A 144,179-nucleotide genomic window follows, 5' to 3' on the forward strand; every position below is an offset into this window, starting at 1 on the left:
ATTGATGTGAAAAGTCTAATCAAAAGTACAGTGCAAAAGTCCCTCTAAATTGATACCCATAAAATTCAATTTATTAGCTACAGTGTCATTTGCAAAACTTTTCCATTGGTATCTTGGGCCAGTCTCCTCAGTATTTGATTTAATGAACGGTGCTGGACAGATATTTGATCCTGCACAGGCCAGCAACTTAGGCCCACAGCAAGAGATTGCATAATACATGCAGTTTTGTAAATGAGCCCTGCCGTTTGCAACGTGGGGCTTGGAGAATGTGCCTGGCTCAGAGCGGGCCTCAGACTATGGTTGTCTGGCTTGTGTGTGTGGGGGCAGCCCGACGGTATGGGTGGTCGTGAAAGCCAGTCTTCATTGCATTACCCAAGTGTCAGCTTAGAAGACAGGTGCCTTTTTCTAATTCATCCACCCAGAAGGGTGCTCTTTCTCAAAATGATCTGCCCGCTCGTCAGAAATGGTGACTTTAATAATGAACATGCAGATATTGTGCCTATTGTGAGCTTGATTAGGACCAAATAACCATTTCTACTGGAAACATAACAAAAGGCATGCCATGAAAATAACAGTAGCTCCTCTTTTGCATTGAAAATGGTAAATCTTACTTATTGTTGAAAATTAAAATGTTTTATTTAGTTTTACAACATACTTAAGAGTCTTTTATATATTGTCCACATGAAATAATATAGCTAAAAGTAACATATTAAATGTTACCTAAATGTAATTTGGAAACTTTGGTATTTTTAGGTAAGTTTATACTTTGTTATTTTAAAATGTTACTGTTGAGAGAGCAATGGTATAGACAAACTAAGGGGTCACTTAAGCACGAAAGTCCAAGTGTCCGGCTTGGGTTCATATTCGGGCCCCACCACTTGCTGGCTTGTAACCTTGGGCAAGAAACTTAGTCTGTTATCTTATCCCAAAATGAAGTTGACAGTAGTACCCACCTCATAGAGATACTGTAAATATTAAATACGATAAACCATAGGAAGCCTGTAGCACAGTACCTGTCTAGAGTATAACAAGCACTAAGTAAAATCCTGGCAAAGAGGGGAAGAAGGAGTCGGAGGAGTAGGTGGTGGCAAGGTGGTAAGCAGAATTTCTAAAATGGTCCCTGGAGATATTCTGTCCTAATCCTTAATCTCCAGAAACAATGAATTTGATGAGCTCTCACTCCCATGATTATGTTATATGGCCTAGTCCACCTTAAGAAAAGGAGATTATCCATGGGGGAGGGGCTGGTGGTGCCTGATCAAATCACATGAACCCCTAAAAGCAGAGAGCTTTCCCAAATTGGTAGCAGAAGAGGAGACCAGAGAGATTCAAAGCATGGGCTCAGCGCCCCCTTGCTGGCTCTGAGATGGAGGGGGGCCACCTGAGGAGGAACGCCGGGCAATCACTGGCAAAGAAATGGCGACCTCAGTCCTACAACCACAGAAACTAGATGTGGCCAACAACTTGAATGAGCTGGGAAATGGATTATTTCCCAGGGCCTCCAGGATACAGCCTAACCAGGCCAAAGTCAGCCTTGGGAGACTCTGACCAGAGACCCCATCTGTGTCTACGTGGTCTACTGACCTTCACAATTGTGAGATAATAAGCATGTGCTGTTTTAAGCTGTTAAAATTGTGGTAATTTGTCACACAGCAACAGAAAATGAATACAGGCAATCTGAGGAGTGTCTTGACATCGAGAAAGGATACCTATTCTAATTTTTAGGGTGAATTTCCAAAAGAAAGACATGTTCTTGTTTGCTTGGAGAGAAATCTTGTGGGAGAATTTTCACCAATAATTAGAAGTACTAAAGGGTAACGTTTTGATTTTCCTAATGGCATACAAAAACAATTTACTATGAAGAATTAAATGTCAACCTTTCTGAAGGGAGATGGCCAACAAGATAAACAAATAGGGGTTACCTCTAGAAATAATTCTTCAAAATAAGCACATGGGGTAAAATCTTCACTCTGGATTCCCATGGAAAGAATCAGTGCTTTTGCATGTATATGTTGTTCATACTAGGCAAACATGTTAAAAGCAGGGTAGAAAAAAAGTGTCCCAGGATAGCACCTGGGACAATACAGTCCAAGAGCGTCTCAACACAGTGAACAGTGAACAAATTCTGGTTTACCTAGTATTTTTCCATTTTCGTTTGGGAAACTGTCCAGTCTTCTTCATAGCTGAGTTCACATGACAGAGTCTCTTCCTCCAGAGGGATGACCCATACTTCATGTTACCCAATCAGAAGACCCCAAACTACACATAGTACCTTCTGTTTATAATGCTTGGTCCAGAGTTGTTCATAGAACTTGTAGGGACGAGAGTCTCAGAGAGCAGTTTCTAGGCTCTCGGCCTCATGTGGAAAGGTGCTGGCTCGGTTATTAGATGGCCATCAGCTGTAACCAGTTGGCCATTAGCCACTACTGTTTTTGTATATAACTGCTGTGGCTACGCTAGCAAGTGTGGATTGCAGTTAGCAAGCGCAGGTTGCAGATGGCGCGGACCCTACTTCCTGTGTCTCCCCTCGGCCGCCAGCAAGACTGTAGTGCAGGAAGACCCCTTGTTGGGGTACAGATGGATATTTGCTTCGTGTGTCTCAACCAGCTGCCATTGAGAATATAGTGGTATGAACCACCTACCTGTGGCTCTGTTGGTGTTCCTTTTGGGCCTCACATATTCTGCATTCACCTGCCGGGAGCGGGAGCTGAGTCCGGGCATTACAGTACTAAAGCATCATCAACCGGGGGACCAATCAGGGAGAGATAGGAAACAAAAACAAACAATAAATACACCTAGCCTCTGTGGATAAAGATTGATTTTATCGTACATCAAATTTTTGATCTTTCAGCCACTGCTTTATCAAAGTTCTTTTCTCTTTTTTTATTTCCTCCTACAAATTGCATCCTAGGATTTCACTAAGTAATTATTGTTTTATCTTCTTTTGTGGTTGGGAAAGGACAGGATAAAGAGGAAGTGTAGATTTTTCGCTTTACCATGTTTTTGGAAGTTGGGTATTTTGCAGAGAGCTGACTTTGGATTTACGTATGGATATCATGCATACATATTATTCATGCATCTCATTTCCAGATAACTCGAACTGGCCAGGCTACCCATTCACTTGCTAAGTGAAGTGTCTCCAAATTACATAAATTGCAAGAAGCAAAATCTTGGGGTTCAGCATCTCTCTGTAGGATGTGATTTGGTCACAAGTGAGGTGACTAGCTAATTTGGTGAATTGCTGTTTGAGCTTATTTTCAGTTGAACTTCTGCTGAGAGAAGAAAGAACAAGCAGGCGAGCAGAGAACATACTCTATGCATCACTGAAACTTATTGCTTATCTTTATTGCATTTGAGTAAGTGCTCCTTTTTTTTTTTTGCTGTTGCCAAGTAAGTCATCATATTTTAGTTCTGCACTGAATCCCTCAGCAGGAGAGGAGATCTAAACAGATCCAGAGTGCAGGCAATAAAAAGAATGCATTTTGACTCAAACGCTCCTCTCTCTAGACTCTCTCCCACCACTATCACCGGTCATTTGTACAATTTGTATTAATCTGTATGAAACATTTTATAGAAACAATAGTGAGGTTTATGTTCATGTTTTTATCTAATCAAAAATATACATTTACTGTTCTGATTTTAAAAAATGTGCTCATTATTAAGAAAACACAGAAATGTATATGAAAAAGAGTAAAATTTACCTGAGTTTCCACCTCTCAGAAACCCAAAAGCCTCACTTTTCTCTCTTTATATATACCTACCTATATGATATTATTTAAATATGATCATAGTAATGTGATTTTTAAAAAATTCCATGAACAACTTTGTTTTATACATGATTTACCTCTCGTCATTTTTCTTCCCTCCTTCCACTCACATCTTTTTCCTGATGAATCATATACAAATATATTATAAACAATTTGCTATTTTACCTCAAAATGGACTCATATTTTATATGCTTCTCTGCATCTTGCTTTTCCCACCTAGCCACATATTGGTAAAATCCTTCAATGGCAGCAGGGATAAAATTAACATATTTTTTTAAGTGGTTGTGTAATAAACCCTAGTACGCACGTACCACAATTTACTAAATGATTTCCCTATTTATGAGTATCCAGATTGTCTCCAGTTTTGTTGTTATCACAAATAATGATGCAGTAGACATCTTTCTATGTTGGTGCTTTTACTTTTATAGAATAGTGTCTCAAAGTAGAATGGTTAATGCGGAAGAGCGCATGGTATGTATACAGAGACATATATTTGATGTTAATAGATACTGCCAAAATCCTTCCCGAGATAGTCTAAACAGTTCGCATGTCTACAGCAATGTACAAAAATGTAATTTCCCCACAATCTAATGAGCAACTGGACACCAACCATTTGTTTTACAATTTGATAAGTGAGCAGTGATAGCTCATTGTTACTTTGTTTTCCATTTCTCTATAACTAGTTAGGTTGACAAAATATATCTTCCCTATATTTATTGGCCATTTAGGTGTTCTAATCTGTAAAATGCCTACTCATTGTCTTTGCCCATTTTTCTTTAGGCTGTCTTTCTTTTACATAGCCATTCAAAACCACAATGATGGTTATTTGAAGAGCCTGAGGGATACTGTGATCCCTTAAGTTTTTTTTTTTTTGATGTGACCCTCTGTTCTCATCTCTCCTTACAGATGGCACAGTTGACCAACGGCTGTCTCATTAACCATGTTTACTCTTTCTCTGAGAGTCCTGAGAAACCCTCCTACTGGGACAGCTTGTTTGGGTGAAAATGGTTTATGTTCCCCTTGGCTTTGGAGTGTATTGCTATATACCAGCTGTCATGGATAGATTGTAAGTCTTTGGGGGAAGAAAATAATTATTTGCTTTAAGAAAAAATTATTTCTATTTATCCGGGCATCTATTTATAGTACAACATAAAAAAAATAATAATTTATTTCCCTACTGTCCTAAAGTAAGCTGTGAATACTTCCTGGATACGTTCCCAGCAGGGGCTGGAGGTCCTTGGTGGTTATTTGTGAATACACTATAAAGAGGACAGCGCAATACCCAATTCCTTTCATTTATCGCAGGCCATTGGTAACCAGATGAATTCAACTTGCGGAGAAGATTTAGTATTTGTGTAGACGTAGGTTATGCTTCAGGTCTGTAGCCATGTTTGAAAGCATTAAGTTTCTTAGCAAAGTAGGTGAAAGATTGAGGGTTAGTGGGCAACAGAGATATGTATATATTTAGCTCTGTTTGTTCTGGCAAACTTCAGAGTGCAGATCTGGCTATCTTGGCACCTAGCAACGTGTGGCCAGACTTTACCTACACCTGTGATCATATTTGACTTTTCATTTATCTGTCAGATGCCTCATTCTCGTTAGTTCATCCAAGACAAACCTCTGACCCAGTTTCTTCCTGATAGAATGACAAAGTGGCTGATAAATATTCAGTCTAAATGGCAAATTCCAAACAATATAGCCAGAACAAGTACGTCAGAGCTGGAAATATAATACGCTCTCTCATTCTCGGTGCTCTCTTGTAAAAGGTGGTACGCACATATGCTGACAGCGGGGCAACTTTTAAGAAACTTGGAGCTCTGCATGAGAAATAAAATTAGACTCTGGATTTTCTCAGAAGCGCTCAGGTATGCCTCTGAGTCACAGAAAGTCTTCACTTCCAGCTATATGCAGCATGTGGCACCTGAATTGTGAAACTCTCCTAATTTACTCATAAATCTTGCTTTTCTTGAAGCAATTCTTTCCCTTGAAGGGATCTTTTAATTACCATCCTCTGCACTAACCAACCAAGTTACAAAACCCTGGAAGCAGGTGAGAGAGTCTTCCTTCCATGACTGTTGTGCTGCCTCAGCAGGTTTGTCGCCTATGGAAGCAATTTCTCTCAGCCACTTCCTGCCAAAGCTCTGAACTGAATGGAGTATGTTGTTTCAGATGCCACTTCATTATCCATAAGAACAGAGGACTTTAAAGGGAGCATTTTCAGAATCTGAAAATTGTCACAAGGCTTTTATGTAAAACAAAACAAAAGATATCACAGGCCTTTTGCATTAAAATATCCTTTCCTTGTGAGGGGAAAATTTTTCTTCTTCTCTAGTGTGGTGTGATGTTCCCATAGGGAAAGCTACACGGTGATTTGTTATGCAGAAGCAACCATGAATATTCCCTGCCCTAGATGCATTTTTGTTGAGTCTCTTCTAAGTCGAGGAATAATAAATACAGTTGTAAATGGTAATGAAGTAAAGAAACATGGTCGAATATTAAACTTAAGCTCAGTAGCACCCTATTCTAACTGACTAAGCCATTACCGTGTTGCTGCTAGAAACAGATAAACACAGAAAACATTGGTAAACGAATTTGGATTGTGTGCTTTTCCATTCTTTTATCTGTGTACAATGTTGATACAAAGCTGTGCTGTCTACTAATGAGAAGTAGTCAGCCAGGTCCAGTTCAAGTCTCATCTCTGTTAAAAAAATTGTAACAATTGCTTGTCGGTTTAAGCTTAATGAAAGGTTATGATTACAGTTTGTAATAAGATGAGTCACTGTACCAAACTTAGTCACAAAATAGTAGAGCTAGAAGAGGCTTGTAGATGAGATCCAACTTTTTTGTCTGTTTCCATGTTAAGTTAATGAAACCATCTAAGACTATATTTTCCAAAGCATAGTTTATGAAACAGAAGCCAAGGTTTACACTCTGCCGACAGAGAGAGAGAGAGAGAGAGAGAGAGAGAGAGAGAGAGAGAGAGAGAGATTAGGGAAAATGTAGAGATTCACAACAAATATTATAATATTTAAAGCTTTATTATGACCTTCAGTATAGAACATGATGTAACTTGGTTTTACCCAGCGTTTCTCAAATGGCTTTGATCACAGAGTCCCCCCTCTTTTTTTTTTTTGTATGATCCCTGTTAATATATCATGGAACCACTGTTACACAGAAACACACTTTGAATAATGTTGATCAAATGATTACAATTGCCAGAAGATCTCCAGAGAAAATTTGAACTGTTCTTCAAAGAGTTACGTCTTTCTCTCAGAAATATTCATCGTTATTCTTGATTTCAAGAGAAAACTTCCTTTTGGTAAATTGATCTATATATAAGAAAATGGGGATCCCTGGTTCCTATTATTGAGAGGGAAGGGCAAGGCTTGTTACTCAACTCCCCGTTATTTCTACAGAGGAAAGATCACTTGAGCTGTCCTTCCTGAGGAGAAGCACTCCAGGAGAACTCTTCCAGTCTTTATCTTCGTTAGTGCTTTTCTTCTTGGTAAGATTGGGGCAAAATCACTGTTCTTGTCTTGCCGGGTTGCTTGGTTCTCTCTTTTCCTTTAACTGTATGTAAGCACGCACTGTAAGTATCCATGGGCCCATGGGTAAGTGTCTTGCATTGTTGACGTAACTCTCTTCTTGATTGGGTCTTGAATTAAGATTTGTGGAGCTGAGTATTGGAAATAGAGTGGTGAATGGAGGAAGAAAAGTAAGCAAAGTAACAGAGCACCTCACTCAGATCTCAGACCCAAGTTTCACCCTCCAACCAAGAAACCACGACTGTTGAGAGTAGTAAAACTGATTCTATCCTTTAATTCTCACCTGGTTGCTTGTGTCTGTTCTCAATTAGGTTCTGGAAATTCAGAAAGCGGAAATGAGGAGGAAAATAATTAATTGGCATCCTCCATCTCCAACACTTATTATCCTTATAATACCCTTTCAGCAGTTGAAAATGATTATGAGGTCACCCTGCGGCAATTTTTTCCTCAGCTCAAATAATTCCAAGTTCTTTTCCCTTTTGTTCCCCCTAGGTCCATTTGCCAACACTAATTATTTTTGTTGCTTTTCTCTGGTACTTGTCCAACTTTCCCAATCACTTAAAAAATATAGAGCCCCAAATGGGACAAAACCTTCTGTGGGCCTGGCTTAGTTTGAACTTCTAGATGGTTTGCTGGCCACCACAGCATTTTATGCTGAGTAGTGCATGCAAGTGTACCCCCATGTTATGTTAGCTTTGGTAACAACAGACTGGCACTAACGATCCCACTCTGTGGCTTACTATAATGTGTACTCCTGTATTGTGAGGGTAGTTAACAACTATGAGTTTATGATCGTGGCATCAGCTAAGCATTTCTCGATATTGTGTTTTTTTGTTGTTGTTGTTGTTTTTGTCTAAGTGCTTCACACTATATGCAATTCCTAGTGGATCTTCCTGGGTTTCTTTTTAATTGTATCTCAAAAAATGTTTTGTTTTAACTTCTCCTTGTGGTTTAGGCTAAGAACATTTCTCATTCATTTTAAAACCTCCAGAATATTTAGTCACATTACAAATGGTCATTATAATATCTTAAGTTTGTTACTCAATTCCTAAAATTGCATTGTTTTGCTTATGTACACGTAATATTAAGATCTTTGTCTATCTAAAGTAAGATATACTTACTTGATAGCTTTGCAATTTGCAAATTGCTCTCACAATATATATTTTCTTTGATTCATTCACTTGACAAATATTTATTGACAGTGTGTCAGGAATTGTGCTAGGCACGAATGGGATAAAGGTAAATATAATCGTCTGATTGACCTCAAGAGGCTCACAGTCTGGGAGAGGGGCATGGGAACAACTGCAGCAGCGCGTGTGGTAAGTGCATGGCCGAGGGGGCAGTGTTTTCTTTGTGGGCTGAAAGGAGGGTTTGCAGGGAGAAGAGTAGGTGAATGAGGTTGACAGTAGAAGAACCAATAGGCTACAATGGGGGAGTTAGGAGAGAAAGCTAAAAGCAGAAAGAGGGAACAGATTTTGAAGGACTTCAATATGCTGAGCATTGACTAAACATACTAACTCAATAGCTAGGCTGTGTATTATTACCCCGTTTTACAGATGACAAATCTGGATGCCAGAGAGACACATGAATCAAATGTTAGAAGAAAGGTAAGTTCAAGACTTTCGACTCCTAGACAATTTCTCTTTCTACGTGACATGTCTGTTATAAAAGTGAATGGAAGACTGAAAATGTTTACAATTTTAGTGTCCTTTTTTTTCCTAAAGTTTATTTTTTATTAAAGAATTTAAAACATGTTTATTGTAGGGCATTTGAAAAATAGAAATGAATGAAGAATAAATAAAAACCATGAGATAATAACATTTTGAAATAGTTCCTGTCATTTGTATACACTGGGGTTGCCAAAAAAATTAGACAAGTGGACACTTTAGTCAATGTTGCTCAAGCAGTAGTTCGCTGTAATGAGAAGTGTCTGGATACTGATGGTAACAACTTTGAGAACCTCTTGTAATTGCAGAAGTCAAATGGGACTTGTATTCATCTTTTGTTACTGGTGTATATTGAGTATTACAATTTTTATAGTTTTTTTCTTTCTTAAAATGTGTATACATGTTTTTGGCACACTCTGTATGAATATGCATGCATATTTTATCAAATTGGAGCTAATATGGATATACTATATTGTATCTTTCTCTCTTCCTTGAATAAAATATACTGTGGACATTTTTCTCTTGCAAATAAATGTGTTCCCATACTACGATTTTTAATGACTAAAAAGTATTTCATTATTTTTAATGGTTGTAGAATGTTTCATTATATGGATATAATGGCACTAATTTGTCCATTTCACTATTGTTAGACATTTTAGCTGTTTCTAATAGTTTTTATTACGAACACTACTGCTGTGAACAACTTGTTCACGTATCTGATTCTTTAGGATAAGGAAGGAGGTCAGAAAGTATGGTGCTTTTAAGGCTCATGACACTTGTTGAATTTGCAATCCCACTAGCAGTGAACAAAATGCCAGTTTCACCACCATTGCCAACAGTGTGAATAAGATAAGCAACTTCTTTTTGCCAACAAATCGATTTTGTGTTTGATTTTTTGTTAACTTTGCAGGGGAGGAGGAGAGGGGATGTAGAATAGAAGATGTCTGTAGTTTCCAATGCCAATGCATTGCAATGCAATGACCAGAGCCGTTCTATTTCCAGCCATATTGGGCCATCGTGGGAGATGTCCATCAGGGACCAAGCAAGGTGTATGTCAAGTAAAGTGTCAGAACAGAAGTCCTAAGAAGAGGAACACTTGTCACATGGGCTAAGACAGGGAGCAGAAAGTTCTTCAAGGGAGCACCGTGCTGCCAGAGGCTTGACACACTCTCAGTGTCCTCCCAGCATCCTGTAGCTCTCCACCCCGTCAATCCTCCTGTGCCGTTGTCCCCTCTCTTCAGGGGCATTTTCTGTGACCATCAGTCAGGCTTACTCCCCACCCCCCACCATCCACCAAATCTTCTCTGTCCCCACCTCCCTACTGGCCCCCCAAACAAAGCAAACACTTTAGTCTCCTCTCCATGACATTTACAGCAGAACTTTTAAATATATATTTAAGGAGTTTTGAAATTACGAAACATTTCAAGCATGCAGGAAAGTACCAAGATTAATATAACAAGTATTCTTTTACCCACCACCAAGATATAACAAATATTAATATTTTACAAATACTTTATTGTTTTCTTTTCAAGAAATAGAATGTTAGAGATACTACTGAAGCCCCTTTATAGCACTTTTCATTCTATGCCCTTCCCTTCCTGCCTTCCTCAGAGATAACCACAATTCTTAGGTGTTGCGGATCCTTCTGTCAATCAGGTAACTGTCAAAGGAAACTGATCATTCTTGTTCCCTTTTCTGGGTCAATCAGATTTCTTTTCACTGATATACTTGAAGATACTGATTTGGTCCTGAGAAAAGAACTGTTTATTTAGAAGAAAAGAGTTGTTTTCTTACTGATGTATGGTATCATCAAAATAAAATGACAGTAGGAAGCCCCTTCACTCTGGTCCTGACCAGATGGCTATGGTCAAAAAGACAATAGAGCCATTAAACATAATAAATATGAAGATCAGGACATGAATAGTTGGTCGAGGCAGTAGACTTGTCAGAAATGCAAATCTGGAACAGTCTTTAAAAATGCAATAATTCTGAATGAAACCTTAAATGTTCAATAATAAAGAAGCATGTGAACAAAATATGGTCACCATTTTGATGAATATTATCCAGGCAGCTATAAAATCATATTTTTAAAGGCTACTTAATAAATACAGGGACATGCCCATGACACAATGTTGAAATTTCTAAAAATAAATAAAAAAGGAGAAACAAACTGCACATATAGTATGATCCATACATATGTGCATACATATCTATTTATGCAAATAGACAGATATTAGATAGATAAGAGCCACTTGTTTGTATTTGTGTGTGTGTGTGCGTGTTTATTATTTATGTCTTAGGAAAAAGGCTTGGATAAAAAGCAAACTAAAATATTAACGGTTGAGTGATAGGATTACAAGTAAATTTTGTTTTTCTGTAATTTTCCCAAATTTTCTATGGAGTTGTACAGTTATTTCTTTATATAACGTGGTGTGTGTGTGTGTGTGTGTGTGTGTGTGTGTGTGTGTGTGTGTGTGTTTGTAAGAAAGCAGTTAAGTTAGAGATAGGTTGAACTTAATTCAACAGTAAAGGCAATTTTGCGTTCCTTTGGCAATCTGTAAAGAAACAAACTTACCTGAGAGCTGTACTCCATGGTCAGCAATTCACGAAAACCAGAAAAATTTTGATAAACTTGAATGGATGCAAAGTGGAACTTGATCCTGAGTTTATATGGAGGAAGACCTATTTGTTAAAAAAAAGTTCATTTTGTGATTTCAATGGTTTTTTTCACTGAATCAGGTTGAATAAGTTACTGGTGTGATCAACTGAGTGTAACTGAATTATCAAGATAGTTAATTATCAAAAAGAAAGGGCGATTCACCTAAAAATAATTGATCCAATAGCCACATGTAGACACAGATCAATTTTAGAGTGAAGATAATGCGAAAATAAAGGTAAACACTTGTTTTGTAAAACTTCTTCAAATATGCTTGGGAACAATAATGGATAATGTAGATTTTCAATACAGAAATTACTCAATTTTTAAACTGATTATTTATTTATAATGCTCGGGGACATATGTTTTGATAGTTCTCATTTTGACAGCTTTTGTGGTTTTAATTTCATTTCTTCATTGTTGAGTGATTGCAGACTTCTTTCCTTCTTCATTATCCAAACCACCAAAGATCTCAGCTGGGTCAGGCATGCCATGTTCTCAAAGAATTTTCTGTGAACAAGGGAGAAACTATTGTCCTATATTTTTTGCTTTTATTGTTCTTGAAATAATTTTTGCTCACAAAATTTTAATTTCTGGTAACTTTAAGTGAAAGACTAGACCAGCTAAAACTGAGTGGAGTTATTCCTAAAATGAAACGTAGGTTGAAAGTCATAATACAAGAGACCTCATGTTGGGTTGACATGAAAATGTCTCAACACGTTGTCATCCACTAACATATTAACAGGCATTAGTGTGCATTAATAAAAACATAGCATCTTCAGGGTGAAAAGGAAACTAAACATTATTTAATTCAAATCCCTTCTCATTTTTTAGATAAGAAAACCAAGGCCAAATAAAAAGTGGCCTGCTCAGATTATAGCCAGAAGTTCCTAAATCTCAACCTACTCCTTAAAAAAAAAGCTGGATGTGGTCATCCTTTTTGTTCATATTGCACACTGTCTTAATCCTGGGCGGTGAGCTCCAAGCAGATACCATGTCATGCAAACCAGCAGAACTTAGTGGATTAGACACCTTTCTGAAAGCTCCTTTGACTCAGGGACATTCTGCCCATCCAGACCATACTGAAACTAACCAAGACAATGTAGTTTGGAGAGCAGGTGAATCTGATGACGTGAAAAAAAAAAAAAAAGAGCCCACTTAAAAACCAATTGCTTTCAGAAAGGCTTCTTTAGGATTGGAGTCCACTATAAAATTGGTGATTATTGTCTGTCATTATAGGAGGCCAATTTTTATGTGAAAGATCTATTTTGTTGATTAAATTAAATTTTTAGTACCATTGGGTCACACATAACATATGTCCAGTCAATTATTTTAAGAGTAGTTGAAGATTTCTCTTTTCACAGTAATAGTTTTTTTGGCAATCAATAGAGCTTTGAAGAACCATTTTTCTTAATAATGACCTCAATCTTTTATATAGGAATTTTTTTCCCACGAGATGGATAGAGCTGGGTCACGAGAAAGGGTGATCAAACATGCTTTATTGTAATTTTTCCAGAAAGATCGATGGTTTTGCATTCCAAAATGATAGCATAAAGCAATAGTTTTCAGTAACTTGAAATGACTAAAAACAAGTGTGGGTTTGACTTGACAGATGTCAAAAAAATATTGATACTAAAGAAATAGCCATCCTTTTTTTTCCAGGAAATCTCATCTCTTTTCATCTCATTTAGATCAATAAGACAAATTTAAGCTATATGGTGGTCAATAATCTAGCCAGATAGAAGACTCTATAATATATTTGGGGATTTAACTTCAGGTCTAATTCTGATACAGTAATTTTCTATGGAACAATCATTTAATTTTTCATTGCTTCACAAATAAACTGGTCGTTTTTAGCTACCAACTGTGTTTCTGAAAAAAAATGCATGTTTACTAAAAAGAAAATGACTTCTATTTATATATGGTTCTTTGCTTCCAGTTTTTGATCAATTATTTAAATAAATAATTCAGGGGGTCTGTTGGCCTGCTCTTTAGTCCGTACAGTTTACACTGAATAGTATTTTCTCCTAATGGGCTGAAAGACTTGTATTGAATAGCTTAAGTAGCAACCCCTTGTTGATGGAAACAATACTTACATTGACAATTTGGTTAAACATCTCTGCCAATCCTGTGTGAGTATCATTACCCACTCTGTTAGCAACCCAGGGAAGCTTGCCGACCTACCCTTTCCCTTTTCTTCCCATTCTCTAAGCAATATACTTGAAGTTGTAGCCAAACTACACGTCTGGTACCCATGGATTGTGGCACTAGAGGACACAACTTAAAGATTAAAGAGTGTGTGCAGGATTAAAGAGAGACACTGCACTAACTGTCTAGGCTAGAAGTTGCAAAACTGTGAGAATGGGCTAGTTTGTACACAGGTGCCCAATCTAAAAGCCATCAGCCCACTGAAGAAGGAAGCAGGCCAGGCTTCTTTCAAATTCTCATCACACCCTAGGTGGAGAGGAGATACAAATGTTCTGCATCCCATGGAATTAAAGCTAAAAGGGAGCCACATCCAATTCTGATCCTTGGTAGACACAGAGGCATCAGATAGATGCTTTATCCACACACTGATCCAGTGGACCCAACAATTATCCTAAAACAATTCTATTTCCATGTGACTAGGTAGTGTCATGGGGGTTCCAAGTTGGGAAATCTGATAACACAAACTAGGTTTGGGAAAGTATTCTGTGCAATTGCTTCTGCCCGTCACACAGATTTCCGCTCAGCAAGTATATTCACTTTGTAAATATTCAAAGTTACATAGATAGAGACATATATTTAAAGCTCATTAAACCCCATGGCACTCCATTTAGAAGAGAACAGAAAAGTCTGGGGTTTCCCTCCCCCAACCCCGAACCCACCCCACCCCCACCCCCACACATACACATCTGCCATAGCTTTAATTAGATGCCCTTTTAGTATCCTTCCCTGTACTTGAACCAGCTCTGTGGAATCTAGGGTCATCTGACTCCATCTCACCCCTGAGTTGGCAAGCTGAACCCTTGATCTGAAAGGATGACAAATGGAAACCAGTTCTCCAGGCTTCTGAATGCACTGTAATTACCATTACATGTCCCAACGTTTAATTCTAAAGATTCTACACCAAACCAAATTATAAATGTTGACATCTTGATATATGTCCTTGAGATTCTTTCCACCAGTTCCCAATTAGGAATTTTCAAAACATAATGTGAATATACCATCTCTGCACTAACACCAATAATATATTGACAAGTTTTGAAGTGGAATTCTTTGAATGACGCCAATGTCGCTAATCATAGAGGGGAAGAACAATCAAGGGTGTCCAACAATTCCTGCGATTTTTCTAGATACAAAGAGTAGTTTGTGCCTTACCTTTTTGCTCTGATCATCTCGATGAAGACCTCTTCAGGAACTGAAATGGGTGATCTGGCCCATGGATGAGCTTTCCATGGCCAGTTGAAAGCTCTGACCTTATCCTGACACTACCTAGTCTCCCACCACACCTGTAGCTGTTGCTAAAGGAGCATCCTGGCAGGAGAAATCTCAATGCCCACATCTCTAGAAACTTGGCCCTGCCTGCAATCAACACTGCTTATGGAACAGAAAATACCAGCAGTCAATGCCAAGTTTGAGTGAGGTCTCTGGGCGAGTGATGACAAGGCATCTAAATACTGAAGTCTAGAAAAGCTGAGGCAACCAGAGTTGATAGGTGAAATGGCTACGTTCTTTAAATGCTTCTACCTGCACACTGTCTAAATCTTGGGCAGTTGGAACCAAGCAGAAAACAGGTCACACAAAATAGGAAGGCTTAGTAGAATAGTCACCTCACTGAAAGTTCTTATGATCTGGGGACATTCTGCCCATCCAGACTGTCACTGTAACCAAGACAGTTCAGTTTGGACAGCATATGAATGCCGGATCATGTCGATGTCTAACCAAGATACTACACAAACAAAGTCTTTCCCAGACTTTACAGGATCCCTGTGTTTTTTGTTTGTTTGTTTGTTTTTTTTTTTTTTTTTTTTTTAGAAAAGTGGCAGCATATCTCAGCAGAACCATTAATAATATCTCCTTATTGGAAGCATGTCCTGGATCCTTGCCTAACCCCTGATCTCTTGCTCTGCATTTTGTCTATCTGGCTCCATTTTCTAGTTTGGTATCCATGATCCTTATCATTTGGCAACTGTCCTTTTGGCATTTGGGGGTTTTAGCTTCTTCCCCACTGTATAAAAATGAGGGAAAGAAACAAAAAGTAAAAATTAGAATCCTACCTTTCCTTTCAGGGGTAATCATTGTAACCATTTTAGTAGTATATCCTTCCAGATGTTTTCTAGGTTTAATAATCTGCACGCGCATGCACACACACACACACACACAGATAATTCTGCGTATATATGCACATATGAAATAACACATGAAAGGGGTGCATCACAGTGACTTGTAAACACTAAACACTCAGTAAACCTGAGCTATTGTTCTATTTCTAATTTGTAACCTGCTTACATCACTCAGTAGCACATAGTGAATAGGCTCCATTTGACAAATACTTTCTATACCGGGATTTTTAATAGCTACAAAGGATGCACCATAATTTAGTCCTCTATTTTTAGATACAAATTGTTTACACTATTTTGTTATTATAAACACAGCTATAATAAACATTATTCTAGTTAATTTTTTATATTCTAGGATAAATTTCTAATAATAGAATTACTGGATCAAAGAGTTCACATAGTTAAGACCTTTGATATAACAAAAGTTTATCACTTGCCTACAGAAGACAAGCTTATACCAGTTTACAGTCTCCCATCAGCAGCACATCTGGAATGTCAATTCATTTGTTCGTTTTTTAATTCAACAAATGAATTTCATGAATTATGATAAATGCTACAGATACTTTGGGGGGCCAAACATACAAGGACCTTGATCTCCTGGGTATTCAGTTTAAAGGGGAAAGGATAAACATTACGTAAATATCAGAATGATCAATACAATTATTACAATGATCAATTACAAAGTTTAAAAAGTACCATGACTATAAAAACCAAGGTGCTATTAGATTTGTACTGGTTATATATTGATGTGTTACAAAATACCCAAACCATAGTGGTTTCAAACAATAAACATTTATTATCTTACAGTTTCTATGGGTCAGGAATCTGATTTCAACTTAGCTATATCCTCTGGAGAGATTTAACATGTATATTTTAGAAGATGATAAAGTAGGCCTTACTGAAAGATTAAATATGGATAAAACAGGGAAAGAAAACAGAAAATATTTCCAGGGTTCTGGTTTTAGCAATTGACTATAGGCATTATAGATTTTATTATTCCTGTTTTATTGTTGTTATTATTATTTGCTTGTTCAATAGGTAAAAATGATTTTCCCATTTGATTTTTAATTTGCATTTCTTTTCATGTGTTCATTGCTCAAGGGGGTGTTTTGGTTTAATTGTTTTATGCCTGCTTTCATAGCAGTTGCAATACTATTTTTCCAAATGGTACAATTAGAATTATATTAGAAATTTGGTCTTTAACATCCAATGTAACTATTAAAAATGTTTAACATATATTAATAAGGGAAGAGTAAAGTACATAATAATGTGTTTATGAATGCATACATAATAATAAGTTTGTTTGCAGCTGTATATATGTTTGCAACGGTTTTGGTTGTCTGTAGTCAAATACACAAGACTCTGGTAATAGTGGATTTTTCTGGAGAGGAGAACTAGATAACTGGGGACAGGGAGAGATTTACTTTTTCTTTATACTTTGTCTATCTTTTGAATTTAGTTCCTTATGCAAATATTATCAGTTTTAAAAATTGTATTCTACTAATAAGTCAATAAGTATATATGATGGTTGAAGTAAATATATGACAGATTTTAGTACCCATTCGATTGTTATCTAATGGCTATTTTACTAAATGGAAGAGATACATCCAAAGATCTCCAGGAGAATTCATTTTAGAATATGCTGGCTCAAAAACGTGGATTGTATCATCGTAAGAATTGAATATAAAAAGTCACTCTTCATGTATGGTAGCTGGTAAACTGAGATCGTTAGTAACAATAGTATTTTGCTCATATATCAGTGTCCTCTGTGTGTTGTCTACACCTAGATATCAATTATTTAGCACTCACTATTGAGCTTGTACATTTTCTAAACTCTGATTCACATCCTTAGCTCCTCTGCCACCTGCCTGTTGATGACTTTCTGCTTATTAACAGCTCTAGGGGGGCATGGCCATAAAGGGGAGGCAAAACCCAAATAAATTTGTTTGTCATTATTATTAACTGAACATATAAAAAGGCTTTAGGAAGAAAAGGTTGAGTTTAGTGATTAAAATGAGATGTTTCAATAATTTTAATTTATTTTTTCTTTTCTTAATTCATTCACATTTATGCGCTCTTCTTACTACTAAACACTGTTTTCTCTGTTCTGCTACATATATATATATATATATGTATATATATATATATATATATATATATGTATATATATATATATATATATGTTATCAGCATAAAAGACTACTTAGATGCTTATTGGCCCATTAGACATTCCAAAATTTATTCCCAAATCTGGGGGATATAAAGCGACGAAACAAATATAAACCGAAAAAACAAATACAACAGCAGGTGTTGAAATGAGATGTAACCAAAACAACAACAACAACAATAAAGTTTAGTAGTACATAAAAAGGACAAAGTGAAGGGGTGTAGGCATGACCCAAGAATGAATATAGAATGGCCAGATGTAAGATGATGGCTCAGAAGCAAACAATCCCAGAGAAAACAGAGACTGACTGCTCAACATACATGCTAAAAGAATTGGGGAAAAGAAAGAGAAATGAAAAGTGTCCAGATATAGGAAGGAGGAGGAGCAGGGAAAAATGGATAACTGAAATGGCACCATGGTGGACACGTATTGTTTAGTAGGTGCCCAATATCCATTCATCCTATTCTGATGACTGTTTCCAGTTGAGCTATTTGGGCATCTGTTCTCCCTCCAATCTCAGTTCTTATGGTCCCTGATGAGAAAAATGCTACCTTGGCTCCAGATGTGGCACAGGATCCAGGAGAGGCCAATCAAAACATCACATTGGTTTCCAGTGAAGCCATGGCCCAAATCAGGCCAATCAGAGCCACTAACACTTATCTGGGGAAATTACATTGCCCTTTTAAGGAATCAGATTTGTTTTTTTCCACAGGATTAAGAATTCGGGGAGTTAAAAGTCAAGAGATATTTCTACCATCTTGTTTCTGTGTATGAAGCTAACACAGAGAGGCTGGAGCGCCGCATCCTGACAATAGGACTCAGAAAAATCAAGACCTGCCAGACATTGCTTGAATTCTTGCCTAAACCAGCCCTACCTGAACCCATCCATTCTCCTGGACTTTTCCCAGTTACATAAGCTCCCCCTCCCCCCACCACCCGCCGCCACCACCACCTTGCAATAGTTTAGACCGAGTTTTCATTATACAGAAAAGAATCCTAAATAATAGGTTTTACTCGTATAAATCTCTGAGGGAAAGAGAGCTGGTCTCATTTTTGTCTGATTGACCAGTAGACACAAGTAGACGTCCTGTCTAAGGAAAGTAACCAGCCATTCATTCCCTAGGAAGACCTAACCCAGCTCTGGTAGGGCCATGAGAAGCAGGCTGTTCTACTGGGCAATAAATGCTAGTGGTTTCACTTTCAAAAATTTAAAAATGGCAGACTCCAGTGTGTGATCTCTTAGAAAATATCTGACACTAGTTTATCTAAAATTTTGTAATAGGAAATATTGACCTGTGAAATAATGTGGATTTGAGACTGAATAAAAAGGTGAATAAAATTGGGGGGCAAAGAGGATGGGACAGTGAAATTCAGAGTAGAAGTGTGGGAAATGCAAAATTATTTCCATCCCTCCTATAATTGAAATCTCTCTGAACTTGGTAGTGTAACTGATGCCTGGAAAACATGGTAAATTTCACTGTGACATTGAAACTTGCTGAACTGAAAACACTTTGCTTCCATCACAGTTTGAAATCATCATCCTAGATTTGAACTTTTGGGAAAAGTTGAACAAGACCAAAACTCTGAGTCACTTTGTGATAGCTCCATGCCAGGAAGCAATGACCTCTTCAGAAAAATGGGACAGTGACATCAGTTTGCAGTGGGTCACTAGGTATTAGTCAGGGTGGCAAGCTTTTGTGCACTATCCAGTAAGACACTTACTGCAAGAAATATGAGACCAGACAGAACTCTAATTCTAACAGTGTTATAAACAAACCTATGCAATTAAAGCCTAGCGCATGACTGGAAGCAGAGATAAGGTAATAAGATTATGAACCAACTAAATAGATCCTGAAGCCATATGATGACATCATGAAATTTTAGAAGATACAGCTGGCTTCCCGTGATATTTTTGCAATTGGAAATATGTAGCATCTGGTCTTTCACTTATCATTCTTTGCTGAAGTAGTTATCATCTTAAGTTTCTCTTTATCACTGAGATGTGTTAAGTTTAAAAATAAAGTTGGGAAATTGTGATAGAACATGGCATCCAATTTCAAGTAAAAAATAAGCAAAAATTAGTTACTGTTTTATAAACTAGCTCTTTATAAGAATAGGCGGTGCCCTGAGTCTTTACACTTTCATTAAGCAATTTTGTACTCTTGGAGTACCATTAACCTAGAGAAGGATTTTCTCTTATGCAAGTGTGGAACGTTCAATCATTCATTCTCATAAGCTTTCAGTATAGAGAGGTAGCGTAACATATTGGATGTAGGTTTCTTTGGTTCAATACCAATTTTACCACTTATTATCTGTGTAAATTAACAAATTACTTAATCTCTCAGATTCCAGTTTACTCATCTATAAAATAGGAATAACGGTAGCTACTATTAAATGACACAATGTTTGTAAAGTAATTTGCACCGTGTCTGACATATATTAAGTCCCAAATAAATTTTATGTATCATTAGTCACTCACTTAAATATTTATTGAAGACTAAATATGAGCCAGGCTCTGTGCTAAATCCCGGGTAATACTTGGCCTAGAAGAAAGTAACACTCTCTTAACAATTAACTGGTCTGTAGGGATCACCTCTCACATTCTAGTTGTCTGATCCCCATATGCTCTAGTTCCTGACCCTTAACTAAGGAGATCTTTGGGAAACCCCTTCTGGCATCCAGTGTTAGAGATGAGAAAGGATTCATCCAGAGAACAATGTTAAGTGACACTTTTACAATAAAAAAAAAGGTGTTCTAAAATTACATGCTATAATTAAAAACTGAATTCTGGGTGGCAGGAATGATGTAGGAGGAGGCATGAGAATGTATGCTCCAGACCCATGGACCTGAGGCCAATCTCACTGACTCCTCCTGTGGCTGCACATCTATTATATCTTCGCTGCTTCTTCAACCCCTGCCTCTGTTATGCCTGCTGGCAACGTCTCCTTTGCTGTGGCCCCTGCCACCCCTGCCATATGTCTTGTCATCTCTAGTATATCACCTCAGACCTGCTTCCACTGACACTGCCTCTGTCTGATCCTAGGTCTGACAGAGTCACTGCCTTCCAAGAACACAGTCTAACGGGGGATAGGGCATTTGGAAATTCAACCACAATCAACCCTGGAGGAAGTAAGTACTAAGAAAATATAAAAAAGATTATAAAGAAAAGTTTTATGTAGAGATTGGTATTTGAGCTGACTCTGTCTTTTGATAGACAAAAAAAATAAAATAAAATAAAAGGAAGACCATCTCAAGATAGAGTAATGTCATAAATTTCTAAAAAGGTCATCATTTTACTGTTCTTTTAATAGTACAAAAACCCCAAACCAATGATGGCTTTCCACATGACGATCTAGCCACTTACATCTTCTGAAAGGGCATATTCAGGTCAGGTTTTCCAAGTATGTATGTGTGAATGGCACTTCTGGTTTTGCAGGGTACCAGAAGAAGCTGAAGGGATAGCTATTTTGTCGCGTTTTTGTTCACTAGTTTCTTGCTTGATGTACTGCAGGTGGTAGTTATTAACACAAAGTTCATTATCATATGTGTGGGGGTTGGGGGGAAGGATGCTGTGTGTGTGTGTGTATACATATTATACATACATAAAATTTAAAACAGTAATTTAGAAACAGGAAACATTTTGAATTCTAAAACAATTAGTCTAATTTCTCTAAACTAACAATACATAGCGATGAGTTATTTCTATTTTGTATGGTATTAGCTACTGGATTTATTTTGTTTCAGTGCCAGAAGTACTGTGTTGTCGTTTTAATGACCACAGGCTAATTCAAAAAGCATATATACAGGTTTGGAACATTAATTGCCAACTCTTTTCATGACGACTTGATTAATATTAATAATCCTTATTTCCTTACCTGAGCCATATAGTCGTGGCGCCTTCGATCCATAAAATATATAGAAACAGGACATGACTAAATGAGACAGTTCAGGCTCCTGGTATTTAGATATGGCAATGAGAAACCTTTAATGCCATCACAATAACATTTCTTATCTCTCTTCACCAGAGTAGAACACAACAGAGCATGAGAAATGCATATGCCCAGGTTTTAACAAAGCGCCCATTACCATGTTAGACTTAGCTGGCTTGCTCAGTTAACTCTGAAAGATCAAAAAACAGGCAAATGATCCAATGAGTGCACTTTATTGCCAAATGTTGTCTAAATTAAAGAGATTATTTTAGCAAATATTTCATTAGTCTTTGACTTAACAGACAAACCACTATTTTCCCTGTGAGCTTGTTTTAATCAAAATGGAAAAGGCAACAGATGCTGCTTGATAGTTTTCAAACCTATACTAAAATTTCTCCCACCATCAAATATATTTCAAGTTCCTTTAAAGGTGATATTAAGAATGCTTATACTCAAATTATATAGCTCAGTGCACTTTAGAGCTTTTTTGCTATTTTATGTCAATTCTCTTCCATACATCATTCAAACAGGATTAAATTATACATGCTTTAAACGTAAAATGTGTTGAAGGAGTGAGAGTCAGCCTGGCTTCCTGGAAAGATTAATTAAGCGTATCAGCTCCTTCCTGGGTAAAAGAACCTGTAAATTTCGTTCTCTGATGCAGGATTGAGCTAACTCCCCCAAAATGGGCTAGAAAAACATATTGATCACAGGTAGGGCTATCTTAAAATTAGAATGAGTTGTTCACATTATGTGATTAAAGAAATTTGAAAATAAATAAATAAATAACCCCTTTATTGGCCTGTGGAGTGTCTCAAATTCCCACTCTTCAATTCTTCCGTGTGAATTTTCTAAGACCTCTTCTAAGGAGTCCAACACAATAACTAGCCAACTTATTAATAGGGATTAGTGTATCTGAGGCATTCATATATCTGCGTCCACAAGAGATCAGGATTCTAGGAGAATGAATGAAATCAAAGTTTTTCATATTCACTCAAAGAATGAAACACTTGAGGCAAAGCTTTTCATTACATCCTGGAATGTTACTATAGTAAACTAAAAATGACTGTACATTTTGTATAAATTCAATACCATATGTAATAGATTCTTGTATGGTCAAATGGTCGCAGAAACTAGGTTTGTAAAAATATGAGAAAATTTTGGTTTAAAAAGCTACCTGATAGCTGATATTTTCCCCTGAAAACTGGGAAGAGAAGACCTTTATTTGATTTTGAAAAACAGAAAATCTTATAACATTAGTATTTTTCTAAAGCATAATTTGTGAACTGTTGGATTAAATTTTTTGATGATTGAGTATAAGTGATAGGTAGCAGATTGGGAATTATAGTGTAGATCTATGAATATTCAAGAAGCATAATGAGAAGTAGCGCAAATTGTTGGAAAGAGACTTGGATTATGCATGAAATGCCACAGTTCTATCGAGCATAGGGCTATCTCTATTCCTTATTAGCTTTGTGTCATTGGGACAAATTATTTAATTTGGGGGACGTCAAGTACTTCACTTGTAAAATGAGAGTCAATGCTTACCTGATTTATTTTATATTATTATGATGATACTCAAGAGACACAGGTGTGTAATAACATTTTGGAAGTTTTCAAGTCTTTGATTCTACATCATATATCATTGATTCATCATTTGATGTTTTACCATCTTTGGAATGAGAATGTGTCTTACAATCACTGTCTGAGGGTGTCATTTGCCAGTGCATTTATGTCAAACCAGGCCCAGTGGAAGTCAGCAGCTTGGAAAAATTAATCCCAGATAGTAGTGGAACAAAGTTTTAAGAACTGCTGCATTTCTAATCTTACTTGATGGCCAAAAAAGATTAAGTTGTGTTAAAAAAAAAACCCAAAAAACATTGACATCAATAACTGAGTCAAAAAGTGATTCTTGGGAGACAGACTCAATGTGAAAATATTTTAAGAATGTTAAAGCATGTATTTCAATTATATTGTCCTTTTATTTATACATAAAATGGAAAACAATTTTAAAAATATATGTATAAGTAAATGTCAAAGGATTCTCCCAATAAATACAAGATTAAAATTATATATGATAAGAAAGCATCGTGTCATTATTTGATTACACTCATCTTTCTTAGTAGTCATGAGACAATTAATGGTGTATTGGAAAGAAAATTGGCACATAAATACACAAAGTTATTATGAAGTTGCACTAACAGTGAGTCAGAAAAAGGGCATGTACTGGTACCAAAAGTAAGGTTAGTACATTTCACAACTTTGTTTAAGGCTGGCCTTGATACCACAGAAGAGATCATTGAAATGATAACAATCAATACTACAAATCGACTTGAAAAGTTCTGATGTGCATGCAAGCAATCTGGCTGTTAGAAAATTAAATTTTACCCCATGGGAAGAATCTGAATCTTCTACCAATTGAAGACCATTCTAGCCTCAAACACTGACACATTGATAATCAATGAAGCATCCTGGAAGGGTAATAACACTTGCAAAATATGATTTGATGGTAGGATGTTATAATAAGTAGCTTTATAAAAGTTAATCAGTAGGAAAAAAACATGTTGGTAAATTCATCACCATGATCTCCTTCAATAATCACTTCCTCACAGGAGGACACCTTTTCTTGAACCTCCAAAATATGAACCAACTCTTTCTTCCTCTATAACACCCATCTTAACCATATCTTTATTAAAGAACAAAATCAATCTAAATATTAGTTGTTTTCTCCGATGGGCACCACAAAGCAAGTAATCATGGTTTGTTTAGTTGGTATCAAGAGAACTTCATATAATGTACTGCAGGGTGCTAAGTAGATCATCAATAAATAATTAGTGAAAGAATGAATATGTTTATAATCTACTTTGTATACAAGAATCACAAGAATTAATTTGTAGACAGACAGCTTGTAAATTATATTAGTGATGATGTTACAATATTACAAGTCTTAATTTACGTGGTGTAAAAGATAATGACTGTATTAGAAACATTAGTTTGTTGACTTACTACATGCATTTACCCTTCCAGTTTTATCAGCCCTATTAACAGGGTTGGAAAAGTCAATTTTTATACTAACTGAACTTTCCCTCACCTCAACACGTGGCTACTATGGCTGATTAGACCAGTGGTAGATACTTGCCCATAAAATAAATAGTCCATTGTCTGGTCAACAATTCATCAAATTTTCTTTTTGGAGAACTGGAACAATAGACCCGCTGAACAAGTGGAGAATGAAGGCACATTATTGGTGGAGCTCCAGGATGAAGGGCTGTGGCATCCTAAGGGCTAGTGGGACAGCACTTTCTAAGATCTCATGCATTATATACCTTAGAAGTTCCTTTTTTCTCAAATTAATTGGCATAGATTTCTCTTCCTTAACATTAATGATGCCCTATCCAAGAGTAAGTGTATTTTTTGTATCCTAACAAGATCAAGATATAATGTACTGGTTAACAGTGGTTGACCAACTTTCAAGAGTTAGACTCCAATGAAATATGATTAATGCAAAATTTACCCCAATTTAATGATCTTTGGATGTACTACCGTGTTTCTCCGAAAATAAGACCTAGCCGGACCATCAGCTATAATGCGTCTTTTGGAGCAAAGTTAATATAAGACCCGGTATTATATTATACTATATTATGTTATACCCTGTCTTATATTATATTAAAATAAGACAGGGTCCTATATTAATTTTTGCTCCAAAAGTCACATTAAAGCTGATGGTCTGGCTAGGTCTTATTTTCGGGAAAACACGGTATTGTTCATTTAACAATCTAATATACTTCATGTGCTTCAGAAACGTTGGGTCTTGCTCTCTACAGGAAATAACCCTTAACCACTGTGGCCATACTGCAGGATGACATACTAAACACCACTCCAATCTTTCTCTAGCATGTATTTCTCGTTATTAGAGATTGGAAAGCTAAATTTTACATGCATTTCTCAGCCTCAGGTGAAGCTAGAGTTTCACACGTGTTCTGGTTTCTGCCAACCATATGCATCTACATAAGACAGGGAAGGTGGATAGATAGGGCTATTTTGGCAAGTAAGGTCGTTGAGGTATTTAGTTCTTCTATACAGTTATAATGGAGGTTCTAGTACTTAGTCGGTATCTTCCTTAGTTCTAAATGGCAGGTGGTGGATGGAGTTTCCACTTGTCTGTCCAATTGTGCAGCTGGATATTTCTCCTGTGCATTCTCCAAGGCTGGTTTGTGGGTCCTAGCAAAAATTTTGTAAATTAACTATCACAGTATAATAAACGCTTGTCTGCTTAAACTAGCAAGAGTTAATTTTGTTTTCTGAAACAAAGAGCAATGGCTTAAGTAGTAATTGGTACCAGAAATGAGATGCTGCAAAGCACAAGTAACACTGATTTAGTAGAAGCAGTTGGGTAGTGAGTGGTGAAGGTCTAGTTTTAATGTGGTAGCCAAATATTTGGTTAAACTGTCGCTTGCTTACCTAAAAAGCAGGCTATTTGCTGAGGCTATATGGGCTCTTTCTGTTACGAGAAATAGTAAAACATATTCATAGTGTTGGTAGGTGGTGGTTCATTTTTGTATTTTTAGCAAAATCTTATAAGTGAAATGAACTCACCTCTTAGTGGAAGCAGAGGTGGAAGGAAGCAAAGATTTACTAAAGGAGGCATCGTCTGCCTGTGCCTGCTAGTGACACTGATGGAGGCTCCAATGATTTGGGCTTTGTAGTGTTGAAAAAGTCATCTACTTCTGTACCTGAACCTGCTTTAAGCTGTGGCCATGAGATGACAGTCTCATGACGAGAGATAAGTCTCTTTCTTTGTCATAAAGAAGCAGTGATAGATATTGCTAGCAAGAGGTGGTGAATTGCTTTGCTTTCCCACCTACGCCTTTTATTTCACATGCTCTGAAGGTACCCACCATTAATTTAATGGCCAGAGGGATGGACAGAACACAGAGCCCAGTAATAGAAGATTAGAATCTGCAGGCTCACCAACCATATCTGGGCAAGACTTTTGGCTATGGTCTTTTGTACATGGAATAGAATGGAAACAAATAAAGTCTGCTAAATGTGTGAAGAAATCTTCCCAAAGAAAACACAAACTTGGTCTGCAATAGCCTGTGATCGTTAAAACTTTAAACAAACCCGTACCCCAATATTCCAAAATTGATGAGGTCTCCAAGAAGGGCATCCTCCCCTCTGCCTACCTCAGATATATTTGTTGAGGAAAACTGACAACAGTGAACTTCCCAGGGTCAGATCCAGGAGCAACAGAGGACAAGGCATGAGGAAAACATCTGAGAGAAAGAACCAGGAGCTGCTGGTTTAGCCAACCAGGGAACTTCCTGCAGTGCTAGGGCAGGAAGTCCTGGCTATTCCTGCTTAGTCAGTTTTGATAATTATTATGGGATGGTGACCAATGTGTGTTTCCCATTCTCCGTTTTCCGAATGGACAGGTTTATTGCAATGATCTGTTCCTTCTCCACCATTGAAAACTTAAATGTGCTGATGGCTGAAAACATGTCTTGAATTTATTGGCTGCCAGCCTACAAGGAGCCCGATTTGGGCTTTTTGGAGAGCTTCATTATCACCCAGATATCTTAGGCAATGGATTTGATGCAGTAACAGAAAGAGACTTAAGTCTTGACCCCTTGGAGAAGGAGTGAGATTGTTCTATGTATGAAAACAAAGGTGTGCATGCAGGATTGGAAAACCAGAGGCAGAGCAGGACAGAAAATGTTAATAGCCTACTGTAGTGGTTTTAAAATAAGTCCACAAATTGTTTGATGCACTTCCCTTCAAGATTATTTTCCCTTTAAGAGTGAAGTTAACTTAGTGAGTCACTTCTAATTAAGAGAAAAAGTGGAAATGTGTGTGAATTAGGAGACTAGGCCATCAGGACACTGTTGCTTCCTCATTGCTTTTTCCAGGGTGTTGCACTCTGGCGGGAGTTAGCGGCCACATCATCAGGGCACTCAAGCAGCCTATGGAGAAGCTCCTGTGGCAAGGACCCGAGGCCTCCTGCCAATGGCCGTGGGAAGAAGTGAGGCCGCCTGCCAACAGCCTTCTTGAAATTGGATCCTCCAACCCCAGGCAAGCCTTCAGATGACTGAAGACCCTGCCAATATCCCGATTGCAACCACATGAGAGACCTTGTGTCAAAACAATCCAGCTAAGCTGTTCCTGAATTCTTTACCTACCAGAAACTATGAAATAATAGTGTTTCTAATTTTAAGATACTAATTTTGTGGTGATTTGGAATGCAGCATGAAACAACGAATACACCTACACAATAGCATGTCTCTTCTTCTTTAGAAACAAAATCTTGATTTTATTTGCATATTGTTCCTAGCTAACATATGATATATCCACATTCCCTCTGTATATAGCCAATGAGATGTTAACAGGAGTTGTTGGATGGTCCTTTCAGGAAATCTCCTTAAAAAGGTGGTAGGCCACCTACATTGTTCTTGCCTGGAATGCAGATCTGATGACTGGAGCTCTAGTAGCCAAATAAGATCATGAGGCAAACTTGAGGATGAAAACCAAGTGCTAACGCTGACAGAGTAGAAGCAATCTGGAAATGATGATGACATCATCAAACCAGCCCCAGAAAATCATTTGTGGACTTTTTTTTTACATTGAAAAAAACAAACAAACAATAAAACCTTCTATCTTGCTTAAGTCACTGTTTACTCTTATCTCTGTTACTAGCAGCCAAATGTATTTATGAGCTGATGGAATCTGGAATTCAATTTCTCGGATATCTGGCTTTTAGGAACACTGAACAGGAGTAATCATTTAGCTTTGTTGGAGTAGTTACTCCTATAAATTACTGAGTTATGTTTCTCACATAAGCCAACTTTGTGAGATATGAGTGGTATATGCTGTTTATCCAGGATTCTTTTCCCAGGTCACCTTTGGAATTTTTATTTTAATCGGCATTGCCGAAATACTACACATACACACTCTCTGTATGGTGCACACTAAATTACTGACACTTGGGCTGTCTTGATAAAACTGTCCTTTACCCTACTGTACTATGTCATTTAAAAATCACAAAGCAGCACAAGTTAATTTCCAATATGGTTTTCTGGTTTTATAGATACATATCATTTTTTGGATTTTTGGCAAAGCATCTCAAGCAAAAAGAATTTTGAATTGTAGCATTTTAAAAATATTTACTGACTTTATTTTCTGATATATGTCAAAGTTTGGGGTATTTTGTTTCCGTAATGAGAAGATAGAAATGTTCTTTTGTGTCTATTTTTGAAAAGCCATCTATCAGCTTTATTTACATATAATTCACATGCCATACACCTCACCCATTTAAAGGGTACAATTCCGTGGTTTTCAGTATATCCACAGGGTTGTACAAACATCACCACTATCGATTGTAGAACAGTTGTATCACTCCACAAAGAAACCTACCCATGGCCAGTCATTCCTCATCTCTTCCCAAAGTCCCCCTCAGCTCTAGATAATCACTAGTCTACTTTCTGTCTCTATACATTTGCATGTTATGGACATTTCATATAAATGGAATCATACACAATATGTGGTCTTCTGACTGCATTCTTTTACTCAGCATAATCTTTTCAAGTTCAATCCTATTGTATTATGTACCAGTAGTTCATTCCCTTTTTATTGCTGAGTAATAATATTTCATTGTAAGGCTATACCACATTTTGTTTATCCATTTACCAGTTGATAGATATTTGGGTTTGGGTTGTTACCCTTTTTTTTTTTTTTTTTTGTTTTTTTTAAGAATACTAATGAGACGTTAATGTGTAAGTTTTTGTGTGGGGATAAAGTTTTTGTTTCTCCAGGATATATACTTAAGAATGAAATTGCTGGGTGATATGGTAACTCTACGTTTAACCTTTTGAGGAACTGACACTTTCTCCCAAAGTGGCTGCAACATTTAAAATTTTTCACCAGCAGTGTATGAGGGGTCCAATTATTCTGCATCGTTGTCAACACTTGTTCTTATCTTTTTCTTTTCTTTCTTTCTTTTATTTATTTATTTATTATTATTATTATTATTATTATTATTATTGCCATTCCTAGTGATTGTGAAGTGGTATCCCATTATGGTTTTGATGTGTATTTCCCTGGTGGCTAGTGATATGGGGTATTTTCCCATGTGCTTAATGTATATCCTTTGGAAAAATGTTTATTCAGATTCTCTGTTCATTTTAAAAATTGGGTATTAGTCTTTTTATTATTGAATTCTAAGAGTTATTTATATATTCTAGATACAAATCTCTTAACAGTTATATGATTGGCAATTTTTTCCCTATTTTGTGAGTTCTTTTCATTTTCTTGATAGTGTCCATTGAAGTACAAAAGATTTAAGCCCAATATACCTATTTTTCTTTTTGTCACTTGTGCTTTTGATGTCATATATAAGAAGGCTTTGCCTAACCAAGTTCATGAAGATTTATTTCTATATTTCCTTCTAAGAGTTTTATAATTTAGTTCTTAAATTTGGGTCTATGATTTATTTTTGAGTTAATTTTTGTGTATAGCGTAAAGAAAGGGTCAAATATCATTCTCTTCCAGGTGGGTATGCAGTTTTCTGAGCACCATTAATTGAAAGTCTATTTTTTCCTCATTGAATTGTGTGAACTATTAGGAGTGTGCATGTATTTGAGGGTAAAGGTGATTTTAGTTTGGTTTTGTGAAAAGGTAAACTACATAAGAATTTTGAATCTAAAGAAATCTAAAAGAGATATGTCAGAGTCTATATCAATTTCTTTTGAGGGTTAAGCAATTGCACAAATTGTGTATATACATAATTTTCTTTCATAGCTTTATTCCCTACAGAACCTTCAATTATTTGGGAAAACAGATATGTACTTTGCTTTAGTTGAAAGTTATCTGAATACAATCTCTAAAAATTAATAGGCTCATGATTTACCCAACTGATTTATATACAGATGTATGTTTGTAATATCCCAAAAAGAAATTTTGTATTCATTTATGACAGTATTGCTTAATGAAATCTACATAACCCATTTCTACATAAAAAGATAAGATTCCACGTAATGTTTACTTTCAATCACTTAGACATGTTAAACTAACACATCATCAAAACTGACAGGTTTTCCTTACCTTCACTGGGATTTCTTGCCTTTAGATCCCTAACTATGCTAGACGTTTTCTTATTGGGGGAAAAACAAGACATTGTCCACATTTGTATTTCATTGCTGTGCCTGCCTTTTTCTCACACACTTTCGGCTGGTTTCTGTTGGTTAGTGGTGTTTAGCTATACTGTTATAACGACCACTCTATTTTCAGACTTTTTTTTAAGATCCAGTTTTCAGGATTTATTTTAGTGTAGAAATTGAGTGCCCTGGTTTTGCCAGTTCTTGGCACTCAAGCCCCACTGAAAGTAAAAGGCTCCAATCTCATTAGGGAAAACTGCATAGTAACCTGCAGACAGGGTGTCTAAACATCTTTATTTTAGCTCCTTAGACCTTTCTCAGTACTCAGGGCACTGCAGCACATCCTAACTGCTGCAGCTTCCAGCAGGTGACTGCCTCAAACAAACGATGGGGTGGAATTTACAGTCCTCAAGTAACTGGGTAGGGAGACTTGAAGAGCAAAACCCTGGGCCTCTTTATCCAGGAAGATGCTTGACAGGAATTAGCATAGTGGTAGTTCTGTGTTCTAGGGAAGACCATTTTTTTAAAAGCTTATTCAACCCCAAATGTATAGTGCTTTATTTCTGCCATATAGCCAGTTTACATTTTTAGTCCACCACCAGAGTTACTGGAGACAGTAGTTGTATCTACAATATGGTTAATGAGTACACAGTACATAAAATATAAACGTTGCTGCTTCTCTAATTGGCATAAAAGCCTAGATGCAAGAAAGTAGTCTTTATAACATAGTATAGGTAAACACCAGTAACCAACAAATAAAACCTGAGGTTTAACAAGATTTAGGTTTTCATTTTTAAAAATGTCCTTTAACGGTACTATTCAAGATTTCATTCATTCTCTAAAGCTGTGCTGTCCAACACAGCAGCAATTAGCTACATGTGGCCATTGAGCATTTGAATGTGACTAGTCCAAATCGAGATGTGCTATAGGTGTAAAAGCCACACTGGAGTTTGAAAACTTGGTGTAAATAAAAGAATACAAAATATCTAATGAATAATTTTTATGTTGTGTACACATTGAAATAATACTTTTGACATATTGGATTAAATAAAGTATGTTATTAAACTTAATTTTACCTTTTTATTTGTATTTTGAAATGTAGCTACTAGAAAATTTAAAAGTACATATGTAGCTTACATTTGTGGCTCAGTCTATATTTTTATTAAACTGTGCTTCTCTCGAGGCTGAGACTAACTACATCAGCGTGACTACACTGGAATTCGACCTGTACTTGTATATATTTTTGTCAGTTGTCATAGTTCATTAGTCACTAGTTCAAAGTTTATAATGTGGGTTCAATACTTCTGAATATATATTTTTGTTTTCTTCACACTGTTCTACTTTTAAACGGTGTTTGCCCTCTCCTGAGAACCCCTTTCCCACTTTGCCTACTTGGCAAATTCTTCTTACCTTTTAATAGTCAGTTGAAGCATTATTTTCTCTGTAAAATTTTCTCTGAACTCCCTTGTTCCACACCTGCACCCCAAGTAGAAATAAACACTCTGTTCTCTGGGATAAGACAGTATCTTGCCCAATATCTACGAAATGCCTACTGTTTGCTGAGCACAGTGATAGGTGGTCGAGGTATCCAAATGTGAACGAGAGGGATATGGACCCTGCGACTGTAGTGTTTGCATTTAGAGTGGGATACAGACATGTAAACACCAGGTCACAAAATGATGTGGAAAATGCTCTTATAGGAGAGATCAGGGAGCACATATATACAAAGCTCTCCCAGACTACTTCTTTGTGGATAAACATAGTGAGCCTGTACTATAAGTATTTGATCCCTTAGGAACCCTTGGTTCACAAAATACTTATGTTTTTAGGTATATAAACTGAAGGACATCTTTTTCACATCACCACTGGTTAAAATGAGAATTGTCTTTAAAACACAAATTACTGGGAGGGGGTTGGGAGCCTGGGTCAAACAAGTGAAGGGATTAAGAAGTATAAATTGGCAGTTACAAAATAGTCATGGGGATGTAAAGTACAGCATAGGGAATATGGTCAATAACATTATAACTGTATATGGTGTTAGGGGGGTACTAGACTTATCAGAGGGATCACTTTGTAAACTATATAACTGTCTAACCACTACGCAGTACACCTGAAACTAACATAATATTGAATGTTGAATGGCAACTGTAATTGAAAAAAATTTTTAAAAATACAAATTACTGAACAGGCATTCTTATGTTACACATATGCCCCAGTATCCTTGCAATGACTCTCCTAGCCAGAAAATTCAGGTATTAATTTTTTTAAAAACAAAGAACAGTAACAAAATGGCTCCAATTAGCATGATTAAGTAAAAATGAATTCCACAAAAGGTGTGCAATTTACTTAACATTAATGCACTATCAAAAAGAGATCAGGATTTCAGTGATTGGATTTCTGTGGAGTTGAGAGGATAGATTAATAATAAGAGGTGAATGGCGCTGTTAAGTCATGTGACAAGTGGCAGTAGGGTTTTTTACACGAGTGTTGAAGGGCAGGACTAATGCTTGGCTTGTTGGGTTAATTGTGTAACCTCACGCATTAGGAGGTTGTTTATCTACCAATCTCAATGATCCAAAACCTAGTTAGGAAGGAAAAAAAAAATGTTTTTCAAAGCAACATTTGAGCAGTCCAGATATCTATCCCAAAGTCTATGCACTAAGGTTCACCTGCCTTACTCCTTGGTGAGCTGCACAGAACCTATTTAGTTTTACTTTACATTGAATTGTGACAAGTGAGGCTATCTGGATTTCCCAGTCTGCAGCAGACTAGAAGCTGCAAATCGGAAGAGGAAGAGAATATCAGCGACAGACGTGTGCTGGCAACACAGAAAGGACAACAGATTGTTGGTTAGTGAAGGGGGAGAGAGAGGAACTATAAAAGGCAGAGATAATCACTAGGTCAGTGTCCTAGAGTCCTTTCCTGTAGCCATTGGTAGCTCACATACCTTCTGGAAGCATCCCTAACACCTAGGAAGAAGCCTTAGCGCACATTGAATGGGAACTTGATGTATTTGTTGAATGCAGTAGAACCTACTACGATAAATACTTTTTATAAAATTAACCCTGAATTTTCAAGAAAAAGCCAAAGGAAGTCCAGTAAATTGCTTAAGAGAAACATTGATGATACATGTTATAAAATCTTTGTACAAGTTAAAAAGAATTAAAAAAATAAAGTGACGCCTTAGAGGGCCAAGCTCTAATTATGCTGATCCTCACTTAATTTGAACAGTTTGCATCACTCCTGGATGAAGGATGTACTATACAACAGCAGACTTAGCACTAAGTTCCCTTGAGCAGCTTTCAAACTGCGGTATATGCAAATAATAAGCTATCATATGAGAATTAAACTATATAGGATCACAACAGATTGCAGTTGAATCACTAGGTGATGTAAAAGATTGTTCTAAAATTCACCATCACCATTAAGCAGAGTAGTCCTACTATGTGCCTAGCCCTACTATGTACTAGGTGCTGGATTTATTAAGCATTAATTTGAAAAACTGCTTTCACTTTTAAGATTGTGAAGATATTCCAAAACTCTCATTCATATTTTTAAAGCATAAATGAAATTTTAAATGCACAATACAGCCATTACATAACAGGCATAGAATACTGTTTTATGACTTGCATAGTTCTTTTTAAGCACACTAGCAACTCTATTTTCAAAAGCTATATGATTCTAAAGGATATGAAAACCTACATATAAAAACGGAGTGCCTCATTTGTTTTGTGTAATAAGTGTGATAACACAGGCATGCCATTTCGGAGTTTAGGGTGAGGCTTTAAGCCGTACTTTGGTGTTTCTATATCAAGCAAAAACAATTTCAGCAACAGCACTCATTTCCCCCTCGTCTTTTTTTTTTTTCCTGGCGAGTTACTAAATGCTAGATGCTAGAGTCAAAAAGAAACCTGACATCTGGGGAGGTGTTGAGGGGGTGTTAATAGTTATAGTTAGATGTTTGGGGAGCGTTGAGGATAAGATTTTATAACAGCAAATACAAGAAGGGAGAAATTATGATCTCTCCTCCCTCCACTTTCTCTCTTCACCAATCCATATTCCCTCAATTTAGAGGCGGGTTCAGCGAGATTAGGCTGCAGGAAACCCAGAGGCTCCACAGCGCTGCCGCCCGGGCCTCGTGATGTAATTGTTATTTCTTATTCCGAGACTGAACCGTGGAGAGCTGCCGAAGAAGTGGCAGCCTTGTTCCTTTCGCCTTGTCTGGCAGGGTCAAACTCTTCCCGGGGATGAGTATATTCGCTGACAAGACTCCGCTGGTGACTTCGCAGTGACAAAGCAGCTGAAGATAAAACCCTGCTCCTGGGTCCTTCGTCCGTCCAAGGAGCTGAACGGGACACTCCTCAGGTCTCCTTCCCAGTTTTCCTCTTGGAATCACTCCGCATTTATTCCTGGGTGCCTACTACGTGCTGGGCGTGGGGTCAAAGTGACCTGGAGTTAGTGCCCGTCCACCCTGTCCCCCTAAGATTAAAGCAGGACACACAGATCACAAGGTGGTGAAGTTGGGGGTGAGTGAGAGGGAGCCAAGGGAACGCGTGCTGTTGGGTGAAATGGGAGGAGGCGCCAGCACCCAGGCGGGGACCCTGGGCGTCCCGGCCCCCAGGCTGTGCCCCAAACGCGAGCCTTTGGCCTGTGTAACGAGAACGACGCCCCGGGCCCCAGGGAGGAGCTGTCCAGGCGCCTTCGGCAGTCGGGGGCGGCTGGACAGAGCCGGGAGCCCGGGGGACGGCTCGGGTGCGAGAGGCGCCCATCTCTCCCGGCCACCGCGGTCCTCCCGCTGCCTCGGGGCCCTACAGCCCCCGCCCGGCCGTTCGGAGGGCGGGCAAGGAGGAAAACAACACAACAGAGGGGGCTCCTCAGCTCCCGTGAGCGGCCGGGACCCGCGTGGCTTCCTCCGGCCCCGTGACAATGGGAGGGAGGGGGAAAAAAGGGTTAAGAAACTTGGCTGAGGAGCTGAATGGCGTGGAGCGGCGAGGGGAGGGACTGGGCCGCGGCGGACTCGGCGGCGGAGGGAGGAGCGCGGCTGCGGGCGGGCGGCGAGTGAGGCGCTCAAAGTCAGCCTCGCAGACATTGCAGCAGAGCCCCGAACTCGGGAGGCGGCGGCGGCGGCAGCGGAGAAGGAGGAGGAGGAGGCGGCCGCGAGGCGGAGGGACGACCCGGCCCCACGCCCGCCCGCGCGCGCCCGCCCGTGGCCTCGCGTCCGCCGCTGCGCTTGGCAGCGCTGCGGCTCGGAGGGAAGAGCTCGCCCGGGCGCCGAGGGAGGACGGGGCGGCAGGGCGCCTTCGTGGAGTGAGCCTGACGGAGCCCGAAGCTCGGAGCCGCGGCGGCCTCGGGTGAGTGGCGGCCGCAGCCGGGGGGCTCGGAGGAGCGGCCGGCGGCGCCGCCGGAAACGGCTCGGGAGCGCGGCCCGCGGCGGCGGCGGCGGCGGCGTTGGCGGGCAGGGCCGCGGGGGCGTCGGGGCGGCGAGGCCAGCGCGACCCGCGGCGAGAGCGAATGCAGACAGCGGGGAGGGCTCGGCGGCGGGGAGGAATCGTTTCCGGGGGAATCCCGCCTCTTCTGCCGGCTCCGAATCTCCCCGGGACCTCGGGGGGCCCGGGCAGCGGGGCCGGCAAGTTGTGGAGTTGGCCCGGGGCTCACTGGCCGAGCTGTGCCAGTCCTGGGTCGAAGGGCGGCCGTGTGCCCTGCGAGCCCGGCCAGACGCGGGGGACCGGGCCGGGGTCGCGCCCCGCTCGGCTGCCCCCTCGGCCCCGAGTCTGGGGCGCTTCTCGCCGCGCAGCTGTAGGTCCTGCTGCCCGGGGCGTCCTGGGCGGCGCCGGGCGCCGCTCCCCGCCTATCGCCCGGTGCCTCCCTGCTCTGAGCTTGCCTGATTCCCGGCCAGGAAAAGTGAGTAGGAAAAGGGACAGCGCTCCCAGACCCCCAGCCCCACGCGCGGCCCGTCGGCACTGTCCTTCCCCCTCCCGAGTGCGAGCGCCCTGGACCCGAGGCCTCAACCATCAGCTTTACCCCTGAGCCAGAAAACGGACTCACATTTAGGGTGAGCCCGTGGAGATCTTGGGAGCCTTCTTTTCTCTCCCCCTTCATCTATGTTCTCCTTACTACTAGTGATTGTTGTTGTTTTATGAAGGGTTTCCCTGGAAATATTCCACAAACCCTCCCATTCTTTCCAAAATAGTTGACAAATTTTCATCAAGAGTTGGTTGGTGTTCAGTCTGAAGGAACAAAGGAATCAACTGTGCCTGAGAGGCGAACGAGCTGGGAGTCAGTGACACATGTTGATCTCTGAAGCATTACGGGAGTTTCTACCTTCTGTCCCATTAGTGACTTAATAGGCTTCTGGGGATAGTAAAGTAACAGAATGATAAATACTTTTGAGTTTTTAAAATATTTTTTAATAGGACATTTTATTTGGAGGCAAAAAAAAAAAAAAAAAAAAATTCCCAGCTCCAAGGACTTTTCACTCACTTGGTGGAACTGAGTTGGAGTTTGTTTCCAGTAATGTAGAAGATTAAATGTGAGATTGTACAGGAAAAACTGTCTTTAAGGGAAGGAAGATTGTCTATAGATGTCCAAAGGAAAAATGATTGTCAGTTTTTATATGATAAATTCTCTTTACATTTTTGGGGAGGCATTTCTGAAGTAAAGGGCTTTGGTAATTCATTCTTTAAAGTTATGAATTGCGTTGAACCTGCTTATTAGTGAATCATAGGTTTAGCAAGTGGGTGGCATCTTCCTGATGTAATTATTCAATGTTTAATCACCAGTTTGCTACCTTTGTTGAAGAGACACTGAAGTAAGTGGACGTTTTAAACAAATGGTGCTTCAACTGCTTGGCACCTAAGTGTGGGTTGCTGCCTGGAAGATGTTGAAATATTTTTCCTTCGAAGTAAGTTGTACTGGTTTTGCTCAGCCATTTGGTAATGTGGATTGGGTTTAACTGGTTCAGAGACTAGTGGATTCATGACCAGTAGTAACTTTTCTCTGCCTGCAATTAGTTCCTGGAGACAAAGAAGAGGCAGTCAATGGAACAGCCACTGTAGGCTGTAGGATTGTTACTCTAGTCAGTTTCATACCCTCTGGTGGGAAAGACCTTTTTCCATACTTACCCCTAAAAATGCCCTAGGTGTGTGAGAATTGTGTGTGTGTGTGTGTGTGTGTACACACACACACACACACATATAATTGTTGATTATACTCAAATGAGTTCTCTAGTGCCTTTGAGGTACTTGAAAACCAAGTTTAACGCCTGTGGGAAGTCTTGACTTAGACCCACTTCTTGCATGTGTCTCTAAACCCTGCAGAACTTGAATTTTACTAATTTAAACACCTTCAAATATTGTTAGTTCCCAATAAATAAGTGTCTGTAAAAGAAGCTGAAGGCTCTTGCAGTTTTAAGAGCAAAACATCATGATAAAAAAATAACCTATACCACCACCTAGAGTCTGTTTGTTAGTTTATTGCTCCTGAAGTTTGCTTGAATTGACATGTCTCTTGTGGTTCCGATATAGCTAAAAATGATTAAGAAGTGCTAGCTTACAAAAGGCCATCCAAGAGAACAATTATTTGTGTAACAAATGGCAAGTGCCAATTAAAATTATTTGGGCTACCTTTACAATTGAAAGTTACAACATATCAATTTGAGTGGGCTGTTCTCCAAAAGATATTAAATTCAGAAGAGTTTAAAACAGGAATTTTCAGTTTGTGCTCCAAGGTAGCCCTGATTGCTTAAATACTTTTTGCATTGTTACCAGAGATTCAAGAAATCTTACAGATTAAATGCCATTAAGACTTTTTGAGGTCCACGTGAAACAAAAGCAATGATAAAATAAAAATATAAGGGAGTGTAAAAACTCCAAAAATTCTGGCAATTCAATGGGAAGAGAGAATGTAGGCTATAGTAGAGTTGTGGTTCAGAGATGTGAAAAGAAAATGTGAAATAAAGTGCTAATCTGTCTTGCTGGTAGTTTATACATAGTAAATAACAGATTGCTTTAGCAATCTGTTAAATGGGAGACCTTAGGAAGGCAGCTTTGTGCCAGGTGGCTTATTCATATTGTCCATGGAGGAAGTAACGTTCCTTCCTTAAATGGTATAACTCAAGAAAAAGATGGCCTCCACAATCTTTAATTAAATACCAGTTGAACAGAGAGAACTAGAGCACCGTATTAATTCTGTCAAACATCACTATTTTAGAACATTGAGGACAACTAAAAATGAATTAACTCATATCTGAAAGCAGAGCTTTATGGAAGGTGACAGATGAGGCAAAATATGTCAATCTGATGGAACAAATAGGGAGATAAGGAGATATGTCATCCTTGGCTCTCTAGAAACATTAGAGGGAAGAAGGTTATTATTAATTATACAGATTTCTTTGCAACCAATACTAGAAGATGCTGGCACAGAAGTAATTTTGAATCAGAGTGGCTTAGGGTATATTACGTTAAAGGGATTAGGTTTTTAATTTTAAAACTTTAACATTGTAAGAAATTTAAAAGCAATAATCGTTTTGTGTATCAGGTTAAAAGATAATTCTGCCCCAAGTAAGTTCAAAACATACCATTTTTATCAAGAAAAATTGTTCCCTTTTAATTTTGATAGGTTCAGTTTTGCTTTTCAAACTTTACAATTAGTTTTTTTAAAGTGTATGTTAATAAAGAAGAAGGAGTTCTTGTTAATCTGTCTATCTATCCTAAGCCTCTCTCTCTTTTTACTTCTCTCTTGCTTTCTCTTCTCCCCTTTTCTAAAATAGCTTCTACATCTTTGGATGTTTTCTGTCATGAAAATTGCCTTCATTTGTTACTTCCCTTCTTGGCTGTGGTGGGTGAAGGTTCTTAGTCTTGGGCTTTTTCATGTGGCTAATACACAATCAGGGTGGGTTTTGTTTTGTTTTTTGTTTTGTTTTAATAGTGACTTCCTATTACGTGGATGAAGACTGGGGAAAAAAGCATTTGCTGTTCTAACAAAGCCCTTTGTATATGTCTTCCAACTGGAGAGATATTTTTATGAAAAGCAACTTTTGATTACTATTGAAAAGTCAAACATTTTCAACAGAATGGGGAGGGAGCTTTCAGGATAATGAGTTTGAATTTATGAATTAAATTGTTCAAGATATATTTCCTTAAGTAGAAGTTTTTTGAGGGGTCTGTCTAGGGGTGGAGGGGAATGAGCAAAGTCATTCTGTAGTATTCAGACAACAACAACAATCAGAGATATGTAAGTCCAGGGCAGTCATTAAGACTTGAGAAGGTAAAAATCAGGAGTGTCAGAGGATGAAGCAGGCCAGTGGAATAGGACTGAGGCTTATGTCCAGAGGTTGGAATGAAAGAAAAATAAATGGAGGAGAGGTATCTTGTTTCCGTATCCTGTTTGCGTCTGATGCTGAAGCAGGGACATAAATTGATGATGGTAATGGATTCCCTTTTATGAGGGCAGCAATAATATAATTGGTTGTTTGAGGGGGAGAAACGACAAATTCCCCGTTTGTGCATGTGCACACTTTCTGTTTGAATGTCTCTTAAATAAACATAAGAAGATCAAAGTTGGTTGCCAGAATAGAACCAGGAGTTATAGTTTGCTTGGAAGAAAATGAATTAATATTAAAATACCTTTTTAAAAAATTCTTTTAAGAGCTGGTGTTTTCCAAGGATCTTACTGAACATGGAAAACAGTGCTGAGGTTTGGGTGGTTAACTGGAGAACTCCTTCATAGGATATCTGATAAAAATAACTGGATGGCACACCTGAAGCTGAAGCTGAATAATATTGAATGTCGACTATGATATATACGCAGTCATGGGATGTGGAGTACTGCATAGGGAAAAGTCAGTGGAACTGTAATAGCTAGTATATACGTGTCAGAGGGGTAGAAGATTGGAGGAGAGGGTTATCACTTTGTGAGGGGTGTAAATGTCTAGCTAATACATTATTTTATGCACCTGAAACTAATTTAAAAAAAATAACTGGGTGTTAATAACTACAGAAAGAACGTTTTCTTTAAGCACATTATTATATGATTAAAGAGTGGAGGGAAAATTGGGACTGAAAAGACCTCTGAAGTCTTATCAGGGTATAGATAGATGCCCATCTATTTGGTTTTTTACCCCGTGAAATTTAATGTTCACATTTAATGTATATTGAATATTTAGGATTCTAAAAATCAGAGTTCATTTAGAACCAAACTTTCATTTTTCTAAAGGTGTGAGGGGTGGTATTAATTTTTCATAATAAATATAGTAATTGAGATAACTGGGATGTTGTACTAATTGTTGTCACTGTTGTACATACTCTGCATTATGAACTTTGAAATTCACATTGCCTACACTATTTTGTAAATACTACAAATAAAGCATTACAAAATTTTTGGTATTTTGGGAACATAATATAATTTTGCTTAAGTTCATAAAACATTGAGAAGAAGAAGAATGAGGAAAAAATAAATGTGATATATTTTACCATTGTATTAGGATTTTGTTGAAATTAATACATTGAAACACGCTAGGGGTAACATTTAGCGTAGAACTCTAGAAGTAATATCATGAGAAGCAGATTTGAAGAACTTAGAAGATTGGCAACTCAAAAATATAGGAAAATGTCACTCTTTGGAGTTACAAAAACAAACAAAAAAAGGAATCCAATATATTTACTTCGTAGTATTAAGATATTTTTAAAGGCTGTATCAGATTTTAAGAGAGATTATTTTTGAAGGTAATGTTATAGATAATCACTTGGTTAAAGAAACTGTAATTCATCTGATTTGTTTTTTGGGCAAAATAAATTCAGGAAGAACTCCCGAATATGTTGAAACTTTGGTAAGGAAGGTTCTTATGACATCCATCCATCCATCCATCCATCTATCCATCCATCCTCCCTCGCCTACTTCCCTCCCTTCCTCCCTCTCTCCTTCCGTTCCTTCCTCTTTGTTTGAATAAATAGGGCTAGGGTTTAAAAAAAAAAAATTGTTAAGAAACTTAGAAATAGAATTGCCTCTCTGGCAGTGTTAATATTTTTGTTTGAAATTCAAAACTAGCATGCTTCACTCTCCACAGAAAAATTTTTAACTTGGTACACCTCAGGGAATAAAGCTCTAACTTAAAATCCATCTTGCCTCTTTAGCTTTGTGTTGTTTAACAAACATCCTTAAGGATGGAAGGAAGAGACCCTTATTTGCCTTAAATTCCAAGTCACTGTGTGACTAAGCCTAGTGTCTTAAGAAATCTTAAACTAGAAGTCTACTGGGAATTTGAGTCAGCCGCTTAAGATATCCCTGGGACTAGGACAACTCATTGACCTGATGTCCGGGTTTATTCAGAGCTTTGGGGGAAAGGAGTCTTTCACCCTTGGACTTCTAATTAAGAAAGTCATTTTTCAGTCACCTGTTAAACGATAGTCAGGGCTACTCCTTGTTTTCAAATCTATAATTTGCTAATGGATTGAGGAACTAAGGAATTAGGAGCTTCTGTTGTTAGTAGCAGTGCTTTGATTACTTTACTTTTACCTTCTTTATTAGTTCTGTGAGGGTAGTAGGTAAAAGTCAGGTCATTATCTTTAGATAGCTAAGAGAAAAGGTTAAGTCACATAGTGAATAAGCTAGCTTCTTGTAGTCGTGTGCTTTTAATTGTTGAATTTGCTTATACTGTACATACCACGTGAATATGTTCAGTATGTTACTACATTTAAAAAGTCAGATGATAATTTAGCATTGCAATAGTAAAATAGGAAATTACATTTATATGCAATCTTAAAATGAGAATAGTACGATAATCGTTTTGGTGATTTAATGGCATAATGTAGATTTAATGACATAATGAGCGAGCCTGACATGTAACAGGACACAATGAAAGTTTGAGAATTAGAAGTTTAAAATTAAAAAAGGGACTTCTCTCTTAAAGAATCTATCTGGAAATCGAGAGAGATAAGTGTTTGTGGGATTATAACTGATTTTTGAAAAGCAACAGTCTACTAGATTTTTCTTTTTGATTCCTGAACTTAAGGATTTATGATATTCTACAAGACAGTGGTAGATTTATACAGTGGAAAAGAACAAATTAAGGGAAAGAAGGATAGAAAAAGATGGAGAACATCAAGAGACAGTATTGGAAACATGTGAAACACTCCCAAATGGGATATAAGAAATGTCCTCAAAATGAATTAATCACAGTTGAATGTTTTCCCCCTCAAGGGAATATTTGCACAATGGGTCATGTAGGCTCAAGTTTGATTTTTGAAAAACATTTTAAAAAAGTATTTTGGTTTTGTTATTGCGCACATTTCTAACTTAGCTCCTGCTACTAAAACGGTGTATGATACAAATAAAAGGAAGGCCCTTTTATATCTCTGGGCAACATCTGTAGAATCTGTTGAACAGGGAGTTAGATCTCTAAAGTCTGAAATTCTGACTCTACATCAGTATTTGCTGTTTTTGACAGTGGACAGTAAAGCTTTCAAGCTTATGGTTTTAAAAGGAGCAGAGACGATTGGGTAAAAACTTGAAATATAAAAAGTTGTTATTTAGCCATTGCCTTTGCCCTTTCTGTTGGGAGGAGGAGAAGGAAAGAAAGAGGATTGGGGGCAGCTGCTTTGTGCTATGAGTTGTGCTGACCACTTGACAGTTCCCAGGTGACATATAGGTATCATTTTCTCCGTTTTACTGATAAAGAAACCTAGTCTGAGCGATGCCTGTGTAACTTGCTGAGGTAACACAGCTAATAACCTCATTGATGATAATTTGCTTTTTCATGAGAATATGCCACTTTTTGAAGAGAAAAACAGTCTCTATTCAATTTTCAGAAAGTCGTCCAGAAACCCTGTTCCCAACCTGATAGATAGCCAAAGAACTCATGCAGCACGTGTTGTCTGTCCAGCCTGGATTCTCAAAGACCTTTCTTACTGGGAAGGCACATTACTTCCAATAGACGATTCTGCTGCAGTTGATGTCAGTTCTCAGAGCTGATGTCCAGCTCCCAGCACTGACGGTGGAAATGTAATCACAAAGGACAACGGTGCAGGCTCTTTTCTCTCCCAAATGTGCACCCTTGTGAAGCGTACCACAGAATTACTGTAGTGTTCTTCAAGGCAGAGAAAGCAACTATGTTTCTTGATATAATTCATTAAAATAGCTTGTCATGGTCTTAATCCAGGTATTCCCAAGGCTAATTATGTTTGTCCACTGCAAGGAGCAGTTCAGAGCCATAGCTCTTCCTGGTTGAAAAGTTAAACCTCTTTGACTGTTATAGTTCTTAACATGCTTTTTTAATTGCCCTATCATCACCCACAGTAATTTTATTTTAAAGACTATGCTGTGCTAATAAACTAGGTTCTGTAAAACAAAGAGGAAATTGACAGTGCATTTGTGAATTTTATCAGAGGGAAGCAGAAACAGAAAGATGAGTATTTGGCTTCGTTTTGGGAGTAGACCATGGTCAAGAAAAAGATTTTTTGAGATAGTGTGATAGTATGTTTTTAAGTACGCGTCAGGCATGTTCTTCTATTGTTGAGGCCATGAGAAATGGAGTTCTTTCTCCACTTCTTTTTACTTGCCTCATTTAAAATTTAGGGAATTTTGAACCCCAAAGAATCAAGCTGAGTGGTTTCCTCTAAAGGTATAGTCCAAATTGAAACTATATTGGAGACTTGAGGGTGAGTAATTAGACTTCGGTACGTAATTTTTCTAGGGAGCTTTGGATTTAGAATTGCCAAGTAAATGTTAGATAAACAGAGGGGCTTGTATAAGAGATGAATTAAAATAGACTGAATTTGTGTGAGGCCAAGGATTAAAGATGGAAGTCTTTTATTCACCATCTGGTTCTTTCCCCATATCCAGATGTTTGGTGTTATTGAGGCAAAACTCAAAGCAATAAATGCATTGTTCACTTTGTTAGCGAACTGCTACTCTTACCTATCTTGGTCATCCATGACTAACCTGAGTCACTAGCATGTTTTCTTCTGTGTTAATTGTTTTGTTATTGTTTTCTTACTTTGATTTCTTTTTTTGGTTGGCCTTTCACAAATTAAAATAATTTCATAGACTCCGTAGATTTTCATGTTGAAGGGAATTTGATAACAGCTATGGATACTCTGGGTTTAAGCCTACTTGTCCTAGAGGTACCTTGCCCTGCTTCCACATTTTCAAACAAATCAGTTTATAGAGGCATCTTGCTTAATGGAAAAGCACATAGGGATAGGTGGTGGTGTGGACTGTAAATCACATGGTGATAAATGCTACTACCATTTAGAACTTATGAGTATACACCTTTTTTTCCCTCTCCTGGTCCTCCTTTATTTTGGTTTTGTTTCCCTGTTTTTCTTTACTCAATTTTGCACTTGTTCTTTTTTTTTTTTTGAATTTATCAGGGGTATCCATGTGATACAATGGGGCAAATGCTTATTTATCTTTCAACATTTTTGTTGTTAATTTGAAATTTCTAAAGCATTGTCTGCATTTTACACAGGAAGAAATTGGGCCCCTAAGAATTTAAATAAATTTTAAAATTCACATAACTAGCAGTTGGGTAAACCCAGGATGAGAAACCAAGTCTTGATTTATTTCACACCTTTTTGTTTGTTTGTTTGCTATATCAGTCATTGTGTACCGGGTGTTAAGGAGTAGTTAATAACCTTTGGTAATGGATCCAGCAGGAAAATCCAAGCTAACCCCAAGGAAGGATCTGTGATAACCAGAAGTGAAGTGGGAAAAAGCCAACTGGATTACCCTTGTTTGTGTAGCCTGTTTTCTTCTAGTCCTACTAAATATGGTCCTCAGAACAGTCATATGATTCATTTGATATTCTAGTACTTAGAATGTATTTTTTCAGCTGAGAATTGAAAAAGAGAAATTTTACAGTACAAGTGTGCATTTGTTCAGGCAGCAGCTTTGTTTCTCCATGTTATGTATTTGGTTATATTTAAATATCAGTAGGGGAACTTTTATTTGTAGATTAACAGAACCAGCTACCTTTAGTCAACTAGTGTGATGAGAATGCTTACACGCCAGCTCTACTTATTACTGAAGAGTGATTTCCTAAAACCATTAGTGGAGGTGGTTGGGTCTGTTGGTTATAATGGAATAGGGTTTCCAGGCGGGAATTCCCGCCTGTTCTCAGGAATTTTTTCGCTTTCCCGTTCCCGAATCCCAAGAAAAGTTGGTCGGGAAATCAGGAAAATTGGCTCCTTGAACCCAGGTGGTTGGAAGTATCGACCATTGCTTTGTGGAAACGATGCATCGTGGAGAACAGAAAACAGTTTATATCTCAGGATTCGGGAATGGGGAAGCGGAAAAAATTGCTGAGAATGGGCAGGAATTCCCTGGAAACCCTATACTGGAACATAATGCCAAGGTTATGGACCCCATTTCCTTATTCTTCTGTGAACAGGTAACAGGATGAGAGGGCGTTGTGTGGGCCAGTGGTGATAATGTGCCCTGAACCAAGGGCACCTGGGTCCACCCCTGTAGAAAGAGAGCAAGAGAGAAGAAACCTCAGGGCAGCAGTTTCTGTGGGCCACAGACTGCTTGTGTGCCTGCCCTGGGGGAAGCAAATTGGCAGGGAGTCGTCTCACTTAGGGGACAGTGGGCCAAAGAGTGCAGGTGCTCACTGCAGTCTCCACACCCCTAGCCAGGTCAGATTTGTCCGCACCCTTGACTGGAAGGAAGTCACACTTGCTTACTGTCTGTTTTCCTCAGTAGGGGGCAAGCGCCCTGACTAGGAGCGTATTCATCAGTGTATTATCTGTGGGTGCCTGGCGCATAGAAAGCTGTTACAAACTTTGGTTGAATTGAACTATACCAATTCCAGCTGTTGGGGAAATTGGGCTTTTGTGGGGTCAGGAATGGAGCTTTTATGTGTTTATATATAAGAGCTGCTAATTATTATGTATATAACATGTCCATAATAGCTGCTGTTCTGTATTTTCTTCTTCAGTCTATTTAAAATTGAGTTCTAAAAGGAATGATATTTCTTCCTTAAAATTTATCATCCTCTTCCCAGGCATATTAATTATGAAGGAAAAAGTGAAATTAACTGTTGGTGACATTATAATTACTTGGTGCTTGAAATTGTTTTGTGATGCTGTTTTTTTCATTTTTTGTTTTTCAAAAAAATGCACAAATTACAACATATTCAAAAACATGTGCAGCAAAATCTTTGGAGCCAACATTTAAAAATTTTTAAGGAAATGAAACAAAATATTTCAAGAGCCTTATTGACAGGTTCCTGTGTCACTTCCAGGAGTCATAGGATCCACCAGCTTGACACATTTAATTGCGTTGGATTGGACTGGTTGGGAAGATGGAGGCCTCTTAGAATCTCATGTCTAGAGTTATTTTGGTATTCAGTAATCTTAACAGTTCGAAGGAATCAAAAATGACTTGATTTAAACTAGTAAGTTATAGGACTTAAATAGTATCTGAAGCCCTTTTGTTATTTTATATAACAAAGGATTTGTTCTTTACTAGGTGAATTTTCTCGCCGTTAGAACATTATCATATTCAACTAGATTAATAGTGCTAAGACAGAAAAGAAAATTATTTTAAAATGGAACTCAGAAATTTCTAGACTAGCAATTTTCAAATACTGAAGAGAAGGTATAGATGATCTGGGATATAAATCTACAGCATTGAGATTCAACAAATACTTTTAAAATAACTAACCCAGTTTCTTGCTTTGTGAGGATAAAGGTTTTTACTAAACTTTATGCGTGTGTGGAAATTGATGTCTTTTGTAAACAGAAAAATCATCTCTTCTCATGGTTCACATATTTTTCTCTGTATTCACATGCTTATAAATCATAGCAAAAGAAGATATGCAGCTAATGGACTGTTGTCCAAAGTAAAAGGATGGAAAAATTAACACATTTACAATTTATGTGGTATGTTCTACTGTGTGCTTTCATCATGGCTTATCCTGAGTAGCTGAACTGCTTTTTCCTCTCATTGTTCTTTTTCAGTCAGTATGTTATAGAATGCATCAGTCGGTTCTGCACATTAATATGAATTCCCACTGTTGGATTCCTCAGCAGAGACCCAAACTCAATTTCTATTTTCGTGAACCGATGCTTGTGTAACTAAAGCATGGTGGCTCATTGAAATTAACATTAGTAGCCAGTACAGTAAAAAAGGAGGAGAATCTAAATGAGTAGTTTCCTGGTAGTTGTTCCCGCTACACGTGTTTGTTTTAGCTGTGATTACTCATCCGTGTATTTTACATTTTATACATCCTTGTGTATGTATATTCTTCCTAATAAGCCAGGAGATAATTTCCTTTGAAGGTATCATTCTAATAACATGAAAACACGTACTTTGCAGTTTAAACTCTTGTAACACCTTCTCTTTTTACGTCTTAAAAAGTAGTAAATTCCGTCATTGGAATTATTGGAAGTATTATTCATTTTAGCACAACTCTGAATGATCTTTCTTTTGAAAATTATTCTATGTTCCATTTAATGACATATTACCTTAACTTGTAAAGTTCCAGGTTGTTAAAGGCAAAAAGGACAATATTGGTTAGTATTGAAAATAGGTGAAAATGGTCCTTGGGACAGTCAACAAAAAAGATAAACTTTAAATCTTGAAAATCTAAAATTATGCATCCCTTACATGAATCATAGAATCCAAATTTTATCTTACTGATCTATAAGTTTTTCATATATCAAGCGAGAGTAGTAAAATTCTTTCTAGTTGTATGAAGTAAACAGTAGGAGGAGGAGTAGCACACATTACTATATAGTAAAACTAAAATACCCCTGTGATGATAGCATGGTAGTTTGGACTACGTTTGATTTTATTTTACAGAGAATTTTAATTTTTTTGTTGCATTTTTTAGAATTCTGGTAAATGTGAATAGCAATCCATATAGGTATAAAAAAGAGATATTTTTGAAGATATCCAGCTGTGAATTTTTCCAGTGGGGTTAAGTATTAAGTAGCAAGTGTAATTGCTTTCTGGAACTTAAGTCATTTGCTCTATTGAATACTTAAATAAGCAAAGAAAAAAATTGTAGTTGTTTATATTGCCCTGCGAGTGTTGTAGAATCTAGCAGTTCTCAATAGCATTGTTACTTTTAAAAAGTAAAAAACTAATTAGTAAGGGGCTAGAAAGTTTTGGTGTGGGGAGGAAAGGAAACAATTACTTGTAAACTTTGTTGAGGTGTCCATTTATTTTGCTTTAGATCTATTTGTGTCGAGTAGTCTAGAGGGTGGTGAAAGGTAATAATTTGTGGTGAAGATGTTAGTATCTTTAACACACTGCTGGGTAGTTTAACTATTAATTAAGGATACCATGGAGAATAAAAGATTTGAGCTAGAGATTAGATAGGTCTCAATGTCACTCCTCTGAAGCTATGAAATGAGCAAGTCATTTAATGTTTTCTGGCTCAGTTTGTAAAATAAGGGGGGTGGAAGAGAATGCTAACTTGGTCCTCCACTCTAGACTCCATAAGAATCAGTTTCACTCCAAAAGTGAGGTTTTCCTGCCTCGTGCATTGAGTAACAGGGTGCATAGAGCTAAGGGCTAGGAGGATGTCCCTTATGATTTTTTGAGGTTGGCATTTAATATTTTATAGTAAAGTTTTTAGTTTAGCATAATTGAACTTGTACTAGATAGGGTTAATAGGCTAGAACAAAAGGTCAAAGCATAAGGCATTAGGCTTAATTAAGGGAGAACAGGAGTGGCAGGAGTGTGTGACAGTTAAATGGGTTTCCCACAGACTAATGTCGGTTACAGTGCAACCATGCCTCAACTTAAGTGGGTTATTTTGTGCAAAGGGCATCAGTGATTAGCAGTTTGACATGCCAGACACTTTTGGCCAATCCCATCTGTTTTAGAGGTTAAAAAAGCACACCTTTATGAGCTGATGGATTGATTTGTGTGCCTGTCTGGTAAAGATTAGAAGTCCAAGGCCAATGCAGTAAATGTCAGTTATAGAATATTGTACTTTCTTCGTTGGCTCATTGTTTTAACTGCCAGCTATTTTATAATGGGGGATAATTGCTGTTTATGGAGTCGAATGCAAGATGGGTGGGGGAACAGGTGAGAGAGGAATAAAAATATTTCATAGATGGAATTGTGAATCAACATATTCTATAGCAGTTGTTTCAAATGGAGATATGACCTGCTCTAGATGCACTTGATATTTTATAGAATGCTTTTGTCTTGTTCCTTACAGTTGGAGTCACATTGTTCTTTTCTGAGTGTTGTCTAAGCAACCCTGTCTAGTCCAGGATTTAATTGTACATATAGAATTGGTAGGTTTCTTTGTTTAGTTACCTCTTTTTCAGACCGATAGGTAGGTTAACTCCATTTTATCATATATATCTTAAAAGTGTAATATATTGTTCATTGACCTCCTGGGGAAGAGGAAAGGGAAAACAAAAGAGAAAATAGAAAGTCTCTCTCTCTCTCTCTCTCTCTCTCTCTCACTCTCACTTGCTTTGTGGGTAGGATTAACTATGCTCACCTGAGATTGATGCATTGTGTAAAAATGAAGTGTGTCTGAACCTAGACTCAGACTTACTTCTTGCTTTAACTTTGAGAGCTGTAAGAGTGATGCCGTTGATATAATTTTCAGTTCCACGTTGTAGCCCATTTAAAGACATACAGGCTAGATTGTGGTTATGAAAACTGGCTTTAATATATCCATGGAAAGGAAAATCCTGATTTTATGTGGATGAAATAGAACTTTAGATATTGTGATCATAATCAATGAGCTTTAGGAACATAATGCATTCAGTCTTTTGGGTGGACAGAGGGAAGTGCTTGAGAAATAACAAAAAAATTACCATCTTGATCATAACATTATTGTCCACATGAGATTTGAATTCAAATAAAAATGCAACCCAAAAGACTGGAAATAGTATCAGAAGTTTCTGATTTGCCCCCCATGCATTTATCCTTTTCAAAGTATGTGAACCATGAGTTGCCTATTATATAGTTTTGACCCTTGAACAACGTGGGGCTTAGGGGTACCACCTCCTGCACAGTTGAAAATATGTGTATAACTTTTGACTCCCCCAAAACTTACGTTGTCCCCCAATTTCCTTGAGGGATTGGTTCCAGGACTCCGATAGATACCAAAATCCATAGATGCTGAAGTCCCTTATTTAAAATGAGGTAGAACAGTACATCCAGTTGGCCCTGTGCATCCACGGATTTCCAACCATGGGTCAAAAACGGCACAGGTATTTATTGAAAAAAAAAATCCACGTACCGGTGGACTTGCTCAGTTCAAACCCATGTTGTTTGTAGGTCAGCTCGTATATTGTGTTAGACCCTGAATTGCTTCTTATAGAAAGAAAATTAAAACATCTAAAGAAGATACAGTCTCTGAATGTTACATATGGATCATAGTAGTTACTAATACTTTTAAAACTCTATGTCGGCATTTATTGTACTATTAAGCTATTCTAAAGTGAATTGGCTCAACTCGTAGAGAGAAATTGAGATATTTCATTTCTCATTTAGAAAGGACAAAGTGACATCATGGTATTGGAGTTTATTTAGGAATTAGTACTTAAATATGTATTCATCTTTGTGTTCTTTGTGAAGTAGCATCAATTGAAATAATTTGGATCTAATACAAGCTTACATGAAAAAAAGCCTTGCCCTTCTGTGAAGGGAGAAAAGGTGAAGAAGCATAAATTTTACAATATCACTGCTTTTCTTTCATTAAATCATTTTTAAATTGCAAAAGATTGGCTTGAGTAGTATTAAAAGTACGTGGGTAGTAAATTAAACTTGGCAGATTTATCTAATTTAATGGACAGATACTTCTTAAATGAATTTCTTGTTGATGTTACAGTAAACTTAAAACAAATATTTGACGTTCTACATTTGTATTAATTTTGTAAACATTTTTAATGTACCCTAGATTCCTTTCTTTTTCTTCTCATTTCTCCAGTAAACTCAACTTCCAATAATACCTAGTTTATGATAGAATTTTACTAAACTACAGGGAAATATGTTGTAGAGTTAACTTGTTACTGTATTTTGATATATTCTGAAGTTTTTGAAGAATATGCTTTGTCCCTTATAATCTATGGTAGTCAATTTTTGTCTGTCTGTTGTGTTTCCTTACTTTCACTAATGTGGTAGTATTGGCTTTGAGACATGTAAAGTCTACTCCTCTAAGGAAATTACTTGAACATATTCTTGTTTAGGGGGAAAAAAATGAAAGCAGAAACTGTTAATATACCAATTCCTCAATCTATGATGGATTTACATCCTGGTAAACCCGTTGTAAGTTGAAAATGTCGTAAGTGAAAGTACATTGAGTAAACCTAACCTGCTGAACATCATGGCTTATCCCAGCCTACCTTAAGTGTGCTCAGAACACTTACATTAGGGCAACTACCTGGAGTTTCATCTCAAAACTAATCTAATCGCCTTCTTCTTCTCACCAGAAGAAGGAGACACAGACATGTATTTTGTAGGCATGATGGGATGTGAAAACACAAAGCACGATATGCTAAAAACTGGCAACACAGGATACTGTAGCTTATTGGTTGTGTATTCTTGTGATCATGTGGCTGACTGGGTGGGAGCTGCAATCCGCAGCCACTGCCCAGCGCCACGAGAGAATATAGCATATTACTAGACCTGGAAAAATCAAAATTCAAAGTACGGTTTCTACTGAATGCGTATTGCTTTTGCACCATTATAAAGTCAAAAAGTCGTAAGTTGAACCGTTGGAAGTCGAGGATCGTCTATACTTAGGATCCTGTGTTTGCAGTTCTTGCCCTAAAATTTTTTATGGCTTTGTAACCTGAATTTTAGTTGTTAGAAATTTTTATGAGACACTGGAAAATATAATAGCCCTATATCATGTTTTGATTTTAAATGCTGTTAGGGCACAGAATTGTCCTTTGCCCTACTCAGGCGGGTTGATTTTAATAAGGAAACCATTACTATGTGGTAAGCTTACTCATGTACATATTCTTAGTATATTTTATATGTATTCATATTTATCAAATCAATGCATATATACGTGATACATTTCAAATAGAGATGTCTGGACCTGTTGATTGCATTAAGCATTTGATATCTCCTAATGAGGGAAGGAGAAGGTGCTGCCATACTGTCTTAAGTAGATCATTCCTCCCCGGTAAATTGCATACTTTTTAGTTTTTTGCATTCTGTGACCTTGCAGTCAGTAACTTCAGCCCACGATAATTTCAAAGTCATGTAAATGAATGCAATTAAGGTATTGCTTATCATCTTACATCGTTCAGATGGAACCTTATTGGATAGAGAGGTTTGTTTGCTTTATGAGGAAGGTCAGAATGAGGTTAAATTTTATTACATAAAATGATTTGGTAATGTTTTTTATTAGCTGCTGAAAAATTAGTGTCTTAATAGGAAATGATAATGCCTTTTTTTTTTTTTATAAATTGTTAGGAGTGCTCTTCAGGGTTTTTGTTTGTATTTTTCTGTGTAAATGTTATAATTCTATTTTAAGGGGATGCCTTCTGTCTACATCTAAAATTTTGGGAACATTCTGCCCTTCGCTATGATTCTAGGTATCTTTGACTTACACATATAGGAGACAGTCCCTGCTTCTGCTGGAGGGTAGCTTAGGAGCTGCTGATGTATATGTTTAGGGGATTTGTGGTAATGTCCAGTTGTCATACCAGTTGGTGCAGGACCTCGGACAGCAGGACTAGAATCCCAGGGCATTCCTGAAAGGAGCCCTGCCACTCAGCCTGGCTGATTATCTGTTGGGGTTGGGGGAGCACTGACATGTACCCTGGCAGAGTCTTGCTGATGAAGAACTGCGTGTATGGCATGGGGAGAGAGAAAATGAGAATGAAGTAATTAAATTAAAAGAAAGGCAGCTATTCTGCATTATAGTTGGACCACATAACTTTCTTTTATGATATTTTTATTTCAGCATGATATATTAATTGATAAAGTCTCTAAGATGCATTGATTCATTGAGCAGACATTTACTGAACATCATCTCTATACCTTGCACCATGCGTGGTATTGGGGATTCAAAGATGAATGAAGGGTTTACAGTCATAGAGGGACTAACAGTAAGCAAGGTGCAGAGACAAGACCTGGAGGTACGCTGGCTGAAGGGCCTGCTTTGCTAGGATGTCGAGGGAGCATCACTCAAAGTGCCACCTGTGTGTGGTTTTACGGAGACTGAAGGGTGCTGGTCGAATGAAGTGATAATGAAAAATAGTTACTTTATTTGGGGAAATTAAAGTTCAGGTTTATGAATTTATTTTGGGGTTAAGCTATCATCCATGAGAACAGATTATAGGCTATACAATAGGAATTGAGGATTCGAGAAATGTACACCAGACATGTGCAGTGGCTGATACACTTGGAATGCTGCTATAGGGGTATCAGAGAGTTTGCATCATGCCTGCCGTATCACGGCTTCACTGCATCGTGAGAAGATTCCTCAGCCACCGCAGCGCTCAGGTGTAGGCTATGTCTCTTGCTGACCCCAAACTTTGTTGTCCACTCTTTTGTTCCTGAAAGTATAAACTTTCCCCACAAGTTGTTACTCCTTATTTAGGCTGGTTCTAATTCTGACTTTAACGCATCTTTTTTTTTGTTTGTTTCTAGTGGTTTAGAAAAAAAAAATGAGGTGTTTCAAACTCTCTGTTGACTACCAAATAATTTTAATACTTTTTCTCCCAGAATTCTGGATAAAAACTCCTCTCCATCTTTGGCATACCTCTCACATCCCTGAGAGTAAATGATACTGTTTACATAGTATAACGACAGACAGGTAGTGTATTTTGGTGAATAATTTTATATTTTTCATCAGACGTGGTCAACAGCCGTGCCCAAGGAAAGCATATATGATTAAGATTATTTTCTATTTTGCAGCATATCTTTTTTTTTTTGAGGTAGTTTTTGAGATAGTTTATTTTAGTTTAGTTTGTTTTAACTACTGTTAAGATTTTGTCGTAAAAATTGCTATTGAAATTTTTTAGGTTAAGATGCACTTGGAGTAACACTTACTTCTCTTCATTTTCAGGGAGTGTTTGGATTGTGAGCTATTTAAGAGCTCTGTGCTCAGGACCCATTATTTTAACATTTGGGAGAAATACATCCAGAAGGTATTGTATTTTGTCTCATTGCTCCATTTTTTTAAAAAAATGTAGTTAAGCCTTTGTAATTATAGGAAAGAAAGAATATTGTGTCGTATTTTGTTATTTATTTTTCTTTTAAGTTTCAGATATTGATAAACTAGTTATTTGACATTTGTAACAGAGGAGAGGGGTACATTTCAGTGCTGGTAAATACTGAATTTGGTGTGAATAAAAGAAATTTGGTTTCAATGGAACCAGTTTTGCCTATTATAAACATCAAAAGTATTTACATTTTACAAAGGTAAAATGTACCTTTTACCTTTGGTTAAATTTGTAGTGAATAGGTCAACTTCTTTCAATATATATTTATTAACTAGATATTCATGATTTATATTCACATGAAATAACTCAAAAATCAGTTTTACAATTTTTAATCACTTGCTAAGCAGTGTGAATTTCTAGAATTGGATGAATATATAGTCTTTTATGTTTCTATAGCATATTATATTGAACTTGCAAAGTAGAAGCTCTGGACGTTCATACTATTCACTGTTGGCTAAGGAGCATTTTCTCTCTCCTCCTCTCAGTTACAGGGGAGAAGGAGTAAAAGCAAATAAGAAATTTAAATAAGCACATTGTAAAAGAACTTGTAAATGATTCCCCAAATACTAAATTTAATTTTTACTATGTGTACTTTATCAGTGAAAGAAATGATATGATCAGAAACTTGTGGAATTTAAAGTTATTATTTTTTTAAAGTGAAGGTAAGAATTAACTATTACAATTAAATATTTGAAGATATAAACATTCAAATCGTTTATATCTATTAGTTTATATCTATTAGTTATACTTTCAAAGTCATTAGGAATTGTCCAATTAGGAAACTTAACATAATCTCAAAATTAAGAGTAGGTTCGAATAACATTGAACTGGTTACTGTTTTTTATTGAAAAGACACTAGGTTTAGATGCAAGTTTAAGTAGACAAAGTCTCATGTAACTTCAGAGTAGGAATTGGTTTTAAGCAATTCTTTTGAAAATAATTTACGATATGTTAGGACCTTTAGTTTTTTACTTTTTTAAAAACATTTTACTGAAGTATAACTTCATATAGTCAAATGAACACTCTTACTTGCTAGTTCAGTGATTTTGTACATAAGCACACCCTGTATAATTAACACCCTATCCCAGAAGGCTGTCTTTCCTGGTCAGTACTGCTTCCGCGCAACTGAAGCCAGTCTTTGACAGTTTTACCGTAGATGAGTTTTGCCTGTTTTTGAAATTTTATACAATTGTAATCATGTGAACTCTTTTGTGTCTGAATTTTTTGATCAGCATTACGTCTGTGAGAGTCAGCCACGCGTACACTATTTGTGTCATTCCCTCCCAACCCCCACATCATCTTAATGCCGTTGTATGATTATACTACCATGTATCCCTTCTAATGTGAATGGACATTGAATATCTTTCAGATTTGGGACTATAGATGAGGCTGCTCTGAACTTATTTGTATCTTTTAGTAGAAATAATTATTTGTTTCTCATAGGTATTTATGCACAGGAATGGACCTGATGAATTGTGGATTATGTTTATGTCTGAGTTTAGTGTATTAGAGACTTGGAGTGCTTTTAAGGATATTCAGGAAACGTCAGTCAATGTATCTTTTACTATGATAGAGCATATGGACTTATTTTTCTCAAACTTTATGTAAACTCTAAAGTTTTTTAGGAGTAGTGAATTTTTCGTATTTATTAAATATAAGTTGCCTGTTTTCTGATTCCATTAGGACATACTTGATTTACGAAACTTAGATCAATCCTAACCCTAGTGAAGGAAAATAGGACACAGAACCTCCTATACATATTTACAACTGGAAATACTGTAAATGGATTTTGAAACAAATTAGACATTTAGTATAATGTTTTTATTGTTGAATTTTTGGTTACCTCTTTGAATATCTAAATTAATAGATATTCTTGAGTTAAAAAAACAACAACATACTTCAGCATTTCTGATAAATGTTTCTTCCTCCCTTTCTCTGTGTTTGTGTTAAGCTGGTAGGTAATTTAAGGAGAAATTATTCATTCTAGAACATAAGTAGTTGAGAAATTTTATATTAATCTTTTTCTCAGTCTTTATTGTAGAGCAGTGCTGTTCAGTAGAAGTATAAAGGGAGCTGCAAATATAATTTCAAATTTTTTAGTAGGCCCATTAAAAAAGGAAAAAGAAATGGTAAAATTAATCAAATATTTTATTTAACCCATTATCTGCAAAATATCATTTCTTTGCATAATTAATAAGAAATTATGTGATATTTTACATTCATTTTTCATGCTAAAATTTTTGAAATTCAATATTTTCAATTAATAATAATTTCATTTAATAATTCAATTAAATGTACTTACAAGTACATTTCAATTCAAACTAATCACTTTTAATACTCTATATTAGATGTGTCTAGTGGTTACCGTACTGGACAGCACAGCTATAGAGTTACGTCTTATTCTTTAGTCAAATTTATTATCAAGGTAAAATTATCTTTAAAAATCCAATAGAAAGGTACCATGTCAGATGCTAATATAACATATTTTAGTAGGTCTCAATCAATCAGCCTGTTTTCCTTCAGTGTTGGAATAAATAACATTTTCTTTGGTTGAATACCAGATAAAGCAATTTGTGTTTAGGGGGCATGTTACATGGAAAAAAACACATCTTTAAACTATAAAACCAAATCTGTATTAACAGATTCATATCTTCCATCTTACTCTAGGTTATATGCTAAATAGAATTTTACTGTGTCTTTTATTCCTTTTTTTAATTTGAAAGTGATAAACCATATGATGTAATACTTTATGATTGTTAGTTACTGCGGTAGCTTTCTAACTGATCTTTTGCCTTTAGTTTTTATTAGCTGACACATTCTGCACCCTATATGGCACAATAAAACATGCTGAAGGAAGTATCATTACTCTAAACAAAGACCATTGCCCACAAGATAAAGGCTTAGTCCCGTTTCTGTCTGGCTCCTGCTTCTCCCAGCGTGGTATTCCATGTGCCTCCTCCTTACACATGTTAATTGCACGTTGCTTGCACTGCCATTCTGTTTGCGCCATCTTTATCTCAGGTGTCTTGTGAGCTGAGATGTCTTGTGAGCTCCACTAGCTTTCTTCTACCAGAATAGTAACCATCCTGTGATTTGTATAATCACCCCAAAGGAAGGAACATGTGCCGTCTTCTGCTTTCCCTTAGTATTACTAGTTAATAAGTACCATTCACACTGCATTTATTTTATTCATCTTTCATCAAGATTGTAAACTCTAAAGGGAAAGGACAATGCCTTTTATAAATTTGGGGTTTACAAAGCACCAGCTTGATGCCTCATGTATACAGGGTGATAAAATGTTGATGAAACAACTCCAGAGTATATCCTGGAGCTTTAAAAGCAATAAAACAAAAAGGATAAAAATTCATCCTGTATTATACAGCCAAGTTATTTAAACTTATAGTGCAGCAGTTTTTGCATGTGGTTTGTGTGAAAATGAAATGATAGCCTGTGTGTTAGAAATTTGCAGAGTTCCGAAGTGTGATACAAGTATTTGTTGTTGTACCCAAAATGTATTTGTTGAATATGTAAATTTATTTGGCTTAACTTAATGTGAAACATATAGAATGTTTCTTACCTGAATAATGGCAAGATTGATTTAATATGTTAGCTGAATGTTTACTATAAGTTTCTTTATTATTCATCTGAAACAAGAAAGAAAATACAGATGCCTTTGGTGAAAGTAATAAATTACCTATCTGGAGTGCAACATTTTAAAACAGTGAATTTAGAAGCTCTGTTAATTTTCCAAAATGGAGCCTTAATTATTTATATTGAATTACATTAGTGTAAAATACATTTTTTAAATGGCATAATTTCCATAAATTTCTTAAAGGTGACCCCAGCCCCATCAATTCTATTTCCTAGGAGTATTTAAAACTTAAATAGCTTACCTGGCTAGTTAGTGGAAGTTCTAAATGGGACTGAATTACGGGATGAAGAAAATATTTTATTTGATTGGAATATAGTTCTAGTACTAAGACCGGTATCTAAGAATGGAATAAGTTTCTGACATTCAGATTTGTTTCCCCCTCAAAAACAAAATCTGGGTATCGTGTGTATCTGGGTGGTAGCTATGAATGAGTTCAAAGAAAGAGATAGGTTGAGGCTGAGAGAGGAAATGAGTTTCACAGAACCAGCATCTGAAGCTGTGCGTGCTGTCCTTACACAGAGTATGAAGTCCAGGCCGGCCTTCAGGTCTGTGTTTCAGTGCTCAAATATTGGTGACACAAAGTGGTAACGGAGACTGAATTTGTAAGGCGGAGGCAGTGATGGTGGTTTCTAAGTCTTCCTTACTCACAACAAAATGTGATGTGCAATTTGGATAATATTCTTTTGACAACTGAATATGTGTGGGAAGTTACCCTTATATAGGCCACCCAGATCTATGTAGGCAGTCGGTATCCAAAGCCCCTATTTTATTACCTAGGTCATAAAGTTTAGAAAAAATTTAGTCTTTTTGTAATGGTGGTTTAAAAATCCATCCTTTGCTTTTATTTTACTTTACAGTATAAAATTTGAAAGAGAGTCTAAGTGTTCATCCTAACGGAAGTGGACATAACTTGAAAATGAATGCTGCTAAAGTTACTTTGACAAACTTATTAAAATATGTGTATGGAGTTGCTATTAATACTGAGTTCATGCCAGTTTGCCATTTTCATAGTAATTTCAGGAAATAAGTGAATAATATTTTTGTTTTATTTAAGTACTCCCATGAGTTTCTATTAAGGGTGAAAAACGTCATTATAGTATTTGTTCTAAAGTCACATAGAATTTAGTCTGGTGACCACAGAATGCTATTTCGTTAGCTTTTAGGCCATTTACAGTAGAATAACCTCTCTTCATTTTGCTACTTTAATGTAAAATGGAAATTATCAGGCTGACTTTTTTTTTTTACACCATTATTTAAAATGAATATATGTGAACTAATTAAAACATTGAAGATCTAGCATTTAGGCTTGCTTGTATTTTAAAAGAAAACATTTATTGAGGGTAGTATTACTGTTTTCTCCTAAGAGAAGGCAGAAGCGGTTGTTTTGTTTCTTTGTTTTATATATGTATATATGTATATATATACACACACACACATACACACATACACATATATACATACATACATATATATATATATACACGCACACATACATACATACATAAATATATATGTGTGTATAAACCCGTTGGATATATTTCTCTTTTACCTCTTGTGTAGATACTAAGAGTAGCGACCGTCATGACCACAGTTTAATACAGTGGTGTATAAAATGCTGGTCTTAGAATTATGAGGTTTATATTTGAGCTGTAGTTTGCCTCACAGACTATTAGCAAATTATTTAACAGGAGCCTCAGTTTCCTAATTTGTAAAATGAGGATACAGCATACATCACAGGAATATTATGTAAAGTAAATGAGGAAATAGAGCTGGTTGTCACCATTGTAATGTTCTAGAAAGATAATGTGTTATTGACAATAATGTTAATTCGGTACTTTTCAAAAGAAATAAAAGAGATTTTTGGATGGCCACTGTTTTACTCAGTAGCACACCCGTCTAAACTAAGACCTTTTCTTCCACACATTTTGCAATTTTCTTTCTTTGCATTCTACTCCACTTTAAGAATTTTCACAAACCCTGGTCCATGCTTTTGAACTTCTTTCAAGTTTGAATCAGTTAACATCTGCCACCTACTGACCTAGTTCTCTCCACTTCCTCCAACTCTCCTCTCTCCTTACACACTTGCTTGTTTTTGTTGGGTGATTAAACTGGCCTTCATTTGATTTTTCTGAAGATCTAGAGTAATACGCTGTTAGAAATAGCAGCTTATGAATGCGTTTGAACTATAAATATAAAGTAAGGTGCATAGGGACCAGTAATAATATTCTTTTTTTTCCCCTAGGGGAAACAGTTTTCAGAGAAAACAATAAAACTCCAGATAGACTTGCTGTTTCGTTCATTGTATAGTGGTTACAAGTTTTAAAGTGAGTTCTGCCTGCATATCCAGGTTAAAAATGTTTTCAGTATAAAGTAACTTTTTGAAGTGACTCACCACATACACAATTACTTCAAAATGCATGCCCTTAACTACTGTTTGAATTTTTATAGGTTTGTAGTTTTGCTGACTGCAAGAAAATAAAAGGCCTGTGCCAGTTCTTACTGGGTCAAGATTCATTTTTAATGTATCAACATTTCCTCAGCTTTTTGATACTTACCAACGTCCTAGAGATTTTCCTCCTGAAAGGTTTAACGGGCTTTATTCCAGTATGGAGAATTCAGGATCCTTATGCTGGTAGTAACAAAAGCAATGTAGGTGGTGAATTTGTTAATAGAAATTACCCAAAGCTAGACTATCCTAGGGATGTATTTTTATTTAAAAAAGTTAGTGGGGGCCTCAAGGACTAGTAATTATGTTCCTGTCTTCAGCATAGTTCTAGGCGAAGAAAATTTAACCAGTGACTTGAAAACAGACTGTTAGTCTTTCATAAAATGTTCAGGAGACAGTTGCCCAAGTCAATTGATCTGACCCTGTGGAGGCTTTATTAGATAGTGGTTTGTGAAACGTGTATAGAAGCACACTGACCCAAATTTGAATCCCGGGGTCCACCCCTTTACCTGTTGTATGACTTGGGGCAAGTCACTCTACGACTCTGAGCTTTAGTTTCTTCATCTGTAAAGTTGTATAATATCTATTTTATAGATAATGATTAAGTGAGATAATACATGACTTAGCACTATTGTCAATAACTGGCATTTGCTTGCCCTCCAGTTAATAAAAGTTAATCATGATAGCTGGAATCGAACCCTCCAAATAGTTTTAAAAACTTGCATTCCTGTTGAGAGTCGTTAAAGTATAGAAATATATATGAAGTTTATTAAAAATCTTTAGGAAACCACATTGGAAGTCAAGGCAGTGTTTCCAGGTAACTTGAGGGAATTGGACGAGGAGTGAGACACTGGTTTTGAACAATTGTGAACCTACCTCTGCCACTTCCTTAGTCACTGTCCGCTTGGGCTAATCATCTTACCTTCTGAGGCTCAGGCTCCTCACCTGTAAAGTCGGGATAACTTTACAGTGTTGTTTTGAGATTAAAGGAATGAAATCATAGAAAGCACTTAATGCAGTGCCTGGTACGTACTGCACAGTAAGTTTTATTCTTTTTATGACCTTCAGTACATGAGGGAAATATTCAGGTTTTGTCAATGTAATGATTAATTTGGAATTTGGGGATTAAATACTTTTTCATTTGTATAACGCTTATCTAATTTACTTACATTAAGATAAAATACTAAAATATTCGGAATCTGTTACCAAAACAGTACTTAATTTATATTTTGTAAAAATAGATTTTTACATTAAATCTGTTGTGGTCTGAATGTTGTTGTCCCCTCAAAATGTTCATGTTGAAATTCTAACTCCCGAGGCGATAGTAGTACGAGCAGGTGGGCTTCCCCTTCAGGAACGGGGTTAGCGCCCTCATTTAAAAGGCCTGAGACAGAGCCCCTTCCCCTTCTCCCTGTGAGGTATAGCCCGACACTCACCGGACAGTATCTGCCTGCACTTGATCTGGCACTTCCCAGCCTCCAGAACTGTGAGAAATAAATCCCTGTTGTTTGTAAGCCACCCCGTCCATAGTATTGTGTTATAACAGCTTGCATGGACTAAGCAGCTTTACTTATTTATTTTTTTAGGTCTTTCCATGGCTCTGTACTTTTCATCCAATCTCTTTGTTCATGCATCTGCTTTCCCTCTTGCTTCCTTTTCTGTGTGTAGGGTGACCCAAAGAAAAAGCAGGGCAGAGCAGGAAGAGGTCAGGATCATACCTGAGGTCAGAAGACAGTCGGTCAGCATTACCATGATCAGATAGACACACTCTCAGGACTAAAATCCTTAGTGAAGTTTATGCATGACTACTTTTTGAAGTTTTATTAACAGAATGAATGATACTGCTTTTGTTCACTATGGTAGAATATGGTGCAAAAATTTTAAAGGAAATCTCTACTTTTCTCAGCGGCTTTAAATACTTTTTTTTTCAGAGCCATAGTTTATCCAGTAACTTTTCAAAATGACAGCTAATAAATGATTGGTAACAAACGTTATATATTAAAGGCATTATATTAATTATAGAGTTAAGTGTATCCTATATAAAGTTAATTGTTTTTATTCTCTATTTTGGGCCCATATGTCTAGAGTAAATTATTTAATGGCATAAGAATTTTACACTTATAGGAATTTTCAAAGTTTGTAAGATTTATGAGGAGGCAGTGTGGTTTGGTAGCTTGTTATACTGAGACTTGAATAGGTATAATTTTGGATAGTTATTAGTTTTGGCTTTGTTGCTAACTCATGCTTTGGCTTTGAGTTAAAAATCAAAACTTGATGATCATTAGCCTTTTGACTCAAACCGTCAGTGACCCAGAAGTCTCCTTCCCTTCCAATCTAGGGTTACCTCAGGGATCAAGGGGAACATCTCAGGCCAATGACGGTGTTCCCCAACTGCCTTCTGGTGTGTGGACACACACAGAAGAGGCATAATTATTTGTCTTGAATTCATCATGTCCTGATTTTGTTTGGTCTGGGAACCTCCCTCATCCCTCCTTACCACCTGACTTTGTCTCTCCCTCCTTCCCGTTCTTCCTTCCTTTGGATGAGCACTAATAGTTCTGCAGAACCTGGTTAGGCATATAGTGGTTTAGCGCATCATTTTATTATTTAAATTATTTTAAAGCTCTGTATTTGAACTGCCTTTGCTTTGATCATATATTTGTTTTCAATTCTTAATAAGAACAAACACACCATTTGTAAACTTATTCCTATGAGAACATATAACTCACATTGAGAGATCTTGTTTATTGTCATATGGTGTGTTTTCTAGGCCTGCAGTTAGTGGAAAGCAGCGGAAAGACACCTGACATCCATTTTCATTTCAGTTTGACTTAACACATTCTAGGACACTGTGAACATATTTGAAATTTTTTTCTGTTTTAATTAAAATATGAGTTATAGAAGACCTTGCTAACATACCTTAAAAATGAGCGGTATATCATCTTACCCAACAGGATGTTGAGAGTACAGGCAATTAATTGTCATAGTGATGTTATCAAGAACCCACATGGGTATTTTCCATTTTCCTGCTCTCCTATCTTGAGTGTTTTGGCAATGTCATTCTTCATGGTTGCAATATGTCCATCTTTCCATGCAGTTTTTTTTTTTCAAGTGTGGAAAACATTTCCTAGTAAACTCCGTATGCCATAATTGCATCATATGCCTGCGCTTAAGCCTTGATTGGCAGAGTAAACATTACTAGCAGTAGTGGCTTGCCCTAATCAGGATTCACCTCCTAAGGGGAAGAGGGTGATCGTTACTGCCAGCAAGTAAGGAAGAGGCAGGTTTGTCTTCGAGAGGGCTACCAGGGTCACAGCTAAGGGAGGTCGCAGTTTTGTTCATTTCTGCCACCATTCTGACGAGATCCCATAATAGAGGCAGTGATGCCATGATTCATTCAACATGTGTTTTCTGAGTGTTTTCTGGACCACTGCTCTTACTGAGGATAGAGCAGTGAACAAAAGGGAAAGAAATGCTGCCCCCTTGGCGCTTACATTTTGTTAGTGAGATCCACAAACAAGATAAAGCAATTCAGTTTTATCTTATTATGGTATCTTAGGTATCTTACTATGACAAGTGCTAAATAAAATTGGAAGCAGAGAAGGGAGGTGGGGCTGCATGCAGTTTTCGGTTATGTCCAGGGAAGGTCTCACTAGGAAGAAGACTTGAGGAAAGGCTAAGTTGGTGCAGGAGTTAGTGATGCGTGTATCTGGGGAGAACAGTTCTAGTCAGGGCCCTGTGGGTGGAGTGGGGTGAATGAGGGAGGATTGCAGGACGTGAGGTCAGAGGGAGCTACTAGACAGCTCTGAGCAAGGGGGTGACCCAATATGACATTGTCACAGCATCACTTTGGCAATTGTGTTAAATAGATCAAAGGACATTAAAAATGGAAGCAAGACTATTGTAATAATCCAAGAGAGATGAGGGCCCAAGGCGAAGCCCACAGCCTTTGCTGATGAATTGGATGTGGACTGTGAGCGGAGGAGGGCTTGTAAGACAGCAACTAGGTTTCTGGTGGAAACAATGAGAAGAAAGCAGTTGACACTGTGTGAGATTAGGAAGAACAGGGACTGAATTTAACATGTCAGTTACTGACGTGTTCAATCTGAGATGTCGAATAAACAATTGGATATATATATATATTTCTTGAGGACGGATCAATATATATTTTTAAAAATGAGATTTGCCATTCATAATAGAAAATGGGTTTTCAAAGAATATAAATCCGAGAAACAATAATAAAGAGAAAATAGGAAATGGAGAAATAAAGTGGTATATGGGGAGGGATATTTTATGTTCCATTGAACAAATACAGAGAAACACTGGAAATAATTTTAAAATTGAGTATTCAAAGAAGCATTTATACACTGAGCATTTATTTAGTGCCTCATTTTTGAAGCCCCAAACCTTGTTAAAAAATATACATAAAAAAAGAAATACTCCACAAGGATTGGTGGCATGGACTTAGTTTATGTCTGTTTCCTCCGTGACATGATGCAGAATCCTTCTCAAGGACTTTTGTACTTAACAACCTCGTTATCTTCCCCCACCCCGACCTCCTCACTATTGTGCAGCCTATAATTAATGCTCAAGTATATCATTTGATAGCTACCTGTGCCAAGAGGACTGCTACAATAGGTATATCTGTCCATCGGTACAGACAGCTGTGTGGAGTACAGCTATTTTATATGTAGATATAGCAAGCATAGCTACTGTCAGTGTTCTTCTGTTTGTGTTCCGTGCACATGAGCAAGACTCGAGGATATATACCTAAGAAGTGTAGAGACTGTTCAGTTAGATGAGATGATGCCAAATTATTTTCCAAAGTCATTGTACCAGTTTGCATTCCACTAGTAAGATACCAAACTCCCACTGAGCCATTATCATTGCCAAAACTTGGAAATGTCAGGCTTTTTAAGGTTTCCCAACGTAGTAGCTGCAAAAATGGCATTTTATTGTGGTCTTAATTTGCTTTCCTATGATTGTTAATGAGGTTGGACATCTTTTCATGTCATTACGTACCATTGGTATTTTCCTTTCATAAACAAAGTGCTTGTCTATGTCTTTCGCCCAGTATGTACCTAAAACTGTGTATCAAATGAATTTATTTTTTATATTTTTAAATTTTTAAATAGTAACACAGAAATGTTGCAAGTACAATAAAGAGGCAGTTCTTTCCCTTGAAGGTTTGATTTGATGCCCCATCATCCCTGAATAAATGAGTGTATATTTCCTACAAACAAGGACATTATCCCATAAACCACAATAAAACCATCAAAATCAGGAAATTAACATTGATGCATTGCTACCATCTAATCTTCAGATCTCATTCAATTTTCACAAGTCGTCCCAATAATGTCCTTTACAGCAAAAGGATCCAGTGTAGAATCACACCTTGCCTTTTTCTTATCACATCTTTTCATTCGCCTTCAATACGGAACAGTTCTTCAGCCTTTGTTTGACTTTCAAGACCTTGGAAGTTTTTAAGACTATATAAGCCAGTTATTTTGTAGAATGTCTTTTTCGTTAGGATCGTCTGCTGTGTCCTAATGATTCGATGCAAAGTATGAATATTCATTTGGCAGGACTATCTCAGACATTACATTATGTCTTCTTTTTGTAGCCTCTTAGGTGGCACATGATTTCCATTTTGACCCAGTACCGGTGCTGTTCACTTGGCTTACTTGATTAGATGGTGTCTGCCATGTTTCTCTACCGTGAAATGACTCATTTGCCCTGTTTGATCATTGTGTTGTGCTGAGGTACATGGAAGCTGTAAATATCCCCTATCTGGTCACCCTTTCATTTCATTAATTATTTGTATCAGTATGAGTTCATGATTCTGTATTTTATTCAGTGAGCTATAATCAGTCACTATTGTTACCTGTTTTGTTGCTCATCTTGCCCTGATTTAGCCAGTGAGATCTCTTTCAAGTTGGCTTCTGGTTTCTTTGTTTTTTTAATTTCACTCCCAGTTGACATACGATGTTGTAGTAGTTTTAAGTGTACAACATAGTGATTAGACATTTATATTACAAAGTGATCACCCCGGGCTTCTATGTTCTTCTTACCTGTCATTCATCAATCATGCTACTGCCTCCAATTTTATTCTTACACTATGAAGTTAAATCACATTTTCTCCCTAACCATGAGAGACTTGCCTGCGATTAACCTAAATTTATTTACTTATTTGATCAGTTTCACTGTATGTAATCACTCTGCGACATCTGTCGCACCCTTCCCCACCAACAAATTCTGTTTGAGCTTTGAAGACCTTTCGTGTGGAAGCCCTCCTCATCCTACTTGGATTCCTACATTGTATAGCTTGGTGCATCTTTTTGTGGGTACCCCCTACCCCTGCTTGGGCATTGACACCCATGGTGGGACCACTGCCATACAAGGTCCTGCTCAGCAAACCACCCTTCCACAGCCTGGGCTTTGACTCCCCACCTCACTGTTCCCTCTAGGCCACCACAGACACTGCCTCGTTCTGCATGGGCTCTTACACCCCTTGTTAGGGATAACCTCTTTGCATTTTGCCCATTTTTATATAAATGTTATAGAACACACACACACACACACACGCATACACACACACACGCTGTATACCAAGATCCTTTTTGGCAATGTGCTGTGTGGTGTTGTAGTTAATCTTTTCAGTTTTTCTTTGTTGTATTTGTTGATGAATGGAAGTTTTTAATTATAATGTAGTTGAATTTATTCATCGTATGCTTTATAGTTAGCCCTTTCTATGTCTTAAGAAAATTTTCCCTATTCTGAGTTCATAAAGATATTTTGGTATATTTTATTTAGAAAATATTAAAGACTTGCCTTCTCTACTTCAAACTTTAATCTCTCTAAAACTTATTTTATATATGTTATACTATAAGGATCCAATTTCTTTTTCCCCCCAAATGAATAACCAGTTGTTTCAGCACTATTGAATGAGTCTTCCTTTCTTCAGTGACCTGCAATCAACTTTTGTCAAATATCATTTTTCATATGTTTGAAGGTCTGTTTCTTCTCTAGCAGTCAATTTGTCTCTTTTCCCTGAGCTTACTAATTGGTACAGCTTTATAATAAGTCTCAGTATAGTAGGGCAAGGTTCCTGCTTTATTCTTTTTCTGGTTGCATGGCTTTTCTGTTATGGACTTTTTTTGCTGCTCCATTATAAAGTTAGAATCAACTTATAAACCTTTTGGATTTCAGTTGACATCACATTAAATATACTGGTTCAACTTGGATAGAATTGTCATTTTATGATATTGAGTATCAAGAACAAAGTACGTCATCCCACTTATTTAGGTTGTATTTAATGTCTTCCAATATATTTTCTTCATATAGTATGGCAATATTTGCAAGTTACTTTTAATCTTTGGCTGTGTTTTATTGTTGGATATTTTTAAAGTGTTATTTTCTGTTTGTTACTGGTATGTAAAATCACAGTTGATTTTTAAATAGCGCTTTCTTTATGTTTAACCACAATGAATTAAACACTAACAAACCTGTTCAAATAAATGTGAGACATGCTCACAAGCAAATGAATAAGATTAGAAGTCCAAGTTTTTACCCTGAAATTACTTTTGATGTTTTAATAAATGCTATGTGAAAAGTCATCTTTTTTACAACTTCATTGGGATATAATTCATATACAATAAAATTTACCCATTTGAAGTGTTCTTTATAGTCACACAGGTGTGCAATGAACACCACCATCTAATTTTTGAACATGACCCTGAAAAGGAACCTCATACCCATTGTTACTCACCCCTCATTCCCTTCCTCCTCCAATCCCAGCCCTAGGCAACTGCTAATCTACTTTCCGTCTCTGAACTTGCCTATTCTGGACATTTCACATAAATGAAATCATACCGTGCATGGTATGTGTGTGTCTATGTGTATGTGTATGTTTGACTTCCTTCTCTCAGCTTAATGATTATTAAGGTTCATCTGTGTTGTAGCATGTATCAGTACTTCATTCCTTTTTATAGTTGAATAATATTCTATTGTGTTGGAAATACCACATTTTGTTTATTCATCACTTAGGTTGTTTCCAGTTTGGGCTGTTATGAATAATGCTGTTATGAGTATGTGTAGACAGATTGTTGTGTAGATACAGGTTTTGATTCCCCTTCTGTTTATACCTAGGAGTAAGAATTTTGGTGTTATATGATAATTCTATGTTTAACATTTTAAGGAACTGCCAAATTGTTTTTCTGAGCAGTTGTACCATTTTATATTTCCACCAGCAGTGTATCAGAGAGGTGAATAGTGATCTTAAATCTACTTTTTGCATTCTCCAAAGAGTAATTGTTATACTTTAGGTTTATCTTAAGTCATGATTATTTTAAATAATGAGAGAAATGACAACTTATTTTACATCATATTCATTTTAAAACAATTTATGATTCTGTAGTGAACATATTTTAATTTTTTTATAGCTTTATTGAGGTATAATTTACATACCATACAATTCAACCATTTTAAGTGATCAGTATGATGATGTTAAGTCAATTTATGCAGAGATGTGCAACCATCGCCACAGTCCAGTGTTAGAACATTTTCATCACTGGAAAGAGTTCCTTTATGCTCATTGCAGTCAATTTCGCTTCCCTTCTCCTGTCCCAGGAGATGATCTGCTTTCCTTCCCTGTAAGTTTGGCTTTTCTAGACATTTCACATATAAATGGGATCATACAAATAATCTTTTGTATCTAGCTTCTTTCACTAAGCATTGTTTCTGAGGTTCATCTCTGTTGCATGAATTATTAGTTCATTTCTTTTTGTTGTTGTTACCATTTTATGCTTCTCCTTTCACCAGTTGATGGATATTTGGATTGTTTACAATTTGGGGCTATTATGATTGATGCTGCTGTGATCATTTGTTTTCATTGCTCTTGGTTTAGATACCCAGGAGTGAAATAGCTGAGTCATAGCTGAGTGGTTAAGTGTATATGTTTAACATTTTAAGAAACTGCCGTACCTTTTTCCAAAGTGGCTACATTCTCATCAACAGTGGATGAGTGTTTCTGTTTCTCCCTCTCCTCCCCAACCTTTGAATATTTTTAGCCTTTAAAAAAAAATTGCAGCTGTCCTACTGGGTGTGTAGTAGAATACCATTTCGGTTTTATATGCATGTCTGTAATAGATAGTGATGATGACCATCTTTTTGTGTGCTTACTAAGTGTTCATGTATCATTGGTGAAATGTCTTCGAATGTTTAGGCCATTTTTTAAAATTGTTCTTTTTATTCTGGAGGTCCAATGGTCTTAATATGCTGGATACCATTTCTTTATCATGTTTATGATTTCCAAATATTTTCTCGTATTCTGGGGCTTCTTTTTTTATCTAAATTGTGTCTTTTGAAGAATTTGAAGTCCATTTTTTTTTTTTAAAGAGATTGTACTTTTGTTGTTCGTATTTAAGAATTCTTTTCCTAACCTAAGGTCACAAGATTTCATTCCTATGCCTTCTAGAAGTTTTGGTTCTTTCTTCAAACTGTGGTCCATTTGAGTTACTATTTTTATATGTTGTGAGAGAAAGGTATTATTTAATGAATTAATTAATTAATTATGTGAATATCCAACGATTTCAAAACCATTTATTAAAAACATTATTCTTTCCCCATTGAATTGACAAGGCACATTTGTCAAAAATCAAATAGCTATGAATGTGAGAGTTTATTTTGGATTCTGTCCTGTTTATGTCAATGTATATGCCAGTATCACGCTGTGTTTGGTTATTACAGCTTTATAATAAATTTTTAAATTAGGTAGTTTAAGTCCTGTAATGTTAATCTTTTTCAATATTGTTTTGTATATTCTAAGGCCTTTATACTTTTATGTGTATCTTAGGACCAATTTCTACAAAAACAAAAAAAAAAAAAGAAAAAAGCACAATAAGATTTTGTTATATCAATTTGGGGATAATTGTTGTCTTTACAATATTGAGTCTTCAAGTCCATGAACACGGAATGTATTTTTATTTAGATCTTCTTTAATTTCTTTTAACAGTATTTTGTAGTTTTCAGTGTAGAGATTTTACACTTCCTTTGTTAAATTTACTCTTAAGTCTCTTACTCTTTTTGCCACTATCGTGAGTAGAATTTTTAAATTTTTAATGTTGGATTATTTCTAGTATATAGAAATGCAGTTAATTTTTGTATATGGATCTTGTATCCTGCAACTTTTCTAAACTTTCTCATTAATGTTAGTAGCTTTTTTGTAGATTCCTTAGGATTAACTACGTACAAAATAATGTTGCCTGCAAATAAAGACAGTTATCACTTCTTTTTCAATCTATGTGTGTTTATATTTCTTGCCTGATTGCAGTGAGTAGGCTCTGGCACAGTGCTCAGTAGTGGTAACTAGACTAGAGCAGACATCCTTGCTTATTTCCCACTATTGGAGGATGAAGCATTCAGTCTTTCTCCATTAAGTTTGGTGTTGGTTTTGGCATTCCTCCCAGAAAGGAAGTGTTCTTGTCACATTAAAACAATCATTTCATGTTATATACTTTATTCATACACTAACAAACAAGAACAACATGAGTATCTCAATAGATGCAGATAAAAAAAATCAAAGAAACAGAAAAGAAATGAAACAATGAGTTTTAAACAAAGTAAGAGGTAGAGAGGAAGCTACTTTACATAAAGTGATGAGAAAAAGCTTCTCTGAGGAAATGACATTTAAGCTGATATTTAAACAACCTGAGAGCCTAGTCCGTCAGCACTTGGGATTGCCCGTGATTTGTTCACTTTGTAATTCCAACACCTAGCACAGGTGCCTCGTCCCTACAATTTGTTTAACAAATGAAGTTTTGTTTCTTGCTTTCTTCACATCCTAGTCTGATCATTTTACCATGACTGTCGTCAAATATTTTTTGAAAACATGTATCTTAATGATTGTATAATATTCTACAGTGTAATTATAACAAAGTTATTTAAATGTTTTCTTATTCACAGACATGCTTCCTTCATGATTCAAAACACATCTAGCACATTCAGTGTCATTGACTTGGATTTAAGGCCAATTTACCCACTTATTAATATAAGGCAGTTTTCAAACATTTATCTGAGAGAATATTTTATACTTTGCTAATTTTATTTAAATGTTGTTTTTATTTATATTTCATGTGATCATATGTTTAGTTCAAAAGGGTTAAAACAGTGCTTTAATATTAGAGACCAACCATTAAAACAATTCTAGAATGTGACCAAATATCAGACATAAATTGTGGACTCTGGAGATTTTTAACTCTTTACATGGAAAATGTAGACTCTTGAACTTCGTGTACCATTGCCAAGTGTTTTGCACTACCTGAATTGAGAGACCATTGTAGGTGGATAGTCGTAGGGAAAAGTCAGGATTTATATTCCTGAGAACTGCCAAGGCCCGTCTTTGTTTCAAGGAAAATATGCCAGAGTTTGAATTCTACTTTAAATTCTTAATAGTTTTGTGATTTGGAGTAACTTAAACTCATTTTACTCATCTATAAAGTGAGGGTGTGATATTCATAATAGTCATCGCATAGGGTTATTTCAAAGATCACGTATGGACAGGGCTTAGCACAATGTCTGACGCACAGTAACTGCCCAGGTAGTGAGAGCTGTCATTATCCGTAAGTCTCACAGGTAGTCCTGCGAGTGTGAAGAGGGGTAGCTGGGAGGGTTCCGAGTGCTTCAAGGCCTTAGCAGCAGATACCAGCTTGTTACTAATGTTCTCCTGAAGATGTTTTCTTTTATTCTCATCAAGAGTCAGTCATTTTCTTCATTGAATATGCCTTGTTTGGAGACTCTTTCTTATCTGCACACATACAAAAAGAAAAAAAAAATTGGACCCAAAAGTTAGTATTTCAAAGTACCAGTAAGTTAGATCTCTTGATATCAACTTGTAGGTCACTCTTTGAAACATTCATAAACGTAGTTATGATTATTTTCTTTTTTCAACTTTAAAAGATAATACTTTTTTATTTGTCAAGAAGGAAAATTAACTGAAAGCTAAACAATTAAATTCTAGTTGAATTTCAGTGGTTTAGTAGGTAAGGTAGACAAGGGGTAGGGTTTGCCTTGGGTGTAGCTTCTGAGGTTGGGTGCTGGGGATTTAGAAAATTCCCAAGGCCCCTGGTGCATTTTAATAGGAACACTAATATGATTTGTAAATACGGTTATTTTTAAATTCATGTGTAAATTACTGCCTTCTAGTTACAAATCATCAATGATTGTTGCCTACTTCTCTTTGAATTCCTGTCAGAATACATAGTCAAGGCCCAATTTGAGTATAGAATATATAATTTTGGGGCATGACACTTAACCAGCCCTGCATGTTGTCTGTTTCCCCTCTAGAAAATGGGATAATGTGTTTTCTGCTCGTTTCACTGAGTTATGGAGATAAAATTGGGTCATATCCATGAAAGTGCTTTGTAACTGGTAACGCATGTAGCTTACTAATTATTATTCCGGTTCAACCTGTCAGATCTGCCCTTTTCTCACAACTGTTTGATAGCTTGTTTGTGGGGGGTGACATGACAGCCCAGAATTCTGTAATGTGTGCTACCTCTTTAGGCGTCCTTGTTTTATGCGTGTACTAGGGAGTGGACAGTTGTAGACTGTTGCTATTTTCATTGTCTAATTTGTCCTTTTTATTACAAAAGTAATACATGTTTACTGTAAAGAAACTAGAAAATACAAACTAGCAAAAAGGAAAAATAAAAATTACCTCCTAATGCAGAAATAATTGCTACATTTATTCTTGTATATTTTTGAAACAAAAATTCAATTATATGGAACATAATGTTCTGTTTCCTATTTTTATCACTTAATATGTAATGTTACGTGGAATGATATACTATAGTTTTCTTATATATTTTAATGACTTCCATAATTTATTTAATTAGTTCCAAACATTTTTATTTTGACACATAATGGCTATTTGAAATTTTTTCACTATTAGAAATAATGCATCTAATAACATTCTTATGGCTAAATATTTGTACATACCCTCATGTTTTTTTCATTAGGATAAATCCTAGACTTGGAATTACTACATAAAGGAGCATATAGAAATTTTAGAAATTTGATTTTTTACAGCTTTATTGAGGTGTAATTGACCTATAATAAACACATATTTAAGGTTATAATTTGATAAGTTGTGACATGTTTATACCTTTCTCATCACACAATTAAGATAGTGCTCTTTTGTAATCCCTCCCTCCTGTACCTTCTTATCCCTCCATCCCCAGGCAACCACTGATCTGTTTTCTCTCCCTGTTGATTAATTTGCATTTTCTACAATTTTATGGAAATAGAATCACACACTGTGTGTTCCTTTTTGTGTGGTGTTTTGCACTCAGCATAATTCATTTTGTAATTTATCCATGTTGTTTATATCAGTAGTGTTTCCTCTTTTGTCGCTGAGTAGTCAGCATTCCATTGTATGGGCATACCATAATTCATTCACTTATTGATAGGGATTTGAGTTGTTTCCAATTTTTGGCTATTAAAAATAAAGCTGCTTTGGACATTGGTGTACAAGTCTTTGTATGAACATAAGACATTTGATATTATAAATTTTGTGCTGAAAAGGTTACATAGTAGCATTTTGAAACAAAAAGCTTACTATGAAAGAGACGATAGCTTTTTTCCTTTTTTTTCCAGATGTTATTTAATTAAATTAATTTGATGGAAATTTGAAATTAACAAAGATTAATAAGTGTATCATCATAGCAACCCTAAACCTTTTTTAGTTTGTTTTCTTGAAGCATCTACTTTTATCAAGTTAATATATGTTTAGAAAGCAAAGATCTGTTGCTTTGCTTTAGTGAACAATTTATATTTCATAAACAATTCCTATTTTTGTCAAATAAAGACTTCTGCATTGAACTTGAACAGGAAAAAAATACTGGAAAAACCTGACAGAAATTCACAAAGCATATTCCAGAATCTGGTTTGAAATAGATGCCAAACTATCTTTTTTCTTTTCTTAAGATGCACCCTAGACTGAAGGAGGAGCGGGGAATCTGAAGACTCCAGATGACATCAGAGCTACTTTTCAACGGCCTTCTCAGTTTCCTTTCTCAGAAAGCAGAGACTCAAACCTTGGAGACAGACGGTGAGAATATTTTTCCTGAGTTTTTAAGGCTTAATCAGTTGTGATTTTAATATATTTCAGAAAATCCTTTCTTAGTTATAAATTAACTTGTAATCACCAGATTTGTAGATTGTGTTTTATCTGTGCAAATTATTTCATTAGGCAATGTGGTTTTTTTCAAAAAGTAAGTAAAATAACAATTCTATAGTCAAGGAATATACAGGGATAAATATAAATAAATAAATTTAATCAAATAATAGAAAGCGGTTAAATGCCATAAAAAAACACAAAAAGTATTCTTGAGAATTCAAAGGTGTAGATTACTTCTAGAGAGTGGTTGGGAATCTTGAAAAAAGAAGTAGTATTCGTGTTGATGATGCTTAGTTTTTACCAAAAAAACAGAAAAAATGGATAGTTAATGTTAATGCCAAACCTGAAATAATCTGATTTCAGATAAAAAGTTAATTATTGTTTTGAGGGAAAATAGGAGCATGTTTGGTTATTGTGGGTTTATTATAGTCTAAGTCAGTGATTACTTTTTGAATTATATAAAATAGTTACCTCTTACACTACAAGTAGTATGTTAGCATTTCTAAGAAATGATAAAATCATCTGATTAACACAGTAGGTGGGTAATGCAACAGAAAGAGATGACTGAGTGGTTAATTCTACTTGGATTAACACTCTTGTTTTCTAGTATAGGTACAGCCTATAATGAATTTGTCATGTCTTAAGCTCTTGGACCTTATGCTGCGTACGCCTGGGCAGAAGCACTCCAAGTAACCGGGGAAAAGACAGTGATTGATTATTGTGCTTATCATTAGTTGTGAAGAGTTTACTTCAGTTACCTAGCTGAAAACTGGGCAGAAGAGAGATAGCAGGTAGAATATCCTAAACTTCACAGTGTTTCAGTGGGCCATGATGTTTCAAAAGGGGAATGGCAGTTTTGAGCCAAACTTCTTCTTTATTGTAGGCATCATGTGGTTGGCACAGGGATATTACTCCCTTTTCTTCACTATTCTGATTATTAAAAAAAACAGTGGTAAAGTTATTTTAATCATTCTACTTTTATTTTCATCACTCTGCTTATTCTTTCTTGTAATTTCAGCAAGAAAATCTTTAAAATATTATATTTGTTAGACTATAAAATTATTAGTAATTATTTGGTTGCTAGTCATTCTTCATATATTCAGATATCAATTCTTTCTCTAAATTGATATTTTAAACCAACCAGACTTTTATTTGCAAATATTGAGCATTCTTTCAGTTATAATTATGTGTTAATGATTGATAGTCCAAAATGTGCTTTTATATTTGATGAAACACATGTGATGTTGAATCCCAGTTCGCAACTTCTGATTTCGTTAAAATGAAAATTACAGCCATATACATTCCTGTTACTCTGAAGATACAGTTTGTTGTTGTTCTTAATTTGTCAACACCCTTGTTTTACTAAGTAACCAATGACAACTTATGACAGTTGGATAAATAAATTGTAGATAGCCAGCTGGTAAATATACATAGCCAATAAGTTGTCCTTGAAAAATGATCAAATTTAGATATTTCTGCCAGATAGAAAAAGGGACAGATTACTTAGAATGTACAGTGAACAACTTTGAAAGCATATAGAAATGAATTATTAGTGATATGTCATTTACATACATTTTAAAGTATTTCAAGATTTTAAAAGTGAATATGTTAAGTGTGTGTTTTCTTAAATGTGTTTTGTTAAACAGTTCTTCCCTTTGAATGAGGAGCCCGTGGTCACATAAGTTTGGAGGCGTTGAATCATAATCCTTTCAGTAGGCCTTCCATTAGCCAGTGGACTGGCAGTCTCCAGATGGAGTATCGTGTGTGTGTGTGTGTGTGTGTGTGTGTGTCTGTGTGTGTGTGTCTGTGTAGATATATCTATATCTATCTCAGGATACTAGTATTCAGTAGAATACAGTTGAAGACTCTGAACTAATATTTTTCATGAGGTTTTACTATAGTTTGTCTGTCATTCAGCTAAACTCCGAAAACAGCCACATTGTATATTTAAGTATAGTAATGGACATCTAAATGAGAGGCTAAAGAGGATGACTAAGAAAAAAGGACAAGAAGTTGATGAAATGAATATTGCAAACCATGTAACGCATGAAGTGTTTATGAAGTTTCTTAGGCCAGATTCCCTTGCTCGCTTGGTAGCTCCCCCCTTTTAGAAGAAATAGTCAACCCATATAACTAAAAAATAAAACCACCCTTTATTGTATTTTATAGGAATCCATATACTTTCTATACTCTGAGTGTAACATTTATTAGCTAATTTATATAAATATTGATAATACAAAAAATGGAATAATTTGGGTTGACGTAGATAATTGACTAAATCAATTTAGTTTAAATACTTGAATATACTCATTTTCTTACTAAGTGGAGTTTTTATTGTTTTATCTCATGATTTCTCACTGGGAAGAGTTCTTTATTGTACATTTTTTCCCTAGTTCAATTAAATTGTTGATGACTATTTCAACAGATGGTTTAAGTGTCAAAACTTTTATGTCAGATATAGAAGTAACTGTGTAAGCAGACAAAAATGGCCAGTGATTCAGCTGGTTCTAACAGATTGAGTTAGCAGGTTGGTAAAGTGAGGCTAATTGTCAAACTTTATAAAACACTCCTCAAAGTAATGTTTTTAATGTAAGAAATAACACTTTAAAAAAAGTGTTGAAACTCCTACACAAAGTTTTTAGTGAGAACATGGTACTAGTGAAACAATCAGTCTAGATCTATCCAGAATCTTGGTCAGTCATTTTAGTTGGAATTAATTGCCATAAATTAACTTTTCTATTTCACTAATGTTTCCCTGGTTTCATGACAACCTGGACAAGAAAATTTGCATGCCCGGCTCAAGTAATTCATTGTTAGTTTCCAACAGGGCTTCCAGCCACTCCTTGTCTTTCCCACGGCTAGCGTCTTGGTTCGGGTTCGTTTCTAACCTGGAGCGCTTGTGTCCTTGCCCCAGTCTCAGAGCCAACAGATCTTCCTAAAACTCGTTTGCTTGTGTTACTTCTCTAATCACAATAATTCAGCAATCCCAATCGCACAATGACCTAGAAAAGTAACAGGCCTTCTTTAATCAATCCTCATTTACTATTACAATGGGGAACATTATTATAATTAACGTTTTTCTGAATGTGGTGTCTTCAAATAATTGATTTTCCTTAAGTCTTTTACTTACTATCTCAACTGATACAAGGAACAGCATTTGTGTGTGTAGGGCGAGGGGGGTGTGGAATTCCCCACTGTACCAAACCTCCGTGTCAACTCCCATAAAAGGTTTCAAATGAAATAATTAAAATAATTTTAAAACACGTTGACCAAAGTGTTAGTTCACTTTCTGTTCTTGCACAGACCCTAGTCTTTTTCTCTTAAATTAACTATGGTGAGCCTAATATTTGCCCTTCAACCATGCGGCCTGCGGTTTGCACAACTGAGGTTAGTGTGATTCCAACAGTAGAGCTTATTACACGTTTTACTTAGTTAACTAGAATTTCCCCATTCTGGATTAGAGATGTACTAGTAATTTTCGAACCCCATTTATTTTTTTTTTGCATCTACGTATAGATAGATTATTGATAATACACGCTGTACAAGCTTCTAGCTTGAAGCCTTTAACTCCCGCTGTTGCAACTACTCCTCCCACCATCTTGCTGCTTGTTCTCTGAGCTTCTCAAAATATGTGTGGTGAAGGGCAGTTTTTGTTTGTTTTTATTTTATTTTTTAAATAAATTACTTTTATGGTATGTTTTTTAAAAGCTTCTACCTACAACAGATTGGGACTTGTAGTTGTATATCTTTTTGCTTAATTTCCAATCTTTCCTCATTAAATTCAACAGGTATCTAATTACTTTGTCAACTTCTGCAAAAGTTTCTAATTACTCTCAATTTGCTTTTTGAGTGAATTACTAAAACTTTCTAAAATGTACTGCATCCTGCTGGGCGATGTTCTTCCCTACAGAAAGGATACTTTTCAGCTTCTTTTCCAATTGTCAAAACCTTGATAGCATATAGGCAATTTACGTGCTACCTCTGCAGAGTAATTTCACTAAGAAAAGCGTTACCTTCCTTTTTAACCATTTTCTGCCCCAGAATGTGCCCTTCCAGGCCTTTCGCACTTTGTTCATGCCTTTCCTCTTAGTAGTTTCTCACTGTGGTGCTGATTATATTTTTCCTGACAGGATTGTGAGCCCACAAAGGGCTGGTTTATCACTTAGTTATTCTTCTGTCTTCAGCTTTTAACACAAGGCAGCTTCTTTATAAATATTTGTGGGTTTGTTAACTTTTGTATGGTAAATTCAAAATAGTAGTGACTGTGTAAGGATGGGAGCTATTTCAGATCTCCTGTAATCTACTAGTCTTTTAAAAAAGATCATTCTTTCCTTTTCCCACTTGGGTCTTGGAGAGATTTCTGCACAGTATTTATCTGGTATAGTTGTAACAGAAATTTTTGAGAATTAGAAACTAGAGATTTTGTTTGAAGATTAAAACCAAGATTGCAGTTCTTGATGCTTTACTTCAGTAGATCAGCAGCAGTTCTCAAACTTTTGGGTCTCGGGACCCCTTTCTACTCTTAAATTATTGAGGACCCAAGAGAGCTTTTGTTTATGATAATCATATCAACTAGTATTTACCATATTAGAAATTTAAACTGAGAAAAACTTTACACTACAAGAATACACAAGGATGTATTCCATTAGCCATCAACACAATGACATATCATGTAGTCTCTGGACAACTCTACTGTACAGTTAGGAGAGAAAGAGACAAAAAGGCAGGTAACGGTTTAGTGTTATGAAAGTAGTCTTGACCTCATGTGCCTCCTGAATGGATCATGGGGACCCTTGGAGTCCCTGGAACACACTTTGAGAATTGCTGTTGTACAGGAATTTACCTGTTACTTGCCAACAGAATATTCTGTATTTGTATGTCAGAAATGTTGTAATCTAGCTTTTGTGTTTGTATATTAGTAAATTGTTGGGTTTTTAAAATATCTGCGAGGCTTATCATGTTACCCACCCTTCTATTAATGTCTAGACATAGAATGTGCTGGAACCTATTACCAGTGTTGGCTTGGCTGCTAGAAGACAGAGATGCTTACTCAAGGAGAAGTCATTTTATTTGTGGATACTTGGTAAGGTCATTCCTAGTTGTGCCCTGTCAGTACCCTGGCTTTCAAGTGCTAGCCCTTTTCATGACTTGTGAAGCTCCAAACACTTCTCCTGTGATGATTCTTCTTACTCCAGGGGGTTTGGAGGGTTGGTCATTTTCTTAATGATTTTAGAGTAAAATTTACTTCTTCTTCTTTTGGGCAGTGAGAAGTCTTCCCTTGGAAATCTTTGCTGCTTCTCTCCTTTGCTTGACCTTCCCCTCCACTTGCTTCAACCTGATCCCTGATGCTGGCTCTCCTTTGCTTAGAGTACAGTCTGCTCTCTGGCAGATAGTTATTTGGCCCTAGTGACTCCTGTTCTTTTCACTCCCACCCTCTTACCTTGGCTGATACTCTGTTAAATTTTTTCTGAGGTCTTAGCAGGACAGTCAGTCCCTAGAGTATTTGACAACTCTCTTCAAATTACATGGGTACTGGGTCTTCCCAGAGAGTTCCGGGAAGGCACTGTGTACCTGTCAGCTACATGGGAATACCAAGATGGCTCCTAGTGCAGACCCTTTCACTGACAGCTCAATATTATTTTTACTTATGGTCTTTTTATTGTGTAGTGGTGTCACTGTGTGAGCTGTAATTTAGGGATTTAGCATTATGAGTGATAAACTAGAACCCCAAAGCTGATAAAATATTTTTGTGTGTGTGTCCTAACGTAGTAGGTGTTCAATAAATGGCTGAGTTATTTTGTTCTGATTAGTGTTTGTTGATGAAACTCTTAGCTCCAGCAATCACATTGTGGTTTAAGCCAGACCTTTCGTATAGCGAAGGAAGATACGCCACCACGTCCGTCATTCAGAAAAGGTACACGTAGCCGCCGTAATAAGCAAAATCCTCACCTGATACTTAAGGAAGATTATTATTTGAAATGTCAACTATTCAAATACCCATCAGAATCTGATTCTAACTCTTTGTTAAATACCTCTACATGATTTCTTAGTTTTCTTCAAACTTTGTACATCATGTCAACATACTGTTTTACAAATGTAGGCTTAAGATACAGTATTTATTTTCATCATTTTTGATTTAATGAGTTTGCTATTAAAAGTACCCTATTTTATAACACCATTTTTGTTACACAAATTGCTATGTAAATATTCCAATCAGCCTTTACTGTTTTTCGGAGTTATCTTCTTCTTCAACTCTCCTTCCCTTGCTTATTTTGACTGTTTTCTTCTCTGCACTAATTGGTCTCAGTTTCTTCTCCCCTCCAAGCCATCAACAACTCTACAGCTTCTGTTTTTGTTTTTTGTTTTTGTAACATGCATTTAATCATATCACTGCCTGTAAACCTTCCCCTGCCCACCAGATAAAGGCCAGCTCTTCGGCATGGCCTTGAATCGAAGTCCTTGCTCCCAAGTGAGTTTCCAGCCTAATCTCTAGTCACATTGGCCACCCCCTTCCTGTATCACACACTCAGCCCTTCCCTGCCTGAGTGCTATTTCTGTCACCTGCAATGGCTGCCTTTCTGTGCTGCTCGTCCTCATTTTTTTAACCATCACTGACCACCACCTAGGGCACATACACTTATGAACCTAAAACCTAGTTACTGCCCTCTCTGCGTTCCTAGAGCACTTTTTACAGACTCAGCCATAGCATTTAGCACAGGATGTACGCCTGTCTCCTTTTCCATGGTGACTAAAGAAATTCACATGTACTGTTCACTCGTGTGTTATCATCTACTTAGTACGTATTGCTTTACCCTTTTCTTGTCCCATTCGGGAAAATATCTCTAAGTTCAAGTGAATGGAAGTGTGGTTGTTACTCAGCATAATCTCAAATTTACTTAGTCTGTTTTTTAAAAGGGACATCATTTGCAACCCATTGGACTTTAATAAATTCCATATGTTACACTAAATACTCTTTATGGCACTAATCATGACATACCTTATACCTGATGATGATACACTAACATGTCATAGATGGAGATTCACTGATTTTATGATATTGTCTTTTATGCGTTAAAGCTGTTTGTTCCCTTAGACTGTTCTTGAGAGCTATAGCTACTAAATTAAACTTTGAGAGCATTGCCAGGGAAGACTCACACCCTCTGCTGGCATGAATATGTTCTCTTTTGGCCCCTGCATTGGAAATACTACATAAAATAACAAATGCTATGCTGCTCTCTCATAACAAGACTGAAATTGCTTTAGCTTGTTTTACTTATGGTTACTTTTACTCTTCTGATTCTTTTCCCCTTAACAGTGCATCATATTAGGAATAAGGAATTTAGTAAACATATGATGTAATTTTCTATACCTGTTGTAATTTTAGTGAGCTATATGTAATATGTGTGAAGTTTGTGACTTAACCAGCTAAAACTTGATTTAAAAAAGAAATTCTAGAGCTTAATGTTGATGGAAACATTTCCTTACCTTCACCTATCACTATGCTGCAAATCTGAAAGATAACAAATAGAGCTTTAAGTTTTACATTCGCTACACTAAAATATGGACAAGAAAAAAACTGCACCTGAATTCTTTAATAAGCGCGATGGGAGAGCTCCGTTTTGAGGACTAATAGCGGCCCCCTCCTTTTTGATGGCTTGCTTACATAATTTGTTATGAAAGAGTGCTTCTAGGTAAACCATCTCTCCAGAATGCTTGTGATTTGTTCTCTTCTGCTTGGGAAGGGTTAAGAGGAGACAACATCCTGTCAAAGACCTTGTTTTTAATTTTGCTTCTCACACTGGCACAGATCCTGCTAAGAGCAGCCCAGATTAGTTCAGAAAACCTTTGAAGAGATTTAAGATGTCCTTCAGCCAGTTTGAAGGTTTTTGTCTTGCAAATCCAGTACAAGGGCGCCTGCAGGCATCTCGACCCTTGCTGTGCTGCTGATGTAGCTCAAGGTCACACTAACCCGCCCTGTGACATTCAACAACAACAAAAAATTATGCGGTGAAGCTGCTTCAGCATTCAGCCAACCAACAACTTCCTTCAGTGAGGAACTGAGGAAGAAGTCTTTTTTCCCCTTTTTTTTGGGGGGTGGGTTAGGAAGCGGGGGGGCGGGGGGGGGTTGTGAATTTTTGCTGTAGGAAATAATCCCGGATTTCTGGTGTGTGTGATGACAAGGTCATTTCTTAATTAGAACACATGTAAAGAACAAAGCTAAATGGCTTCAAAACAGCTTTGTAGTAGATGGAGAGGATTTAAATTATTTAAAGAGATAGTCACCCACGTATGATGGAAGCTGAGTTCTCAAGGCGTTAACTCCTTCACTTCTGTCTACTTGCCATTTCTTCCTTTGAATTCTTTATGTCTGATTTTAGAAGGTTGCATTCTAAACTTAAGAAAATTTATAAACGCTCATTTTTTTATAAAAGAGGGAAACATAAATCTATTTTCAGATAAACTTTTAATGGAGTTTTCTCCCCGTGATTTTTATCTCCCAGAAATTTTATCAAATGGCTGGACTAGGAACTAGGAATTATAAACTTTTCCCTCTGGTAACTGGTTTATTTAGAATATGTTAGAGGAGGATGAGTAAAGTGCTTCTTTATTGTCTCACCTTCTCTGCCTCACTTTCACCCATTTGTGATGTAGAATTCTAGAGGAATTCTACAATTTACCCCTGCTTCTTTAGAAATTATACTACATATCATTCAAGTTCTCAACTTTTAAAGAAGCGATATAGACGGACACATGCTTTTTTTCTAAGGGAAAATTTGTAAATTTAGTTTGAAATGGACTTTAAGAACGTTGTTTCTGAACACACGTAACTTTGTTCAGGCACAAGGAAACTATGTCCATAAACACTTACTGGCCATATTGGATTCTCTCTCTTTTGTGGGGCTTGTTTCCCCGTTTTGCTCTTCCTTTGTTGCCTGCGGTGCTAACTGCCAAAGACATTGGCTGGATAGAGTCCAAGTGAATTGGCTTCCTCTGCTTGAGACTTAATACATAGCACCTCGAGCTTTAGAGCAGAATAATCTGAGCGAGTAATTTTATAGTTGATATTCTTTATATATATATATCAATATAGAAACACACATTGCAGTTATTCTTTATACATAAAATTACATAGTGTAGAAAACAAATGAACTTCAACATTATAGAATTAGAGTAAGAGTTTTCTCAGAAGTCATACGCAGTTGCTTTCTTAAAGAGATGTTTCCGTAAGCGTGAGTCAAGTAGAGTCAGGGCAAGTACTTTATGAAGATGGATAATATTTTGAATATGATTATTTGAACTGATTTGGGTTTTGGGAGCCACACTTAAATTTGGTGGGATAGCACGATGGATTGCACAACAATTTAGAATTAAATAGACTTATTAGTCTGAAGGATTTTCCTCTTGCCCAGAAACAATTTATTTGGGTCTTCCATGAAAAGTGAAAAGGTATATACACTTTTAGATTATGGGTGTTTTAAAGGATTTTAGGTTTGCAAGAAGAAAATGCTGAAGGGGAAATCTATATGCAAGGAAATGGTTAGTATGATTCTGCGCATCCCTGCCCTTGCCTGGAGTCTGGTATGCCCTTATGTCATGTATGACCCAAGCTCACCTGCTAGTAATTTCTAATTTACTGTCCTAATTCATCGATTTGTTATCACTAATTGTTCTTCATTTACTTCTGTGTAGTTTCCAGTACCTAAAGGGTTGAAAGGTTGCTGTAATTGGCACCCGCAGCTGCTCTTTCTTTTGACAGGGGATAATTTTGCAGCCTCTGCTTTGTGTGACAGCTGCCTAATTGGGCATTCTCCCCTTGTAGCAAGCCTGCCTCCTCCAGCCTCCCTGCTGACAAATGGTGGTGGATTATAGATGAGGACACGCTGACCCATTCGACCTTGCTGAGACAGCGGGGAGGGGCCTCCTGCTACTTCAGGGAAGCTTTAGGTCATTTAGAGGACAAGGTCATGAGCCAGGTGGGGAAATGACATGATATCACATGACAGTAGCCTGATGACATGGTCACTGTGTCAAGGACAAAAGGATCAGTATCGATTAAACAGTATTACAATACTTCATTGAAGGCCCCAGTATTTCTTAATTGTTTCTGCTCAGTTTGTTTTGTTTTTAAGGAAGTGCAAACTAAGAGCCATGCATTTTCGCAGTGTTGTTAAAGCAATTGCATACATGAAAATCGGGCTGGGTTAGGAAGCCTCCCCGTGAGTTTCCCCAGTTACCCAGGGCATTTTGTTCCTAATGGTTGCTTACTTTGCAGCCCCTTGACTATCCAGACTTATTTGAAAATTAAGGCAGGCAAATTCAAATGAGGTGACGTATGCTGTTATAAAATGTTTAACAACTTCTGTCATCACTCTTCTCAATGATTGGCGTACCTTTTCACATTTCAAATGGAAGAAAAATAAGCCAAGTGAAAATGCTTTATTGAAAGAAGGAACCTCAAAACTGGATTTATGAAATCAAATACACCACCATGCCACCATAATTATAAAGTGTTAGAGATGTTTTGAAAATAATTTTTTAAAACCTGAAAATGGTTTTTAAATAGCTTGGGGTTATACTTCATGTAAAATCTTTCAGATAAATGAAAATCTTTAGGACATACTTTCTCTATTGGTAGTGTACATGCTTTTCTTCAAGAAGTGGACTTGAGCTATTACAATTGCAGTATTACCTTTTTAAGGGCACAGTCTTAAGTATCCTTGCTGAGTCTATTAACCCTATATTAATACTTGAAAGTATAATTCCTTGGAAACTGTACTAGGTAGTCTAATTTAGGACAATGCTGTGTTTTAACCAGTGAAGAGTTTAACGCACAGTATACTGATCATGATTTTTATTTCTGGAAAAACCTAATTGTCGCTGGGTACTGTTGGATCTAAGCCCTCATTTCAACAGGAGGTAATTTTATGCTCCTGAGATAAAAAAAAAAAAAAAAAAAAACTATCAGTGGTAAAGTGTGATGAATTAGTTCACTGAAGTAGGCACATCTGTATTTTCAAGGCACGTGCATGGTATGCACGCACGTGTGTGTGTGTGTGTGTGTGTGTGTGTGTGTGTGTGTGTTTAATTTTGACGGTGCTGCTGTGTACGTTAGCTGCTCTCAAACCCTGACTCAAGCTTGGTGGAGGTTTAATCCTGTGCCCTCGTCCACGTAGGCTTGATTAGTAGTTGTGGTTATCTCAGCAGAAGACATACTGCCCTCCTCCTCGTATTGGTCGGGACCCGGGAATTGGGGAGTCAAGGCAAGGCAGAAAGAAAGAGATTTTACATTAGTATTCTATGAAAGCCTTACTGTCTGCAGAACAAATTGATTGCTCCGGTGTACCTGTGCTTGGCACCACTGCTGTGAAAGAAAGGTAGGGTTGTAATCTGTTTTATTGTATTACATATTGTGACACTCCAGGAATATTTAGCATGCGCTCTTTCTATGGCATGTGCTGTAAGTCTAAGTAAAGAAAAAGGATATAAATGAATGAAAAGTATGCAAGAGCAGTGGGCTACAGCTTTGTTTACTTCAGTCCATGAGAGTTCATTCGAATGAGATAATTTTGCTGAAAGCATCACTGGGAACATAACCTGATTGATAATGAAACCCTATAAAGTGTTCTGAGGCACTAATCTGCTTCACTGCTTGAAACGTGTCAGGCGGAGATGAAATTCAAGCTATATTGTAAAATTTTAAGCACAAGATGAATGGGAGAAGTCATAGAGCTGGTTATGGACCTAATTAGTTTAGGGAATGATTGATAATAATTTTTCAGTACATTATATTGTTTAAAGGTGCTACCTAACTTGGTGCAGAGAATAAGAAAGAGATTTTCACTAAAAAAAAAAAAAAAAAAAAAAAAAAAAGGGTGCCACTATACCACCTTACTGTATTAATGAAATTAAAAAAATGTATTTTTTACTAGTTTCATTTGTGTAAACATTATACTGTCTGATTCTGTTGTGGGAAAGGAAATTGAAACATTTCTTCTAGTTTTTGTTTTTCTTTTTAATTCAGTGGATGTTTTTTCAGATAGAGACTTGTAGTGTAAAATTTAGGATTGCTTTGTATGAATTGAATAAATGTTTTCATATTTCACAAAATGATTGAAATATCTGTGATTGGGATTTGACCCGTTGCCATTTTCAGGCACTCTTGAAATACTGTCGTAGCTGCACTTTTGCGGTTACATATAAATCTGTGCTGTGAGGGGAGGGGAGAAATGCCTCTTGTCCAAGCCTCTTGCCACATGTGAACTGCAAGTGCCCTTTGCCTCCTCTGTCCCCATCCTGATCCTTCGATTATAATCGGAGCACTTAATTTAGGAGAAAAAGGAAGCAAAACAGCTGACTGATGAAATTCAGGTGGTTCTGTATTTACTTTCATATGCTTGAAATTAGTATGTAGCTTCAGATTTTTTAGATTACATTTCATTTCCATTGAAACTGTGGGAATGTTGTTCTGTACATACTAATTATAGATCATAAAAACATCCTGATAGAGAAGATCAGTATAATCAAGGCCACAGACATCGGTCTAGACTTGCTCCCAGATACAGTTATAGAAAATGGGTGAATAGAGAAACATTTTTAAGCGTTTGTTAAATAACAAATACAAATATACCAAATCTTGACTTAAAACATTCGTTAAAATTAACTACTTAAGGTCATGATATCTATAAAGGAAAGGGAATATTTTCAAAGGACTTTTGAACTCAGTGGAAAAATTAAGACTATTAAATATGTTTCCAGTTGAATATAAGGCATCAAAATGATTAGTACTGTATTCCTATACATTTAGTTTTGTAGGTTTTTTCTTATTGAAAAAATGTAAATTGAGAAAATGTAGAGAGAAAACCATAGAAATAAGAATCAGCATATTTAATTTTTCAAATTAAAACATGTTCTAAACTTTTTCTAGTTTTCAGTTTTTAATTTTGTAATTACCTTACAAATTTTGGAAATTTGTCATCTTTCACCCTTTCAAAAGAAATGCATGGCATGCATATATTTAATATTTAGCCAACTCAGAATGGGAAGATAAAGGAGGGAATACCAAATAAAGGAAATTGATGTTTCTCTTTTCTTGTTGTTCTTTTCCTTCTTCTTCTTTTTTGGTGGAGTGGTAAATTGTTGTTGTTGTTTTTTTTAACCAATCTACAATGCTTAACACTGTACCTGGCATGTAATAACTGCTTAATAAATTTTTATTGGTCAAATGAATAAAGAATACTCAACCAACCCCCTCCACCCCCCACACATATACACACATCGTCCCTCTTGTCTCTTTACCATTTCAATTTGTGCTGTGCTCATGGTGGTGAGATTTTAGCATCAGCTTCTCTTCTGAAAGTCTTCTATGTGTTGAAGGAATAGGAATTCAGTGGTTTAGAAGCAGCCTAGGAACCATGTTTATAGAATTATTTTATCTTCACAGTAGTTCAAGTGACTCAACCTTAAATTGTTCTTTCTCCAAACATAGACAAGTATATAGTGTAGACAAACATGCTTAGAATTCTTCACCTCAAATTGCTTCCATCTTTTTTCCTCGTATGCTGACCTACTGTGATGTTGAATTTTTTAAAGCTGTGAAATTTATTTCTTAGTAGATTCATTATGTGAATCTAGGTACATTATATTAACCAGTATCAACAAATTATTTTGAACATCCAAGAAAACTGCATGTTAACTTTAGTCAAAGAAATCTAGGTACATTAAATCTATGGAGAAACCAAATGTTTGGCATGTCATTATTACTAAGCCATTAAATGAAAGTTATCCATGAGGACAACTTTAAATATGTGGGTGACACTTCTGTAAGCTCAATTAATAAGAAAATATTTTTATTATTTCGTGTCCAACATTAGCTAGGCTTGGACCAGAGTTTTTGAGCAGTAGGAGCATTAGAAGTCAGTTAATATAAAGAGTACATTTAACAAGTGAGACAATTGGGTTTTAGATTGCTACTTGGCCTCTATTGTAAAACTCTTCCGTAGCTGAGCCGGAGCTAAAACACAAACTGCCTAGCTTTATAAAAAGTGATCAGTTTTTCACATATCAACTCTTTTACCCCATTTTAATCTTTTAAAATAATAGTTGTTATGTTCATACTAGTCAAATCCTATACCTACAGCCATAGTAAAATTTAATTCATACCCAAATAGGATGTAAATTAAAGCAAACTGATGCTAAATCATCCTCTCTCTCTCTCTCTCTCTCTCTCTCTCTCTCTCTCTCTCTCTCTCTCTCTCTCTCGGATTACTCCCTATGAATGTGGATCTAGTGTATTTTTATACCAGAAAGCGTGACAGAATATTGGATATCACTAAGAAAGATAATAAAAACTAAGAAAAAAACTATATAAAATTATAGTGTATATAGTAGAATAAACTTGTGAATAGTACAATCACAAATAACCTATAGTCTATTGATATTTAATATTTTGTGGCAATGTTTTCTTTAACAGTATAGTCATGGCTGAGCAGAGAAAGGGGACAGCCAACTAAGACTCCTGCTAGGTAGGGACCTTCAACGGGTGATACTAGCCAGGCATGGCCGAATTGCCAAATTCAAGTAATACTCTAATTCAGATTGTTCATGGAAAGATTAGACTCCAGGGGGTAGAGTTGGGGGTTGCAGATATGTCTCAGCAGTTTATGGCAATGAGTATCCAAGTTGAAGACTGAGAAAGTGAATACAAAAATCATTGCCTGACAGGAATAGACTTGCCTTCATCCAGCTGGCCTGAGATTCATGACGAGGTTTTATTTTCAATGGAGAAATGAACAAGGAACTAGAGACATCATTAGAAAACCAAATTGACCAAACATGGAGGCAGTAGAGAAACAGGTGGGCAGTAGAAGTGTGGTTTGGAAACTTGATGTCTCATGCTCAAAATTAAGTTTATATGAAGTTTATGGCTCATAGGGGATGGCAGTGAACTGTTTTTCAGCCTTTCCCTCCAAATAGTGGGGGGAAAATCTCCACACCTACCTCTTTGGTTCTACAGTTGGGTAGGACAAAGTTTGCAGGCAAACTATTTAACCTGTCTAACCCTCAGTTTGCCCAGCTTCAAAAACGAGATTATTATACATCTTGCTCTTTAGGTCATTATGAAGATTAAATGAGAAAACAATCTGTATATTGCCTGGATCATTAATATATCTGATAACTATTTGTTCAAGGGTGTGTGTGTCTGAATATGACAGCCGTTCTCTGTGGTGGGTGTATTCTTTACACCACTGTTGATAACAGAGGACTTGACTAGGTAACCATAATATGTTATATAATACATCTGTTTGGGTATTTCAAAATGAATGATACAGTCTTTCCCTGTTCTATATACAGCATGGTGAAGCTGTGTATAACTCTTAATTATACCTGCCAATTTAGTCTCCAATTTCAACCTGAAAAAAAAATGCTCTGTAACTTTAATAATATGATTCCCTCTCAAAAATACATACTCTTTGTCTTGATCAGGTATGCGAAGTTTATTTGTAATGACTTTATTAAAACATGTATCAAGAACCTTGCATAATTTTCATTGACAACCTTTCCACCTAACTGTAAAATGCCTAAGTGAATCACGGATCTCACTTTAGAATTATAGTAAGTAATTTGGAAAATGAGAAACTAGAGCAGATAAGTTAAAGTTTAATTTGTTTAAATCTTACTAAAAAAATGTAGTTTTCTTTAAGTACCACTCATAGTTTCCAGACTTTTCTTTCCTCCCTTTAACTGTAGAAATTACTTAGCAATTGTAGTCTCTTGTAGATCTTTAGAAAACCAGGGTGATCTGAGTTTACAAATGTGAATGCCAAATAAACAGTAATTAACACTTTTCTCTGGAAGGCACAGAAGAAAGAGAATATTAGAAATGCCCTTTGATTTGATCTGAGTTTAAATAAAGTTTTACATGTTCACTTAGATAATACTTATAATTTCAGATGAAGTAATTATTTCTTTTGATCTTTATAAAAACTTGTTACTTGAAAATCAGAAGGATTTCTTAGTTATACCTTGCAAGCATCTTTACTTGGCTTACATGATAAATTTTAATAATTGTGTGTGTGCGTATATATGTATTTTCTATGCTCTCAGTTCCTTTTCAGTGTTGTGGATAGAATTAAGTGATCAGAGAGAATCTAAGAATATGTATAGACATCCACTTAGCAAAAATTTGGGTCTCAAACGTACCTGTGGCAAACAGAATAAAACTAATTCTTGTCCTCATGTAGCAGTGTACAATGGTTACAGTGTAGTGGTGGAAGACAGTCAATAAACTAGTATTTAAAAAGCAAGGAACCAGGAATAAAAAAAGCAGATGAGAACAGGTCTAAAACAACTGCAATCTCCTAGGCATTCTGCTAGGGAATAAATGGGGAGACCCGTTTACCTAACTACCTTTGGAAAAGGCTTGTTTTAGGAGGTAATATTTAAGCTGAGTTGGGGAAAGAAGCACAGGAGCAGCCAAAGGAAGAGCCTTCCAGGAAGAGGGAACCATACATACTTCGGAGCCTGGAGGGCTGGAAAGAACTGTTTGTTCTGGGATCGAAGGAAGTGTGTTTAGCTAAAGTTAAGCTGTCTAATATAGCAGCCATGAGCCACATGTGGTTTATCGAGATTGAGATGTGCTCGAAGTATAAAATACACACCAATTTATTAAGACTTAGTATGGCAAAAAGAATGTAACCTATCAAGAATTTTATATTGATTTCATATTGATACCATAATGTTTTGGATATGTTGAATTAAATAAAATATATTCAAGTTAATTTTATTTTTTTGTTTGCTTTTTAAAAATATGGCTACTAAAAGAATTTTAATGAACATTTGTGGTTCTCATTACATTTCTGTTGGACAGCATCTGAGTAGAATATAATGAGCATGGGACTGAATGACTTGCGATAAGATTGGTTAGATTCACTGGAGCCAGATTAAGCACGGCCTTGTAGATCATAGAGAGAAATTCAGGCTTTATCTTTAGTGAAATAGGAAACTATTATGGGTTTTTAGCCAAGGGAATTTACCTTTTGCAAAGAAAATTGGCTACAGTATGGAGAATGTTATAGAGGGAGGCCAGTTAGGAAAAACTAGTGCAGTATGAGTGCACGCATACACACTCACACAAACACACGCACAGCTAAACCAGTTATCACAACAGTTGTCAGATAATGTTATATAAAAAATTGTGTCTCTAATCATCAATGAGTTTCTAAGTCTTATTTTGTGGAATTTCTTAACATATTTGCAGGCACAGTTTATTTACATGTATAGGAATTCCATTTCCTTCATGGAATATTAAAATTCTTGCAAGATTAAATCTCTACCAGGCTCCCAGAACACTGTAATTTTTGGAATTGGTAATACTTTAAAATCATTTACAACTTTGAATGTTTCCAAGAGTTTTGACAAATCTGCAACATTTCTTAATATTTTGGGGTTCAACTAATTATTTAATGATTTGATGGAAACTATTGACATTACGGATCATGCCACCTCCATTCAGGGGGCCTTGGATCCCAAATTTAAGAAATCTCATCATACTGTACAGCCTTTAAACCTCTCAACTATTCTCTATGGTAGAGCTTCTCTTCCCTCTTGTAAGTGAAGAAACTTGAGGCTTAGAGTAGTTAAGCAAGCTGCCAAGGTTATAGGTAGTAAGTGACAGACCTTTGGTTAAAATTCAAATCATTCAGGTGTGTGTGTGTGTGTGTGAGTGTGTGTGTGTGAGAGAGAGAGAGAGAGAGAGAGAGAGAGAGAGATTCCTTCTTACCTAATTGTTCCTGTTATGGCCTGTGTGTGTATTTGTTTGCATGAATGTGAATTAGACTCGACATTTGTTTTATTTGGCTCAGAAGCTATATTTGTAGTACCACCGTTTAATCTGTATAAAATTGAAGTGATTCTTAATCCTTGGCTTTTTACTGTTACTTATATTAGTCTGTGATGGCACAGATTTTGGATTATTTTTAATAGTACTGAAAAATACATGTCAGTATATGGCAGGTCCTCAAATAATGCCATTTTATTCAACGTTGTTTCATTATAACGTTGATGAAGGGGAAGAAATTGAATAACAGCTGGGGCGACTGTCTGTGTGGAGCGTGCACATTCCCCCGATGTCTGCATGGTTTCCTCTGGGTGGTCTGATTTTCTCCCACCTCCCAAAGATGTGCACATGAGATGTATGGGCGTATCCTCATTGTCCCTATCTGAGTGAGTGTGGTGTGGGTGTGAGTGGCCCTGTCTGAGTGAGGGCTGCGCGGGTGTGAGTGGCCTTGAGGCATTCAGGGGTGGGTTCCCACCTAGCTCCCTGAGCTGCTGGGAGAGACTTCTACCACCCACCACCCTGAACTGGAATAAGCAAGTTAGAAAATAATTCCTTTGCTTGTTTTTATTCATATTTGTTAAATATATACATAGCTAATGTTTATTTCAGTGTTTAATATTAGAAATGTTGTGGATATTTATTTAGAATTTGGTGGTGTTTTTGTGACCAGAAATATGCCATAGGAACTTAACTCTTTTATATCAATTAGCCTGTTGTGAAATTGGTTTTGTTATATGTCATTTCACTTAAAGTTGCAGTTTCCAACAACCCATTGACAGTGTTAAGTGAGGACTTACTCTAGTTTCATTCTTTTAAAACTGTTACTCTTTTTTGCTTTAGGGAAAAATACAATTTATTTGCTTTAGAATCTGCTTCCGCTTATGAATACTTCAGGGGATTCCAGCCATAATGCTATGTACTTTGTGTGTTTCATTTCATTAAATCTCTTTTACAGCCCTATTAAATAGTTAGCGTTATCCTCAGAATCTCAGAAAAGTTAATATCTGAACTAAAATTCAAAGCTCAAACTCTTAGCTTTAGTTTCTTATCTACTTTTTAGGTATCTTTGAAATTATCTTCACGGTATCCTTGTTATGGAGCATTCACACTGTCACAATACTTTTCACTGTAAAAAAGCAAAGATGCTTTGAAATTCAATGTTTTCAAAATTTGAATTTTCAAGTTGAAAAAAAAATTACATTTCTTTAGTGAAATTAGAGTTGATTCCTGTCTTATCACTGACAAAGCTGATAATTTTCAATAACCTAATAGTTTTATTTCTTCTAGTTAAATGAAATTAAAGAAAAAATCAGATAGTACTCAAGGAAGCTTTTGTGATGCAGCGTAAAAATCTGGTCATTTGCTCTTAATGGATCCCATAAACGGTGGGATAGTGTAATAGTGGAATCAGTAGGCCTATATTTTGACCAAGCGGTGTCATGTAACTTAAAACAGTGTCATATAACTTAACATATCAAGTCATAGTAAAATATGTAATATGTGGTTCTACTCTAGATTTCAGATTCTATTAATTAGGAATTAAAAATGCCAGATACTTGGTATGTGGTATTATTATATAAAATTTTTTTTTCAAATACCTGAGTATCCAAAACATGATAGTACTACTTACTTTAGTTTTCATTGTACTGTTTGATTTGGGAAATGATAGAGTTTGCCTAATTAATATAAAATTATATTAAAATTTTATGTAAATTATCAGTTCCTACTGGATATGTTAGTAGCACAAAGAGGGAAAAAGTAAATTAACATTTCTTGAGGACTTGCTGTGTTGGTTATTTTATATGTGTTCTTTAATCTTCACAACTGTCCCGTCGTAAGTTGATATAGATATTAAACTGAGGTTTAGGCAGATTTACCCAGAGTTACAAAGCTAGTAGATGAGTCCTAGTGTTACTGTTTTTAAAGCTCATGGTATCTTTTAGAAATGAAAACTGGAGTGAATTTTTGATTATACAGTTTGTTGGAATGTGTTAAAGAAGCTCTTTCAGAAGTGAACTATGGAAAACCTGACTCTTATATCTTCTTCATTTTTAAATTGTTGAGATTCATAGCTTGTAGATTGGAGTGCTATCTAGTCTTGTGAGTAGCCAATATAGTAAAATTGTGTATGAAGTCAGGTTTCTCAGTTCTGATTTTTTGTTGTTACTGGTCACAATTTTAGTTGGTTACCTCCATCAATCATCTTTTGTCCCCAGGCTCATCACCAATAACACAAGGGTATAAATACTTAACACTATGTAATACAGAGATTACTCTGCAATTATACAAGTCTTTTTCCTATTGGCATTTTTTTTAAATAACCGAAAACTGGTTATTGGACAGATTTTAAGAAGGTTTAGTCATTTATATCCCTTCTCAGTCATAATTTTGCTAATAAGATTTGACTAATATCAACTATCTGATGACCATTTTTCTTGATAATATAGTTAAAACTAGAGATGCAAGGCACATCCTTATTTAGTTTTGTTCCAATATGCAGGTTTTAATGTATAATTTTGTTCTTTCATTTTGCTTGTAATACAGAACTCTACCTAGCCCTTTAATTCTGACAGTGTGTTCCAATCAGATCTACTTCATAATGAGTAATATATTTTGAACAAAAATATTGCCTGATTTGGGGACTTTTCTTAGTATAGTAGATTTTTTTTTTTTTAGTATATTAAAGGAGTTTTGTTTTGTTTTTCTTTCCCCTTTATGTCACTCTTAGAATATTCTGTAGTGTACAACATTTTGGGGGATGAGGGAGACACCTTGCTTGGTGAAATCAACTTTGGTAATTATTTTGTAGCAAACCTATGTTTACAGTTAGATTTTGGGGGAAAATACTAAAATTTTGTTTTTGAAAGTTTGAATGGTATTCTCTTATGTAAATGGAATACAGAAATTTATCAACCATTTCTACCAATATATCATAAACCACAAAAGTCACTCAAGCAATAGGTTAAATTATTTAAGTGATATTCTTGCCTCTGTAATTTATTTCAAAAATAGGCTGAGTTCTTTTAAGTATTGTAAGATATTCCGAGTACATGAGAAAACATTGGTTAGAGAAGGGGGAAAAGAAAAAATAATCCTTAAAGGAAACGCCTCTGTTTAATCCCGGGTGAGGATTTTTTACCATCTTGGATATAAATGGACAGTATATTTAGTCATCTTCCACTTTAATACTGGGAGTAGCTTGGCAAAATTTGTCATTAGCCTGGGCTATAAAAATGGTGGGAGGAAAATAAATGGAACAGTGAACATCATGTTTCCTCTGATTTCTTCTTTCTCATTGAAGAGTATGTTAATTTCTTTATTCTATTCATTTTTTGAAATTTTGGTATCATTCATTCAGGTACAGTTGACCGTTGAACCCTCATGCAATTGAAAATCTGAGTATAATTTTGGACTCTCCCGAAACTTAACTATAGTTCTTTGGTGCCTGCGGGTGATTCGTTTCAGGACCGCCACAGATACCAAAATCCCTGGATACTCAAATCTCTTACATAATATGGAATAGAACAATGCATAATGGGCTCTCCACATCTGTAGATTCCCAGCCAGTGATTGAAAACACTGTTTTGCATCCACCTTTGGTTGAACCCGCAGATGCGGAACAGACTGATGCAGATGGCTGGCAGTATATTTATTGAAAAACTCCTCCAGAAAGTGCATGCATTTCAAACCCATGTTCAAGACTCAACTGTATTTTTATTTCCTTTTGATATCCATGATAATTATCTCTGAAGCTTAAGTCAAAAAATTGGAGTGACATTTATAAAAGTCTCCATTTTGCAGGTAAGAAGGAAGATGAAAGAAGGCATTTTATTCCATCTAGAGCGGGAATACTCCTTGAAAGGATCATCAGTCCTAAAAGACGGAGAAGAGAAAGAAAGAGTGATTAGGTTTAGCTGTACTAAAAACATTCTCAAGAAGGACTTTAAAATAAGGAGCTAAAATAACTGTACAGCCTGGGGAGATGCAGTGTGATCTTAAGGAGGATCTTGTTGAACCTCTAGCTATTAACTACGTAAAGTGAGGCACAGAGAGATACGGCATACGGTCACTGTTTTCTTTCTTCAGCATCTCTCATAGCTAGCCCCAGAGTGCTACAGGTTGGTCCCTCTGGCTAGATGCATCGTCTCACCTGTGTTGATCCCATCCAGGTCCTGTTAATTGGAAGGTGCACTTTACATGATACGTAGGAAGGAACTGAGTGAGTAGCTGGAGAAGGGTAGCAGTGCAAACAACCTGTTGCTGTTTTTTTTCTTGTTTGTTCCCCTATGGAATAATTGTTATTTCTGACTCTTTCCTTTGGGCAATTATTGTCAAAACATTTGGGGCCAAGGCTGTAATCTAGGATCAGGAGCCACCAAAGTTTGTTTCAGAATTGGAGACAGGTGGAAACCCAATAGTTTACAGCAGCAAACGAAACAAGAGAAGCACCTGGAGCCCTTCGATAGAGCCTGGCCTTACCTGACCCAGGGTAACCCTGTTTCCCACCCAACTTCACTATGAGCTTCGACTGCAGGCACAATGTGACGCTGCTCATGTTAGATGCTGTGCCCATTTCCCATTAGAAATGGGGGCAGATTTTGCTAGAGATGGTGGAAGTCAGCTGAATCAGGATGCCCGTATCTAATATATTGCGATCTAGCCCTCTGAGCAAGAACCATCTGGTCTTTATTTGCTTGCCAACTTCAACATAACCCAGCCACCCGCCCTTTGTGCTAGGTTCCACTTTAGAAATTTATTTTCCAGATCTGCTCACACAGATAGCTTGAATACCAATGTCTCCTGTAAGATTTCATCACGTCTTGTCTGATTCCTGCTATAGCTCCCTTCATGGACCCTTAGCCTCTTCAATTTAATAGGCATAGTTCCAAGATTGTGTATTGGGTAAAGACATTCCTTCTAAGCTTGACTTTCTTCATTCATTCTCAGAGCCTTGAACAACCTTACTTCGACCCACACTGGGGTGTTAATACTTGCATTATGAAGTCTTAATAACCCACCCCTATAGACAATTCCCAACATAGGAAATGTGGTCTTCATGTCAGTGTCAGGGGGCTTTGTAATTCTGAATAATAGCAGCAGCATTCATGAGTAAGACAAGTAGGATTTAAGACTTGAGAATTAAAAGGTGGAAAAAAGAAGAAAAGAACAAACCATGTGAGAGGAGGGGAGGGCAGACGAGAGGCAGGAAGAGAGAAGAAAGGGGAGAGAGTGAGTGCTTGTGCTAAAAGACTAGAGCAGCTCTTGACAGTGCAGTGCCTTAAGCTAGTGGCACTAACTTCGGGACAGTAACCCACTCATTCATTAGGTACGGATGGCACTGGGATTTTGAATTTAATAGTCCAGATTTCTTGTCATCTTGGCAAAATCCCAATGTGAAAGAAATCAGGAATGGACAAGGAAACAGGCTACCTGTGTTCGTTCATGGTTCCTTCTTTCCTTCATTGAGAAGAAGACTAATATTTTGTTTTACTGTTCTTTGTAAAGAATAAAAAGTCTGTATTTCATTTCTAGTGGCCATGGTCTAAATGAATTGCTCTTTTTTTGAATATGAGAAATCCTTTTTCACATCAGAAAATTTCAGTTTCTTCAGCCCGCACACTGATAGAGAATATACATGTTCGTGCAGTAAATTCAGAAATCAGTTAAACTGCTTGGCTAATATGAAAATAAAGATTTATCTACTTTTAAATTTAATAGAGGGAAATGATAAGACAAATTAAACTGTGAAATTCTTCACCATCGGTAAGTTTCACACAGCTGCGGGGATAACTTGACGAAAGGACATGCTCAGCCAGATGGCCTGTGCTGGCCCCCTTCCCATTCCTGCAAAAGATACGTTATTCACTCCCAGGGTAGCTCAGGGAAAGAGCTGATTATGGGATTAAAACAACCAATGTCCAATTAACCCCTGTTTTGGTCAATGTTTTCTACACAGTTTGGATAATTGGCATACTTTAGTTCCATCAAGGGAGGCAGCTGGTTTATTGGTTAGTTCAGGCTCCTGGGATTAAAAAATCCGAAATTCTATTACCAGCTCTGCTGCTACAAACTCTGAATATGACCTTGGACATCTTATTTATCTCTTTGTGTCATTAGCTTTCCCCATTTGATAATTAAAGATATGCGTTGCTCTTAGACCAACATGAGCTGGAGATACTGTGTGAAAAGTCAGGAAAAACAGTGTTGATATTTGTAGAGGTCTCTAGGACCGTGGATTAAAAGATGCACTTTGTCTACATAGTATTACTACAGTATCTTAGGGGTGTTTGTGATTGCATAGGACAGAAGCCCACTCAACAGAGCTCAGGCACAGGGGCATTTATTAGAGACATGCAGTAGGTTCTTTAGGAACCAGTGATACAATGCATTGCACCTCCTTGGCACTGGAAAGCCCTTCAGCACCTCCTGGCTCTCTCTCCCTCTCTTCCTTTTGCCTTCCTCACCTCTGCTTCTCCGTTTGCGCCTACTTCAGTCTTTCAGCATTAACTTCTCTGTATACTAATCTATGAAATGGGGCCTCATTAAAGCAACACCAAAATGAAGGTTTTCAGTCTCTTTGAATTCCAGATCTCAAGAGAGGAAATGAATTGGTCCAGTTTAGTCAGATTCCCAAAGTTGGTCCATTCCCCTGTGACTGGTAGATCAGAAACAGGTTCTTTAAGAAAAAGGTGTAGGGAAGAAAGAAACTATTGGCTTCTTTTGTACATGAAAGTACTCTGGTGTAAGTAAACGTGTTACAAAATTTTAAAATTAAAAACATTAATTAGCTAAGTTATTCAATTATTTTGTAGATCCAAAGTATAGTTTTAGTTTTTTCGGGAACTATAGGGAATATGTTAAAGCATATGAACAGATAATTTTGAGTGCCTCTAAACTGTTAGGCATGGGGATACAAACACAAAAGACATTCCCAACTCCCAAGTTGCTTTATGTGGGGTGACTGGCAAGTGAAGACAATTTTTCTTGAGAAAGCTCTCTGGTCTGGTGCTATGTCTGTGAGTAGTAGAACAGTTAACATTAATTGAGTACTTAAGACTGTTGTCTTAACCACTGTGCTTCGTGGTCTTTCTAATAAAAATAAGAGACTTACAACAACAGAGACAAGGTCTCAGAGTAAGAATAGTTACCCCAAAGTTCTCAAAGTGCTGCAAAAGCATTTGTCTTACCAAATTCACTTTTGTTTACAGTACGTGGCCATTTAATACCATAGGAAAGGCTAAGATTCAGAAGACCCTGATGTGGTTTTGGATGAGCCACTACTGGCCAATTTAACCAATTACTCCGTTGCTCTCAGCTTTAGTATTCTTGTTTGTTAAAATGTAAATGAGGATAATATAATATTAACCAACCCCATGAAGAGAAACAAAGAACACGCATCTTGGTATTTCATTAGAGGAGGAAGTATGGCTTAAGCACTTGGGAAAAAGCAGGGCTGTTTCAATGTACAGTGTACTCCATAGGAGTCAACGTGTGTGTAAGCTCCCAGGAGCTTTTCTGCACTAGTTTAGCCAGTGAAGAATTTGTAAAGAATGGTGTCTTTGCAGCACCCGCTGCAGACTGGCGCCCAGCAGCATTTGTCTTTCTCTTGTCAACAGTAGAATTTAACTATCTTATCTAGACCTTAACCAAGTGATAGACTAAATCAGTGTAATATAGCAGCTCTTTTCTAGTGTTTGAAGGATAACTGAGGATTAGCTTTGTTTTCTGTGTCCCCAGAAGGACCAGTGATCAGACGAACAGGAGACAGATTATAGCCCATTCTGTAGACTGTTGGAGCTGTGCAGTGTGGAAGGAGCTCTCTGAATAGTGAAAACCCTTAACTGAGTGTTCTTGGAGCACAGGCACTGTGCTGTGTGAACTGAACGTTGTCATATTTATTCCTCCCAGTGGCCTGTGAAATAGGTATTGGTTTTTGCACGTTTATAAATAAAACTTTTGAGAGTAGTTAACTTGTCCAAGGTTAAACAATTGGTAAGTGGAAGAGCCAGAAATTGAACCCAGAGCTGTCTGATTGAAAAAGATACAACCTTGGAAAATAGTCCAGGGTCCCTGGAGCTTTCCAGAAGTTAGCTAGACCACTAGGGTTAGCAAATAGGTTATAAAGGTGTTTGAGTACTGGATGGGATGGTTGGTTAGGCAGGTTGGTTAAATTCTATGATCCTGTTGTGTCTGTAGAATCAATTGGCAAGATGTACTGTGGAATCATGATAGGAAAATAGGTTTCTCTTCATAAATATTAGCTGCTCTGCAATTTTCATATTAATTTGTATTCCCAGTATTATGGAGGCTAGAGTGTTTGTCAGTTCAGCTTTAAAAAGAAGTCCGTAGTCCAAGTGAATAAAGTATCTGCCAAAAAAAAATAAAGTTTTTTTTTATGATAGACAAGGAAATTTGATTTGATAGTGCAAAATCTTTAAACAAATGCCTAAATAAATCCCTTTTCATATATAGTAAGATTTGTTTTGTTTTTAATACATATTAGAGTGTCTTACTGTACATTTTAGAAAACTAGGTTTTCAAAATCTTACCCATCTACATCAAAGTTACATATTTTGTGTACCTGTATGACTTCTTAGCCTCCTCAGACCTGAGAAACATTATTTACATTTAATACCATGCCCCAAGGCAAAAAGAGGCCTTAAGCTTACCCCATCAGTATAGGTCAAAGGAATGAATTTCCTTGATTTTATATTGCTACTAACAGCAATACGCAGACGTGGTAAGAAGTAGAAAAGGCATGGCAATGACATGTCCACTCTTCTTGCATGAATATTCAAGAGTTGCTTGAGTAATGTTTGTTTTTATTGATTTTTTTCCTTTTTTTAGTTTTTCAGGTTCAAAGCGTTTTTAAAGTCATTTTACTGCTTTTACATATTCTAATTGGATAACTTCATGGTAGGATATTGTTTTTATTTGGCCAGACACAGTGAAAGCTCATACCTGAAATTCTTCCACAAATAGAGGTTCAAATGAAAAAGATCACCCGAAGAATAGCTTTGACCAATTTGATTTAATCTATCACACAATATAAAGGGTTTGGATTCTTCAATATGGGATTATTATTTACTTCAGTGATTGAGTTTCAAAATGGGCATAGAGAAACAGTTTCTCCACTGTGGTTGATACAGGACACAGTTAATTCATAAAGGCTTTCTTTCCCCATTGTAGTATAACTATCTTTTAGGTTGAGTTTGATTTGTTTGGTTTTAGGGAATAAATCTTTCCATGTGATAATACATCATTTCTTAATGCATCTCCATCATAAGAAAATTTAACAAAGTAATATTTTAATGTTAAGCAGATTTTATTCAACTTTCAATAGAGTGAATATTTTGAGAGGGAAAAATGTATTTTGAAACATTTGCTCATTCTTGGTATAGTAGATCTTACAGACCTTGACTGGGGTGACACTGATTAAAGGAAACTAAATGAATAATCAAGTTTTTTGTTTTGTGTGTGTGTGGTTTTTTTAAATAAAAAGTTAAAATAAAGACCCTAGTATAAAAACTTTGAAATCTTCTAGAAATATAAATATTTCCAAAATATTTAAATCTTGTATTTTTGAACAGAATACTAGTCACATGTGATCTCCAAACCCACAGACCTTCCTGTGTATGATAAAATACTTTGTTACTCTAATTTTGTGATTTTTTTTGTTAGTTTATATTCGGGGGGAAACGAAATCTTGAATTTGAAACCAGACATTATAAATAGCATTATCATATTTTAAATGTTACGGTACCTTGGAATTATGATAGTCCACGTCTCACTTTGCAGACTAAGCCTTCAGAGGTTGACTAGTTGCAGGTTCTATGGGAAATGCTCTCTGCCAGGTGCTGGGATAGAAGGACCACAGAGACGTCATCCTTGCCCATAAGGAGTTTACCCTCTGGGTGAGGGCCAGGCATAAATAAACCAAAATACAATTTTGTAATGAGGCTCTAGAAAGATACACTGAGTGCTGTGAGGTCCCAGAGATGCAAAACTATCCTCAGCCGGTGGAGGTGAGGGAAGGCTGCCCAAGTAGGGCTGAGTGCTCAGCTGAGACTTACAGAACAAGCAAGATGTCTTACTTACTCTTTTAGCTAAATTGAAGGCAAAGGGGGTTTATTATATGATGTATTTTTAAGTCTGCCGTTTTGTCAAGTGATGATGATGGTAGGGGATTGTGTGGGTGAATGGGGGCAGTTCACTAAGCAGAAGGTTCTTTTTGTTCTGTGTCATGTTATTTCTCCCACTGTTATGTCCTACTTTCATCCTCACATGTAATGACAGGAATATAGCACAAATCATTTATTTTACAGAAATGCTATAATTGAAAGCACAATAAGGACCCAAACATCGAAGCAATATATAAACAATAGGAAATATTGGTGTAAAAATTTAAGTAATTGATACCAATGTTGAACAAACTACTGAACAGAGAAGGGATAAGTATAGTACATATGTGCCATTCCACATTGTCATCATTCTCTCTCAAAAAAAACCCCAAAAAACCAGAAAAATGATGTATATAATAGATTGAGATTCTCATAAAACTGAAGTATTTAATTCTTTGGTGTTAAAATGTTTGAACTTTATTAAATAATGCTAATAGCAGATAGTAGTAGTTGTCTTTAATGATCTTAATTGCTGAAGTAAAAATTCTTCTGAAATATTCTTTTGTCTTATAAATCAGAAAGGCTGTGTGTGACCTTGTTACCTGGACTTCTGTTCTTCTGGTTTCTGCTCCAGCTCACAGGAGCGTCTCCTAAGCCTCCTGGTCCCCTCCCCCCGCTTCAGTCTGTGTCTGTGTCTGAGTGTCAGACGCCCTGTTCAGGGCCATGGGCAGCAGTGTGTCCTGAACAGGCCTGAGACCTGGGCAGCAGGAAAGCTGGCTCTAAGGTCTGCAGTTACCGGCTACAGTTACCGCGGTCACCACTGCACACATTTGCTGATGTAGAGACTTGGGCAAAATAGGAGTCAGGGAAAAGCATGGGTGGCAATTGCTGCAATAAAAACAAAACCATTTAAAGTAAATAGCCAACTGATGGTGTGCCAGTAGCTTCATCTTCCTAGTTGAAGAACTTATTTTAATGTTTCCTGTAAATATTTAAAGACAGAAATTCCCTCGGTACATTGGGCATATTCTGTTTTTTTTGTTGTTGTTTTTTTTTTTTTTTTTGCTTTTTTTTTTGTTCATTAATCCCTGTCAGATTTATTGATTTCTTAGTGACAGATTGTGTCTGTAGTGATACTTCTCTGCCACAGACTGGCTCAAACTTTCAATCTAGAAAGCTTTGTGTTCTGGACCATTGTGAGCAAGAGTGATGTCATAATGTTTACCACATCTGGAAAATCAAGGCAGAGTTCATGGTTCACTCACAATAAGGCAGCACTTTCACCCAGGCAGCACATAAAGAAAACTATTAATTGATAAGTGATTCCTCTCAATAGACCTTAATTGTGTTTTATAGAGAATTCTATTCATTTTAAAGAAAATGTCACTAGATTTTTGTGATCAAAGCTTGACAAACGAGTTAGTGTCCATTACTAGTAATTTTGGTACACCCACACTATTTCTGCCTAGTAAAGGCAATTCCGTTTTTAGTGGTATTTAATTTGATACTTTTTTATATATATAAAATATACATATATTTGTGTATACAGAGGATGCCAAAAAATGTATACACATTTTAAGAAAAGGAAAAACTGTATTAAAATTACAATGTTCAATATACCGACAACAAAAGCTGAATACAAGTCATGTTTGACTTGTGCAATTACAAGAGCTGCACAAAGTGGTTAAGGTTGGCATCCAGACACTTCTGATTACCATGAACTACTGCTTGAGCATAGATAACATATCTTAAAATGTGTATACATTTTTTTGGCACCCCCGCTCCCACCCAGTATACTTCTTTTTACTTTGTTACTGAGAAAACAGCAGTGTTGCTAGGGCAGTACAATTTTGGTATTTTTATTCAAACCTATGTAATTCACACAAAAAATAATTTTGCAAAATGAAAAACTGATAATTTAGAACATTTACATGTACATGTATCATAATTTGCAAATTATATAAAGTTACAGTCAATGATACTTGATTTAAAAAGGAAAGCTTTTATATTATAAATTTACCTCAACAGCATTATGCATCCTTAAAAATGATTTCTTGATCGGACTGCTTCAGTAAGAACATTCATCACGTAACTTAGCTTCATAAATGTAATTTAAGATAAATTTAGTATCTTGTTTGAACAGCTGAAACAAAAGGCATGGTTTTGATACATAATTGTACTGTTAATAATATATTACATTAAGAATCACTTTTATTGCTGTTGTTGATAACCAAAGTTTCTTCCTATATGTATACTTTGGACAGTATTATGGAAGACTATGAATACATCATAAAACCTTGCTGGTTGAACCAATTTTTAGCAGTTAAATCTGTATATTTGGGAAGAAGTGGCCTAAGATATCGAGAAACAGGCAATTTTCATTTCAGCTGGTACAAAGGTTTGAAGGTGTAGGGGAGCTTGGTCGATTCAGGGACCAGCAAGTTAATTTCAAAATTGTCACATGGCAGTGATCAGTTACAACAATCAAACATAAATAATTATACAGGTATACATACACATGTAAAACTTGTTATTCTGAAACACACACACACTCACACACACACACACACACACGAGTTTCTTCTCTTATTTCTCAATCCATGCAACATTTTGAGCAGAATATGCTTTGTAACAAAAAGTACGTGAAGATCTTGTCATCAAAGATGGGGAACATTTTTAAAACAGAGTGTATGTACCTTGTGAGTAAACGCCGAGTGTCCAGTAAGTGTACCAGAAGCCCCAGGAGCTTTGATCAAATGCCAGCTGTTACATCAGTTCTGTTGGTAATCTTTCTTACTGATCTGTGACCTTGACCTTGTGCTTGTGTCTGTATGTCAAATCTGTATTAAGTATGGGAAGGCCATAGTTGAGTTTAATAGGATTTATGCCCCAATCTCAAAGGGTGTGTGCGTACCATTTTCCATTATACTTCATATTTTGATTAGAGATTGGAAAGTAATATGTTTTTGAAAACTGATAGCACTAGTTACTTTGAAGAGCTATTGGAAAAGGTTAGGATAAACTATACCCTCTATTCATTTTATGTTTAAACCTTTTTTTCATACTTATGTGCTGCCAAAATTTGTTAGTGATTATTTTGTGTTTCTAAAGAAAAACTTCTTGAAGACAGTGAACACATTAATATTAGTGCTAAATAAATATTATATATTCTTTATCATACAATTCCTTTCCTGGATTTTCTAAAATTATAGTTAGAATTAATTTTATTTAACAATTTCTAGATTTCTGTGTTTTTAAGATAATGCAACACAGTATCCAGCAAGGTATTGCATTTTTAGAATAGAAATTTTTTGGCATTTAAGCTCTTCCTCTAGCTCATTTGATTCTGTGAGCCATTTTAACTTAAAATCTCCAACTTTTTCATCTTAATTTTGATTTTTTTTAATAAATTACAGAGGCAGAATAAAATGAATGGTGGACTTTATTGAATCTGATTCATATATAAGGCTTCTGAGGATAATTCAGAACAAAGACGATCTTACTAATTCACTATATCAGTTATAGGGGATATTTGTATCTGTGACCAGGACAATTATTTTACCTCTCTCATGAATTTATCTGTGTCATTAGGGATCCTAAGTCTTTACTTTATTCAGTATGTAGCCATTGTGAGGTAACCAAAAGCTCCAGTGTGAACATGAGCTTATACTTAGCTTATAAATAAACATCTGTTTGAAATTCGGTAGCCCCATTGGAGAAAGCAGTGAAGATAAATATCTTTGATGATTTGAATGGGTAAAGGGCATGGCTATTTCAAAATCATTTCGTTCCCCTAGAATTCACTAAAAAGTCTATAAAGCGTATTGGTCTCAGCTATTTTCACGTTTTGACAGCATATCACTTTTCTGGTTAAAATGTGTATCATTTTTATCCACTGCAATTTGACAAATTAATTGGAATATTAGCAGTAAAATTTTAGAGTTGAAAAGGTCCTCAGATACATAGGTCCTTGTGTGTTGAACACTTGAGTCAGTCAAGAAGTAGTGTGTCCTCGTGAATCTCTTTTAATAGGAAATGTGAGTGACACTATTTTACTCCTTTGGAAGAAGCTGACAGCAAGTTACAGTTGATGGACCTGGAAGTTAGGAGCGAATTTGGCCTTGGGCAAAAATGTGTAATTCCTCAGGTTGCTGTGAAGAGCAGGCTGGGCATCTGTGTCCCTCGCTCAGTGTCAATGGCTTCTGTTCCCAATCTCTGAAGACTGTTTACATCTAAAATGAGAACCTCTAGGAGAGGGCAAGAAGATTGTGTGGTCTAATTTCAAACGTGGAGGCCTTCAGTTGAATTTAATATTTTTAATTTTTAGATAAATTTGTTTTCTTGCCACCCCCACACCTCCAAACCTTTGTACCAGCTGAATGAGAAGTTTACTGTATGTTCCTCAATATTTTGGGCCACTTCTTTCCAAATACAGAGACTTAACTGCTAAAATTGTTTCAACCATCAAATTGTACAACTACACATCCATCTTTTGATAAAGGTAATACTACAAAGAAAGTTATTATCTTGGAATTCAAATTATATCAAAGGACATACACTAATTTTGGTTCTTTTTTTCCCTAGACTTAGAAATATTATCTGATAAATGAAATTTCAGGTCTGCTTCCGTACTATGTCTTTATTATTCCCTGCTGTGAAACAGTAATAATTGAATGTTACTTTTATCCTCTTTCATAATTTTTTTTAAAAACTAACTTTTAATTTATAAAGAGGATTCTCTGTAGTCTTCACTTTTCAGTGAAGCGCCAGGCTTTTTTTTTTAAGATTTTATTGGGGAAGGGGGACAGGACGGACTTTATTGGGGAACAGTGTGTACTTCCAGGACTTTTTTTTAAAAGTCAAGTTGTTGTCCTTTCAATCTTAGTTGTCGAGGGTGCCGTTCAGCTTCAAGTTGTCCTTTCAGTCTTAGTTGTGGAGGGCGCAGCTCAGCTCCAGGTCCAGTTGCCGTTGCAAGTTGCAGGGGGAACAACCCACCATCCCCTTGCGGGAGTCAAACCGGCAACCTTATGGTTGAGAGCCCACTGGCCCATGTGGGAATCGAACCGGCAACCTTCAGAGTTAGGAGCACAGAGCTCCAACCGCCTGAGCCACTGGGCCGGACTTCTGTTTAACTTTTAAAACTTTCTTTCAAAAGTCTCACCTTAGAGAATACCCAGAGTTGTCTCAATTATTTACCTGGTATTTGTATTGCTTAAATAAAAGGATCGATAATTAAGTTTAAAAGTAATCAATAATTATAAGATATGTTTCTTTTACTCCTTAATAAAACATCTTAATGTTTTCTTATCTTTTTGTATGAAAAGCATCCCCAGAAATCTACAGTGGAATTTAGATAATATTTTCCTATAGGAGTTATTTAATGCCACAATTAAGTAGCCTTTCAATTATTTCTGCATTTTTAGGAACCAGAGCCAAGAATTCAAATGCTCATTAAATCAGCATTGTAGAAATACCTTTAAATTCAATACTCAAACAGGTATTACTTGATAATGCAGAAGACATTGGAGGAGAGTTTATGAAAACAATTGGAAGACATGAGGTATTCATTAGACATAATTTAAGTAGCATATGAGGTGACTTCATGATGTTTAATCACTGAAATGTGTTTTTAATAGAGAATTTAATTGCAAATAAGATACTGAATCTTTTCCTTTAAAACAGCTGGAGAAAGACCTTTCTTTTCTTATTATTTATCTATTCTCAACCCAAAGTAGTCTTAAATATAAGAATCCCATTAGATGCATCCTTCATTTATTCAAGTAAAATCTTACTACTTGGACTTTACCATTTTAAAAAGTGTTTAAAAACTCAGCAAACTTTTCCTTTGCTGAATAAATCATTTCTAAATAGTACGTGTCAAATACATTGCAATAGAAGTAGTTTAACTACTTCAGAGTGAAATGCTGCTATTAACGTGGGTGTGCATATAGATTGCGCATAGAAGAAGCCAAATTCTTGAATGTCTGTTGACATTGATGTGTTTAACTGAATATTCTCAAGTAGTATTAGACACCTGGCAATATTCTTAAGTAATATATATATATATACACACACACACATACATACATATAAATATAAAGTGAAGCAAGCAAAATATATGTTGGTGATTAAAAATAACATGGTTGTCTTTTTACTAAAAGAAAATGAGTGATACTAATACTAACTTAAAATTAACCAATTTTAACCTTAAGAAGCATACTTATTAGACAGTGGTGATATTTTACATTTATAATACCCCTAATATCTGTAGGTTCCAATGAGCTGTATTATATCCAAGTCTCATGCCTCCTTTTCTTTTTTTCCTAAATTGCTCAGTTAAAATCAGTACTATAGAAATGAAAAGGCAAGACTTAGAACAGGTGTAGGAAGGATTGCTATTGATTTCTCCCACATTAGTTGTTTAAGGGATATAAAATGAAGTTATCTTAAGAAATTTGGCTCACTCAGTTCCCTGAAGAATTTTTAATTGTATGGTCCGAGTGAATTGAGGTCTTGAGTAGTCTCAGAATTCCGACTTTCTTAGACATTTCATTTTCTGCCACAATGGTGGTAGCTGTTGTCACTCAGTGGCACCTGAAGCAGTCTCTAAGTAAACACAATGTTTTTATTTACTGATTCATCTTATTAGAAAATGATTCTATATGAAGCCCTTTTTCCTCTCACTGCTACATGTAATTGGTGCTGCTTATAGAATTTCTTTTCAAAAAAATGAATGAGAACTAACTACCTTGACTTAGACAAAATTTTCTGGAAGCAGTTATTCATCTCCCTTCAAGTCTATTCTAAATATGTTTCTTGCCCACTTTTCTACAGGACGATGTAATAGCTTAGTGTATGCACATAGTTGTATTCATACGTATTATAGTAACAAAGCTCTCCAGGAGGGAATTCCCGCTCATTCTCAGGAATCTTTTTTGTTTTCCCATTCCTGAATCCCAAGATATAAACTGTTTTCTGTTCTCCACAATGAATCGTTTCCACAAAGTGACGGCCGATACTACCAACCACCTGGGTTCAAGGAGCCGATTTACCCGATTTCCCGACCACCTTTTCTTGGGATTTGGGAATGGAAAAACGAAAAAAATGCCCGAGAATGGGGGAGGGGGGTATTTTCTCCCAAAAACCCTAGCGATAAATAGGAAAAATGTCTGAGAGATACATTGTGAGTAGTCGTTTATATCCCATTGTGGGTATTACTGGGTTCAAGGAGACGATTTTCCCGATTTCCCGACCAACTGTCATGCAGGATGTTCTGCAGGGTCTCGGCTCCCGCTCCCCACATAAGAACGCAGGACACGGTGAGGCCAGAAAGGAACATCCACGGAGCCATAGATAGGGGAGTCACACCACTATAGTCTTGCTGGCGGCTGGGTTGGAGACACAGGAAGCAGGAGCCACACAGTCCACAACCTGCTGTCCACTTCTCTGTCAACCAACCTCACTTGCTAACTGCAATTCGCTGTGCTAACTGCAATCTGCGCTTGCTAGCTCAGCCACCATCCGCTGCTGGCGTAGCCATGGCAGTTATATTGGTGTCCAATGGCTCACTGGTTGCAGCTGACGGCCAACTAGCCACAGCTGATGGCCATCCGTTCACAGTTGATGGCTGTTTACTACCCGAACCAACACCTTTCCACATGAGGACGAGAGCCTGGAAACTGCACTCCTGACTGTGTCCCCACACCAACTTTTCTCAGGATTCAGGGACAGGAAAGCGAAAAACATTCCTGAGAACGGGTAGGAGGGAATTCCCACCTGGAAACCCTAATAGTAACTATGTTTTCTAAACTAAAAATTGGTGCAAGTACCCTAACATTTAATTATGATTTTCATTTTAAAATCTTTTTAGAACATTTTTCAAATCACAGATAATATTTTAATTTATTTTTACGTATTGATATACAGAGTCACACAAAAAGAAATAGCATGGGTGGGGAGAAGAGTATTTTATATTAGGAACATCCTAGAAACTTTGGGTTACAGGTTTACATGTCACCTGTCTACTGCATCTGGTAGGGATGGACCTCAACATTAAGATTTTTATATAGAGCACATAGGTAAAAATGTGAAACAGACACATTAAACCTTTGATAGATCACTCTGCTGTTTTTAACGTCATGGTAAAAATTAGGAGTAAATAAGTTTGTGAATATATTTAAATGTTTATGAATATGACTAAGACTGTCATACTTTCCACAGGCCTACAAAATAATCTTATACTTGTTAGTGCTTTCATTTCTGTCAAAACAGAAATTCTGAAAATCACTTATGGATGTCTGATATTTGGAGGATGTTTGTTCTGGAGGCCTGAGCCCCACATCAGACTCAGCGGACGGGTCCATGTCATGTACTTCTCTTTTCCTTCTTCTGCAATTCCGCTTTTGTGCTTTCCTAAGTTCCTGGTAATGTAAGGAAGCTAATTCCAGCTCCTTTATAGAGCTGTATTGTTATAAAGGACACTTAGCTTTCACATTACTTTGCAGAAAACTACTCATGAAAATTCAAAAGCTTGGTGAGCTTTGGAAGATAGTTATATAACATTAAAGTATTTTCTCTCATTGATTTGATCATTTTTACAATAGGGATTCATTCATAGGATTTCCAGGAGAGTTCCAATTTAATAGGAATGGCAACAATTACTCAAGAAGTAACTATAATGCGTGTGTGTGTGTGTTTGTGTGTGTGTTTGTGTGTGTGTGTGTTATATATGTGTGTGTGTATATACACATGTAAACTTAACAAGTACTATATTCTTATATATCATAGCGCAATTCTAGTTCTGCACTTCCTTAACTATTTTTTATTCTTATTTTTTTAGAACACTGGTATTTGCATTTAATGAGGAACAAAAAATGAAGAAGGAGAAGCAGGATATTCACTAAGGATTCTGTCTGCTTGCTGCTGCAGACCTACATGTTAAGGAATTCTGCTGCTGCTGCTTGCTTAGGAGTCAGTCAGCTCTGTGATCAGACTGCATAGGAGGGATCCTGCCTTTTATCTTGTCGTTGCCAGAAGAAATCCTGGTCGGAATGTAACAGTACATCACTGTCTAATTACTATGGAAGGCGGTAAACTGACACTCACTTATTAAAGTTCCATCTCACTCACCCACAGAAAACCATTCTTTAAAGTGAATAGAAACCAAGCCCTTGTGAACACTTCTATTGAACATGACTCATGGAGACGAGCTTGGCTCTGATGTGCACCAGGATTCTATTGTTTTAACTTACCTAGAAGGATTACTAATGCATCAGGCAGCAGAGGGATCAGGTACTGCCGTCGACAAAAAGTCTGCTGGGCGTAATGAAGAAGATCAGAACTGTAACATTTCTGGTAATGCCTTTCCCACCTGTCCAAGTAATGGTCCAGTTCTCAACACTCATGCATATCAGGGATCTGGCATGCTGCATCTCAAAAAAGCCAGACTGTTGCAGTCTTCTGAGGACTGGAACGCGGCAAAGCGGAAGAGGCTGTCTGACTCCATCGTAAATCTAAACGTCAAGAAGGAAGCTTTGCTTGCTGGGATGGTGGACAGTGTGCCCAAAGGCAAGCAGGACAGCACGTTGCTGGCCTCTCTGCTTCAGTCGTTCAGCTCGAGGCTGCAGACTGTTGCTCTGTCACAACAAATTAGACAGAGCCTCAAGGAGCAAGGATATGCCCTCAGCCACGATTCTTTAAAAGTGGAGAAAGATTTAAGGTGCTACGGTGTTGCATCAAGTCACTTAAAAACTTTGTTGAAGAAAAGTAAAGCTAAAGATCAAAAGCCTGATACCAATCTCCCTGACGTGACTAAGAACCTCATCAGAGATAGGTTTGTAGAGTCACCTCATCATGGTGGACAGAGTGGGACAAAGGTCATGAGTGAACCCTTGTCGTGTGCTGCAAGATTACAGGCTGTTGCAAGCATGGTGGAAAAAAGGGCTAGTCCTGCCACTTCACCGAAACCCAGTGTCGCTTGTAGTCAACTAGCATTACTCCTTTCCAGCGAAGCCCATTTACAGCAGTATTCTCGGGAACATGCTTTAAAAACACAAAATGCAAACCAAGCGGCAAGTGAAAGACTTGCTGCTATGGCCAGATTACAAGAAAATGGCCAGAAGGATGTCGGCAATTTCCAGCTCTCAAAAGGAATACCAAGCCATCTTAATGGTCAAGCCAGAACCCCATCAAGCAAATTAATGGCCAGCAAAAGTACATTTCAAAATCCAATGGGTATCGTTCCTCCTTCCCCCAAAAATGCAGGCTATAAGAACTCACAGGAAAGAAACAATATAAAACAAGCTGCTAATAATAGTTTGCTTTTACATCTTCTTAAAAGCCAGACCATACCTAAGCCAATGAATGGACACAGTCACAGTGAAAGAGGAAGCATTTTTGAGGATAGCAGTACACCCACAACTATTGATGAATACTCAGATAACAATCCTAGTTTTACTGACGATAGCAGTGGTGATGAAAGTTCTTACTCCAACTGTGTTCCCATAGACTTGTCTTGCAAACACCGAACTGAAAAACCAGAACCCAGCCAACCTGTTTCTCTGGATAACTTAACTCAATCCTTACTCAACACTTGGGATCCCAAAGTCCCTGACGTAGATATCAAAGAAGATCAAGATACCTCAAAGAATTCTAAGCTCAATTCACACCAGAAAGTAACCCTTCTTCAACTGCTGCTTGGCCATAAGAACGATGAAGCTGTAGAAAGAAACAGCAGCCCTCAGGAAGTACAGAGTGATGTGACAAAGTTCAGCACCCAGGCTTACGCAAGGACTTCTGTCATAGAGAGCCCCAGCACACACAGGGCTACCCCAGTGAGCACTCCACCGCTGCTCGCCTCCACCCAAGCCGACTCTCCCATCAACCTCTCCCAGCACTCTCTGGTCATCAAATGGAATTCCTCTCCATACACCTGTGGCACTCAGCCTGACAAGCCAACGAATACCGTCTCTAACCACTTGGTGGACCTTACAAAAAGCAAAGAATTGCAAGGAGAGAAACCGGTCCAAAATGAAGGCGCACAAAACTCTGCAACCTTCAGTGCCAGTAAACTGTTACAAAATTTAGCGCAGTGTGGAATGCAGTCTTCCGCTTCAGGGGAAGAGCAGAGACCCGGTAAACAGCTGCTGAGTGTAAATACGGATAAACCCATAGGTATGATCGATAGATTAAGTAGCCCCCTGCTCTCAAATAAAACAAATGCAGTTGAAGAAAATAAAGCATTCAGTAGTCAAGTGACAGCTTCTGAACCAAGACTTTCTGGTTCCGAAATAGAAAATCTGCTGGAAAGGCGCACTGTCCTCCAGTTGCTTCTGGGAAATCCCAATAAAGGGAAGAGTGAGAAGAAAGAGAAAATTCCTTTAAGAGATGAAAGTACTCAGGAACATACCGATAGAGCTTTAAGTGAACAGATCTTGATGGTAAAAATAAAATCTGAGCCTTGTGAGGACTTACATATCCATAATACAGACGTGCACTTGAGCCGCGATGCGAAGGGCGCCCCTTTCTTAGGTGTGGCTCCTCCCGTGCAGAGAAGCGCAGCTGCCTTACCAGCGCCCGAGGACTTGAAGTCGGAGCCCGTTTCACCTCAGGATTTTTCTTTCTCAAAGAATGGTCTGTTAAGTCGATTGCTGAGGCAAAATCAAGAGAGTTACCTGGCAGATGATCTGGACAACAGTCACAGGAATAGTGAACTGACACTCTTAGAATCAAAGAATCTTTGTATGGTCCCTAAGAAAAGGAAGCTTTATGCTGAGCCACTAGAAAATCCACTTAAAAAGATGAAAAATAACATAGTCGATGCTGCAAGCAGTCCCAGCGCTCCAGAGGTCCTGTATGGGTCCTTGGTTAACCAGCAAGAGCTGAAACTGAGCAGAAATGATCTTGAATTTAAATATCCAGCCAGTCATGGTTCAGCCAGTGAAAGTGAGCATAGAAGCTGGGCCAGAGAGAGCAAAAGCTTCAATGTTCTGAAACAGCTGCTTCTCTCAGAAAGCTGTGTGAGAGATTTATCCCAGCCCAGGAGTAACTCTGTCGTTGAGAGTAAAAAGAAAGGACACAAAAATAATGTGACCAATAGCAAACCTGAGTTCAGCATTTCTTCTTTGAGTGGCCTGATGTACAGTTCCACTCAGCCCAACAGCTGCATGGAGAGCAGGACATTTCCATACCCAGGAGTGGTAAAAACTCCCGTGAGTCCTCCTTTTCCTCCTGAGCAGCACTTGGGCATTGCGGGGTCTAGAGCAGAATGTGGGCTTTTGAATGGGTGTCCCATGCCCAGTGAGAAGGGACCCATTAAGTGGGTCATAACAGATGTGGATAAGAATGAGTATGAAAAAGACTCTCCGAGACTGACCAAAACTAACCCGATACTGTATTACATGCTCCAGAAAGGAGGCAATTCTGTTACCAGCCGAGAAACACAGGACAAGAACATTTGGAGGGAGCCTTCATCTGCTGAAAGTGTCTCACAGGTTACAGTCAAAGAAGAGTTACTTCCTGCTGCAGAAACTAAAGCTTCTTTCTTTAACTTAAGAAGCCCTGGTAATAGCCATATGGGAAATAATGCCTCTTGCCCACACAGCACAAATGGAGACGTTTATGGACTTCTGGGAAACGTACTAACAATAAAAAAAGAATCAGAATAAAATGTACCTGCCATTCAGCTTTGGATCTTGTTAAAACTACTTGGTATGAACTTGAGATCTGTATAAATAAGAGCATGATGTGAGAAAAGCATGGCATAATTGAAACTTTGTTCATTTCGAACAGTACTGGTTACTGGTGATGTTTAAATATGCATACTACTTTTTGCTTTATGTTAGATGTCATGAGGAAACTACTGAACTAGCAATTGGTTGTTTAACACTTCTGTATGCATCAGACAACTGTGAGTAACCTACGCATTAAATTCTTTATAATCACACATAATAGGCATAAATTAAAATATAAATTTCCATCCATAGTGGATTAATGCATTTTGCTGCCTTTAGTAGGGTACTTTATTTTGCTTTTCAGAAGTCAGCTTACATAACACATTTTTTTAAAGTCCAAATTGTTAATAATTCTTTAAAGGATAATTATTGAATAAATAATTAGTGCCGATTCACTTTTCATTATCCAATTCAAAAATAACTTAGAAAATATATGCTTACATTTTTCACTTTTGCTAAAAAACATATTTATTTTTAACTCTTGGAAAGGGTTTTGTGGCTCCCTATGTGTCTGCCCCCACCCCAGTCTTTTCAATATGTATTTCTTTAAACCTTGTACTACTTAGTAAAAATTGATTACAATTGATGGAAGTTTGATAGATCCTTAAAAAAAAGGCGGATTTCCATTTTTGTATTTTAACTACTTTATTAAATTAATAGTCCTCCTTTTACAGAATTAGGAAAGTTAACATTTACCTTCAGATGGTTTCCTGAATAGTTGAATATTTAAGAAGTTGTTTTTAACAGAAGCAAAATGGCTTTTCTTTGGGTAGTTTTCACCATCTCTTGTAAGAGTTACTTCTCACCATTACTGTGGTACCTGTGAGTCTTAGGGCTGGGGTTTCTTAAAGCTGGACTCGGACCACCTGCATTAGAATCATCGGGGGCACTTGTTTTAAAATAGCAGATTCCTAGGCAGCATCTCAGATCTGCAGAACAAGAATCTCTGCTAAGTGGATCTGGGAATCTTCCATCTGCATTTAAGAAGAAACTCCCTAGGTGTTTCTTCTACACACTGAAGTTGGAGAACCATTGCTTATAACTTTTCTCAGAACACAGGACTGTAAAAAAAAAAAACTATTTGATGCTTGTATTTTCCCCAGTACAGTCACACATCAACTAAATGTTTGCAATATTCTAGTTCATATATTACCGTTATATCTTTGGATATCGGGTTCAGAATACTTTTTATGACAAAAATACTGGGTGGAGGGGACAACTTTCGTATCTGGCTCAACATCTCAGGAAAATCTGTGATTATTTATGTTCTAATGAGTAACATCTACTTAATTAGCCTTAGGGATGGAAAACAGGGCCACTAACCAAACTCAGGTGATTCCAGGATGCTTTGAAAACTTCTCCTGAATACTTCCTTAACTTCTATTAAAATCATTGTCCTAAGAACAATGCTGACAAAGATGAAAACATTTATTTCAAACCCAAGAAAGGCACTAAACTCAGATCGACTAAACAGAAAAGTACAAAGGGCACATATACTTGACAGAAGAGAAGTGTACAAAGTCACTCCATTGATCTATTATTTTAAAATAGTGGTTAAAAGTAAACATTGATGTTGTCTTGGAAGAACTTAATTGAGCCACATGGGGTTTCAATCGTGAAACAAGTCTGTGTTTTTAAGTTCAGTTTTTACAATCCACAGTTCATTCACCAGATACTTTTGTTTTTAATTTTGAACCAGGTTAGCAACTGACCTATTAAAAAAAAAAAAATGTTATATAGTCAACTATTAATTAGAAGGAAATCTATTTGAAGTTGTTCTACTTGAAGTTATTTCTAAGATTTTTATATTAATGAGTGTTATTTCCTAATATCTAAAACCCTAAATGATTATTTTTTTTCTCAAAATGATTTGTAAATAGCTACTGGATATATTATAAAATAATAGTCCAGAGTGCTACATCATGGAGAGATGAAGGCATATGTTTATTCTGAAATGAAAAGTCCACTGGCCAGTGAATATAACCTACTCCATCCCATATTTAGTGTGTGGCAATCTTATTGTCTACACTAGATAATAAACTTTTAAACAAGTCATTTATTTTCTGCCATTGTGAAAGATCTGGAGCCTTAGAGGTATACCAGAAAAAAATGGGCTTTTACAGGGAAGTGAAATTTAGGTCAGGGAAAAGAATATCAAGGGCCAGCGTTGCTTTTTTTTTGGTTGGTTGGTTGGTTGGGTGGTTGGTTTTTGTTGTTGTTAAGAGTTAAAGGAATTAAGATACATAATACCTAAATAAACATAACCGCACAGAATGCTATTCTGATTTACTAGAGAATGTCCCCAATTTGAGTTTGGACGATTTTAAAGAACAGAAAGGGCATACATCCATAAATTCACTTTGTTTATGCATATGTAGATAAAGGATAAACATATACACACTTTCAAGGACTATTTTAGATATCTAGATAAGTTCTTCCTAATGAAGTCATTTGTGAAAGGGTACTACAGCTCTCATTGACATTGGTAAGGTAGCATTACTTGTTTATTCTCTGCTGCATCTTACGGAAGAGTAAACTGGTGAGAGTATATATTTTATATATATATATATAATATGTATATATATATATATATATATAGACTTGTTACATGAGGATGTTAAAATCGGTTTTTAAAGGTGATGTAAATAATGATTTCCTTAATGAAAAATACATATTTTGTATTGTTCCAATGCAATAGAAAAAAGCCTTTTAATCTCTTTGGTTTCTGTATATTCCATGTATAAGTGTAAATATAATCAGACAGGTTTAAAAATTGTGCATGTATGTATACAGTTGCAAGTCTGGACAAATGTATAGAATAAACCTTTTATTTAAGTTGTGATTACCTGCTGCATGAAAAGTGCATGGGGGACCCTGTGCATCTGTGCATTTGGCAAAATGTCTTAAGTCAAATCAGATGTTCATCCCAACATGACAGTATTCCATTTCTGGATATGACTTCTGTGGTTTAAGCTTTGTGAAAGAATGTGCTTTGAATCCAAGGGTCTTAAAATTTTTTAAATCAAGTCAACCACTTTTCAACATAAGAGTCCACACAACTACTTTCATGAATTTTTTAATCCCATTGGAAACGTACTATTATACCAGGAGTATTCCAGTGTACTGGAGTACAGGCACATTACCATTCATGGTATGAATTCTGGGGTTTACACAACCAATTTTGATGTGATCTACTCAGTAATATCATTTGTCATTTTTATTAGAAACTTAATTTCTTCATGTGATGTCATGAAACTGTACATATTGCAGTGTGAATTTTTTTGTTTTTTAATCTTTTAGTGTTTACTTCCTGCAGTGAATTTGAATAAATGAGAAAAAATGCATTATCTCTGGTTTGAAATGACTGTTATTGTGTGGCTTTTTCTCTGGTTTTTAGGTTTTTCATAAACATAAAAGTCTCTGGTCATGAAAATATTAAGTTTTCCGGCATGCTTTGCCGTACTCAGAAACATAAAAGAACAAAAGAAGAAGGTGCCAGTGAGTCACCGTATCTAGAGACGGGGCACTTGAAGCCTAGCTCACAAAGATGGCTGTGGCCGGTGTTGCCTGTCCTGGAGTCTGTACTCGGTGTGTAATTGGAATGACCACTGCAGATTTTCCAAGTGGGAAAGAGTCTGTCCAGTGTTCAAAAATAAAGTGATTTGATACGTACTTGTTCTAAGATAATATTTTGTTAGAAGGTTTTTGTGCAAGTTTCAGTGGGTGTTTAGTTTATTTTAAATGAAATAAGGTCTTCAGTCATTTTTCAAAAATGAATGCACATGTACACATACATATCAGTATGTACGTATATGCTATATGTGCATTGATAATAAGCTGAGAAAGATAAGCGAAACACATGTAATAAGTAATAGAGGCCAATTTATTTTTAAAAAGCAAAACTATTCATGCACTGATGGCCTGGGAATTTTTATTTTTACAAATATATTATCGATAATTTAGGAGAAGGGCGTTTTCCCAAAGATGAGTTTCTATTTTATGGCACTAAAATAGACCTATTATAATTCAACAGTGAAAATCTTGCACCTTCTTTCCTAATGGATTTATAAACAATGTCTCAAAAATACCCAAGTAACAGAAATATGTCAAGCTTTCCTACACTATTAAAATACTGAAAAGTTACACCTCGCTGTGTGTGTAGACACTGTCTGTCATCAGAAGCAGATGCACAGCCGTGTTATAGTTACTGATTTATGTAGCAGAAAAGCATAACAAATGTGTCAAGTGATAAACTGTGTAAGAGGGAGTTGAAGAGAACCACCAGTTAGTAATAAGGACGGTCTTTAGTGATCAAATCAGATTATGATCACGCACGCTATGCAAAGTTCTACTTCATGCTTGTTAATGTGGAAATCTCAACAAAAATAATTTTGAAAATTTTGTTCAACTACTGATATCACTAAACTATGACCTGTTTAGTTACAGAAAATAGGTTTTAAATATTTGTTGTTAAACATGCCATTTTTTATTTATTCCATAAAACCTATCACCAGCACCTTGTAAGGGTTGATGGAGGATTCTATCTATTGGCATCATTTAGCATTAATTTACTATTTTGTTTCTCTAAATGGTTGGTACAATACTATTTACAACATTTTAAAGATGCCATCTTAGGTAAGTTAAAGACCCTTGCGCTGAAAAACCAGAATTAACATACTCTTCAGTTGGTAGCAGAATAATTGGAAATATAATTGAAATCCCATAAATACTAGTCCCAAGGAAGTGCTACAGCACTTAGACCCTTTTTTAAGTGTCTAAAAGTAAACATTTCCAACAATAACCCAAGTTTTAAGTAGTATAATTCTGTAGTGAGAGGAAGAGGATTTTTGAGCCACTCCAGTCTCTTTACAGCCTTTTGTTTACACACAGACCTAGACAGCCTTCTATTTTCCAGTCTTTGCTGTTACCAGACCTCATGGGTAGGTGCTTTAAACTTGGAGAAAAGTTTACAGTCCTTTTGGACTATCTGTTATGCTAGTTTTTGCTGATAAACATTCGCCTCCGAGACCAGATCTGGATGAGGAAATGACCCAACCTTGCATAGGTGTCCGCCTGTATTTTTTGAAAGCCACACCAACAGCACCACATTGTAGGTACATTTTTCTGAGATTGTGTTTTCCCGTAGCGAATGGATATGGAATGATAATTTAAGGATAGAACAATGAGATGATTTTCTTATAATTAGAAAACTATAGTTTCCTCCAAAGACCGGGAAGGGTTGAATCTGACAGAATCTGACAGCCATTGTAGCTACTCTTGTCATAAACCAGCTGCAAATCCTTGTAAGACTTGTAGCACCCTGTTGGGTGTGCCAGTTAGTCTTGTGCTATATTTTGTAGTGTTCCCTTTGACTTCTGGCCTTGCCTGCATTTTCACATTTTCAGTTGTTCTCCCACCACCTGACACCTTACTGACAATCAGTCCAGTGTTCAAAGCCCCCCTTCACTGTTTCCTGAACATACCAACCTTCTTGGTATCAGTGCCTTCAGTCATGTAACATTCTCTGCCTAAAATACCTCCTTCCTTTGCTCTCTCTTCCTTGTAAACTTCTCTTTACCCTTAATTATTTTAAAAGATGACCTCCTCAAAGTAGCCCTCCCTCTGTGATTCCTCTAGGCAAAGAAAGCGTGGTGTCAGCCCTCTGCAATCCCATCATGCTTTGTGTAGACCTCCCTTATTGCTCTCGTTAGAGTAGTTACAACATACCTTGTTTTCTAAGGGCAAGTAGTGTGTCTTAATTTCCTTATATTCAGTACCAAGTCCAAATCCGGATACATAGCACTGTAATAAATAAACGGCCAATCAGAGAATGATCCCTTCACATGCACAAAATTGAAAGGCTGCCTCCCCCTCCCTGGTCTCTCAAGCCAACAAAATAATGTATAAGATGTGTCTATTTCTCTGAAGCAATGCCTAGCCTCCCAGCCATCTGTAGGCCTAGGGTTCATGATCTCTGTGAGCCAACCCAGACATTCTTCCTCTGCCTTCTCTGATCTGCATAAATGTTATCTGCTGGATAGGAGGAGCACGTTCTTAAAAAGGGGAACTTCAGGGGTTTTGTCAATAAAGGACTAGTTACCTGTTGTACCATAACTTTCTACAAATAGCAGTGAGCATCTTAGAAGCTTTGCCTTTAGCAGGGAAGCTATGCTATCAATTCTTCCAAGCATTACTGTGCTCAGATAGGCATGAGACAGGAAAGTGTGGCCTCTCCTGACAGTTATGAATATGCAAGGTGTGATCAAACAATATGGTGAATGTTTAAATAAAAAATTTATTACTGTAAAAGACATATTGCCATTAATCCCCCTCACTTCAAACACACTTATCCCGTAATTGTTGCCACTTTCTGAAGCAGTTCTGGAAGACCTCTTTTGTGGGTGTCTTTAGTTGCGCTGTCTGTCATGGCTGTCTTGATGACCAGAATCATTTTGACTTTGAGGAAGAGCCAGGAGTCACGTGATGCCACATCCAGTGAATAAGGAGGATGAAGACACACCGTAACATTTTTATTTGACAGAAATTACTGCATCAGAAGCGATGTATGACATGGAGTGTTGTCATGATGGAGGATTGATTTATGGCACACTTTAAAACACACCTCTCAGCCGTAGCTCAAACCCAACTGACTGCCCCGAACAAGTTGAAACTTGTCAACACACTGTTACTAAGATTCATCAGGCTGCTTCCCATATTGAAGATCCCTGCCTTTTCCTGTGGATAGCACTTGGCAGCAGCATTCACCATATTTTCTGATCACAACAGAAAGGCTCCCTGTCACACATTGCTTCTGGTATGACAATTTCTGTCAAATAAAAACATTACAGTGTGTCCTCATCCACCTTATGCACCAGATCTGGCACCATGTGACTTCTGTCTGTTCCCTAAAGTCAAAAGACCATGAAAGGTAAATGTTTTGAATCAATTCAGGACATTGAGGCAGCCACAACAGCACAGCTAAAAGATACGCATAAAAGAGGACTTCTAGAACTTCCAGAAAGTGGCAAGAATGATGGGATAAGTATGTTCGAAGCAAAGGGGAGTATTTTGAGGGGGATTAATGTGTCTTTTACTGTAATAATTTTTTTTTATTTAAACATTCACTATTGTTTAATCACACCTCATATGTTCATATTCCAGAAGGCTACATTCTCCTGAACTACCCAGAACTACCCAGGCAGAACTTACAACTTACTCCTAGATAAGACCCTCACCAGGGTAAGAGCTGAAATTATTACAGCATTAAGCTATTGCAGATCCTCAAGGAAATCTGAGTCCCTGTGGAGTGGAAATGCAAGAAACCAGTGCTACGTATAAACTAGTCCACTAGCATGAACATTCACTAGAGGGCTTTGATGGTGGCAACTAAGAGTATTAGCAAAGTAACACGTTTGTTCCACTAAATAAACACCATCAGTAGGTCCTGAATAAAGGTGTGTTAAATTAATGTGAAAGCAGACACTCATTTCTTTCAAATGTGTGGAACTGTGCTGATAGGCGCAATTTCTTTTTATTCTGATACAAAATTAATGAAATAAACATTTTTTTAACTGTTGCATTTTATTTTTCCAGAAAAATCACATTTCCTGTTCCCAATCCCCAAGAGAGGAATTAAGGTCTTGGTTGAAATCACACTTGTTATATGTCCAAGTGGCAGTGAAAAATCCAAATACAAAGCATAATCAGGATGAGGAGATTGATGTGCAGTGGGGATGGAATTCTTCCCTTTCCCTAGCCAAGTAGGACTCATAAACATGACTCATTGTGATTTCTGCCCAATATAAGGCCATGGGGAAGAAACAGATGGAAACGTCTGGCTTCAAGAGTATCTTTCTCAAATAAAGGGGACGTTTTATGTGAGTGTTTATGTAATCAGAGGAAATTTAGAGACAGATGTACTCAGAGGGAGGATGGGGAAATTTGAAGCACAGTGTTTCTAGCTTTGCGATAGAAGAGGGGACCCACCCTAAGCTGTTCTCTTCCTATGAGCTCCTTTCTAGCTTGAGCAAATCAAGAAGACTTCTAATCTTAACTGTATTAATACAGGACAATCATACTCATACTCGCATCAAAGGGAAGGGCTTTCTAGTGAGTCTGGACACTTAAACTCAGATTTTCCCCATCATTTCTTCATCCTTGGGTAAGGTTGTAGACTTGTAGAATGGGGTATGGTGTATTAAAGGGTGAGGTGATCACAGTGAAGTGGTCCTCCAGGACTCTCTTGCTCAAAATTGTAACTGATAGTAATGTGAGGAAGGTTCCCAGAAGCCGAGGGCCTTTGAGAAGTCAGAGTGCAACTTAAAGATAATAGTGATGTTTGTGCTACTAGATAAATGGGCCGTGCGGTACTTACAGGCCACTTCTGGTCATTACCAAGTAAATCCTACTCAAGCAGGAAACAGGTCAGAGCCTCCCCCTTATCAGATCGCTTCCTCCCTCCTCCTCCTTCTCGTCCTCCTCTTCCTCTTGCTCCTCCTCTTCCTTCTCCTACTCCTCCTCCTCCTTCTTCGTCTTCTTCCTCTTCCTCTTCCTCTTCTTCTTCTTCTCTCTCTCTCTCATATATGGAGATATAAACGATAGACTGTATAATTCACCCATTTAAAGTACACAATTAAATGATTTCTAGTATATTAATGAAGTCACTATAACAACATTAAGAACATTTTCCTCACCCCAAAAAGAAACTCCATTTTTTCCCCCATTGCCTTAGATAACCACTAATCTAGTTTCTGTCTTTGTAGATTTACATATCTGGATGTTTCTTATAAATGGAAGCATAATATGTGATCTTTTGTGAATAGCTTCTTTCACTTAGCTTAATGTTTTCAAGGTTCATCCATGTGGTAGCATGTTCATTCCCTTTTAATGCTGAACAGGTTCCCATTTTATGTATAGGCCGTGTTCTACTTCTTCATTTATCAGTTGATGGACATTTGGGTTGTTTTCACTTTTAGCTATTATGAATAACTGTGCTAAGAACTTTGTTGTAGTTGCTCTTCAAAAACAGGATGGACAACCAACCAAAATTTGGTTTGATTATTGCCACACATGCACAATTAGGGAATGAAGTTAATTGACTGTAAATATGAGGATTTATTTCTGGATTCTCAATTCTATTCCATTGATTGATATGAATATTCCATGCCAGTTGCATATAATCTTGATTACTGAACCTTTGCAGTCATTTTTTTAAAATCAGGAAGTGTAAGCTCTTTCTTTTCAAGGTTATTTTTGCTATTGTTTTGTAAATTTATATACGAATTTTAGAATAAGACTGTTAGTTGGGATTGTGTTGAATTTGTTCTGTCAGTTGGTGGAGTGTTGCTATTTTAACTATTAAATATTCTAATCTATGAACAAAAGGTGTATTTCCATATGTTTAGGTCTTTAATTTCTTTCAGTGTAGTCACTCTGGTTTTAGCAGGGCTCTCTTTGACAAGTCTCTTTCCCTGATCTCTCTGTTAAACTGTTTGCCGCTTCTGGTATCACACCTAGATGTTAGACTCCACTAATTGCCTGCTTATTGCTCTGTTGTTTTTGACAATGTCCTGGGGCGTAAATAATTGTATGATCCATTAAATTTGGGCCCTTTTTCAAAAGTAGTTTTTGAGCCTCGTCTTTGAGATTTGTTCTGTTCCCAGGAGAGCTCTTCTTAGCCATCTCTTTTCCTGGTTCTCTTGAGTAAACTAGCCTATGGATTAATGTGTTGTTCTCATGGAGCTACCAGCCTCTCTCAGTTGCTTACTACCAAGATCTTTATTGTTTTCGAGAACATTTTAAGCTTGAACCTCCTCACATTCTGGTCTCAATGAAGGGGGAGCGTCAGAGCTCTCTACTCTTATAGCTTACCTCAGTCTGATGGGCAAAATTTCCTAGCCACTCTCCATTGCTGAGGCAAAAATAGTGACCTGCTTCTCTCAAAGTATCACTCTTGCTTTATAAGTAGAGTGCTGGGTGGGGATGATAGCCTCTGGTCTTCTCAGCTTAACCATTCCTTGTGGGGAACCTCTACCCTGTGAGTAAGCTGGGGTTAGGAGAATCAAAGCCAAATATTCTTGACCTGCCACACTTAAGGTAGACTCCCTACCTTAGACTGGACACTGGGTAGAGGAAGAGTCCTTGACTTTCAGTGGCATTCAGTTATGATTTAGTCTCTGTAACACAGAGCTTTCCAGGTGATGGGAAATGCGGGTGACATGGCCCTTTTAAGGAGATACTGACACCGTTAACTGTGATGGGGGAAGGGAGGATCCTCCTTTCCTCAGCCACACCCAACTTGAGTGGAGCTTCCATCACACTAAGCTGAGGCAGAGGAGAAGGAGCAGGTCATGACTCAAATGCCATAGAGTCTCACTGTTCTTACCAAGATTTAAAAGAGATTTTCTTGCATAAAGGTTTCCTTGTCTGCTATATGCCCTTGGGAAAAATTTCAGGGTATTTTTCAAAAATAATTTTCAGCACTTATATTGTTTTTCTGGGGAGTTGTTTGCAGAGTTCCTCATGCTTCCATTCCCTAAGTAGATCCCTCCTACTTATCTTATTTCGGGCCACCCAATAAATGTACTCAAAGCCATATTCCTCCAAAGTCATCTGCTTAAACAATATTGTGTTATAGCATTATTTCAATCCACAGGATGTCATATTTCTGGCCCTGAAATCGAAATCATATGCTATTTTGAAAGACACTTTTCCTCCCTTCCATTAACCATAATTTACCTAAATATACTCTCTGCTCTCCAAGAATTTTTTTTTCATCTCTTGTTGGGATAATATTCAGATTCATAACTCTTCCTGCTCATTAAAAGTTCCGTAATTGAACCCATCAGACCAACTTCAATGCAATAACGGGCCATCACTTACATATTCAATATGTAATTGTTTCCTTCTTGTCTTTTTGTAGCTTGATAGCTAGTTTTTTTTTTCTTTTTAACTCTGAATAATATTCCATTGTATGTATTTATTCACCTATTGACAGACATCTTGGTTGCCTCCAAAATTTTGACAATTATGAATAAAGCTGCTATAAACATTAGTGTGCTGGTTTTGTGTGGATATGTTTTCTTTCATGTGTTTTTGATATTTGTTTACAGAGGGCAGAACTTACCTTCTAGTAATTAAAATTTTCTACCACTCCTATGCTCAAAAATTGCTACTTTGATGGACACATCAAAAGAAATTGAGGGTTACATCAATTCAAAGCCCATTGGTTTAATTACATGTATCAATCTGCACAGCTTAGTAATGTTGCAGTATCACATAACCTATACTCTCCGTGACTGAAAACTACTGAAGTTGATTTCATATTCTTGCTATATGTCCAATTTGAGTTGGCAGGTGGCTCTGTTCATGGTCATACTCACTCGGGGATCCAAGGTTGTGGAGCCACCACTATCTGGAAATGTCAGTGGTTGCTATAGCAGAGGGGAAAGAACAGGGCGAACTGAGCATTGATCAAATTTAAAAGACCTAACACCTCCTCACATTCTACTTACCTTCAAATGCAGTTATATAGTGTACCTAGAAGAAGAATCAGAAATTATAGATGAACATTCAGTATAATGTACTTTTATTATGCAATTCTCCTGAGCATAGAATAAGGCTCTTTTGATCACTAAACTTAATGATGATATTTTAATGTTTTCCCTCTCTCTTCAGACTATAGACGATAGCCTACGAGCTAAAATTAACTAGTTTTAAGGGCTCGAACAGTATTTACTAGCCCAAAGGTTTAGGTTGTAACACAAGCTCTCTGAGGAAGACAGCAGGTGTCTGAGCATGCGCTCTAATACATGATTGGTAGAGTGGTGCTGCTGATACTGTAGGACTCAAAATGCAGAGGAGTTCTCTTCTCCTAGGCTCAGTATAACAACAGAGAGATGTTCACTCGTGGTGTCATGTAACTATGTTAATATACGTTTATCGATTTTATTATTTCAGTTTGTTTATATTATTAAAGTTTTCTTCTCTTTCCAAAGTAGGATATTCCATTTGAACCTAAACACATCTCGAAGCAAATTTTAACTTAGAGGACAATTTTCATTTAAGTCATTTCAAATTCATTTAATTGCTCTTGAATTCTTTTTCTTTTTTTTTTTTAAGATGTCAATTCGTTTTATTTATTTTTGCTCTTGAATTCTTCAGCTAAATAGACACCTTTTTTTTCTTCTTTCAAAATTTGCTGGCAATTTCTGACTTACTGTCACCCATGTTATGAAAATCCTTGATTTAAGAACAGCTCCTAGAACTAGGTATTCACTCCTTTACTAGTCACTCCCCAGAAACTTCTCCTCCTCTTCCTTACAGAAACTTCTGTCCTTGGGAAAGTCATCCCTGCTTCCCTTTTTCTCATCTAGCATCATCATGGTCCAGAGGAAGATATGCCCCGTATTCCTACCTGTGCTATTTGAGCCTATATTCAGCAGGAGCCCAAATCATCCCTGTACTCCTGCTTACCTTTCCCACTGGAAGAGAATTCTCCCAAATCCCCATCCCAAACTTCCACACTCCCCATTCTTTTTACCCGGAACCTTTCCAGGAGGTTCTCCAGGATTTTTAATTTTCCCTTTCCCCAACACTTATCTATAGTGCAAAAGAGATGGCATAGAGAGGGAGAAGAAATCATATTTCTATCACAGTGACAATAAAAAGCAAGAAGATGGCAGAAGAGATTCTTCCCTAGAGATTGTATGTATGTTGGCTACAATTTTCAATGCATTTTTAAGGAGAAACAACAGGAACTCTGGTACAATGGAAAAGAAAACAAAACAAAAAACAAAAACAACAACAAAAAACTTGGGAATCAAAAGCCTGGAATTTGGAACCCAGATCTACCAAAGACTTACAGTGAACCTTTCTTAGTCTCAGATTCTTGGCCTGAAAATGGTTTTGGTACCTAGTGTCCTCTGGATTATTTCTAGGATCACATGATGTGTTACATATGAGGATGTTGTGTAAAATGATGTACATACATTCTCTTTTCTAAAAGGGATGTTTACATTTTCACTCATAGGAATTATATTTACTCATAAAATTGATGGGGAAATCAGAAAACTACATGGAGAAGAAAATAAAAATTACTTATAATTCTACCACCAAGATATAAATGCTATTAGTTATCTCTAGTAATATGTGAAGTCTGACAATTAAGTTCGAGAACTTGCCACTGTGTGCTCACCAGCTTGGTAAGGTTTCATAACCTTCGTATATCAGTGTCTCACTGTGTTTGTGTCAATGTGTGGTGGTGTCTTGCTAAGTGGCGTTCATTATTGTTGTTGCGTGTTTTTGTGTGCTGTTGCGAGAATGTCTGAGCTTGAATTAGAGCAATGAACAAACATTAAATTTCTTGTTAAACTTGGCAAGAGTGGAAGTAGAATCAGGGACACGTTAGTCCCAGTTTATGGGGATAATGCCATGAAGAAAATGGCAGTGTACAAATGGATTTAATGTATTCCTGAGGGGAGAGAAAGTGTCACTGATGAAGAGAGGTCAGGAAGGCTAGTAATGAGCAGGACTGATGAAAACATTGCAAAAATTCATCAAATTGTGCGTCAAAATTGTTGGCTGACTGTAAGAAGTATAGCTGACCAGGTAAGCATGGATAGAGAAACAGTTAGGAAAATCTTAACTGAAAATCATGGCATGAGAAAAGAGTGTGCAAAAATGGTCCCAAAGGAGCTCTTGCATCACGATAATGCACCAGCTCACACAGTACTGTCTGTGACAGTTTTTAGCCAGTAATCAAATAACTGTATTGGAACACCCTCCCTACTCACCTGATCCAGCCCCCAATGACTTCTTTTTTTACCTGAAGATAAAGGAAAGACTGAAAGGAAGACATTTTGATGATGTTCAGGACATCAAGGGTAATACGATGACAGCTCTGATGGCCATTCCAGAAAAAGAGTTCCAAAATTGCTTTGAAGGATGGACTAGGTTCTGGCATCGGTGCATAGCTTCCCAAGGGGAGTACTTTGAAGGTGATCGTAGTGGTATTCAGCAGTGAGGTATGTAGTACTTTTCCTAGGAAGAGTTTGCGAACCCAACTGTCAGACCACATAAAATGCTGTTACTATTTTCTTCTAATCTGCTAGTAATTAAATATTTGTGTTTAACATTGTTAGGACTATGCTCTTTACCCACTTGACACTATACATAGTTATTATCATATTATTGACTGTATTCCCAATGATTTATTTTATATCCCTGTGACTATTTTGTAACTACCAATTTGTACTTCTTAATCCCTTCATCTTTTTCACTCTGCCCCCAAACTCTCCCATCTATCACCCCAATACATCTAGTGCCCATCTGACACCATACATAATTATTACTATATTATTGACTATATTCCTTGTACTGTATACCTTGTATCCCAATGACTAGTTTGTACCAACCAATTTGTACTTATTAATCCCTTTCCTTTTTCCACCCATTTCCAACTCCCCTGCCATCTGGCAACCACCAAAATGCTATCTGTATCTATGAGTTTGTTCTTGTTTTGTTTGTTTGCTTCTTTTGTTCTTTAGATGCCACTTATGAGAGAAATCACATTACATCTGTCTTTCTCTGTCTGACATACTCCACTCAGCCCAATACCCTCCAGATCCATCCAAGTCACCACAGATGGCAAGAACCCACTCCCTCCCATGGCTGTGCAATATTCTATTGTATATATGTACTACCTACTCTTTATCCATCCGTCCATTGATGGACACCCAGGTTGCTTCCATATCTTGGTGATTGTAAACAATGCTCTAATGAACATATGGTTGCACACGCCCCCTACAAGTAGCATTTTGGGTTTCTTCAGATAATTACTCACAAGTGGGATTATTGTGTCCTTCTTTGGCACTTGTCATAGTCTTTATTTTAAAGTCTATTTTTTCTAGTATAAGTATTGCTACCTCAGGTATTTTGTTTGTTTGTTTCCATTTTCATGAAATATTTTTTCCCCATCCCTTTACTTTCAGTCTGTGTGTGACTTTTGATCTGAAATGAGTCTTTTGTAGGCAGCATATGTAAAGGTCTTGTTTTCTTATTCATTTGGCCACCCTATCTTTGGATTGGAACATTTAATCAATTATATTTAAAGTAACTGTGGATATATATGTTTATTTCCATTTTATTATTTATATTTTTTATTTATTTATTGTGTGTGTGTGTGTGTTAAAGAAGTCCCTCTAACATTTCTAGTAATACTGGTTTGATGGTGTTGAACTCCTTTAGCTTTTTCTTGTTTGGGAAGCTCTTTATCTGTCCTCGGATTCTAAATGATAATTTTGCTGGGTAGAGTAATCTTGGTTGTAGATCCTAGCTTTACATCACTTTGAATATTTCATGCCAATCCCTTCTGACCTGCAAAGTTTCTGTTGAGAAATCAGCTGATAGTCTTATGTCTTGTGAGAGCTCCCTTGTAGATAACTGTTTTCTCTTGTGACTTTTAAGATTCTATCTTTGTCTTTAACCTTTGACATTTTACTTACGATATGTCTTGGTGTGGGCCTCTTTGGGTTCATCTTCTTTGGGGCTCTCTGTGCTTCCTGGGCTAGTACATCTATTTCCTTTGCCAGGTCAGGGAAGTTTTCAGTAATTATTTCTTCAAATAGGTTTCCAATTCCTTGCTCTCTGTCTCTTCCCCTTCTGGCACCCCTATGATGAATGTTGTTATGCTTGATATTGTCCCAGAGGCCCCATAAACTCCCTTCATTTTTTTGGATTCTTTTGTCTTTTTGCTATTCTGATTGGGTGTTTTCTGCTACTTTATCTTCTAAATTGCTGATTCAATTCTCTGCTTCATCTAATCTACTGTTGATTTCCTCTAATGTATTTTTCATTTTAGTTACTGTAGTGTTTATTTCTGACTGGTTCTATTTTTGTTTTCTGTCTCCATTTTCAGTTTCCTAACTTTTTGTTGAAGTTCTCCCTGAGATCGTTGAACATCCTTATAACCAGTGTTTGGAAGATTGCCTGTCTCCATTTTGTTTAGTTCTTTTTTCGGAGCTTTGTTCTGTTCATTTATTGGGATATGTTTCTTTGTCTCACCATTTTGGCTGCCTCCCTTTAGTTGTTTCTATGTAGGACTGCTATGCCTCTGGGTCAGTAGATTGGCCTTATGTAGTATGCAGCCTCCCTTGTCACCAGAGCCGGTATTTCAGATATGTCCCTTGTATGGGTTGTGTAGGGTCTCCTGTTGTAATTGAGACTTGATTGCTTTTTTCACATCAATGGGAGGGATTGACCCTTAGGCTGATTGGTTGTGAGCACTGGCTATCACTACAGTGAGGACTAGTTTTAATTGCAGTGGAGGAACTTTTGTGCAAGGGCTGACACTACAGAGCAGGGTTCACTTTAGTGGGACTCTGGTGACTGCCCAGTCTTCCCTTTGGATGTTTCATCCTTGAAGGTGATGCTCCAGCCCAGTCTGAAACTGACCAGTAGGGCTGCCAGCCCCAGGGCTTCCTGAGAGAGGACCTGCTGTGGACCAAGTTCAGCTGAAGTCTGTGTCCTGCCAGGGGCCATTTGGCATGAGCCACAAAGCAATCCAGAGATGACCACCACCCCCACTGTTCTTGGAGGTGCCTTGAAAGGCCAAATAATGAACCAAGGCTGGCTGTCACTAGTGCCGGGTTGGTGCAGCTCAGCCATATGTACAGTACATGCTGAAGCCAAATGCTGCTTGTTTGGGTTTTGTGAACCTTTGAGAGATTTTAGGTAAGTGCACAGCATAAGCCAAGGTAGGCTGTTTATATGGAGAAGCCACTGGAAGTGACTGGGTGTGCTCAAAAGTTGGGGGGGGGGCAGGGTCTCAGGGAATCACTAGGCTATGGCAGATGAAACGTGATAGACAATTTGAAGGAGACTCAGATATTGTGTCTGCCTGTGTCTGCTCAACAAAGACACGATAGTTTCCACCAGCTCCTCTGACCAGGAAAAAACTGCCCCTGCAGCCTGCACCCTAAAGCAAGGCACTTTAGTTCCTCCCCATATGTTCCTGGTGCCTTTGTTTGGAGCTGCCACTCTAGCACTGGAGCTCAAAATGAGTGAGTCCATCAGTGAGTAAGTCTGTGCACAGGCCCTTTAAGAAGAGCACCTGGGAGTGCAGCCACCCTCATCTCACTCAGCCACAATCTCTGCTGGTTTTCACAACCAGAAGTTATGGGAACTTCTCTTCCCCGCACTGGAACCTTGGAATGGGGAGCCTGGTGTGGCACTGGGACCCCTTGCTTCTCCTGGGGGTACCTCTGCAGCTAAGATATCCCTTCCTATTTTTAATGGTTACACATGGATGTGGGACCAGCCCATTCCACATCTCTGTCCCTCCTACCAGTCTCAAAGTGGCTTCTTCTTTATGTCTTTAGGTGTAGGGCTTCAATTCAGTTAGTCTTCAGGTGATTCTCAATAATGGTTGTTCTGTGGTTTAGTTGTATTTGATGTGATCCTGAGAGGAGATGAGCACAGCGTTTACCTGCTCTGCTATCTTGACCAGAAATCTAAACATTTCTATATTGTTGCTTATTTAAGTTCTCTCTCCCATTCCTTTTTATGCTATGATATATAATATCGCCAAAAACATCTTTTCACACACATTTTGAGTTTTGCTTTTCTAATGTCTTTCTAGAATAGATTTTAAGAAGACAAAAGTAAACAGTTTCTGTACCTCAGTTACATTGAATTAGCTTTATGTGGCTCATTACAAACAAAGCTACCTTAAGCATTGTTATTTCTATAGAAAAGTGTCCTAAGATCTGAACTTTACACAGCTGCCTCTCAGAAGTTTAGAAAAGAATCCTCTTCCAAAGTCAGGAACTCCTTTTTGCGTTGATTTATGGATTACAGTCAGCATGAGATTTTTATTGAGAATATTTCTTTCTATCACAGCTTGTTCCTATTGCCTTTGATTTCTCTTGGATGGCTCGTATCCCAGAAGAAATTGGTTTTAGTAAGGTGATGCATTCACCATATATGGTAGGCTGAATACGGCCCCCAAAAGTATATCCATATCTTGATCCCTGGAACCTATGAATGTTACTTTCTACAGTAAAATAGAATTTGCAGATGTGATTAAGTTTAGGATTTTGAGATGGGAAGATGATCAAAGATTATCCAAATGGGTATGAAATAAATCACAAGAGTTCTCATAAGTGAGCAGTAGAGGGGAGAGTTAACACAGACAGAAGACGAGAAGCCAATGAGACCATGGAAGCAGAAATTGAAGTGGTTAGGCTACAAAGCAAGGCATGATAGCAGCCACTCAGAGCTGGAAGAAGAAAGGAACAGATTCTGCTCTAGAGCCTCTGAAGGGACTGTGGCCCTGCGAGCACCTTAATTTTGGCCCAGTGGAAGTGATTTTTGGATTTCTAATTTTCAGAACAGTGAGGGAATAAATTACTGTTGTTTTAAGCCACCAACTTTGTGGCTTGATTTGTTAGCACCCCTAGGAAATTTATTCACCACTTGCTGCCTCATAGGAAATAGATGAAATACAAAGAAGCCCATTTTAATGCTCCAAATTCTGTTCCTCCAATATCTTTCTAGGGTAGGTGTAGGCTCCAGTAAACATGGACAAAATACATTAGAGATCTTGGTCTTTTTTACGTGTGTGTGTAAATTTATTGAGTATCAAGTGTTTACTGTCCTGTGGAGAATAATAAAGCAAAGATAATATTCTCGTACTTGAAGTATTTATATTTCAAGTTGTATACACACACATACACACACACACACACACACACGGAGCAGAGTACAGAGCCCTGTATTTCCTCAAAGCCCACCTTGAGGTACACACTTTGAAATATGTCAGAATTCAGGGCACATAAACATGAAAGTGTGGTTTGAATCCTCTCCCTTTGGAGATATAATTGCAGTCATGGAAAGGAAAATAACAAGGAGTCACAGATAATAGGACCCCAAAGATCTCAAAGAAATAGGTTAATCTCGCTGTGGATCCTAGCATGTCATAAAACATCAGTGTGCACTAGCTTTTCTTTCCCTTCCTTGGTTAAAAATGTCCCTTTATTGTCAAGGTCTAAAAAAAGGCAAGACATAACGAATGAATCTGCAGTGATGTTTGAAAAATAAGCCCTGACACATTTGGAACATACCCACTGTTCAAAATCTGCCAGCTAAGAGAAGCTGATTAGAACCCCTGATGGCCCATGGGGAGCCCCGTCCAGGTGCCTGTTACCTGCTGCTGTCAGCTCTGCCCTGGGCCAGCATGGAGCAGAGTATCCAGTTGCCTCTCATCTTTACGTAAATACCAGACCAGGAGACAACCACGATAAACCCTTGTGCTGGCTAAGAGACTCTGACGAGGCCTTCCCTTTCTCTTTCTTGACATTAGATTTCTGTTGGGCCTCTTCAGTAATGAAAGCATCATCCTTTTCTTAATGAAGTACTTCGACTTCAGGAGTTTTTGCATATCCCTGTATTTGACATCGGAAAAGATTCACTCTACACACTCTCCCCTGAAGCTCAGAGCCGAGAGAGACTTACAATGATCATCATAGTTGGTATGTGGGTTTAAAATTGAAAGGACGACTTTCAGGTTAGCCAAAAGCCCTGCATTCCACCCCACCACGGTAGATTTTCAAAGCATCCACGTTTTCTTCCTGAGGGTGAAAAAATCACCTGTCAAATTTCATTTAGCATGTATCAGTGTTTATACTACAGTATATTGTGAAATAAATCATTAATGTGATTATAAATAATAAAACATAGGAAAAGTTTTCTAGGAATGAAATAAGTCAAAAACAGACCGATTGTTGCTGTAAGCCATAGACAAAGCAGCCACGATCCATAGTGCCGAGAAATTCTCATTAGGGGAAAAGAGATTCATAAATACATTCATTCATTTAACAAAAGATATATTAGTGCCCACTCTGTAAAAGCATTGTGTGAGGTACTAGAAATACAATCAGGAATAAGACAGATCTGTGTCTGCTCTCAGGGAAGTTAAAGCCTAATTAATTTAAAGACTAATAGGAGAGGCAAATAGCAATTACCAGTTGGTGCTCTGATAGGCTGCAGTAGGAAAGCCTCTAACACAACCTTGACCTGCAGTCAGGCTTTGCAAAGGAAATAATATTATCCTGGAACTTAGAGGATGGAAACAGCGTAAGCAGTGGTTTGGAGGCAGGAGGTAACTTGAAATATTAAAATACTGAAATTAAGATCACGGTGGCTGAGAGATGAGACTCTGAAGGTAAAAAGAGACCTCTTTATATGCATCTTGTAAGTAAAGACATGAAAAATATTAAGCGATGTTAAGCAGGTTAGTGATATCCAATTTACCCCTTAGAACTATCCAATTTACCCCTTAGAAAGAGCTCTGTCTACAAGGTATCTATTTTCCTGAAAATAAGACCTAGCCTGATCATCAGCTCTAATGCGTCTTTTGGAGCAAAAATTAATATAGTAAAATAAGGCCGGGTCTTTATAATATAATATAATATAATATAATATAATATAATACCGGGTCTTATATTAATTTTTGCTCCAAAAGACGCATTAGAGCTGATGGTCCGGCTAGGTCTTATTTTTGGGGAAACACGATACAAGACGGCTACTGGAGCTATTGCAGCAAGATGTGATGGTGGCCTAGGTAATGGTAGTGACAGTGAGGAAGCACATGAATGAATGGCACAAGAAATATTTAGGAGAGATATTTGTCAGCCTTGGTAATTGAGTTGGGATGGAATGAAAAAGGAGAAGAATCGATCAAGGATAACTCCTAGTTTTCCAGACTTCTCCAAGTAGCGGGAGCAGTTAATGCCCTCAGTGTCATACGAATGAATTGGAGATGTCTAGGTTACGTTGGAGAGAAGATGTTTAGCAGACAGTGGGATACATAAGTTATTTTATCCAAATCTCTCAGGAGAGAGATTTAGACTAAAGGAATAGATTTGGCAGTTGTCAGCATGCAGTCGATAATCAAAGCCATTGAAGCCAAAGACATTGTTCAGACAACCTTGTAGGTGAAGACAAAATGATCACAGAGAAAAGAATCCTGCTAAAGAAACTATTAAGTAGGAGAAAAACCGAGGGAGGGTGTATCAAGGATGGCAGAGGAAAAGAGTGTTTAAGGAAGGATGGCATGGTCACAAATGCTGAACACAGCCCTGGTGCATTTAATACCAGGGTGGAGTCCCTCCTCCATATGCTGAAATTATTTTCATTCATCATCATATAAGAATCAGCAGTCATGCTCATTTTAGTGATTTGTTCTTTAATTTTAAAATGAACATAATTTTAAAAGAATAAATTTTGATCTTAAAGGTATTACTTAAACTCAGTAAACTATTTCAGGTATGAATCAGAATTTGTATTTACCAAGCCCGAAACACCTCATATAAAAACTCTTAACACGTGGCAACATGAAGTAACAGAAATAAAATAACCGAATTTCTGTTTCTTTGTTATTACAATCTTTGTGTTGTCACGGCTTATTCTGAGTCTATTGACTAAACATGGAATAGTTGTACCATCAGGTTGGAGACAGAAACCATGCCCAAAGCAAGCCTGACTGATGCTGAATGATTCCAGATTTACTCTTGAAATGAATATGTGTAGCTGAGTCCATGTGTGTCTCATAACTGCAGACTCCTGAAATTAACTTTCGGGTAGAATATGATATTTGTTTAAAGGACAAATAATACAATTGTGCTTATTTGAATTCTTCAACATACACATATAATACAACATACTATAAAATACATATATAACAATAATATGTTATTAAAACATAACAATAACCATAGCAATCGCATAGAACTTAGATCAAGAGAAACAAAAGCATTAGGGAGGAGTGTTTTTTAGTGCATTGTTTAGAATTGCTGATGTATTGCAATAATAAAAAAAAGTGACCAAGTTTTGTAAGTTTTTATTATTGTTTTTAAATTTTTTACAGAATATGCTCCTCTTTATTGTCTGTACCCGTGATGGACTCTTCTCTCACTGCCCAGCCTTTGGTACGCTTCTGGCCTAGATAATAAGTTAAATGAGGGCTGAAAATTACCCATGTATTCAGTCATAAGACGGTCACTGGTGACTTTGGCAAACGTAGTTTCAGAGGAGTGGTGGGGATGAAGTCATATCTCACTGGGCTGTGAAACCAGGAGATGGAGAAACGGTTTGGGCAGTGACCTACCTCACTTGGCTATTTCCTCCAACTCCCTGGTCACTCTTTATTGCTTCCCCTTCATCCCTGCCTATCCACCCTACTTTCCAGGCATGCTGGACTTTTTCACTCTTCCCCAAACATACCGAGCCCTTCCTGCTTTATTGGCAATGTGATGAGCCACACTCATAGGTGAATCTGGTCACTGGCGGATTAGCTCAATCTGAAAATGTACCATAATTCTATAAATAAAACCAGTCTATACGCGCTTCTATCCCAGACCTTTCAGTTCTGAGTGCCTCACCTCTGCTAGGATTTCTCTGGTCCTTCGGCTTTGGTTCCCTGGCGCTATAACCAAGAACATTTTAGTTCTGGAGGTGAAAGGAAGTGAGGCCAGGTTTCTGCAAAAGCACTCTTTTCAGCTTAATTTAGAAAATCAGTTGAGCAAAGCAGGAGTTATTGTTGCTTTCATCTGTCCTGCTTGCTCAGAAAGGCTCTGTTGGATTTTCAAAATGAATGATTCACATGCATCTAAGTATTTACATTTGTTTGGAAAAGATTGACATTTCAGGATATAATTTGATATGTTCCTTTCTCCCAATACTTCAGCCCCTTTTTTCCTGTGCTTTGTCTCGTGTTCAGTGACATGAAACCAGGTGACACTTGACACCCTGAATAGCTATAAGCAGGTCATTATCAGGTCCAAAGTCAATCATTTGCCTGAGGTCAGGAAGGAAAACTGGGCTGGGACTATTTCCTAATGCTTCAGACTTAGGGTTTTTCTCTTCCCTCCCTTCATCAATTTCTTAGTACTACTTTCATTTGTTAAGTTTAAAATGGTACTTTTATGTGTCTCGAGCACAAGCAATGTGAACCTACAGAGGCTTGTTGATAAAGGAACTGCTTGAGACTGGTGTTCTGGATATAAAATTGGCCTCTTTATTCTGAATTATTTGTTTTCAGACTGTGCCAGTGGAGCTCCCCAGCCTACTTATGCTGATTCACTCTGCCTCTACAAGAGCCATTTAAATATTTGCAGTGCAGTTCTGTTCTATGAGTTCAATTGAATGAATAGTTGAATAAATAGTAAGAGGATCAATTTCTGTGAAGGAACAGTAACATTCAGTAATATCTTTTTAAGTATAGTAACCTTCATGACTTTTAAATATTAGAAAATCTTAACAATGTACAGCTGGTAAGTGAAGCCCTTTTGATAATTGAATATTTTTCTGGGATAGAAAGCTTCAGATTTAACAGCTGTCCAGTCAACAGTGAAACAGCTATACTCCAGTTGTGTAAACACTGACCTTTTCTTATCCAATTTTCCCCCAATTTTGTTGATGCGTGTTCAAGCACTCTTCTTTACTATGGCCTATCCACATCTTGAACAAATTTTTGTTACTTACTAGCAAGTCAATTAGAGTTGAATGTAGTAAGAAGGTGAGAATAACAGGCTCTTCTTATTTGGTACTAACAGATTGCTCTTTGGTGATTTTTTTCAAGGGAGGATATTCATATTACAATGAAATTTGGGAAATGTAGTGATGTAATATGAAGATCTTTGTTCCAGACCTGTGTTGGCCATTAAAGCTACCATATGACCTTACAAAGTCAGTCAACATCTCTGAGCCTCAGTTTCCTCATGATTATATAATTGTGGACCCCAAGAAGAAAGGTTCATTTGATAGGAACCCCCAAGAAGGAATGTATCTGCTGAGATGGACTCACCATGGTGAACGAAAGGCCCCAATTTTATATAAGAGTCCAGTGGCCACCTGCTGACGGGGACTGCTCACGTACTGTATGCTGGGAAGAACCTCGGACTGAATTCTCAGCTTCCCAAACTACGCCTTCTTGTTTCAGCCTCTGAGTCAACTGTTGTGGGGAAACCCTGATATCACCTTTCTATCAACAAACTGAAACCTGCCCCGTGCAATCAGAGCTGCACAATTTGGATTCCTCATTTACATAAGTGGACTTAATTGGGGACCTTGGCAGGAACTTGGACTATAAAAGGCAGCCTCCCCTTTATCTCAGTGGAACACAATTTAGGTTGCTCAATTTGGACACCTCAATCTGTGTCTCCCTGGCTATACCTTCTTTTTGCTCAAATAAGTGCTTTTTAGTCTTTATTACAGCCTAAAATTAAGTTTGGTTTAAATAGTGAAAACATCGAATTAGATGACTAGTATCCAACTGTGTCCTAAAAGTCACGAAGTTTTTCAGGAGATAGTACGTGGCATATGGTTTGTTTTCTCTGTAGCATAAGTTTCCTTAAGGGCTAATATAAAAGTTTGCCATAATAGCACTTTACTAGATAAGTGATCAGTTTGAATTTTATCACAATTATGATGGAGTTAATGTTCTGCCTTTCACCTCCACCCCCCACACCCCCACACCCCAACCCCTCTCTCAGCCTCCCATCTTTCTGATCTGGCTTCTATCCAAGGACAAACTTAAGAACTACCTCTTCTATGATACCTTTATTAACTAACCAATTCATGTAAATTGCTTCTTTTCTCTGAACTTTGATGAAATAAACACTTCATGTCCTCTTTTATATAATTTTATTCTCTCTCTGTGTTACTCGAGTCTCTGCAAGTAGGTTCCAAGTTTTGTGAGAGCATGACTGTGGCAGCCTCTTAATTGACTCCTCAGTATCCTTTCCCTTAGGGACAACTTAATGGGTCCCCTGGCTATGTTCTCATCTAAAGCTGATGCTTTTTGATTGATCTAATCATGGAAATCCTGTTTTCTGTTCTCAGACTCCCTGCAGCTGACGTTGACCCTATGAGTAGTTCTGGGCAGGGAAGTCTGTAGGGAAGATTAAGGGAAAGAAAGCTTTTATTCTCTTGGGGAGAACTGTCCTTTCGTTGTTCCCATTTTTCCTGCCTTGACCTCAGATAAGATGCCTGGAAGAGCGGTAGCCATATTGCAGCTACGAGGCAACCAAGTTGGTTGAAAGACCAAGGAAATCTCAGATATATAAGGTCCAGATCTTTTTAAATGACAAAACCAATGACATCAACTTACCTCTGGAGGGTGTGTATGTGTTTGTGTGTGTGTGAGAGAGAGAGAGAGAGAGAGAGAGAGAGAGAGAGAGAGAGAGAATATTTTATTTAATCAATGGTTAGAATTTCAATTCCATTCATTCATTCAATATATATTTATGATGTGCCTATAATATCCCAGGCATAGTCATGAAATATATTAGTAAACAAAACATTAAAAGTTTCTGTCCTCAGAGTTTACATTCTAGTAGGAAGAAGAGACAGAAAATTAGTAATAACCATAATAAATAAATAAATTATATACATTGTTAGAAAATGCTAAGTGTTACGAAGAAAAGAAAGATAGTATATGTGGACAAAGATATGTGGATTGGGAGTCAGATGTGGTTGCAAAAAAAGAATATTATGAGTTTGACAAAGTGCCATTTGAGGAGAAACTTAAAGGAGATGAGAGATTTAGTCATGTGGTTTTCTGGCGGAAGAGCAATTCAAACATTGGGTGTGGCCAGTGCGAGGATTCTAAGGCAAGAGTAAGCCCAGTCTGTCCAAAGAACCACAAGGAGACCAAGTGTGAGTGGAGTGAAATGGGCAAGAGGAGAGGGTGTGTGTGTGTGTGTGTGTGTGTGTGTGTGAGTGGGGTGGCGCATGCAGAAACTTGTGGTCATTTTAAAGACTTCACCTTTATTTCTGTGTGAAATGAGTAGCCATTTGAAGGTTTTGAGGAGAATTATAACATGGCCTGACTTACATTTAACAAGATTACCTAACCTGCTCTGTTGAGAGTAGATATAGGGGAAAACAAGGGTAGAAATAAAGAGAAGGGTTAGGAGGTCATTATCATAATCCAGTGGAGAAAGGATTCTTACTTTGATTAGGATGGTAGCAACGGAAGTGCAAGTCAGAGAGGTTTTTTCCTGAATATATGTTAAAGGCAGAGACAAGATTTCCTAATAGATTTGAATAAAAATTATCAAGCCCTGTCAGATTAGAGCAATAAATACACATTAACAGCAAAATAAGCATCACTAAATATAAAATTCTAGTTTTTAATCTAGGTCAACTGCATGGAATTTTAACATTCAGTCACTGGAAAATATTTCATCTAACAAGGAATGGTAACAGAGCAGGCAATATGTTATATTCAAGCAAATGTTTATTGATTTTTAAGAGTTATTTCATTATTCTCTTTTCATCCTACCAAACAGTAGGTGGAAGAATTTGATATGCATAAGCCTTCATCTATTAAAGAATAATTCATAAATACAACAATAAGAAACTAATACACAGTTCTTTTTTTGCTATTCTTTTAAAACTGATTTGACTAAACCTGTATGAAACTTGAAGTGGTAGTAACAATTTTTGTTTTTTGAACAGAATGTATACAGAAGAGAATTCAAGTTAATAATTTCGGGTTCCAAATATTTGCCAAAAAGTAGATGGTAGTTGTTTAGATTTGACCTAGAAACTTTGCAGAACAACTTTGAAGATTTTATAGCAGTCCATCATTAGCCATTTTGGGTCCTCAAAATAATTATAATGTGTGTGTGTGTGTGTGTGTGTGTGCATGTATGCACACCTAAGCTTAATGTTGAGAAATCAAATTGGATAAGTTGCCACAAAATGTAGGTTTTGAGACAAGGGTGCTTATAGAAAAGACAATGCATAAATCTAGATAGCATTTTAGTTTTTCATTGTGTTTTGTGAGCTTGGGCTATAAAAGAAAGGACAGTAGTGTAATAGCACTTTTCTTATGTACATGAGATATATTGGCAACTCCCAGGTTATAATGAATTAAATAAAAACGGCAGGAGAAGCAAAGGCATTTGCAAGCTTTTAAAAGATAAATGTATGAGAAGAAGAAGAGCTCATTATTAGATTTGTAGAGAGAGAAAAATTTTCCTTGACCCTCTTAGGGTCCCTTGCTGGGTCTGAAAATTAAAACGACAAAGACAGATTAACAGGAGAAAAGCATACAAATTTTATAGTAATTTTTCATGTATATGAGAGTTTGTACAAGAGAATGAGACCTAAAGAAGTGACCTTCGCAGGAAGCTTTTATATCTTTTAGACACAGAAATAATAAATTTGTGAACGATTTGACAAGTCAGAGAGGTCTGGGCTCGGAGTGAGTAGTAAATGATGAAGAAGTACTAGGAAGGAAAGGGTTAGTTTCACAAAGTTTGTTTGTATAGATTTCTTGGCCCTCAGTTCCCATGCCCTGGTGATCAGAATGTTCCCCTTCTTCCTGGTACAGGGAGAGAAGCTTTCACACGGGAGTTTTAGGACCTGTTTCAGGGAAGAGGGGTGAAGGGGTGAGGTCAAAATGACCTTTCTGCTTGTGCTGTTTCCTCTTTTCTCAAGAAGTTTTCTTATTCTTTGAGAATGTTCATGGAATTTATGGACATGTCCACACGGGATGCGGTGAGCTAGACTATCAGTTTTACATCGGGAAGAAATCCTTACAACTTACAAACGCTGAAGCTGCGGCACAAAAGGGTTAAATGATTTTCCCTAGGTTATGGTCTAGCAGAGCCAGGGAGAGAATCTAGGTTTTCCAATCGTCCATGGTCCACATTCAACCTTTCAGTTACATAGGGTTATTGTTGGGAAGAGAAGATAAGGGGGCAAAGTAGGAGAACTCTTAAGTTAATTAGCTAATTTTCCAGCAGGACAGATACAATTTTAAAGATTAAATCAAATGAATATATAAGGAC

General features: G+C 37.1%; 1 protein-coding gene across 6 annotated transcripts; it reads left to right on the forward strand.

Moving 5' to 3' along the window:
- The first annotated feature begins 35,256 nt into the window (after positions 1 to 35,256).
- NRIP1 (nuclear receptor interacting protein 1) lies at positions 35,257 to 119,666 on the forward strand. 6 transcript variants are annotated; one of them, XM_033128505.1, is made up of 4 exons: positions 35,257 to 35,728; positions 55,201 to 55,282; positions 75,439 to 75,562; positions 112,428 to 119,666. In XM_033128505.1, the coding sequence occupies exon 4, from the start codon at positions 112,780 to 112,782 to the stop codon at positions 116,251 to 116,253; it is 3,474 nt and encodes a 1,157-aa protein (XP_032984396.1). In that variant the 5' UTR covers positions 35,257 to 35,728; positions 55,201 to 55,282; positions 75,439 to 75,562; positions 112,428 to 112,779; the 3' UTR covers positions 116,254 to 119,666. The 6 variants fall into 6 exon arrangements, with proteins under 6 accessions (XP_032984396.1, XP_032984406.1, XP_032984387.1 ...); XM_033128515.1 differs by having other exon boundaries at positions 35,257 to 35,567; XM_033128496.1 differs by lacking the exon at positions 35,257 to 35,728 and adding an exon at positions 36,363 to 36,553.
- The last annotated feature ends 24,513 nt before the right edge of the window (positions 119,667 to 144,179 follow it).

The sequence above is a fragment of the Rhinolophus ferrumequinum genome, chromosome 2 (genome assembly GCF_004115265.2).
Source record: "Rhinolophus ferrumequinum isolate MPI-CBG mRhiFer1 chromosome 2, mRhiFer1_v1.p, whole genome shotgun sequence".
In the NCBI taxonomy this organism is placed as follows: domain Eukaryota; kingdom Metazoa; phylum Chordata; class Mammalia; order Chiroptera; family Rhinolophidae; genus Rhinolophus; species Rhinolophus ferrumequinum.

Excerpts from the sequence above, each read along its gene's own strand:
- NRIP1 (XM_033128505.1), top strand. The coding sequence starts at position 112,780 with ATGACTCATGGAGACGAGCTTGGCTCTGATGTGCACCAGGATTCTATT.